The 144179-nt window shown below is 45.3% G+C and overlaps 2 protein-coding genes and 1 pseudogene across 3 annotated transcripts; 2 read left to right on the forward strand and 1 right to left on the reverse strand.

Annotated features, from left to right (window-relative positions):
• Positions 1-3456: 3456 nt before the first annotated feature.
• Positions 3457-77883, forward strand: LOC137095624 (dehydrodolichyl diphosphate synthase complex subunit DHDDS-like; annotated as a pseudogene).
• Positions 77884-95283: 17400 nt separating this feature from the next.
• LOC137095344 (non-histone chromosomal protein HMG-17-like) lies at positions 95284-101238 on the forward strand. 2 transcript variants are annotated; one of them, XM_067461884.1, is made up of 6 exons: positions 95284-95603; positions 99117-99161; positions 99509-99538; positions 99711-99761; positions 99902-100000; positions 100367-101238. In XM_067461884.1, the coding sequence occupies exons 1-6, from the start codon at positions 95589-95591 to the stop codon at positions 100400-100402; spliced, it is 276 nt and encodes a 91-aa protein (XP_067317985.1). In that variant the 5' UTR covers positions 95284-95588; the 3' UTR covers positions 100403-101238. The 2 variants fall into 2 exon arrangements, with proteins under 2 accessions (XP_067317985.1, XP_067317986.1); XM_067461885.1 differs by having other exon boundaries at positions 95285-95603; positions 99905-100000.
• A 24137-nt stretch (positions 101239-125375) lies between these two features.
• Positions 125376-127751, reverse strand: LOC137095625 (zinc finger BED domain-containing protein 4-like). The gene has a single exon (XM_067462388.1). It carries the CDS (start codon positions 127749-127751, stop codon positions 125376-125378), a length of 2376 nt encoding a protein of 791 aa, XP_067318489.1.
• Between the last annotated feature and the right edge of the window lie 16428 nt (positions 127752-144179).

Genomic DNA, 144179 nt, shown 5'->3' on the forward strand with positions numbered 1-144179 from the left:
TCTTCCTTATGCACCAATCCCCGACCTTGAGTATTATTCTTAGATGAAGTGAGTGAGTGTTATCCTGTGTGATTATATAGTTCATATGGTAATGCTGTATATCACTAACTGTACTGCATTACCCGTGAGAAGGAGTTCGAACGCTTTTAGGCCCTCTTCTATGGCTAGAAGATCTAGGGGATTTACGTGCAATGTGGTCTTTGAAATGACCGAGGCCACGCACAGTAATGCACTCTGAATTCACTCACCACCCCTGCAAAGAAGAGCCCGTCATAACATATCCTGGATGGTTTGGGCTGGTGGAAAGGCAAGCCCACACTGACATTGTTCCCATCTGCCCACCATAAAGGGAGTGATGTACATGGGTGGGCTATCCATGAAAAGGTATGCATGAAATGTCATGGCCTTAGTTAAAGTCATATGATGAAACACCTCGTAGATGAGATATGAGAAGGAAGTAGAAGCTTCCAACTAGTTGCCAGTGGTAAGTTATAGATATACAGATGAATGTAATGCCACTGAGGTGAAAATGGGCTACCATAGCAGCCCTACACTTGGGGACAGCACAAGAAGCAGCCATAATACCAAACTCCCATGCATCAACAAGGGACTGATCCCCTATGATGAAGGGAGTTACCTACTGATAATAAACATCCCTCAAATCTGTTTGGCAAATGAAGCCTCATTAATAGTTGGGGAAGAATAGTAGAAAGTGACATCATCCAGTCTTAGGAGAACTGATGTATCAGCTCATGTTTTTTTCTGGTAGATTATTAGCCACCATCTCTCTTTGGCAGTCAGAAGTAACTGAAGAAGATGTAAGAGAAGAGCACTAGTGGATACCAGTGATCGATCAGCCTTTCTGTAAAAAGGTCTGGGCCTCTCCCCAACAGGTAGAGAAAGCAGGTGATATGAGCTGATAGTTCTTAACATTAGACCTATGGGGTTTACGTCCACCAGATTGAGGCAAAGACTGGCAGCCTAAGTCCAGTACAGGAGACACAACAACATGGTCTACACAGGAGGTTATAAAATGAGTGCTGAACAACACAACATGAGAGAGAATAAAATAACCCAAGTGAAGCACAAGTGGCCAAATAATTTTGAAGCATAAACCAGCAATGCTATAAATTTGAAAATGCAACAAGAAAAACGCTGTATGGCATTAGATTGGCAAACAGTGAGGACAATGTGTCATCCATTCACAGAATACATCAGCGTGAGATAGCAAAACTGTAAATAGAAACCAATTATTGCATACGGGAATGTCTAGACATATCAATATGAGACAGGAGGGATGGACACCAGTACAAAGTCCGGTGATCTGGCTAATTACAGAAAGAAGGAATAAAACAAGGGTAATACTGTAGGAGCCAGCAAGTGATACCACTCCAAAGGAAGATGGGATTACCACTGGGGTTGTTGTTGTTGTTCATTCGTTCAGTCATCTCCGACTCTTCGTGACCTCATGGACCAGCCCATGCCAGAGCTCCCTGTCGGCCGTCACCACCCCCAGCTCCTTCAAGGTCAGTCCAGTCACTTCAAGGATGCCATCCATCCATCTTGCCCTTGGTCAGCCCCTCTTCCTTTTTCCTTCTACTTTCCCCAGCATAATTGTCTTCTCTAGGCTTTCCTGTCTCCTCATGATGTGGCCAAAATACTTCAGCTTGTCTGTAGTATCCTTCCCTCCACTTCTCTTCCACTGGGGTAGGTGTTTCCAACATGGGTAAGCTCAATGTCTTTACCATATACATCATATGGGCTGAAAAAGGATTAGCCTCATCAGAAATGGGTAGCTCCGGCTCATGTGGAGTGTCCACGGCTACTGAGGTGTTTTCCAAAGAGTCAGAATTAAGAACTAAGAGGAGAAAAAAGGTACAATGTGGTGTCCACAACATCCAAGTGTGGAGAAGAGCAAAACACGGACCACGTATTACAATGCAGCTTGAGACCTGCTACATGTAAAAAGGAGGACTTTCTTATAACCACACCAGAGGCATTCCATGGGCCAACTAGTGGTCCAAGGACATTTAGTATAATGCCAAGTTTGTTAAAACTTTGTGTTTTTAAATATATTACAACTGCACCCTCAACTAACTTCTGACACGAATTCTAAATAAAAATAAATACATAAATATAATTTTCTTTCTTTCTTTTTTCTGATGCAATAAAAGAGATAGCACCTCAGCAACCAAGAATCCAAAGGTGGCAAAATAAAGCCCAGTCCTTCAATTCATGACTGATAGCAAATATGTAAGGCACACCATAATAACAGTGCCAACAAGAACAACTAGTGATATTAATTTTCCTGCTTCTTAGCAGGGGTTGGATTGGATGACCTATGAGGACCCTTCTAACCCTGCATTATGTAAGGAAAAGGTAAAGATTTCCCTTACATTAAGTCCAGTTGTGTCAGATTTTGGAACTCTGCATTTCTATGCAAAAGAGCTGGCGTTGTCCATAGACACACCCAAGGTCATGTGGCCAGCATGACTGCATGAAGCACTGTTATCTTTCTGCCAGAGTGGTACCTATTGATATGCTCACATTTGCATGTGTGTGAACTGTTAGGTTGGCATAAGCTGGGGCTGACAGCGGGAGCTCGTGATGCTCACCGATTCGAAACTGTGACTCAAAAGAGGAGCCAGAACCGACTCCTCGAGCCCGAAGAAAAGAGAAACTTGAGCCCCCCTGAGACTGGCCCCTCAAATGCGAGGGGGAAAACCTCCAGGATTGGCATGAGCTGGTGCGAGGCAAATGGTTCCAAGATCAACACCAGGAATGCTTGATACTGAAAGGGATTCCGGGCTGGCCTCGCGCCCATAAGGGCGCAAGGGCCGACACTGAGCTGAGTGCCAGAACTGGTGCAGGACTTGTGGCGAGCGCTAGGGAGCACCATGGCCAGTATTGGGTATGTAAGGGACGTCAGGGGCAGCATCGAGCCTGTGGGGGGTCCCGATAGGAGCATCAGAATCGGCATCGGGCCTGCAAAAGGTGACAAGGGCAGCCTCGAACCCATGGGTGGCCCCGATGAGAGCGTCAGGGTCTCTTACAGGCCGGAATCGGGCCTGTGGGAGGTGCCAGGGCCACCTCGAGCACATGGGCGGCCCTGATGAGAGTGCCAAAGCCAGCATCGGGCATGAGAGAGGCACTAGGGCCAGCATCAAGGCCGTAGGGGCGCAAACGTGACGAGCCCGTAAAGAGCGCCATGGAGGATGGCCATGGGACCAAAGTCTTGGGCACGCAGTTCCATCCCTGGATCCCCTCGATGGGATCACTGGGGGTGGCGCCATTGAGGGCAGCCTTGGGACCGAAGTCTCGGTGCACAGCTCTTGCCCTAGACCCGCTGAGCGGGATTGTTGGGGTCAGCACCATGGAGGGTAGCCATGGGACCGCAGTCTTGGGCAAGCAACTCCAGCCCTGGACCCCCTGGGTGGGATCACCAGAGGCGGCGCAATGGAGGGCAACCACGGGACCGCAGTCTCAGGTGCGCAGCTGTAGCCCTAGGCCCACAAAGCGGGACTGTTGGGGCAGCGCCACGGAGCCAAAGACCTGGGCGCGATGATCTGGCCTGAGCCAGCACATAAGGTCACGATGAGAACGGCAGCGGCAAACAAACCATGACAGCCAGGTCCCTGAACCGCAGTCTCTGCGAAGCCCGCCAATGCGCTCCCAACCCTGGAGAGCATCAATGAGAGGAGGCTGCTGTGCGACATAGCAATATCAGCCATCAGGTGGTGAAGTTGGAGAGCTTTTAAAGCAGCATTTCAGGGAGCAACTGATTTCCCCTTTTTGCTCATTTAACCCTTTAGCTCAGGGTTTTTTCTCAGTTTTTTCGCCTACTTTTTCAGGGGAGCACCCTGACGCCGCAACTAGCCAGAAAGGTAAGTGCACGAAATCGGCAGACCGTGGGCGCCGGCATCGAGGACATAACTGCCACTCCCTTGGCTAAACCAGGACTCCGTGCATGCGTGGTCTGCTCATCCTGCAACTCAGCCGAGTTCAAATGACTGGCCAGCAGAGGGAGCCCCCCTTCTCCCTGCGGTCTCGGCGAAGATGGCAAAGAGGCTTGAGGGAAAGCTAGAGAAGCTGTTCCCGCCCTTTTTGAAGGGCTCATCTTGGCAGCTCTTAGACTTGGGCTTCCTAGCCTTCTTTTTCGTCAAGCCTCCAGTTTGCTTAGACCCAGGTAAGGGTACAGCAGATTTCTTTTGCAGCCCCAACAGGGTTGGGAGGTGTTGGGGGGGGGGGGAGGCAGAAGAGCCCTCTCGTAAAGTGCAGCTTTTAATCTAGCCTCTCAATTCTTCTGCGTCTACGGAGTGAAAGACTAGCAAACACTGCATGGCTGTGACAAGTGAATCTCCCCAAGGCAAAGGAGACAAAGCGGGTGCCCATCATTATCAGGATAGCTGTTAGGGCAGTTGGAACACCTTTTAAAGGAGGTTGTGGCCACATGACACACAGATAAAAGGGCTTGCAAGCAGATAAAGCAAAAGAGAAGTCAGCCAGTCCAAGTCAAATTACAGGAGTCAAACAAACCAGGGAGTAGCGAAAAAGTGAACAATCCGAGTCAGCACAAATATCGAAGTCAGGCAGTCCGAGTCAAAAACCAATAGTGAATAATAACGCTAGTGAAAGGAAGGTTCTCAAGCTGCTGCAATAGCGGAGAAAGAGAACTGGAGGCTGTAACCCCTCCCACTGGCTACTTATAGTTGGATAGGAGTGTGGGTGGGGATTACAGCCGAAAATATTTATTAACTAGCTTGGGGAACTGGCGCTGCCCGGGTTATTAGAGAAAGTGGGTAATGGCGGTTCTGTATTCCAAGTTTATTGGTCATTGGATAATGGCTGCATTGTTTTCAGGAAGTGAGTAAAGGTACTTGAAGTCCCATCATCCATGGTCCACCCTCCAAACAGCAGCAGAATATAGAGTGGGTCATGGAGGCTCTGTGTGCCAGATTTGGTCTTTATCAGTCATTGGATGAGGGTGGCAGAGGTTTCAGAAAGTGAGTGAAGGTACTGCAAGTCCAATCATCCAAAGTCCATCCTTCTTCAAACAGCAGCAGGATATAGAGTGGCTCATGGGGGCTCTGTGTGCTAAGTTTGGTCTTGATCAGTCATCGGATGAGGGTGGCAGTGGTTTCAGTAAGTGAGTAAAGGTACTCCAAGTCCCATCTCCAAATTTTTCCAAAACACACCAGGACATTAAGTGGGTCATGAGAGGTCTATGTGCCAAGTTTGGTCTTCATCAGTCATTGGATGAGGTTCACAGAGGTCTCAGAATGTGAGTGAAGGTACTGGAAGTCCTATCATCCATAGTAAACCCTCCTCCAAAACTGCAGCAGGATGTAGAGTGGGTCATGGGGGCTCTCTGTGTGAATTGTGGTCCTGATGCATCATTGTTGGCAGTTATAATGGTCTTAGGAAGGGAGTGCAGGTATTGCAAATCCCATCGTCTATGGTGCATCCTCCTCCAAACTGCATCAGGATGTAGAGTGCGTCATGGAGACTCAGTGTGCCAAGTTTAGTCTTTATTGGTAATTGGATAAGGGTTGCAGTGCTCTCAAAAATTGAGCAAAGGTACTGCAAGTACCATAATCCATGGTCCATCATTGGCCAAACCACACCAGGATGTAAATTTGGTCTTGATTGGTCATTGGATGAGTGTTGCAGAAGTCTTGGGAAGTGAGTTTAGGTACTTCAAGTCCCATCATCCATAGTCTGTTCTCCCCCAAACCTCACCAGAATGTTGAGTTGGCCAAGTGGGCTCTCTGTGCCAAGTTCGGTCTTTCTTGGTATTTGTATAAGTATCGCTATGGTTTCAGGAAGTGAGTGAAGGTACTGCAAGTCCCATCATCCATCGTCTGTCCTCCTCCAAACAGCATCGGGATGTTGAGTGGGTCATGAGGGTTCTGTGTGCCAAGTTTGGTTTTGATCAGACATTAGATGAGGGTTGCAGCAGTCTTGGGAAGGGAGTGGAGGTACTTGAAGTCCCATCATTCATGGTCTGTCCTCCTTGAAAGTGCACCAGGATGTAGAGTGGGTCATGGGGACTCTGTGTGCCAAGTTTGGTCTTGATCAATCATTGGCGAGGGTCTCAGTGGTCTCAGGAAGTGAGTGAAGTGACTGCAAGTCCCATCATCCATTGACAAATTCTTCCAAACCGCACCAGGATGTGGAATGGCTCTCTGTGTAAATTGTGGTCCTGATCCATCATTGTTGGCAGTTGTAATGGTCTTAGGAAGGGAGTTCAGGTATTGCAAGTCCCATCGTCCATGGTGCATCGTCCTCCAAACAGCACCAGGATGTAGAGTGCGTCATGGAGACTCAGTGTGCCAAGTTTGGTCTTTATCGGTAATTGGATGAGGGTTGCAGTGGTCTCAGGAATTGAGCAAAGGTACTGCAAGTCCCATAATCCATGGCCCATCCCCGGTCAAACCACACCAGGACATAAGGTGGTTCATGAGCGGTCTATGTACGAAGTTTGGTACTGATCAGTCATTGGATGAGGTTAACAGCGGTCTCAGAATGTGAGTGATGGTACTGCAAGTCCCAATATCCATGGTTCATCCAAACTGCAGTAGGATGTAGATTGGGTCATGGGGGCTCTGTGTGCCAAGTTTGGTCTGTATTGGTAATTTTCTGACTCAGCCCCTGGCCTTTTCCTTTCCTCTCTCTGTCATCTCGGAATCCTGGAACTGAGGCTGGCCAATCAGAGACCATATGCAAAGAAAAATTGGTATCTATATTGATTTCTGGTAGCGGCAAGATGGCGTACACCACGATTTGCTGAGCTCCTCATCAGCCAACCTGCTGAACACCCTTGGTTTCAGCCTGTGTAGCTCCCCCAACCCAGCAGTTAGAAGCTGGTTGGTGCAATAGACTGGCAAGACCCAACTGGCTGCAGTACATGGAGATTTCCTGCTTCCCAGAGAGCCAGCTGTGCAGGGGTTGGCAAGGAAACCCGGCGTGAGCACAGGGAGGATGCCAGCCGCTATTTTAAACTTAAGAAGATCTATGCTAAAGAAAAGGGAAAAAAAGGAGTCCAGGTTGGGTAAGAGGAGCGACAGATTTTGGTCTACTAAAAAGAAATAAGGTAACTAACCTGAGACTGTTAGGAGGGGAGAAGGAAGAGAGAGAGACTGAGAGGTCGAGAAGCTGTGAAAATCTTAAAGCAGCTTGTAGGTCTTCCGCCCAGGAGAGAGACTGAGAGTTAAGCTGCTTACTTGGCGATGCCACTCAATTCTCCTTTCCTCTGTGGCTACAACATTAGAGAGTGGAGCTCCTTCCAAGGCCTTCAGCACAATCATTATTAGCCACTTACTCCTACACCTAGCTTGGCAGTGGCCTCGATCCAAGTCCCTCCCTCCTACACCCTCCCAAACGGAGGACGCAAGAAGGAGAAATCTCTACTAGAGGAATTTACTATAAAAGATGTAATGAGGGAAATTTGGAAATTACAATCAGAAGTCAAGAAGGTACAAGTTAACCAAGATTCACAAAGTAAAGCACTAAAAGTAAACCAAGTTAACCAAGATTCACAAAGTAAAGCACTGATGGAGTGTGGGGTTGTGTGTGTGTGTGCGGCAGGGGTGTGTGTGTGTGCAGGAAGCGGCGCGGCGGGGCTTGGAGTGGGCATGGTTTCCGCAGAGGGAACGTTGGCCGGAAGGGCATGTGCGCGCGCCAGGGAACTTGCGGCTGGGCGCCAATGCGCATGCTCAGTTGTTTTGCCGTTTTGTGAGTGTGTTGTGTTGTTTTTCATTTTGAGTAGATACGTTTGTACCTTGTGGGTTGTGTTATGGGCATGGGAATTTTGGTTAAGTTTCGTTGTTTTTTTTAGAGTTTTATCCTTTTGCCGTTTTGTGAGTGTGTTGTTGTGTTGTTTTTCATTTTGCGTAGATATGTTTGTACCTTGTGGGTTGTGTTATGGGCATGGGAATTTTGGTTAAGTTTCGTTGGGGGATTTTTGAGTTTTGTTTTTTTGCCGTTTTGAGTGTGTTGTTGTGTCGTTTTTCATTTTGAGTAATATGTTTGTACCTTGTGGGTTGTGTTATGAGCATGGGAATTTTGGTTAAGTTTCGTTGTTTTTTTTTAGAGTTTTATCCTTTTGCCGTTTTGTGAGTGTGTTGTTGTGTTGTTTTTCATTTTGCGTAGATATGTTTGTACCTTGTGGGTTGTGTTATGGGCATGAGAATTTTGGTTAAGTTTCGTTGGGAGATTTTTGAGTTTTGTTGTTTTGCCGTTTTGTGAGTGTGTTGTTGTGTTGTTTTTCATTTTGAGTAGATATGTTTGTACCTTGTGGGTTGTGTTATGGGCATGGGAATTTTGGTTAAGTTTCGTTGGGGGATTTTTGAGTTTTGTTGTTTTGCCGTTTTGTGAGTGTGTTGTTGTGTTGTTTTTCATTTTGAGTAGATATGTTTGTACCTTGTGGGTTGTGTTATGGGCATGGGAATTTTGGTTAAGTTTCGTTGGGGGAATTTTTAAGTTTTGTTGTTTTGTCGTTTTGTGAGTGTGTTGTGTTGTTTTTCATTTTGAGTAGATATGTTTGTACCTTGTGGGTTGTGTTATGGGCATGGGAATTTTGGTTAAGTTTCGTTGGGGGGTTTTTGAGTTTTGTTTCCTCGTTGGATGCCCCTAACAAATTTATATATATAGATTGAGGAAAAGAATAGAGGAGCAAGAATACGATGAGCTAATAATCATGGGGGACTTTAATGGTGTGTTAGATATAACAAAAGATAAAACTAATCAAACAGGAAAGACCAAACAGAATAAGTCGGGTATACTCCCCAATATAGTTACAGATCTAAAAGAGGAATTGGGATTAACTGACCTTTGGAGGCATCAGTACGAAACTGAAAGAGATTTTACATTCTTCTCTAACAGACATAGGACATGATCCCAAATTGACATGGTTTGGGGCACAAAAACAATTTTAACAAAAGTGACAAAAACCAAAATTCTTCCCATGTTAAACTCCAACCACGCCCCAATGGAAATAATAATACAAGAACAAAAGGGGTCAAAAGGAAATTTAACATGGAGACTAAATGATAGGCTACTTGTCAACCCAAAAGAAACCGACAGAAACAAAGTCCTGTTCAGGTAATATTTCAATATAAATACAGAAAAAGATACTTCAACAGGTATTATATGGGATACCAGTAAGGCACTCATGAGGGGCCATTTAATAGAACAGGGGCAAGAGCAAACAGAATTAAAAGAGAACAATATGATAAATTGGAAAAAGAAATTATAAAATGCTAAAGCCAAGCTAAAAGTAATCCTCAGGATAAAACACTATTCTACCAATTAGAAATACTAAAGAAACAGATGAATACACTCCAATTGGAGAAAATGGGAAAAAACTAAAATTTATTAGACAGTATCAATTTGAAAATGCCAACAAGATAGGGAAGGGTTTGGCAAAAAAAAAAATCGCTATAAGAAAGCAAGCAAGACATATTGCTAAGATAATAGAAAAGAGGAAGCCATATTATAACACAAAAGATATAACGGAGCAATTTGTAAGATACTATAAGAAGCTTTATGGGGATGAAAATATATCTAGAGAAAAAATAAGGCAATATTTAGGGGGACAAAACATATAGAGATTATCAGAAGAGCAGAGAGAAAGCTTAAATAAACCAATCTCACAAGAGGAAATAATCAGGACCTCCCAGTGGATAAAGCCCCAGGCCCAGACAGCAAGATATTATAAAACATTCCAGGACATTCTAACTCCGCAACTTCAAAGGGTTATGAACAAAGCAAACACAGAGAAGCCATTGAAATCCACAAGCATGTGGACAATTTCAACAGAAAGGAGGAAACCATGAAAATAAACAAAATCTGGCTACCAGTATTAAAAAACTCTAAAATTACAACAGCACAACAACAGATAGGAAACAAACAATGACATCTAATCACCTCTCAACAAAGGTTTGCTCCAGGCACTGTCAGGCCATTATATGCTAATCAAGGTGGTCAGTTGAAACATTCGCACCTACCTCCAGCAGACAAGAGTCCTTTGTCCCACCCTGGTCATTTCACAGATATATAAACCCTTTTTCCTAGTTCCAACAGATCTCACTACCTCTGAGGATGCTTGCCATAGATGCGGGCGAGGCGTCAGGAGGGAGTGCCTCTAGACCATGGCCGTATAGCCCGAAAAAACCTACAACAACCCAGTGATTCCAGCCATGAAAGCCTTCTGTTGGAAATTGCAACCTTCTACAAGCCTCCTATACCAGTTATTTGTTACCTATTAGGCCTGGGTAACAACGGAAAAATTTGTTTCTAAAATCGATTCGTTTTTGGGGGTTTTTTGCGTTTCGATATTTAAAAGATTTCCGAAATTTTCCTTTTAAAAAGTTTGATCTTTACGAAATTTCGTTATCATTAACGAATCAATTCGTAAAAATGGCGGACGCGATTGTGCATGCGCAAAAACGGACTTCGGAAACTTCGTTATTAAATACGAATCGATTTGTTATTAAAATTATAACGAATCGATTCGTTAAAATGGCGGACGCGATTGCGCAATGCTGAATGCTCTACAAACAAAATCATTTCATAAAATAAATCAAATAAAATAATCAAATAGAATAAGATATTAAGAGCCGCACTGCTTGGAACTACACAAAGAATGAGCACTGTAAGCACTTTGTGTTGGCAAAAGGGCCGCACTGGTTGGAACTACAGAAATGAAGTGCTTGCCCTGTAGTGGGGCAAAAACAGCCACAACAACTGGGTGAAACAGCTTTTGTTTCACCAAAGAGAAATGTGCTTTTTTTTCCTTTTTTTTCAAATATTTTTTAATTTTTTAAAATAATAAAAGAAATATTTAGCAGAAAAAGTTTAAAAATAGAAAATTAACAAAATGCTTGCCCTGTAGTGGGGCAAAAACAGCCACAACAACAAAGACAAACACACACACACAAGAGCAGCAAGCAAGCAATGCCTCCTGCTCCCACCCTCCTCGCTCTCCCTAGTCCCAAGCAGCAGCCACAGCCAGCCAGCAACGCTTTAAAGCCACCCGCACCTCCCGGCTCCTCGCCTCAGCCCAGACTGAGCAATGCGGCCACGCGGAGCCGCTTTTAAAGGGCAGCCCGCCCAATCAGAAGGAGACACGGTGCTTGGGAGCGCCGGATTGGCTTCCGGCGCACCCAGCATCCTTCCATCATTAAACGTCATTTCCGAAACGGGCAGAAGCTCGTAAAAAAGATGGAGGATGCTGTTTCGCTATTAAAAAACACTTCCGGGTTTGAAAATAAGTTTTGAAATCATTTTGTAAATAAAAAAATAACGAATAATTAACGAAATACAAAATTAACGAACGAAACCGCCCAGCCCTATTACCTATATAATTGTGATTGTTTTCTACATTGTATATATATTTTGATACATACAACCTTAACTCTATGTTGTTTGAGGTTGTGCGAGGGACTACAGACCATATGATCTGTAGTCCCTCGCATAACAGATCGGGGACTATTCAGACTGAGACTCCATTTTAGAAGTCAGTTTGCATCGGAAGCAGTACAGTTTTAAAGTTATTGTCAGTATTCTGCAGTGTATAGTCAGTCTGTATTGAGTCAATGTTCAGTAGGTATTAGACTGAAGAGAGTGTTTGTATGCAACAGAGAAGAACTAAAACAATGCTTTAGAGCAGAGGTCCTCAAACTAAGGCCCGAGGGCCGGATACGGCTCTCCAAGGTCAATTACCCGTCCCTCGCTCAGGGTCAACCTAAATCTGAAATGACTTGAAAGCACACAACAACAACAACAATCCTATCTCATCAGCCAAAAGCAGGCCCACACTTTCCATTGAAATACTAATAAGTTTATATTTGTTAAAATTATTCTTCATTTTAATTACTGTTTTGTGTTTAAGTGTTTTTTGCACTACAAATTAGATATGTGCAGTGTGCATAGGAATTCATTCATGCTTTTTTCAAATTATAATCCGGCCCTCCAATAGTTTGTGGGGCTGTGACCTGGCCCTTTGTTTAAAAAATTTGAGGACCCCTGCTTTAGAGAACTTATTGTTTAAACTCTCAACCAATAAGAAATGTACCTGTATGCTGAATACACGAAGTTTGTAAGTAAACCAACTATGTAACTTTTAACAAAGACTACTTATTTTGATCTCTTGAGAACATGATTTAAAAGCAATATTTTAAATTATTTATTTGTTCAACTGAAATAACATTTCTGAAGATCCACTATATATTTTGTGCATTGGCATATATTTGTTCCTGACAGTTCATAGAGATGATCAGGTATATCAATCTAATAACTGAGAAGCCTAAATTACCTTGCATGAATACTAGTGGATGTTTACTTCTAAGGAGAAGATTCCTCAAACGAGTATTTAACTCTTTTCAGGAAGATCATACTTTTAAAAAAGGGTTCAAATAATGTAAATTATTGTGTCCAATTCTGGGCACCACAATTCAAGAGAGATATTGACAAGCTGGAATTTGTCCAGAGGAGGGTGACTAAAATGATCAAGGGTCTGGAGAATAAGCCCTATGAGGAGCGGCTTAAGGAGCTGGGCATGTTTAGCCTGAAGAAGAGAAGGCTGAGAGGAGATATGATAGCCATGTATAAATATGTGATAGGAAGCCACAGGGAGGAGGGGGCAAACTTGTTTTCTGCTTCCCTGGAGACTAGGACTCGAAACAATGGCTTCAAACTACAAGAGAGGAGATTCCATCTGAACATGAGGAAGAACTTCCTGACTGTGAGAGCCGTTCAGCAGTGGAACTCTCTGCCCCGGAGTGTGGTGGAGGTTCCTTCTTGGAAGCATTTAAACAGAGGCTGGATGGCCATACGTCAGGGGTGATTTGAATGCAATATTTCTGCTTCTTGGCAGGGGGTTGGACTGCATGGCCCATGAGGTCTCTTCCAACTCTTTGATTCTATGATTCTATAATGGAGGAAGTAATAATTCCAGATTCATGGAAATCAGCAACAATCTCCATGATACACCAAGATAACACAAGACAGTTCTCTGGTAAAAAATAATAGGCCCATATCTTTAATCAACACAGACTACAAGATATTCTCCAGTATACTAGCCTTCAGAATGAAAGGTCTTCTATCAACATTGGTAGATGAAGACTAAGTGGGATTCCTCCCAAAAAGACAACTAAGAGATAACATTAGAACTGTACTAAACATTATAGACTACTACTACAAAAAAAGAAAGTTGCCGTAATGTTTTTAGATGCCGAGAAGGCATTTATAATGTTAACTGAAACTTTATTATCGACTTGCTAAAGGAAACGGACATAGGATATTTCCACATGAATGCAATAACCTCAATATACACACATCAAATTGCCAAAAATACAATAAACGTTGAACTCTCAGAAAACATTCCAATACAAAAGGGAATGAGGCAAGGATGCCCACTGTCTCCTCTACTCTTTATCTTAACTTTAGAGACCCTCTTAAAGAAGATAAGGAACAAAAATGAATTAAAAGGACTTAAAAACAAAAAACACTCCTTTAAAATTTGGGGGTTTGCAGACAATGTAGTCTGCGTTATCGAAAATCCCCTAGAGCAAACAAACAGATGGATCCAGGTGATTGAGGAATTTGGTGAAGTGGCAGGCTTTAAGTTAAAAAAAAAGACAAAACACAAATTATCACTAAAAATATCAACACGGAAGGAAAAAAAATTACAAGACACTTTAAGAATTAAAATAATCCCTAAGATAAAATATCTAGAAATAATAATAGATGGGAACATCTGAATCTTTCCTTACTTGGCAGAATAGCTGCAGTCAAGATGAACATATTACCAGACATTCTTTTCTTATTTCAGACCTTATCGATATTAAGATCTAAAACATTTATACAACACTGGCAAAGAGACATATCTAAATTCATTTGGAAGAGTAGAAAACAGAATAAGTTTTTAAAATGTAACAGAAGAAAAGGGGAGGCTTGGGTCTACCTGATTTCCAGTTATACTATGAAGCATCAGCCGTTTGCTGGGTAAAGGATTGGACCACACTGAACAGAAGGAAAATATTAGCATTGGAAGGCTTTGATCTAGTACAGGGTTGGCATAGTTGTCTATGAAGGGGGGAAATGAAAAGAGAAAAGAACTTTAAGAATAACCCAACAAAGGCTGCCCTTTAACAAATATGGGTCAGATACAAGGACAGAATGTACCAAAAGACTCCATTATGGTTTTCCCCGAACGAAGCTTATCATACGAGGTAAGTACCTAGAGAGAAATGGTTGACATATACCCAACTTTTGGAAATTAAATCACATAAAATAATACTTAAAATACAAGAAGAACTAAAACAGATCAACCTGTCAATTTTGTGGTTCAACAACCAACAGATAAAAGAAAACTTTAAAATAGACAATACAAGAGGATTTGAGATAAGAAATACAATTTGGGACAGAATAGTAAAAACAGACAAAATTGATAAAGAAAATATACCAGCAACTATTAATTTGGTCCACAGAAACTGAAAAAGTCAAGGAAAACATGATAAAATGGTCGAAAGATATAGGCAGATCAATAACAATGTCAAAGTGGGAAAAGAAAACTTTAAAATAGACAATACAAGACGATTTGAGATAAGAAATATAATTTGAGACAAAATAGTAAAAACAGACAAAAAATTGATAAAGAAAATTATTTATTTATTATTTACTTTATTTCTATACCGCTTTTCTCAGCCCTCAAACGACTCAAAGCAGTGAACAACATCAGTACAAAATATCACAAAACAAGTATAGGGCAATTAAAAACAATTATCACATAAATCATTAACGTATAACAATCATTAGCGCCTCAGCAGTAAATCCAGTCTCGTTATCCATTATTCCGTATTCCTATGTTCAATTACACTGTTTAATCAAATGCTTGTTCGAACAGCCAGGTCTTCACTTTCCTCCGAAACGCCAGCAGGGAGGGGGCCAATCTGATATCTGCAGGCAGGGCGTTCCACAGCCGAGGGGCCACCACTGAGAAGGCCCTGTCTCGGGACTTCCGGGCGGATGGCATGGCAGCAGGTCGAGTGTTCTGAGAGCTCCTGGAACATTCGCCTTTCTGACCGGGTAGAGCCAAGAAGGCTCCCTCTTCCTGGTGGATTTATGACCGGGTAGACTGCCAAGCCCAAGGGGTAAATTTGTCTGTCCAAATTTGTCTGTCCCTCCCCCCCCCCCCCAAATCATAAGGCTCCAAGGCCAAAAATTGGGTTTTGCTGGTAATGGGGACTATAAGGACTTTTCTACGGAACTCTGGATATGAGCCACCAAAATGGCAGGAAAATCTGATAGTGAGATGGTTAACACTTCTTCCGAAAATGGAGGCGACAACGCAGTGAATGGCGTTTCAGCAATGGCGGCCGATGACAAATCCGATGACAATGTGTATTGGGAGAACACTGCCAAAACGAAGGTTGGGTTGGCAGCCCTGAGGCAGCAGCAGCAAAATATCCACAAAACTGGCAGCCAGCTGGCGATGATAACTGATGACTAGATGAAGCTGTTGTAGGAAGCCAGCCGGCGAGTTGGAAACATTGCAGCAAGATGGAACAATGGGCTAATATGATGCCGTCCCAGACGGCCGCAACGATGATGGAGTTCACAAGCTGCAGACACACGATATACCAGTACAGCTGGTCACCAGAAGATGCAAGGCTGCAGCATGGAGCACAGATGACGATGCAAGGCAGCAGCAAGGAGTCCTGGGAGCAGGCTGGAGATCTTTGTTGCCCCTTCACATCAGGCACAGCAGACTCAGTCCCTGGCAGGCCTGTGGGCTCAGCTTTATGGGAGTAGAAGCCTCCCTGCAGTTGCTGAGTCACACCCCACTGGAGGAGGCCTGGGCTGCTGGCTACTCACAAGGAGTCCTGGGAGCAGGCTGGAGATCTTTGTTGCCCCTTCACATCAAGCACAGCAGACTCAATACCTGGCAGGCCTGTGGGCTCAGTTTTATGGAAGTAGAAGCCTCCTTGCAGTTGCTGAGTCACACCCCACTGGAGGAGACTTGGGCTGCTGGCTACTCACAAGGAGTTCTGGGAGCAGGCTGGAGATCTTTGTTGCCCCTTCACAACAAGCACAGTAGACTCAGTCCCTGGCAGGCCTGTGGGCTCAGCTTTATGGAAGTAGAAGCCTCCTTGCAGTTGCTGAGTCACACCCCACTGGAGGCCTGGGCTGCTGGCTACTCACAAGGAGCCCGGGGAGCAGGCTGGAGATCTTTGTTGCCCCTTCACAGCAAGCACAGCAGACTCAGTCCTTGGCAGGCTTGTGGGCGCAGCTTTATGGAAGTAGAAGCCTCCTTGTAGTTGCTGAGTCATACCCCACTGAAGGAGACTTGGGCTGCTGGCTACTCACAAGGAGTCCTGGGAGCAGGCTGGAGATCATTGTTGCCCCTTCACATCAAGCACAGCAGACTCAGTCCCTGGCAGGCCTGTGGGCTCAGCTTTATGGAAGTAGAAGCCTCCTTGCAGTTGCTGAGTCACACCCCACTGGAGGCCTGGGCTGCTGGCTACTCACAAGGAGCCCGGGGAGCAGGCTGGAGATCTTTGTTGCCCCTTCACAGCAAGCACAGCAGACTCAGTCCTTGGCAGGCTTGTGGGCGCAGCTTTATGGAAGTAGAAGCCTCCTTGTAGTTGCTGAGTCATACCCCACTGAAGGAGACTTGGGCTGCTGGCTACTCACAAGGAGTCCTGGGAGCAGGCTGGAGATCATTGTTGCCCCTTCACATCAAGCACAGCAGACTTGGATACCAGCAACTATTAATTTGGTCCACAGAAACTGAACAAGCCAAGGAAAACATGACAAAATGGTCGAAAGATATAGGCAGATCAATAACAATGTCAGAGTGGGAAGAAATTTGGAATAGAAAACTAAAATATTCATATGCATCAGAGCTCAAGGAGAACTGGTATAAAATACAGTATTCTATAGGTGGTGCCTGACTCCTGATATAATAATATCAAAGGGAAAATAAAAGATGACTGCTGGAAATGCGGAAAGCATAAAAACATTTTTTTCCACGTGGTAGAAATGCACAAAAATCGAGAACTTTTGGCACAAAATATATGAAAAGATCAAAATAATCCTAAATATCAAATTCGAACTAAAACCTGAATCAATGCTACTAGGAATAACAGACTCCATTACAGATAAAAATACAGAAAAAAATTCTTTTGTTTTACATCAGCAGCGAGAATCATCCTGGCTAGGATATGGAGGTCTAGCGAAATTCCCACAGTAGAGCAATGGATTTTAAAAACAATGGATATCATGAACATTGATATATTTACCCATAGAAATTCACAAAATTATACAAAATCTCCCAGAACTGATTGGAAAAGTTTCTTAGAATTTATTAAGAAAGAATACAAAGAAATCTATATTAATATGCTTTAAATGAATCTTGAATATCGATCACCAAGAAGCCGCCGACTCGAGAATTTATAGAAAAATGAACAATTACAACAATTTTTTATTAACCTGGAAGATCCTGGAAGTTCTGCACTAATTTATTTCATTTTTTTTTCACTATCTCTTATATGTTAGTTCATTTCATTCATTCACTTTACTATATAGTATTATTCCCACTCTTTCCATGTACAAATTGGGAATTCTAGTTTTCTCTCTTTCTTTCAGCTCCCCCCTAGGGAGCAATATATTCTAAATAAAAACAACTTTGGGGGGGAAAAAAGAAAAATTGGTATCTTATCCTTCAGTTAAAAACCAGGAGTGTATGAAAGGAGTTATGAACTAAGTTCTTATCTTGACCACAAATTCATGCACTCAGAGGCACCTTGTTGCTTAACCTGAAGCATATATCTGCCTCCCTGTTCAATTACTTTGGGCTTGATTCCAGTAGATTCTTGGATAAGTTACTTTTAACTAACAGAAGGCTTCTATAAGTTACAATTATTGGTTGCTTACCTGTAACCGTAGTTCCCTGAGTGGTCACCTGTGAATTTGTACATGTGGTAATTCCAGTGCCTGCGCAGAGCATTTCGGAACCTTCTAGATAGATAAAAAGATAGATCAGTCTAAGCCCCGCCCACTCCCCTGCCCCATAAATAGCCAGTGGGCGAAACCCAGCCTCTCAGTTCTCCCATGCTGCAAAGCAGTGAGAACAAAGGAGGCATGACAAGAGGGGTGGACGGGCGAGGATGTACAAATTCACAGGTGACCACTCAGGGAACTATGGTTACAGGTAAGCAACCTATAATTCCCTGTCGTGGTCCCTGTGAATCGTACATGTGGTAGACTTACAAGCTTCTGACACGGAATCATGGGCATCACCGAAAAGAGGACTGCCCTTCCGAACTCCGCGTCTCTCTTGGGCGCGATGTCCATCTTATAATGCGACACAAAAATAAGCGGAGACAACTAGATCATGGCACGGCAGACTGAATCCAGGGAGACACCCTTCATAAACGCCACTGACGTGGACACCGACCTCGTGGAATGGCCCTTCAGTTGAGGAGGATCCTTGTGGGCCAACTGATAAGCCAAACAAATCATCAACACAATCCATGATTATAGGCGCTGTGGTGAGACCGGAAGGCCACTGGCATTCTTCTGATATTTAACAAACAGCCTCGCAGATTTTCTGAAAGCAGCCGTTCTGTCAACATAAAAAACCAAAGTCCTACAAACGTCAATAGGTGTAAACTTTTCTCTAATGGAGAAACGGAATTTTGAAAAAATGCTGGCAAAATGTATTCTTGCGACATATGAAAACGCGTCTCAACTTTGGGCAGGAAAGCAATGTCTGTGCATAGCACAACTTTGTTTTTATGAAACCTAAGGTATGGAGCATCTGACCTCAAGTCACAAAGCTCACTGGTGTGTCTAGCTGAGGTTATGGCCACCAAAAAGGCAACCTTCCAAGATAAACAAGGAACATCTACCATTGCCAGAGGCTCAAAGGGAGGTCTTATGAGCAAAGAAAGCACTAATTCTAAATCCCAACCTGGAACCACAGGGACTACCAAGGGCCTAATGTTATTAACCCCCCTTAAAAATAACTTAACCAGAGGATCCGAGAAACAAGACCCAAGACCACCCTTCCTTTGGAACCAGGAAATCGCTGTCAGATAGCATTTCAAAGGGGATGATGAAAGACCAGCCTCAGACAGCGAAACCAGAAGATCCAGGACTAGTGGAATCGGGGCATATAATGGATCAGCAACGCAAACTTCGAACGCAAACTTCGGAAAGAGTGACCATTTATATATGTATGACCTCTTGGTGGATTCCCTATGGGGGGCCTGTATATATCCCAGCACTGAGGACGACAATCCAGACAATGAAATCAAAGATTTGGCCGAATTTGCCAAGCTGTCAGCCTCAACTTAGATACCTCTGGATACAATACTTGGCACCCTTGGGATAACAGCAGATCTGGCCTGTTCTCAAGGCGCATAAACGTGTTTCTGCACAGAGATAGGAGAAGGGAGAACCAAGGTTGGCGAGGCCACCACAGGGCGATTAGGACACAGTCTGCCCTGACCTTCTGCAGTTTCGCCACTACCCTCAGCAACAGAGGTAACGGTGGAAATGCATAAAGGAGACGACAGCTCCAGGACATGACTAAGGCATTCCCCAGGCACCTCCGGGCCGGATTGGGCCTCCATCATGCACAAAACAGGGCGCACTTGGCATTTGAGGGAGTAGCGAACAGATCGATTTCCGGGAATTCCCAGACTTCAAAGAGGCGGGAAGCCACATCCTGATTGAGGGACCACTCGTGATGGGAGAGAGAGGTCATGCTCAGCATGTCTGTTATGGTGTTTTCTTCCCCAGGAAGATGAACACCCAGGAAGTGAATTTGCCTGGATATACACCATTCCCACACTCGGAGAGTAAGGTCTAGGAGCCGCCAGGACCGCGTGCCTCCGTTTGTTTACGTAATACATGGCGGTGGTATTGTCTGTAAGCAACTGTACCACCCTTCTTCTTAACCCCTTTAGGTCCCTGTCGGCTGCTAACAACTCTAAGAAGTTTATGTGGTGGACCTCTCTTCCCTGGACCATAAACCCTGGGCAGTAAGGCCTTCCGAATGGGCCCCCCAATCCATCATCGAAGAGTCTGTAGTGACTGTGAGGGGGCTGATTGATGAAAAGGGAGACCAGAGCATACATGATCAGGGTCCAACCACTAGAGGAGGGAAGTATGGACATCCTGAGGCACTGACAGAGAAGTGTGGGGACTGTCCGTGCACGGGTCGAAGACTCAAAAACCAAAACTGGAGAGGTCTTAGCCTCAGCCTTGCATGCAAGACCACTGATGTAATAGAGGCCATATGTCCCAACAAAACCTGGATTAACCTGGCAGGCACTCTGTCAGAAAAAGGACCTGCTCAATCAGTGCTTGGAGGGCCGAGAAACGATCTTCTGGAAGAAACGCTCTCTCCTGCTTGGAGTCCAGCACTGCACCAATAAATTGGATTTGGCATGACGGGGTCAGGTTGGACGTCTCTGAGTTCACTACAAGTCCTAGAGACTGGAGAAGAGAGAACAAGACTGACACATTTTCCAATAATTTCTCCTGTAATCTGGCCATCAAAAGTCAGTTGTCCAAATATGGATAAACCGTAACACCTCTGGTATGGAGGTAGGCGACTACTACAGCCATACACTTCGTAAACACTCGGGGAGCCATCGTAATGACAAACGGTAAGACATTGAAACAATATCCTTGGTTACCAATCAAAATTTTATTAATTATTTATTTATTTCGGACATTTCTACCCCACCCTTCTCACCCTCTAGGGGGGACTCAGGGCGGCTTACATCGTAGAGGAATCTACTATGTTGCGCCGCAATTGACACGTGAAAATATGTATCTGGTAAATCAATGGTTACAAACCAAAGGCCTTTATTCAACAATGGCAGAAAGAGACACCATCCTGAACTTCCTTGAGTAGATAAACTCATTAATATCCCTGAAATCTCGTATAGGGCATACACTGCCCCCATGTTTGGAGACTAAGAAATAACGGGAGAAAAAACACTGGTCGAACAAGGAGGGATCAACAGGAGAAATTGCCCCTTTACTAAGCAGGGTCTGCACCACTTCCCATAAAGCAGGCGAGGGGAGAGTGGGCTTAAGACAACCCTTTTCCACTATCTGCAAAACCCATGAATCCGAGGCATCGAAAAAACCAGTCAACCTGTCCCCCATAATAGGAGGACCTTCAGTAGGGTGGTGTAGAACAAAAGGTACGCTAACAGAAACATCAGGAACAAGCAAAAGAACTGAAAGGTCCCTCACATCGGTCCCCTCCCCACACAGGGGAAGCAGAGGCGCTGCTTGGGCCTGCCTTGCAGCTTTGTTTTACCTTGGTAAGGCTGGAACCTATTCTTGGATGCATAGGGTTGCTTACGAGGGTATTGGAACCTATTGGAGCCTGCATTACACAACCTCGCGTTCCCTGAGTAAGTATTTACAAAATTCTTACAATAGGAGGAGGAAGACTGCCACCGAGGTCTCCGCTGGCAAAAGACTGGGAGGGGTACCCAAGCTTATTAGTGACCTGATGGACTTCCTGCAAATGTTTCAGTTTGTCATCAGTCTCGGTTAAATAAGCCCTATTCATGCATCGGCAGACCCTCCGCTAGTGAGCGGCCTTCTTCCGATAATGAAGAACAACGCAGCCAGGCGTTACATCGTATAGATGTAGCTGTAGCAAAAAGCTTTCCTGTAGCTTCAGCTAAATGCTTCACAAAATCTTTCTGAAACATACTGCTTCAGCATGGAGCGCTTTGGGTAGACGCTGATCCTTGGCTGGTAAGGTCTCGAGGTAAGGTAATATTTTGGACCAGAGAAAAGTTTGGTACTCACTCATATAACCTTTGTCTTGTGGGGTTCCTCAGGGTTCAATACTGTCTCCCATGTTGTTTAACATATACATGAAGCCACTGGGAGAGATCATCCGGAGTTTCGGAGTGCAATGTCATCTGTACGCAGATGATGTCCAACTCTGTCACTCCTTTCCACCTGCTACTAAGGAGGCTGTCGAGGTCCTGAACCGGTGCTTGGCCGCTGTGACGGTCTGGATGAGGGCGAACAAATTGAAACTGAATCCAGACAAGACAGAGGTACTCCTGGTTAGTCGTAAGGCCGAACAGGGTATAGGGTTACAGCCTGTGTTGGATGGGGTCGCACTCCCCCTGAAGACGCAGGTTCACAGTTTGGGTGTGATCCTGGACTCATCGCTGAGCCTGGAACCTCAGGTTTCGGTGGTGACCAGGGGAGCATTCGCACAGTTAAAACTCGTGCGCCAACTGCGCCCGTACCTTGGGAAGTCTGACTTGGCCACGGTAGTCCACGCTCTGGTTACATCCCGTTTAGACTACTGCAACGCTCTCTACGTGGGGTTGCCTTTGAAGACGGCTCGGAAGCTCCAACTAGTCCAACGCTCGGCAGCCATGATACTAACAGGAGCGGAGCGTAGGGAGCATACCACTCCTCTGCTACGCCAGCTCCACTGGCTGCCGATCTGCTACCGGGCTCAATTCAAAGTGCTGGTGTTGGCCTTTAAAGCCCTAAATGGTTCTGGCCCAAGTTACCTATCCGAACGTATCTTTGCCTATCAGCCCGTCAGGACCCTAAGATATTCTAGGGAGGCCCTGCTCTCTATCCCGTCTTCTTCACAGGTGCGGCTGGTGGGGATGAGAGACAAGGCCTTTTCTGTGGTGGCCCTTCGGCTGTGGAACGCCCTTCCCATGGAGGTAAGATCAGCCACCTCGCTAATGGTGTTTTGAAAAAGATTAAAAACTTGGATGTTTGAACAGGCATTTGGTTAATCAGTGCAATGAATGTGACAATTACAGGAATGGAAATATGGACGACGAATTTTGGATCACGACTCTAGCTATGAGATGCATTGTGTTGTTACTGCTGTGTTAATATTGTATATTGTGCTTCTATGGTTTTAAATTGTATATCGTTGATTGATTTTATCTTGTTGTAAACCGCGTTGTCGCCAGTTAGGCTAAGAAACTGCGGTATACAAGTAAAGTAAAGTAAATAAATAAATAAATAATATATGTTGCATAATGCGCCATATGAGTGAATAACCCTGTGTATAAGTGGACTTTCCTTCCCATAGAGTCTATTCTCTTGTCCTCCCTATCCATAGGGGTTAGAGTAGCCCCTTTAGGGCACCTAGCCTTTGTAGCCTCAGCAATGACAGTGTTAGGTCTAGTGGGGCGCATAACCCAATCAACAGAAGCTAAATCAATTTTATACATAGTGTCAATACGCTTGGGGATGGCAGGGACTGAAGCCGGGGAGACATTGTCAACCTTGGCTAGTTTGAGGTAGGGCAGGGGTGGGAGGGCAGACGTGGAGGAAGTTTGCTGTTCATCGGAAGGAAACATTGGGTCCTCCACAGAGCCAGAGGATTTTGGGGCTGGGAGGTCTAGGGCCTTGACCCATCAAAGCCACTAATTTGTTAAAATCAGGAGGCAATGGCAGATCAATGTCAATGTCCTTCACTCTTCTAGGAGAGTCAGGAGCATCCGAAGAGTCAGAGTCAGCCAAGTCAATCACTTTGGGATCAGGTAACTGCACAAGGGGAGTAGGCAACTTCTCCTGGTGCAAAGATATAGCAGTAGACACAGAATGCACCAGTGGAGGCAGGCAGCTGGATAGATTGGGTAGAAACAGGCACAGCAGATGAAGCAGAGGATGAAGAGCCTCATCCCCCCCCCCAGTAGCCAATGCCACTGAAGGGGCAGCTTCCTGAGGTCTACACATGGAGTCATTCACAGTCTGACAGTCAGCACAATAAGGAGGCAATTGTTGAGGCAAAGGAGATGGTGCAGAAGTCCCAAAAAACACATAGGCCTGAGGGGTCAGCTACCAAAACCCCTGCTGCATCGGGAAGAATGGAAGCACAGCTGAAAAACCTCCCCACCTTGAGGAGAAAGGTGAGTAACGAGACGATCCCCTCCGCCTCCGAGACGCAGCCCTCGGCCTCGACGAAGAATCAGAGGAGGAGGAAGAAGAAGTGGAGGAAGATCATGATCTGCCCCAAGACGGGGAATGGTACCTCCGGCCACACCCCTGCTCGCGACTCGAGTGGTGTGAAAGGGACCTCGCTCTCTTCAAGGGTCTTCTGGATCCATACCGGGCCGGTATCGGCGATCCCATGTTGGATGGAAGCGGGACTGAGAGAGGAGGAGGCTCAAGCTCCATGCTCCCAGGCCTCGACTCCTGGAGGGGAGCAGAAGGTGAATTTCCCTCTGCCTGTGCAGCAGCATTCAACATCAGCGCCTGGAGATGCAGCCACAGCCAGCAGAGTTCCCAGTGTCGGCGCCACTGGCGTGAATGGTGTCGCACAGCCCTCATGTGCGGAAGACGGACCTTGCGCCGAGGGCTGCACCTGCGCAGAGGCAGCCAAGGGAGCTTCCGGCTGCTGTTGCAGTTACTGATCGCCAGCCTGTAGAGGGAGCACCATCCCCGAAGCCGGGGAAGAAGCCAGCCGAGAGCCCACCATCGGGGTCGGAAACGGAGCTTTTCGCGCCCTTTATGACGGGCTGGGAGGCTGAGAAAAAGCCTGGACGCCATCTTAGTGGTCCTTCGACTTGGCCTTTTTGGCCTTCTTCTTCAAAGGCTTTGAAGAGAGATCAGCAGCCATGTTGGGTAAGTCAGTCACCACTGGAATGTCCTTTTCGGGGACTAGCCTAAGAGGCGCTGAAGGAAGGAGCGCCCTCATAAAGCGCCACTTTTAGCCAGCTCCCTATTTTTCCTTGTTTGGGGGGGGGGGGTGTAAACACTTGGCAAATCACACAGTCCTGTGATAGATGTCCTTCCTCCAAACAGGCCAGGCAAGTGTCCATCGTTGTCAGGAAAATTATTAGGACACTTGGCACAACGTTTAAAGGACGTTGTCACCGACATAATGACAATCACAAGGGATACTCAGAGAAAGGTCAAGGGCAGTCCGGGGCAATAACCAGTTCACAAACCGTTCGCAAAGAGAAGAAAAGTTTCCCTAAGACTGCTCAGGTGGATGAAGAGAACTGAGAGGCTGGGATCCGCCCACTGGCTATTTATGGGGTAGGGGAGTAGGCGGGGCTTAGACTGATCTGTCTTTTTATCTATCTAGAAGGTTCCAAAATGCTCTGCGCAGGCACAGGAATTACCACATGTACGATTCCTATGACCACGACAGGGAACCCCCAAATATTTTTTCCAAGATCTTGTGTGCCATAGTACTTAGCTAACTTGTGGAACTCATTGCTGCAAGTTGTGGTGATGCTTTTTAACCTTGCATTGACTCATAAGAAGGATCTGGTATGTTGTTACCTGTGATATGAAATGCCTGAGCAAGCAGAATTGCTTTTATGATCTGCCTTTCTTAACAATGGGCATGTGGGCTATAGATGAGAATGCAAATTGTAACTTGAGTTCTTGTATTTCTTTCTCTTAGCGATGTGTCACAATCGCTCATCGACAAATGCCTATATAGCTCCAAATCTCCTCACCCAGACATCCTGATCAGAACCTCTGGAGAGGTCCGGCTTAGTGATTTCATGGTTTAGCAGGTAAACCTTAATTACATTGTCTCCTATGTTGACCAAGGGCCCATTGATGGCGCAGCTGGTTAAATCGTTGATCTGCTGAAGCTAACTGAAAGGTATTATATATTGCTGTATTGTGTTATACCACTATAATGCAATATTATTAGTAATAATACTGTGGCAGCCATTAGGAGAAAAATAATTATAATTATAATGAATTTAAGAAACAGAATGTCCTACCTTAATGCTGACGCTTGAAAAGGAGAGGGAAATTCAACAGATGGTATGAATCAATAAGAATAGGTTGGGGTAGCTTGCTCCATAAACAAATATTTGAAGAAGCCAAGGCTAAACATAGAGACCTGGCGCTTAAGGTAAATCGATATGTATTGATCCAAGACTAGAACATCTAAGGCTATATAGTGAGAGAGCGCCATCTCCTGTCTATTTAATGTAAATAGTAGGCCTGGGTAACAACGGAAAAAATTGTTTCTAAAATCGATTTGTATTTGGGGGGGTTTTTTGTTTCGATATTTAAAATAATTACAAAATTTTCCTTTTAAAAAGTTCGATACTTACGAAATTTCGTAAATGGTAAAAAATTAACGAATCGATTTCCGAAACAATAACGAATTGATTCGTTAATGGCGGACGCGACCGCGAAATACGCTAAAAAACCTCCAAAACCTTCTGAAGCTTCCCTCTCCCTCTGTTCTTGACTGTTGGTGTGATATTATAATTTTTTTTCACTAATTAAACCATAAAACTGGCCCAGACATGCGGAAATAATAACGAAACGACCTCAAAACAATAACGAAACGAATACAATATCGAAATACGAAGCATTTACAAACGTTTTTGAAAATTCGTTTTTTTAATAATTGCTCCAGAATGGTTCGTTATTGTTTTGTAATTGAAAAAATTAACGAATTATTAACGAATTACGAATTACGAAACGAAACCGCCCAGCCCTAGTAAATAGCAGTCAATTTTAGATATTTTTATTTTAAACAAATTCTCTTGATTTTCATATTAGCAACTAAATAATTGAGGCTAAATCTAACTAAAAGGAGATTGCTTTAATAAAATTTTATGTTATAAATATATAAAGCTATAAATCATTTTCTACTGGAAAAAAAAAGAAAGGAAAGAAAGCAATATAGAAGCGAGGGAGAGTGCACAGACTGAAGATAGGATTATACTGAAATAGTATTGGCTTGAATTAACGGGAGCCACTGGATTGATTGATTTTGAACAGGCTTGCCGAACAGTTGGGTTTGAATTAAGTGAATTTGACAAAAGGAAAGTAAAACATTACTAATATATATACATATATATATATACATATACCATCTTAAGACAGTCAAAGATATTAAATATACAGTGAAGACTCCGGCTTTTGGCACTCCAAAAAGCAACGGAGTAATTAACTTGAAGAGGCAAGACGAGACAAATAAATAATTAAAAAAAATTAACGAATCGATTTCCGAAACAATAACGAATCGATTCGTTAATGGCGGACGCGACCGCGAAATACGCTAAAAAACCTCCAAAACCTTCTGAAGCTTCCCTCTCCCTCTGTTCTTGACTGTTGGTGTGATATTATAATTTTTTTCACTAATTAAACCATAAAACTGGCCCAGACATGCGGAAATAATAACGAAACGACCTCAAAACAATAACGAAACGAATACAATATCGAAATACGAAGCATTTACAAGACGAGACAAATAAATAATTAATTAAATAAGAAGGCAGAGACAAAGAGACAAAGAAGAATCTGCTGACCTTGAAGCGGGATTGTTGTGCCTTCGGCCCCAGCCCTTTCCGTAAACAAAGGAGCCCCGACCAAGAGAGCAGAGAGAGGGAGGAGATAAGCACCCACGCGGAGAAAACCGGAAGAAGAAATCGCGAGGCAGAGGAAAGCGCGCGAGAAAAAGCAAGGAGAAACGAGAAGATAAGAAAAGCATGTGAGAGAACACGAGAAGAAATGGGACTCAGTCAAGCAAGGGTGGAAGTGCAGACAAAGAAGGGCGGAAGCAGAAGAGAGACATAGAGAGACATAGAACTAGGAATACAAGAGTGACGAACCCAAGAGGAACCCAAGGGGAAGAGAGTCACGGAAGTGAAGCAAGTAAAAGACTTATAGAGAGACGAAATACAAGAGGATAAGAAAGGACAGAGGTTAACTAAGGAAAGGAAAGAAACCAAAAGCACCACAAAGAGAAGGAAAAGCGAAAACCTGGAAAAGGAGGTAAACCAATATATAGATTATAAATAGAAAAAAACGAAGACAAAAATAATAATACAAATAATAATAATAATAATAAAATAAAAAATAGAAACAAAATAAATAAGCCCCCCCCCCAAAAATTTTTTCTCTTTCTTCTCTCAGAAGACACTAGAAGAAAGAAAGAGTATAATAATAATCAAAATAAAAATACAAAGAAGGATCAAGGACAAGAAGATTAGAGAGCTAGACTTTGCAAAACAAAATAAAAACCAAATTATATTTTTAGCATAAGAAGAGAACCAAGAAGAAAGATGACGACACCGAAAGCAAAAACAGAAAAAGAGCTGAAAGAAGCGAAAGAAGTAAGGGAGCTGAAGGGACAACAACAACAAAGGAAAACCTCGGGCGCAGAAGAGAGCATATTAAATCAGTTACTAAAGGAAATCCAAAAAATATCAGAGAAACAAGACAGCTTACAGAAGGACTTTGAAAAGAACACGACAAAACAGGAAGAACAACAGAAAATATTCAGAGAGGACATGTTAAGAATGAATAAAGAACTAAATGTAGAAATAAGATCAGTTAAAGAAGAGATGAAACAAATACATAAAGAGATCAAGGAGATAAAGACTGACAAAGCAAGAATAGAAGAATCTCAAAAGACACTTGAGAAGAAAGTACAAAAGATAGAAACAAAGAGCCAAAAGATGGAAGAAGAACAAGAAAAACAAGAAATAAAGGAAATGGAATTCCAATTACGATTTAGGAACATTGTGGAAGAAACCCAAGAAGACATCAGACAAATAGTAATAAATCTGGTCGCTCCATTGCTTGAACTAGAACAAGGAGAGGCGGACAAAGAGATTGACAGAGTGTTCAAGGTAACTACGAACTTTTCAAAAAGAAACAACACCCCAAGAGATACCATAGTACATTTTGTGAGAAGAAAAACCCGTGATGATATTTTGAAAGAGAAAAGCAAGACACCAGTACTTTACAAAGACAAGAGAGTGATAATAATGAAAGAATTCCCCCAATCGATACTAAACAGAAGAAGGAAATATTTCTTCCTAACTGAGGAACTGACAAGAAGACAAATAAGATTCCGCTGGGAGAAAGTTGAAGGACTGATGGTGACATATAATGGAAAAAAATCATGGCTAACCTCTGAAGACAAAGCACAACAGTTTTATAAGGACTTGAGAAAGGAAAATGACGATTCACCTACAAAACGTAATTCAACAGGAAGGAAAAATAAGAAGAGACACTTCTCATCCCCAGAAGTGATGATGAAGACTCTCAGACAACAGGTACTCGACCGTGACAGAACTGAAACAACTGAAGATGAGTCAGAAGAACCACGGGAATCTGAAAGTGAAGGAATTAACTAAACAAATAAAATGTGTCTCTTTAAATGTGAATGGTCTGAACTCTTCTTCTAAAAGGAAAAAAATATTTAATCAAATCAGGAAAGGAAATTATGATTTAGTAGCATTACAGGAAACACACATCTCCCACAGACATGTTGCCCATCTTACTAATGAGAAATTAGGTAAAGCCTTTTACTCTTCAACATTGGAAAAGAAAAAAGGGGTGGTAATATATGCTAAAGATTATTTAGGAGCGGAGCTAGCCTTCAAAGATTCAGAAGGCAGGATTGTAGGAGTATTAATAAAACAAGAAGAACAAAATTTATTAGTTTGTAATGCATATGCCCCAAATGGCCCAAAAGGCAAATTCGTTTCGGAACTTAAAAATAAAATTGAACAGAATTCGACCATTTGATTATCATGGGAGATTTTAATGGTGTATTAAACAAATATTTAGATAAGACAAAAATTGTAAAAAAAACATGGAAAAGATTGTACAAGCACACTACCCCAAAAATTTTTGAAATTAAAAGCAGAATTCGATTTAGAAGATGCATGGCGAATCCATAATGGAAACAAAAAAGATTTTAGCTTCTATTCTCATAGACACCAAAGTTGGTCTAGAATAGACATGATTTGGACGTCAAAAACACTAACACCCAAAATTGCAGATATAAAGATACTACCAAGAGAACTATCAGACCACGGGGCTCTAGTGATGATTATAAAAAAAAAAGCAGATCCAGAAAAGATGGAGATTGGACGACAACCTTTTAAAAACAGAAGACGACATTGTGAAAAATAAAAAATTAATTAAAGAATTTTTCGAAATTAATGATACACAAGAGATAAAAATAGAAATACTCTGGGATACATGCAAAGCGGTAATGAGGGGGAATCTCATTCAACAACAAGCAACTAAAAATAAAATAAGAAGACAGGAAATGAATAAAATTGATAAGAAATTAGAAGAAACAGAGAGTAGATTAAAAAGAAACCCAAAAGATGAGTATATAAAGAGACAGATTATAGAAATAAAAAAACAAAAACATCATTTAGAATTAGACCGATGGGCAAAGAACCTAAAATTCTTAAAACAGAAAGAATTCCAAAATGCAAATAAACCTGGGAAATGGTTATCAAGAAGGTTGAGAAAGAAGAAACAAGCAAACCAAATCACAAAAATCCTCACAAATAATAAATTAAGTACAACGGACCAAGAAATAGGGAACGATTTCCACAAGTTTTATAAAGACCTATATGCAGAAGACTTGACTGGAATAGATGAGATAACAGAATATATTGATAAGCAAAAACTAGAAAAAATAACTGACCACCAGAGAGAAATCTTAAATAAAGAAATAACAATGGAAGAAATACAGAATGCAATAAGAAAGCTGAAACCGTCAAAAGCCCCGGGCCCTGACGGCTTCACAGCTATTTTCTACAAGACAATGATAGAGGAGATTAGTCCCTATTTGAAAATCTTGATGAATAAGATTATGACAGATCAGAGTATCCCTGAGACCTGGAAAAAGGCAAATATAACACTTATACACAAAGAGAATACAGATGAAACAAACATTAAAAATTATAGACCCATATCGCTACTCAATTTGGATTACAAATTTTTTTCATATATATTAGGCAAAAGACTCAAAACCTTTTTGGTGAATTGGATAGATGAAGATCAAGTCGGTTTCCTACAGGAACGACATATCAAAGAAAATATAAGAAATATACTAAACGTAATTGAATACTACGAGACGCATCACGAAAAAGAATTGGCTCTAATGACAATTGACGCTGAGAAGGCTTTTGACAATATAAATTGGAATTTTTTTCAAAATTATATTTAAAGAATTACATATTGGCTATAATTTTCAAAATGCAATTAATGCAATATATAATGAGTAGGCCTGTTTGATCAAGAAAAAATTTGTTTCTAAAATCGATTTGTAATTGGGGTGTTTTTTTGTTTCGATATTTAAAATATTTACAAAACTTTCCAAAAACAAGTTTCGATATTTACGAAATTTCGTTAATATAAACGAATTTCGTTATTTAGGCCCAATAACGAATCGATTCGTTAAGATGGCGCCCGCGGGTTTTTAGCGCATGCGCGAACATTAACGAGATTCGTTAATACGTCAATCCGCTATTACGAATTGATTAACGAATTTTACATTAACGAAATTTCGTTATTCGTTAATAACGAATCGATTCGTTAAGATGGCGCTTTCGCGCTTTAGCGCATGCGCGAAGGCATTAACGAAAATTCGTTATTCGCATATTCGTTAATAACGAATCGATTCGTTAACAAAAACATTTACTTACAACACATTTTACAGCTTCATTATACATTTAGATGGAACTCATTTTGGTTTTTTTTCATATACATTAGAAAATGAAAAGATATTGCATGAGCAGATAGAAGGGAGTCAATTTTTTTTTTTGCATTTATGATTTTTTTCCTCCCTTATCTTCACCCCTTCCCCCATATATTTTTAATTAGAACGGTTGGTAATTAAAAGAAATGTAATAATTAAAAAAACATATATTAATAAAGTAATGTAACATAATAAATAAAATAATAAAATAATATAACTGCTACAATAAAATAACTAAACATAAACAATAATAACAATAATAAAATTATCAAATAGAATATAAATCAAATAGAATAAAAAGTTAAACCAAAAATTAAAATACAGTCAGTTGCTAAACAAGAAGCAAGTTAAGAAATTGAAATTAAATTACTTAAGACTGTAATAAAATATAATACATAAAGAAATGTAATTATCATATTTTTTTAACATAACAATACGAAATATAAATTATTTATTTATAATATATAGTTATAATGTCAAAAATTGCAAATTAATTTTTAAAAATGCAGAAAGTAAATTAAATCAAAAGAAGAAAATATCATAAATTGCACTTTGAAACAACTATGAATATTAAATTAAGGGAAATTATCTGGCTGGGCGGTTTTGTTCGACAATTTTGTAAATTGTTTTTTTTATAACAGTACAATATCGACATTTCTTTCAAACCCGGAAATGTTTCTTCTAAATCGAAGTTCTAAATCGAAGTTCTTTCCACTCAAAAGAATTTATAGTTCTAGTTTTTGCTAATAGGCAAAGAAGAATTGGAAAGAGAGTTTTAGGGCCGTAGTTGTTATTTCTTAAAGGAAAGGAAGTAAAATAATTTGGAAAAAGGCAGTGCAATAATTAGGAGTTTTGCCTTTGCAATCACCCATTTTTATCTAGTTGCAAAGGAAATGCGTATGGGGCAATTTCTCTTAAAATAACTTTTTTTTTTGTTCAGCATTTTTGGTCAAACATTCCAAATAACCCCTTCAAAACAAGTCTGCCTAGGTGTTGCCTAGTTAATGCATTTACTTACTCCAGTTTTTTCTCTCTCCTGGAACCACAAAGATATTTTTTTTCCATGGAGAGGGAACAGAAAGAATTCTTAATCTTTTACCAGCAGGAAATTCATTGCCTTTGAACCCAGTTTTTTTAATTTCTATGCATTTTATTTGCAAAATAAGGGTTCCTTGACCATGCATCTTTTTAACTCCCGTTCTTGGGCAATTTTTCTTAAAATAACAGTTTTTTTGTTAAGCTTTTTTGGCCAAAAACTCCCAATAACTCCTTCAAAACAAGTATATATCTTTCACAGTATATTGGCCGTCCCCTTCCCGGCCTTCTCCCTCCCATGCCCTCCCAGGGGGACATTGCTCACCCCCCCCCCGGGAGTGTCATGGTGTGCACATTTCTTACACAGCATATTGGCCGTCCCCCAGTGAGACAGACTGTAAGTCCTCCCGGGGTGGGCTCTTGACCCTGCCCCCCCCCGGGATTGACTGCCTTTTTGTCTGCTGAGAGAAGGCCGATACCCTTCCCGGCCTTCTCCCTCCCATGCCACTGAGACAGACTAACTCCTCCCGGGGTGGGCTCTTGACACTAACCCCCCCCCCCCGGGATTGACTGCCTTTTTGTCTGCTGAGAGAAGGCCGATACCCTTCCCGGCCTTCTCCCTCCCATGCCACTGAGACAGACTAACTCCTCCCGGGGTGGGCTCTTGACCCTGCCCCCCCCCCCCCGGGATTGACTGCCTTCTTGTCTGCTGAGAGAAGGCCGATACCCTTCCCGGCCTTCTCCCTCCCATGCCACTGAGACACACTGTAAGTCCTCCCGGGGTGGGCTCTTGACCCTGGCCCCCCCGGGATTGACCGCCTTTTTGTCTGCTGAGAGAAGACCGATACCCTTCCCGGCCTTCTCCCTCCCATGCCACTGAGACAGGCTGTAAGTCCTCCCGGGGTGGGATCTTGACCCTGCCCCCCCCCCCGGGATTGACTGCCTTTTTGTCTGCTGAGAGAAGGCCAATACCCTTCCCGGCCTTCTCCCTCCCATGCCACTGAGACAGACTAACTCCTCCCGGGGTGGGCTCTTGACACTACCCCCCCCCCCCGGGATTGACTGCCTTTTTGTCTGCTGAGAGAAGGCCGATACCCTTCCCGGCCTTCTCCCTCCCATGCCACTGAGACAGACTAACTCCTCCCGGGGTGGGCTCTTGACCCTGCCCCCCCCCGGGATTGACTGCCTTTTTGTCTGCTGAGAGAAGGCCGATACCCTTCCCGGCCTTCTCCCTCCCATGCCACTGAGACAGACTAACTCCTCCCGGGGTGGGCTCTTGACCCTGCCCCCCCCCGGGATTGACTGCCTTTTTGTCTGCTGAGAGAAGGCCGATACCCTTCCCGGCCTTCTCGCTCCCATGCCACTGAGACAGACTAACTCCTCCCGGGGTGGGCTCTTGACCCTGCCCCCCCCGGGATTGACTGCCTTTTTGTCTGCTGAGAGAAGGCCGATACCCTTCCCAGCCTTCTCCCTCCCATGCCACTGAGACAGACTAACTCCTCCCGGGGTGGGCTCTTGACCCTGCCCCCCCCCCCCCCGGGATTGACTGCCTTTTTGCCTTCCAGGCTGTTGCAATCATGCAGTATGGTGGAACGGGAAGGTTTTCGCTGATTTGTTCAGTTCACCTCCTGGCACCATGGTACAATACGAATTGCAAAACCTTCTCTCGAACAGTCATTGCAGCTTTGTTCGAGTGATGAGTACTTGCGAGAGATGATGAGAGACTGGATACGGCATACTCATTCCGGTGGTACTAACTCGGGATTCATGGTCACAGACGCAGGAAGGAACATGATCCGGGCGGTCGAAAGTGCCGGCTTCTCAAACGTAACATGCATGGCGCATTTGCTGCATAACTTTGTAAAAGATGGCTTCAAGGGGACCAATGAGAACAGCGCCACCGCCGTCACTCAACTCATTGACCGCTGCCAAAGAATCGCGGCCTTCTTACACCGTAGCTCTAAGTCCGCAAAAGTGGAGTGCCTCCCACAACACCGGTTACTGCAGGATGTCCCCACCCGCTGGAACTCCACCTGCATCATGTTGGAGCGCATGGAACATCTTTGTCAGCCCAAGCTGTTCCCCAACAACCAGGAGTGGATGATCATCACTCAGCTGGTCGAGATACTAGAACCATTCAAATTAGCCACCGAACATCTTTCAGCACAGAAAGCACTACTCAGCCATGTGGTCCCTGTCATCCTGCGTTTGAAGAGGCATTTGGAGTCACTGCGTGGACAAAGTACATTGCAATCGTCACACCCTCCAACGTAACTTGCTCGACCCCCTTGCTGTGGAAAAGCTGGTCTTCTTGAAGGCCAACTTGCCAGTTTTGGGCTATCCCCAGATTGATCTGGATAGCATGGACCCGTAGATCACTACAGCCTTTTTTGTGGTAAGTCGCTGGGTGGACAAAGTACATTGCTATCATGGCTGGGCCCCTGTTCACTCCACAGGCTTAGGAGGTGGTCAGAAAGTTGACTTTCGCCATCCGTAGACGTCTTCACATTTGTCTTTGGTGAAACAAAAGCTGTTTCACCCAGTTGTGGCTCTCCTGCAGCTGTTTTTGCCGCACTACAGGGCAAGCATTTTGAAATTTTTCTTTTTTAAAAGTTTCACTGCTACATATTTCTTTTATTCTTAAAAAAAATTATAAAATATTTGAAAAAAAATGAAAACACTGCAGCACATTTGTCTGCAGTTTTTGTGTGCCCTGTGGCAGTTTCGCTGCACATCAGGGCAAGCATTTCATTTGTGTAGTTCCAACTAGTGCGGCCCATAAGCCAACACAAAATGCTTACAGTGCTCATTATTTGTTTAGTTCCAACCAGTGCGGCCCTTCTGCTGCGACCCCCTGTTGAAGACTGAAGGCCAAGTTGACACACATAACCACAATGAACCGGTTTATTGTCTTGTAAGATTTGGGGGAGGACAGACAACAGGCTGAAAGGCGTCCGGCAGGGGACGTCTGGGGAAAGGGTGTATGAAAGGGAGTTGGGGGGGGGGGAGCGTATACAGGAGTAGAAGAGTGCCTCTATTCAAAAATGGAAAATTAACCAAATGCTCACCCTGTTGTGAAGCGTACACACTACACAGGAGTAGAGGAGTGCCTCTTTTCCGGGCACTCCAGAGGCGATGCCCAACAGGCTGAAAGGCGACCGGCAGGAAACGACTGAGGAAAGGGTGTATGAAAGGGAGTTGAGGGGGGGGGGAGCCAGTAACTCTTAACTGAGTGTCCCGGGGGTCCGAAGGGTTTCCTTAGAAAAAACTTGATTTGAAAAAACCCTAAAAGTCGCCATAGAAATCATCAATAAAAACAAGTGGGGAAATGGTGTATGAAAGGGAGTGGGGGGGGGAGGGGGCAAGTAACGACTGGGGAAAGGGTGTATGAAATAATATGAATGTAAAATAATTTTCCTGACTATGAATTTATACCGCAAAATAATTTTCCAGGCTATGCATTCATTTTTTTATGGAGTTGGGGGGTTGGGAAGCCATGCAAAGTCAAATTTCAACTTCTCTCGGTGCTCCCCCCGTACTCTTAACTGAGTGTCCCGGGGGTCCGAAGGGTTTCCTTTGAAAAAAATTGATTTGAAAAAAACTTGACTAAAATCATCAATAAAAATTAAAATCATCAATAAAAAAAGAAGTGCTTCCTTGAAAATGTCTGGGATTAAGTACTGGCCTACTCTCAGCAGCCAGGAAGACAGTTAGCACTCTCCCAAAACGTAATTCCAGCATTATATGAGGGATGCGAGCAACGTCTCTGAACCCTGGTGTATGAAGGGGAGTTGGGGGGGAGGGTTCCCGAGTATAGGTCAGGGATGGGGACCAACCAAAAGTCGCGATTAAAATCATAAATAAAAAGAAGTGCTTCCATGAAAATGTCTGGGATTAAGTACTGGCCTACTTTCAGCAGCCAGGAAGACAGTTAGCACCCTCCCAAAATGTAATTTCAGCCATGTATGAGGGATGCGAGCAACTTCTCTGAACCCTGGTGTATGAAGGGGAGTTGGGGGGGAGGGTTCCCGAGTATAGGTCAGGGATGGGGACCAACCAAAAGTCGCGATTAAAATCATAAATAAAAAGAAGTGCTTCCATGAAAATGTCTGGGATTAAGTACTGGCCTACTCTCAGCAGCTAGGAAGACAGTTAGCACCCTCCCAAAATGTAATTCCAGCCATGTATGAGGGATGCGAGCAACGTCTCTGAACCCTGGTGTATGAAGGGGAGTTGGGGGGGAGGGTTCCCGAGTATAGGTCAGGGATGGGGATCAACTTACCGCTGGAATGAGGAAAAAAAGGGAGGGGTAGTGTGTCCCTGCAGTTTGGAATCTGTTATGGTTTAAAAACTTGACGAAAACTCGCGATTAAAATCATCAATACAAAGAAGTGCTTCCTCCAAAATGTAGAGAGGGCGGCAGAGACCTCTTCCGCCAGTCTGTCCCAGCCCCTGCCTCTCGGCGCTCCCCCCATGCTCTTAAACGAGTGTCCCTGTGGTCCAAAGTGTTTCCTTTTTAGTGTGTTCAAAGCAGGCCGGTCCCATCAATCAGGAACAAGTGCACGAGTACAGGAGTGCCATTGATCGCCAGGGTTGATTCGGATGATCTGGCTGGCTATGCAGGTGTCCCCTTCCTCCCTCACCGCTCCATGTGCTTCCCTCCCGAAGCTGTTGTGATGAGTTGGGGGGGGGAGGGCACAGGAGTGCCAACGGCTGCATGACAGGGAGTTGGGGGGGGGTGGAGGGCACAGGAGTGCCAAAGGCTGAGAGGGAAGGATGGGAGAGGAAGCTTGGGATGTAAAGTACACAAGGGCGTTACAGTGAAACTGATAATGGCTCATTAAAATAATCAAGGCTGTATGACAGGGAGTGCCAAAGGCTGTATGACAGGGAGTTGGGGGGGGAGGGCACAGGAGTGCCAAAGGCTGCATGACAGGGAGTTGGGGGGGGGAGGGCACAGGAGTGCCAAAGGCTGAGAGGGAAGGATGGGAGAGGAAGCTTGGGATGTAAAGTACACAAGGGCGTTACAGTGAAACTGATAATGGCTCATTAAAATAATCAAGGCTGTATGACAGGGAGTGCCAAAGGCTGTATGACAGGGAGTTGGGGGGGGAGGGCACAGGAGTGCCAAAGGCTGCATGACAGGGAGTTGGGGGGGGAGGGCACAGGAGTGCCAAAGGCTGAGAGGGAAGGATGGGAGAGGAAGCTTGGGATGTAAAGTACACAAGGGCGTTACAGTGAAACTGATAATGGCTCATTAAAATAATCAAGGCTGTATGACAGGGAGTTGGGGGGGGAGGGCACAGGAGTGCCAAAGGCTGCATGACAGGGAGTTGGGGGGGGGGAGGGCACAGGACTGCCAAAGGCTGAGAGGGAAGGATGGGAGAGGAAGCTTGGGATGTAAAGTACACAAGGGCGTTACAGTGAAACTGATAATGGCTCATTAAAATAATCAAGGCTGTATGACAGGGAGTTGGGGGGGGAGGGCACAGGAGTGCCAAAGGCTGCATGACAGGGAGTTGGGGGGGGGGGGGGGAAACGCGCGCACACAGGCACACAAGGGTCCTTTCTTATTTTTGAATTTATTTGTTTTTTTTAAAGAATAAAAGACAGGTATTTTTTAAAAATATTCAAAAATGGAAAATTAACTGGCCCTGATGAACAGTTAACACAGCGAGGAGACAGGGCAAACGAGAGCGTATACAGGAGTAGAAGAGTAGATAACCTGGGTCCGATCGCATCAGGGCAATGTTCCCGCGTTCAGCAGGCAGTGACAATGTAAGACACCACAACGCAGAAAGCAAAGTAGTATGCATCAGGGCACCCTCCCAAAATGTAATTCCATCCTTGTATGAGGGATGCGAGCAACGTCTCTGAACCCTGGTGTATGAAGGGGAGTTGGGGGGGGGAGGGTTTCCATTCAAAAATGGGAAATTAACCAAATGCTCACCCTCTAGAGCTAATCCATGCCGACGAGCGCAGACCTCCATGATGAAGAAGTGCTGACGAAGGTGGTTTTCCCATGGTGAAACAAAAGCTATTTCACCGAGTTGTTTGCCTCTATTTAAAACTGGAAAATTTTCCAAATGCTCAACCTCTAGAGCTAATCCATGCCGACGAGCACAGACCTCCATGATGAAGAAGTGCTTACGAAGGTGGTTTCCCTATGGTGAAACAAAAGCTATTTCACCGAGTTGATTGCCTCTATTTAAAAATGGAAAATTTTCCAAATGCTCACCCTCTAGAGCTAATCCATGCCGACGAGCGCAGACCTCCGGGATGCGTGTATGAAAGGGAGTTGGGGGGGGGAGCCAGTAACGACTGGGGAAAGGGTGTATGTATGTATTTCACAGAGTTGATTTGAATCTGTTATGGTTCCTTTGGTCGCTCCCCCTGTTCCTTAGATATAACTGTGGTAATTCTAGAGTTTAATTTGCAGACGAACAGATACCGGAGGAAAGGTGTATGGGGAAAGGGTGTATGACAGGGAGTTAAGGGAGGTAAAGAGGAGGGGAAAGTGTGTATGAAAGAGAGTTAAGGGAGGTAAAGACGAACTTTGGTCTCACAGCCATTCAAAGTCAAATTTTCATTTGAGTCCCGCGGTCTTCCCAGGTTAGGCTCATCCATTGCACTCCGTGTGTGCTGACCCCTGGGATGAAATACTGGCCTCTCAGCAGCCAGGAAGACAGTTAGCACCCTCCTAAAACGTAATTCCAGCATTATATGAGGGATGTGAGCAACGTCTCTGAACCCTGGTGTATGAAGGGGAGTTGGGGGGGAGGGTTTCCATTCAAACATGGGAAATCAACCAAAAAGCTCACAGCAGCCAAGAAGACATTTCAAACCAGAGAATTTCTACGTTTTCCGAAACGGCACGGCAAGAGAAGACTCACAGAAGTGCCTTGCAAGAAATTGTGCTTGACAAGAAGAAACGACGACTACTTGCATAAGGCTTCCCAAATCCACCAAGAAAATTTAGAAAGCTAAATGGATCTTGGGATCGAGCTGGCGGTCCGCCGAGAGGCGAGCTACCGCCTCTCCCAGCCCTGAAAATTAAAATCATCAATAAAAAGAAGTGCTTCTACGAAAATGGGGACTGGCAGGGAATGAAGTTATGGGAGAATTTCTCTTTGGTGAAACAAAAGCTATTTTAAACTTGACGAAAAACTGTATGAAAAACTTGACGAAAAGTTGCGATTAAAATCATGCTCACCCTCTAGAGCTAATACATGCCGACGAGCGCAGACCTCAGGGATGCGTGAATGAAAGGGAGTTGGGGGGGGGGGGGAAGCCATCTACGTGGCCTTTTGGGTCTCTTCCAAATGTAGGATTTTGTGATTCAGGATTCTATGATTCAGTAGAGACAGGCTAGCCATCTGTCAGGAAGGGTTGGAGATGCATATGAAGAGGCATCACCCAATGATCAAGGTGAGAGTAAGAGAAACTGGCAGCACCTGCAGCCGCAGGAAGAATACTCCCACTTTGCCAACTGCCAAAGCGGGGAGACAGACTCAGTCCACGCTGAAAGTTTGGGGTCTGCCCATTGGCAGGATGAGATCGGGGGAAAAGTCACCCACAGCCAAGCAGATCACCCAGTGCGTGGGAGAGATGATGGCTCTCGACCACCAACCCTTCCATATGGTAGAGCGGGAAGGCTTCCGCCGCTTGATGGCGCTCGGTGGCATAGGACGACGTCCAAGGTAAAGAAGGAGTGTACCGAGGTCTCCAGTACTAAAGTCGCCTTTAAAATAATCAATAAAAAGTGTCCTGGGGTTCCTGTGATGCCCTTAGATGTCCGGGGCTGCACGCGCACTACAGTGTGTGTCTACCCTACGCCGACAGGTGCCGGTAACCCGTTGAACCCCATTCGTGATGGAGTGACGGGGAAAAAAAGAGGGTGACCGTATATAAACTTGACTAAAAGTCGCCATTAAAATCAATCATTAATCATTAATCATTAATCAAGAATAAAAGAAATACTTAGCTAATGATAGCTAGCTTGTTTTTCCAAAGGCTGCATGACAGGGAGTTGGGGGGGGGAGGGCACAGGAGTGCCAAAGGCTGCATGACGGGGAGTTGGGGGGGAAGGCACAGGAGTGCCAAGAGGAAGGGCACAGAAACTTGCCATAAAGTCGCAATTAAAATCATCAATAAAACAAAGTGCTTCTATGAAAATGTGGAGGACCGAAGCATTTACTTTGAAAAAATTAGTGCGGTCAAAGCTGGCCGCTTGCATTAATCAAGAACGAAAGTCGGAGGTTTGAAGACGGTCAGATACCGGAACGGCTGTATGACAGGGAGTTGGGGGGGGGAAGGGCACAGGAGTGCCAAAGGCTGCATGACAGGGAGTTCCTCACTACAAGATCCCCACTACAAGATCCCCACAGGTGCCATCTTCTCCCAAAACATCATTCCATCCTTTTATGAGGGCTGCAAGGAACGCCTTGTGAAGTTTTTGCACAGCGCCCAAGGAAGCTGCATCCACTTCACGTCGGAGGTTTGGTCCAGCTTGGGAGGAGGCCATTCCTACCTCTCTCTCACTGCACATTGGTGGGAGAAGGAGGGCAGCCTGGAGTTGGGGCATCGCTGGGCCTTGCTAGCAATGGAAGTGGTAGGCAAGGACCACAACGCTGATACCATCTGTCAATACTTGGAAGCCATGATGAGGGAGTGGATGCAGCACAGGAAGGAGAACATGAAGATGGGGTTCATGGTCACCGATGCTGGCAAGAATATGATAAGGGCAGTGGAAAGCGCAGGCTTTACCAACATTAGTTGTATGGTGCAATTACTCCACAACACCATAAAAGATGGCTTTTAAGGCCCTAAGGGACAGAAAATATGATAGAAAATCTTTAGAGTAATTCCAAGACTGGTAATCAATCACAAACCAGAAATATACAGTATTTTGGTGACCATCCTGAAGCTGTTGTGATGAGTGGGGGGGGGGGGGAGAGGAAGGGCACAGGAGTGCCAAAGGCTGCATGACAGGGAGTTGGGGGGAGAGGAAGTGCCAAAGGCTGCATGACAGGGAGTTGGGGGGGGGGAGGGCACAGGAGTGCCAAAGGCTGCATGACAGGGAGTTGGGGGGGGAATATTTTAGAATAAAATAAAATAAAGAATTATATAAATTAAAGTAAAATTAAACGAAGTTTGTAACACTTGCACAGATATACAAAAAAGTAACAAATCAGGAGGAGGCTCATCTTGAGGCAGGGGAGCTGCTCCCGAGGAAAGGTGGTGCTTGCTCCTTTTGATAGGAACCATTCATTTCAATGGGTGTGAAGTGCGATTGCCTGGCACCTGCAGCCTTGGCCTATGGATGTGCTGAATTGATGAAATAGGAAAGAGGATTTCCCTCCTGTTCCATCAATGAAATAGTGGCATTTCTGGCCTGGTGATTCAGAGCCTGGGAATGCTACATTTTGGACTACAATTCCCAGAAGCCAGTGGCCATGCCGGCTGAGAATTCTGGGGGTTGTAGTAAGAAAAACCACAACCTCTAAAGCGGTGTTTCCCACACTCTGGTCTTCTAGGTGTTTTGGATTTCAGCACCCAGAATCCCTGATCTTTGGCCAATGCAGTCGAATTAATGCAATGTAAAATTAATGGAGTTAGTAGTCTAAAGCAGGCACTGGCAAACTTTGGAATTTTGGGAGTTGGAGTCCAAAACACTTGAAGAGTCAAAGTTTGCCCATGCCTGGTCTAAAGTGAGCCTCACAGCTTTCACTTTGTCCTCCCTAACACCATTTTGGAGGCTTCCCAACCAATTCTATTACAGAGATTTGTGTCTTTATATCCACATAATTTCTCTCATAACAATACATTGTCTTCAGCTAGAATCCATGTTCAAGGTCCTTGAACTGTCATGACTCCATCATACAGAGTGTTGTGATCTGTAGATATTTGAGGCAGGAAGTTAGAACTGAGAGTTTATCTGCCAAAACTCTCTAAATATTTTATGAAACTACAAATCCCATGGCAGTTAACATGGTTTCAAATTGCTGTGATTGTGTAGTGTGAAAGGAACCCAGGTGTCCTACAAGAGGCAGGTCTCAAGAATCCATCTGCCTCACGTCCACTTTCCTGACAGGACACGTCCACATCCAAGACTCACCCAAAAAATCTTTCATAACTCCTGTGTTGTGTCTCCAGGTTTGTCTGGAGCCGGGCAGCCATGTCTTCTGTATTCACTGCTCAGGAACAGTCAGAGATCACTCATAAAAACATGGAAAAACACAGCTGAAGAGACTTAAAAAGCCAAAAAATAAAAATACATTACAGTGTATGCACAAAACCACATATATACAAATATACACACACAAAACACATCAATCAGGAACAAGTGCACGAGTACAGGAGTGCCATTGATCGCCAGGGTTGATTCGGATGATCTGGATGGCTATGCGGGTGTTTCAATGTGTCCATCTGCAGTCCCCTGCCTTTCTTTAGTATTCGCGATAGCACTTGCATGACAGGGAGTTGGGGGGGGGGATGGCACAGGAGTGCCAAAGGCTGCATGACGGGGAGTTGGGGTAAACTTGCCATAAAGTCGCCATAAAAATCATAAATAAAAAGTGTCCTGGGGTTCCTGTGATGCCCTTAGATGTCCGGGGCTGCACGCGCACTACTTTCCCATTTGGTAGTAATCCCTATTTTTTATACCAAAATAAAGTCACATTCGTTTTTCCAAAGGCTGCATGACAGGGAGTTGGGGGGGGGAGGGCACAGGAGTGCCAAAGGCTGCATGACAGGGAGTTGGGGGAAACTTGCCATAAAGTCGCCATTAAAATAAGTTGCCATTGATCGCCAGGGTTGATTCGGATGATCTGGATGGCTATGCGGGTGTTTCAATGTGTCCATCTGCAGTCCCCTGCCTTTCTTTAGTATTCGCGATAGCACTTGCATGACAGGGAGTTGGGGGGGGGAGGGCACAGGAGTGCCAGAGGCTGCATGACGGGGAGTTGGGGTAAACTTGCCATAAAGTCGCCATAAAAATCATAAATAAAAAGTGTCCTGGGGTTCCTGTGATGCTCTTAGATGTCCGGGGCTGCACGCGCACTACTTTCCCATTTTGTACGCACTGTATTGTATGACTTTGAGTTGGCAACTAGAGCACACAGCCACAGAAGAGTCTTAAATTTTTTTAGAATATGATCTGGCTGGCTATGCGGGTGTCCCCTTCCTCCCTCACCGCTCCATGTGCTTCCCTCCCGAAGCTGTTGTGATGAGTTGGGGGGGGGAGGGCACAGGAGTGCCAAAGGCTGCATGACAGGGAGTTGGGGGGGGAGCGTGTAGTGCCTAGCTGTTGCCTAGTTAATGCATTTAAAGGGATGCGTGTATGAAAGGCAGTTGGGGGGGGGAGCGTACACACAGGAGTGCCTCTTTTCTGGGCACCCCAGAGACGATGCCCAATAGGCTGATAGGGGACCGGCAGGAAACGGCTGGGGAAAGGGTGTATGAAAGGGAGTTGGGGGGGGGGGAAGCGTACACTGGAGTACACGAGTGCCTCTTCTCCGGGCACCCCAGAGGCAATGCACAACAGGCTGAAAGGGGACTGGCAGGGAATGACCGGGGAAAGGATGTACAGTATAACAGGAAGTTATTGGAGCATTTCTCTTTGGTGAAACAAAACCTATTAACCCAGTTGATTTGCATCTGTTATGGTTCCTTTGGTCGTTATCAGACCGAAAACAACCCGGGCTCCCCGGCCGCTTCGGTTACTCTAGATAACCTGTATGACAGGGTCTGTATGACAGGGAGTTTGGGGGGGAGGCGTACACAGAAACTTGCCCTAAAGTCACCATTAAAATCATAAATAAAAAGAAGTGCTTCCTCCAAATTCTAGAGAGGGCGGCAGAGACCTCTTCCGCCTTTATTTCCCAGTCCCGGGGTTGCGAAGCGTTAACTTTTAAAAAAATTGTGTGCTCAAAGCACTTCGTGTAGGCTTATGGGCTGCACTGGTTGGAAGTTACTACACAAATGTGTACCAATGAAACAAAAGTCGGAGGTTTTTGATTCCATCCTTGTATGAGGGATGCGAGCAACGTCTCTGAACCCTGGTGTATGAAGGGGAGTTGGGGGGGAGGGTTTCCATTCAAAAATGGGAAATTAACCAAAAAGCTCGCCCGGCCGCTTTGGTTACTCTAGATAACCTGGGTCCGATTTGATTTGATTTGATTGATTTGATTTGATTGATTTGATTTGATTGATTTGATTTGATTGATCTTGGGATCGAGCTGGCCTAAAAAAAAAAGAGGTTAGATGGCCATCTGTCAGGGGTGGTTTGAACGCGGTTTTCCTGCTTCTTGGCAGGGGGTTGGACTGGATGGCCCATGAGGTCTCTTCCAACTGTTTGATTCTATGATCTGTTTTGTATTCAATATCAGGACAATGTTCCTGCGTTCAGCAGGCAGTGGCAATGTAAAAGTAAAGCAAAGCAAAGCAAAATTGATTTGAATTTATATATATTGCAAAAGAATTTTCCTGGCTATGCATTCATAAAGGGAAATCTGTAACTAACTCTAAGGCTGGATCTATACTGCCATATAATCCAGAATGTCAAAGCTGATGATCCCCATCATCATCTTTAAACTGGATTATAAGTGTCTACGCTGACATATAATCCAGTTCAAAGCAGATACTTTAAAAAAAACCTTCTATAATCAGGTCTGTAAATAAAGAACAATACTCAGAAAACAGATAGTAAACAATCAGGGCCAGCTAACACCTACTAACAAAGGATTCCCCCAGGCAGGAAACAGCCAGGCTTTGAAGCTGCAAGGCTATTCATTGCTAATCAAAGTGACCAATAGCAACATTCACACTTGCCTCAAGCAAACAAGACTTCTTTCTCCCACCCTGGACATTATTCTACAGATATATAAACCCCACTTGACTAGTTTCCAACAGACCTCGCAACCTCTGAGGATGCCTGCCATAGATGTGGGCGAAATGTCAGGAGACATCGTAATGATCCCATAGGAGCGATCTCGGCCTACCCCTACGCACTTCAGGTGTACTCATTCTCCTGTTTGGACTGTCGGAGTGTCGGTGTTTGTGGGAGGGATTGTTGGTTGAAACGCATGCATGTAAAGTAGGCACGGGCGTTATTTTTATTCAGAAATGCAAAATGAACCAAAAACTGGCCCTGATGTGGACCAAACACAGCCACAAACAGGGACCAACTAGAGCACACAGCCACAGAAGAGCCTTAAATTTTTTTAGAATTTTTTTTGTATTTTTTTAAAGAATAAAAGACACTATTTTTTAAAAATACTCAGAAATGGAAAATGAACCAAAAACTGGCCCTGATGTGGACCAAACACAGCCACGAGACAGGACAAACGAGAGCACACACCAACAGAAGAGTCTTTTCTTTTTTAGAATATTTTTTGTATTTTTTAAAGAATAAAAGAAAGGTATTTTTAGAAAACATTCAAAAATGGAAACTTTACCAAAAACTGGCCCTGATGTGGACCAAACACTGCCACGAGACAGGGCAAGTGAGAGCACACAGCAAGTCGCCATTACAATCAATCATTAATCATTAATCATTAATCAAGAATAAAAGAAATATTTAGCTAATGATAGCTTGTAGTTTGCTTCCCCTTTGCTTTTCTGAACTTTCCCATTTTGTAGTAATCCCTGTTTTTACGGGGTCACAGGGGGGAAGCGTACACTGGAGCACAGGCAGTTGGGCTTCTTGCCTGAGAGGGAAGGATGGGAGAGGAAGCTTGGGAAGGGATTGTTCTTTGATTTGCCATGATTGCTTCGGGAGGACCAGTACACCAATGGATCGCTGGATAAATTCTCCTGAGGCTCTTAAAATACACTCCCGAAGCTTCGTTATTGGCGCGGGGTCGATTCGTTAAGGATATAACGAATCGATTCGTTAGTATGGTGGACGCGATCGCGCATGCACAAAAGCGACTTCCGAAACGTCGTTATTAAATATGATTCGAATCGATATTGAGATTAATAACGAATCGATTCGTGAAAGCGAATATTTAGTATTTTTTAAAGAATAAAAGACAGGTATTTTTAGGAAATATTCAGAAATTTAAAATTAACAAAAAACTGGCCCTGTTGTGGACCAAACACAGCCACGAGACAGGACAAACTAGAGGACAAACGCCCTGTTGTGAAGCGTACACAGGACTACAGGAGTGCCTCTTAAAGAAATATATAAATAAATACATAATAGCAGCATTTTTTGGTGAGTATCTTTGTTTTCCTTTTTTTAATAATTAAATCAACAAATAATAGCAGCTGTTCTACTTATAAATATTAAAATATAAGTACCTTCATTTTTAATGGGTTTTTCTTTTTTTTTGGTGGTTTCTTTTGTGTGTTTTTATGAGGTAGGTAGTTTGTTTATGGGTAAGGGAGTTGGGGGAGGGGGGAAGCGTACACAGGAGTACAGGAGTGCCTCTTCTCCTGGCACCCCAGAGGCGATGCCCAACAGGCTGAAAGGGGACCGGTAGGGGACGACTGGGGAAAGGGTGTATGAAAGGGAGTTTGGGGGGACAACACAAAGCACAAAAGTACGCATCAGGGCAGGCAATGTTCCCGCGTTGAGCAGGCAGTGGTAACGTAAGGCAACACAAAGCACAAAAGTACGCATCAGGGCAGGCAATGTTCCCGCGTTGAGCAGGCAGTGGTAACGTAAGGCAACACGAAGCACAAAAGTACGCATCAGGGCAGGCAATGTTCCCGCGTTGAGCAGGCAGTGGTAACGTAAGGCAACACGAAGCACAAAAGTACGCATCAGGGCAGGCAATGTTCCCGCGTTGAGCAGGCAGTGGTAACGTAAGGCAACACGAAGCACAAAAGTACGCATCAGGGCAGGCAATGTTCCCGCGTTGAGCAGGCAGTGGTAACGTAAGGCAACACGAAGCACAAAAGTACGCATCAGGGCAGGCAATGTTCCCGCGTTGAGCAGGCAGTGGTAACATAAGGCAACACAAAGCACAAAAGTACGCATCAGGGCAGGCAATGTTCCCGCGTTGAGCAGGCAGTGGTAACGTAAGGCAACACAAAGCACAAAAGTACGCATCTGGGCAATGTTCCCGCGTTGAGCAGGCAGTGGTAACGTAAGGCAACACAAAGCACAAAAGTACGCATCAGGGCAGGCAATGTTCCCGCGTTGAGCAGGCAGTGGTAACGTAAGGCAACACGAAGCACAAAAGTACGCATCAGGGCAGGCAATGTTCCTGCGTTGAGCAGGCAGTGGTAACGTAAGGCAACACAAAGCACAAAAGTACGCATCAGGGCAGGCAATGTTCCCGCGTTGAGCAGGCAGTGGTAACGTAAGGCAACATGAAGCACAAAAGTACGCATCTGGGCAATGTTCCCGCGTTGAGCAGGCAGTGGTAACGTAAGGCAACACAAAGCACAAAAGTACGCATCAGGGCAATGTTCCCGCGTTGAGCAGGCAGTGGTAACGTAAGGCAACACAAAGCACAAAAGTACGCATCAGGGCAGGCAATGTTCCCGCGTTGAGCAGGCAGTGGTAACGTAAGGCAACACGAAGCACAAAAGTACGCATCAGGGCAGGCAATGTTCCCGCGTTGAGCAGGCAGTGGTAACGTAAGGCAACACGAAGCACAAAAGTACGCATCAGGGCAGGCAATGTTCCCGCGTTGAGCAGGCAGTGGTAACGTAAGGCAACACAAAGCACAAAAGTACGCATCTGGGCAATGTTCCCGTGTTGAGCAGGCAGTGGAAATGTAAGGCAACACAAAGCACAAAAGTACGCATCAGGGCAATGTTCCCGCGTTGAGCAGGCAGTGGAAATATAAGGCAACACAAAGCACGAAGCAACTAAGGTGATCTACCGCATGGAGCAAGGGTTGGTGTCGAAATCTATCTCCGGGTAGCCCAAAAGTGGCAAGTTGGCCTTTAAGAACACCAGCTTTTCCACCGAAAGGGGGTTGAGTGAGGTACGTTGGAGGGTGACGACATCTCCTGCCAGGCTGAAGACCCTCTCACTCTGCACACTAGTTGGTGGGCAGCTGAGAAACTTGCGGGCTACAGTTGAGAGGTCAGGCCATGTACTCCTTTTTGAGGACCAGTACGCCAATGGATCGGTGTCTACATCCTCCTGCGGCTCGTCAAAGTACCGATTGACAGAGAACTCTGCTGAGTCCATCTTTGCTGCCCGGGCCGACGAAGATGTTCCTTGCCCTGCCATCAAAGCGATACTGTCGGGTATGAAACGCTTCGCTCTCCTCTTTTTCAGCTGCACTGCTCTTGCTTCATCCCTGATAGGTGGCAAGGTGGGACTGACGTTATCGGTGCTGCCGTAACCGCTGGTGTTTTGGGGAGTAACGGCAGAAGGAATTTGCTCTGAGCGTTCCCCCACCCTCCGAGAGTATTCTTCTCTCACGAGTGAGAGAAGTTCGGCCTTCCACTTTGGCAGTTCTTTGGAGCAGACAGTGTCCTTGATGGAAGGGTCGCAGAGTGCTGCCAAAACATGAGTCTTACTCTCTGTCAACGGTAGAAGACGTTTACGGAGGGACAAATTCAACTTTCTGACCACCTCCTGGGCCTGTGGAGTAAAGGGCCCAGCCGTACATTGCAATGTACTTTGTCCACCCAGCGACTCCAAATGGCTCTTCAAACGCGAGATGACTGGGAGCACATGGCTGAGTAGTGCTTTGTCTCCTGAAAGTTTTTCGGTGGCCAGTTTGAACGGTTCTAGGATCTCAACCAGCTGAGTGATGGTCATCCTCTCCTGGTTGTTGGGGACCAGCTTGTTTATCGGAGCCGCAATTGACAGCGAGACAGCGTGGACTGCCCTCTGTTGCTCCACCATGCGCTCCAACATGATGTAGGTGGAGTTCCAGCGGGTGGGGACATCCTGCAGTAACCGGTGTTGTGGGAGGCACTCCAGGATTTGCCTGTCACGCAGCAGTTTTGCAGACTTAGAGCTACGGTGGAAGAAGCCCGCGATTCTGCGGCAACGCTCAATGAGTTGAGTGACGGCGGTGGCGCTGTTCTCATCGGTCCCCTTGAACCCATCTTTTACGCAGTTATGCAGCAAGTGCGCCATGCATGTTACGTTTGTGAAGCCGGCAGTTTCGACCGCCCGGATCATGTTCCTTCCTGCATCTGTGACCATGAATCCTGATTTAGTACCACCGGAATGAGTATGCCGCATCCAGTCTCTCATCATCTCTCGCAAGTACTCAGAAATGGTGTCGGCCCTGTGATCCGTATCGATCACCTCAAGGGACAGGAGTGCCCAACGATGACCCGAGTCTTGGCTACCCTCTATCTCCCACCAGTGAGCGGTCAGGGACAAATAGGAATGCCCTCCTCCCGTGCTCGTCCAGATGTCTGAGGTGAAATGTACATGGACGGGTTCCTGAGATGTTGCTTGCATCCCTCGAACAAAGCGGGAATGACTGTTTGAGAGAAAGTTATGCGACTTGGGATCTTGTACCATGGTGCCAGGAGGTGAACAAATCGGCGGAAACCTTCCCGTTCCACCATACGGAAGGGCTGGTGGTCCAGAGCCATCATCTCTCCCAGGCGACGTGTTATTTCCTTCACTGATGGCGGCTTAACTCCAGATCTCACCCTTGTAACTTGCAGGCCCCAAGCATCGAAGGTTTTCTGCACGGGGCCTGTTGGTGTGTTTGGAGTGCTGCTGCATGTGCTGGCGACTTCAACTACGTCCAACTTCACAGTTGGGTGGTGTCTCCTCATGTGCATCCTTAGCCCTGTTGTGGCAAGATGCCTCGTATCTTTTCCTCTGCTGACGCTCGCACCGCAATGCCTGCAAACTGCCAAAGTGGCCTTGTCCTTATGGACGTCGTAATGATCCCATAGGAGCGATCTCGGCCTACCCCTACCACGCACTTGAGATGTACTACTCATGCTCGTGTTTGGACTGTCGGTGTTTGTAAAAGGGATTGTTGTTGGTTGTTTCTGTGGCTCGCCCTCCAGCACCAAGCAGTCCTCTTGATCACTAAGTCCTGTGGTGGAAGCAGATTCCATATTGTCTCCTTCCTCCCATTCCTCAGACACGTCCGCCTCCTCGCCCTCCTCTTCATAACAAGTACTAGTATGAGAGGTACTTGGAAGGACATCAGGATCTGAATGTAGAGTCTTTCGAACTGAGGAATAAGGAGGAGGTCCTCCCATCTCACTGCTGGTTGAAGCATCTGTGGGTGTTTCAATAACCATCTCGTCGGTTGAATGTTCCCTTCTTGTCAATGTGTCCATCTGCAGTCCCCTGCCTTTCTTTGGTATTCGGGATAGCACTTGGCCCTTGCGACTAGAAAAGCCGGGAAGGAAGCGTTTCATCACACAGGTTGGAAGTACACAAATGAGCGAGCGATCAGGCACTGTATTGTATGACTTTGTGTTGGCAAAAGGAGCGCAGTGGTTGGAAGTACACAAATGAGCGAGCGATCAGGCACTGTATTGTATGACTTTGTGTTGGCAAAAGGAGCGCAGTGGTTGGAAGTACACAAATGAGCGAGCGATCAGGCACTGCATTGTATGACTTTGTGTTGGCAAAAGGAGCGCAGTGGTTGGAAGTACACAAATGAGCGAGCGATCAGGCACTGTATTGTATGACTTTGTGTTGGCAAAAGGAGCGCAGTGGTTGGAAGTACACAAATGAGCGAGCGATCAGGCACTGTATTGTATGACTTTGTGTTGGCAAAAGGAGTGCAGTGGTTGGAAGTACACAAATGAGCGAGCGATCAGGCACTGAATTGTATGACTTTGTGTTGGCAAAAGGAGCGCAGTGGTTGGAAGTACACAAATGAGCGAGCGATCAGGCACTGTATTGTATGACTTTGTGTTGGCAAAAGGAGCGCAGTGGTTGGAAGTACACAAATGAGCGAGCGATCAGGCACTGTATTGTATGACTTTGTGTTGGCAAAAGGAGCACAGTGGTTGGAAGTACACAAATGAGCGAGCGATCAGCCACAGTATTGTATGACTTTGTGTTGGCAAAAGGAGCGCAGTGGTTGGAAGTACACAAATGAGCGAGCGATCAGGCACTGTATTGTATGACTTTGTGTTGGCAAAAGGAGCGCAGTGGTTGGAAGTACACAAATGAGCGAGCAATCAGGCACTGTATTGTATGACTTTGTGTTGGCAAAAGGAGCGCAGTGGTTGGAAGTACACAAATGAGCGAGCGATCAGCCACAGTATTGTATGACTTTGTGTTGGCAAAAGGAGCGCAGTGGTTGGAAGTACACAAATGAGCGAGCGATCAGGCACTGAATTGTATGACTTTGTGTTGTCAAAAGGAGCGCAGTGGTTGGAAGTACACAAATGAGCGAGCGATCAGGCACTGAATTGTATGACTTTGTGTTGTCAAAAGGAGCGCAGTGGTTGGAAGTACACAAATGAGCGAGCGATCAGGCACTGAATTGTATGACTTTGTGTTGTCAAAAGGAGCGCAGTGGTTGGAAGTACACAAATGAGCGAGCGATCAGGCACTGTATTGTATGACTTTGTGTTGGCAAAAGGAGCGCAGTGGTTGGAAGTACACAAATGAGTGAGCGATCAGGCACTGTATTGTATGAGTTTGTGTTGGCAAAAGGAGCACAGTGGTTGGAAGTACACAAATGAGCGAGCGATCAGGCACTGTATTGTATGACTTTGTGTTGGCAAAAGGAGCGCAGTGGTTGGAAGTACACAAATGAGCGAGCGATCAGGCACTGTATTGTATGACTTTGTGTTGGCAAAAGGAGCGCAGTGGTTGGAAGTACACAAATGAGCGAGCGATCAGGCACTGTATTGTATGACTTTGTGTTGGCAAAAGGAGCGCAGTGGTTGGAAGTACACAAATGAGCGAGCGATCAGGCACTGTATTGTATCACTTTGTGTTAGCAAAAGGAGCGCAGAATAAAAGAATAAAAGACACTACAGGTATTTTTAAAAAATAGTCAGAAATGGGAAATGAACCCAAAAATGGCCCTGGTGTGGCCCAAACACAGCCAGAAACAGGGACCAACTAGAGCACACAGGCAGAGAAGAGCCTTAAATTTTTTAGAATTTTTTAGAGTTTTTTTTAAAGAATAAGTATTTTTTAAAAATAGTCAGAAATGGGAAATGAACCAAAAAATGGCCCTGGTGTGGCCCAAACACAGCCAGAAACAGGGACCAACTAGAGCACACAGGCACAGAAGAGCCTTAAATTTTTTAGAATTTTTTAGAGTTTTTTTTAAAGAATAAGTATTTTTTAAAAATAGTCAGAAATGGGAAATGAACCCAAAAATGGCCCTGGTGTGGCCCAAACACAGCCAGAAACAGGGACCAACTAGAGCACACAGGCACAGAAGAGCCTTAAATTTTTTTAGAATTTTTTAGTTTTTTTTAAAGAATAAGTATTTTTTAAAAATAGTCAGAAATGGGAAATGAACCCAAAAATGGCCCTGGTGTGGCCCAAACACAGCCAGAAACAGGGACCAACTAGAGCACACAGGCAGAGAAGAGCCTTAAATTTTTTAGAATTTTTTAGAGTTTTTTTTAAAGAATAAGTATTTTTTAAAAATAGTCAGAAATGTGAAATGAACCCAAAAATGGCCCTGGTGTGGCCCAAACACAGCCAGAAACAGGGACCAACTAGAGCACACAGGCACAGAAGAGCCTTAAAAAATTTTAGAATTTTTTAGAGTTTTTTTAAAGAATAAGTATTTTTTTAAAATAGTCAGAAATGGGAAATGAACCCAAAAATGGCCCTGGTGTGGCCCAAACACAGCCAGAAACAGGGACCAACTAGAGCACACAGGCAGAGAAGAGCCTTAAATTTTTTAGAATTTTTTAGAGTATTTTTTAAAGAATAAGTATTTTTTAAAAATAGTCAGAAATGGGAAATGAACCCAAAAATGGCCCTGGTGTGGCCCAAACACAGCCAGAAACAGGGACCAACTAGAGCACACAGGCAGAGAAGAGTCTTAATTTTTTTAGAATTTTTTAGAGTTTTTTTAAAGAATAAGTATTTTTTAAAAATAGTCAGAAATGTGAAATGAACCAAAAATGGCCCTGGTGTGGCCCAAACACAGCCAGAAACAGGGACCAACTAGAGCACACAGGCACAGAAGAGCCTTAAAATTTTTTAGAATTTTTTAGAGTTTTTTTTAAAGAATAAGTATTTTTTAAAAATAGTCAGAAATGGGAAATGAACCCAAAAATGGCCCTGGTGTGGCCCAAACACAGCCAGAAACAGGGACCAACTAGACCACACAGGCACAGAAGAGCCTTAAAAATTTTTAGAATTTTTTAGAGTTTTTTTTAAAGAATAAGTATTTTTTAAAAATAGTCAGAAATGGGAAATGAACCCAAAAATGGCCCTGGTGTGGCCCAAACACAGCCAGAAACAGGGACCAACTAGACCACACAGGCACAGAAGAGCCTTAAAAATTTTTAGAATTTTTTTGAGTTTTTTTTTAGAATAAAAGAAGAAAGGTATTTTAGAAAATATTCAAAAATGGAAAAAAACTCAGCTGGCCCTGATGTACAGCTCACAGGCAGGCAGGAGTCAGGGCAAACGATCTAACACAACCAAGAAGACCCAGCACACACCAACAGAAGAGTCAGTCTACCCAAGTCTTTGCTCCAAGCCACTCAAGCACCAAGCACTGCAGCACAACCCTCCCACACACCTCTCCTCCCTCGCCTCCGCGCAAGCAATGAGCTCCGCGGCCGCGCGGAGCTCCTTTTAAAGGCCTTCCCGGCCAATCAAAAGCAGCCACGGTGCACTGCTGGGGTGCTTGGGAGCGCCGGATTGGCTCCCAGGCACCAGCACTGCAGCACCACTCAGTCAGCAGCCTCCATGCCATTAACGACACGAGCTGAAGCTCGTAAAATACATGGGGCTGCTGCTTCGATATTTTTAAACCCTTCCGGGTTTAAAAATATGTTTTGATATCGCGTCGGATATGGCAAAAAAAAGATTTATTAACGAAATAACGAATTAACGAACTAAAACCGACAGGCCTAATAATGAGCAAAAGGCGACAATTTGGGTGAATGGTATACCATCTAAAGAAATTACAATCAAAAGAGGCACAAGACAGGGGTGTCCCTTATCACCCCTCATTTTCATTATGTCATTGGAAATATTACTGAGAAACATCAAAGAAAATGAGCAACTCCAGGGACTGAATATTGGAAGACAAAGATACAAATACAGGGCATACGCAGATGACCTGATATGCATAATGGAAGATCCAAGAGAAAACCTTTTAAATTGGCTGAAAGTTATTGAAGAATTCGGGAGGGTAGCAGGTTTCAAAATGAATAAGGGAAAGACAAAGATACTAACAAAAAATATGTCTAAGGAAAAACAAAAGATATTGGAGGACCTGTCAGGAGTTCAAACCTGCACAAAAATGAAATACTTAGGAATTTGGATAACGGCTAAAAATTCTCAATTATTAAAGAACAATTATGAAGCTAAATGGACTGAAATAAAGAAAGATTTGAATAATTGGAAACACTTAAATTTATCAGTCTTGGGAAAAATTGCAACAATAAAAATGAATATCCTACCAAAAATGCTGTATCTCTTCCAGAACATACCCATAATTAGAAATAACAAATTATTTGATAATTGGAACAAAGAGATCTCGAAATTTATATGGAACGGCAAGAAACCAAGGATCAAGTACACAAACATGATAGATCAAAGGAATAGAGGAGGAATGGGTTTACCTGATCTAAAATTATATTATGAAGCAAGTGGACTCTCTTGGGTGAAAGATTGGATTTCATTGAAAAAAGAAAGAATATTAACAATTGAAGGTTTTGACCTCAGATTTGGGTGGCACTCGTACCTGTGGTACAATCAAACACTAAAAGAAAAGAACTTCAACAATCACTTTATTAGGGCAGCGTTAATAAAGATTTGGAATAAATATAAAACAAGAATGTATCTAAAAACACCACTATGGGCATCACCATTAGAAGCGAAACAAAGAAGACTGTTAGGATGGACCAACTGGCCAATATATAAAGATGTATTAAAGAAAAAAGATAATGAACTACAACTGAAGACAAGAGAAGAGATAAACATCCAATTTACAAACGTATCCTGGTTCCAATACTTACAACTTAAAGAATACTACAATTCAGACAAAAAATTAGGCTTTATGATAAAGGAAGCCATATTGGACCAAATTTTAGGGAAAAAGAAAAAAAATATAACAATAATATATAATAAATTATTAGAGTGGGCTACCGAAAAAGAAATAATAAAAGAATGTATGATTAAATGGGCTAAAAATATAGGAAGACAAATACAATACAAAGAATGGGAACAAATTTGGACAAAAAAGATCCGATATACTTATTCGACTGATATGCAAGAGAATTGGTTAAAGATTTTTTATAGGTGGTACATGACGCCACAAAAATTAGGCATGATGTATGATACTGTAAGAAATAAATGCTGGAAATGTGAATTACATACTGGAATGTTCTACCACGTATGGTGGACATGCTCCATAATTAGCACATACTGGAAAATGATAAAACAAGAATGCGAAAAGATCTTAAAAACAAAGATTCACATGAAACCAGAATACTTTTTATTGGGAATAATAGATGAGGAATTGGAATTAGATCAGAATAAGGATATTTTGTTCAATTATTGTATCACAGCAGCAAGAATAGTTTTGGCAAAAAAATGGAAACAGAAAGAAATAGCCACAAAAGAGGAATGGACAAGTAAGATGAAAGAAATTAAAGATATGGAAAAATTGACGTTTGCATTAAAAGATTCATATGGAAAACCAATGAGAAGAACGGATTGGAAGCCATATGAGGAATATCTAACAGAAGACCAAGATAGGAAAGACACAAAAGAGGAGGAAGAATGAGTTTTTCAGAAAAAGGAAGAAAATAAAAAGACGGAACCAAAGAGAAGGAGCTTATGGAAGTCAGAAGACCCCCCGCACTTTCCCCCCCATAACCCCGCCCTCCCTTCCCTTCCCCCTGGATCCTATACACTCTCCGCACCCTCTTCCCCTAACCCAATTCTCACTCCTCTACCCAACCCAATTTATCCCTTCAACTGCCCCCTTACCTTTAATCCTGACTTTACCAATCCCCCTTGTCCCTCCTTTTTTTTTTACCTATATACCTGTATGAATATACCTCAATAAAAATTATTTAAAAAAAAAGAGATCAAGGAAGTTAAGTACCAATTGAACATGTCATCTGGAAATAAGGGGTAGAAAGTTAACTATTATATAAAGTGGGTGAATGTTTGTCATCATGACCTTGCCAAATGTTTGTTCTTGGCAATTATACATGAAGGACACCTGTTAATGATTGTACTGTGTAAATGTCAAGACATTTCTGCGCATGTATGAACCAGTGGTTTTCTGCTATAAATATTGAAGCAAGTCTGACTTCCAGGGTGTGTCAGATATTGCTTTCTGAACGCCCTATCAAGCTTGCTAGTAAATGCCTGAAATCAACTGCTGTCTCCATTTCCTTCCTCTCTGATTGTGCTCTAAATGATCTCGGGTAACGTATGTTCCGCAACAGTACATGTAGTATATAATAGGTAATTATTATATTAATTGTATTATTATTAGTATTATATTGCATTACATAATAATATAATGATCAATATTATATGTACATACAATATATTGTATTATTAGCATAGCACAATATTAGTAATATTGTGCTATGCAATATTGTACTATATAACTGGAGCCCCCAGTGGCACAGTAGGTTAAAATGCTGAGCTTGTTGACCGAAAGGTCACAGCTTCAAATCCGGGGAGCAGCATGAGCTTCTGCTGTCAGCCCCAGCTTCTGCCAACCTAGCAGTACAAAAACATGCAAATGTGAGTGGATCGCTACACCACGGTCTCCCTACCTGAACTAGCAGGGGTGGTCTCGAGCTTGGCATTGGAGTCCCAGCGGCTTTTTGTGCTGGGGAACTTCAATGTACACGTCGAGACTACCCTAACAGGAGCGGCTCAGGACTTCATGTTGTCCTTGGCAACCATGGGGCTGTCCCAACGGGTATCTGGCCCCACTCACAGTGCTGGGCACACGTTGGACTTGGTTTTCTGTCAGGGATGGGAGCACGGTGGCGGTGTTGAGCTGACCATCTCTCCGTTGCCATGGACAGACCACTACCTGGTCAGATTTAGACTCACTACACTTCCTAACCTCCGCAGGGTTGGGGGACCCATTAAGCTGGTTCGCCCCAAGAGGCTTATGAATCCGGATGGATTCCTGACGGCTCTTGGGGAGTTTCCCGCCACCTCAGTAGGTGATCCTGTTGATGCCCTGGTCATTCTCTGGAATGGGTAGATGACTAGGGCAATAGACACGATTGCTCCAGAACATCCCCTCTCAAGTAGCCGAGCTAAACCAGCTCCTTGGTTCAACGAGGAGTTGGCAGCGATGAAGTGGGAACTAGAGAGCGTGTGGCGTTCGGATCCGAGCGAGCCAAATCGAGCACGGTTTGTGTCGTTTCTAAGGACATTAAGATCGTCTGGGGAGGCCCTGCTCTCGGTCCCGCCTGCGTCACAGGCGCGCTTGGCGGGGACGAGAGACAGGGCTTTCTCAGTGGTGGCCTCTCGGCTATGGGATGCCTTGCCGGCAGACATCAGACAGGCACCTTCGTTGCTGGCGTTTCGGAAAAAGGTTAAGACCTGGCTTTATGAACAGGCATTTGGTTGAACAGTGCAATCAATCACGGAAGACGGTAAATGGAACATAGGAATGGCACAAGGATTATGAGAACGGATCTGATTTCACTGAGGCGTTATGTTGTGTGTGTTGACTGTCCTGTTCTGTTTTGTTAACTGTTGTGGGTTGATGTTGTTAATCCTGTTTGTCGCACTTGTTGCATGTTAATTGCACTAACACTGTTAATAATTTGTACCTTGTAAACCGCATAGAGTCGCCTGTCTGGCTGAAATATGCGGTATAAAAATAAAGCAAATAAATAAATAAATAAATAAGGGCATATGCCGCGGCAATAAAGGCCGCAAAGAAATCTTTCTTTGCGGCCACTATTGCGTCTGCGAAGAACCGTCCAGCTGAACTGTTTCGAGTTGTCAGAGGCCTTTTAAATCCCACCATTCAGGATTGGAGCCCTGGCAACTCAGCAGCTCGCTATGAAGCCTTTGCTCGGTTCTTCGCAGACAAAATCACTTTGATCCACTCTGGCCTGGATACCATATTAACGGCAGTCTCTGAGGATGTAGCTGGAGCATCTGCTTGCCCAGTTTTGATGGATTCGTTTCAATTGGTGAAACCCGAGGATGTGGACAAGATACTTGGAGGAATGAGGCCTACCACATGCATCCTAGACCCCTGTCCATCCTGGCTTTTGAAGGAAGCCAGAGGGGGATTGGCCGAGTGGGTAACGGTGGTAGTTAATGCCTCCCTTCGGGAAGGCAATATTCCAGCAAGCTTAAAACAAGCTATAATAAAACCACTGTTGAAAAAACCATCACTGGACCCCACTCAATTCGACAACTATCAGCCTGTTTCCAATCTTCCCTTTTTGGGCAAAATCCTGGAACGTGTGTTGGCTTCACAACTCCAGGTATTCTTGGACGACATGGATTATCTGGATTCGGCACAGTCTGGCTTTAGGCCGGGACATGGAACTGAAACAGTCTTGGTCGCCTTAGAAGATTATCTTCACCAGGAACTAGACAGGGAGAGTGTGTCCCTGTTGGTTCTGCTGGACCTCTCAGCGCCTTCGATACTGTCGACCATGGTATCCTTCTGGGACGCCTCGCGGGAATGGGCCTTGGAGGCACTGTTTTGCAGTGGCTCCAGTCCTTCCTAGAGGGCCGCTCTCAGAAGGTGTTATTGGGAGACACCTGTTCTACCCCACAACCATTGTCTTGTGGGGTTCCTCAGGGCTCAATACTGTCTCCCATGTTGTTCAACATCTACATGAAGCCGTTGGGAGAGATCATCCGGAGTTTCGGGGTACAATGTCATTTGTACGCGGATATGTCCAACTCTGTCACTCCTTCCCACCTTCTTCTAAGGAGGCTGTTCAGCTCCTGAACCGGTGCTTGGCCGCTGTAACGGTCTGGATGAGGGCTAACAAATTGAAATTGAATCCAGGCAAGACAGAAGTACTCCTGGTCAGTCGTAAGGCCGAACAGGATATAGGGTTACAACCTGTGTTGGATGGGGTCGCACTCCCCCTGAAGACGGACGTTCGCAGCTTGGGTGTGACCCTGGACTCATCGCTGAGCCTGGAACCCCAGGTTTTGGCAGTGACCAGGGGAGCATTTGCACAGCTAAAGCTTGTATGCCAGCTGCGCCCGTACCTTGGGAAGTCTGACTTGGCCACGGTAGTCCACTCTCTGGTTACATCCCGTATAGACTACTGCAACGCTCTCTACGTGGGGTTGCCTCTGAAGACTGCTCGGAAGCTTCAATTGGTCCAACGATCGGCAGCCAGGTTGTTAACAGGAGCGGCACTCAGGGAGCATACAACTTCTCTGTTGCGCCAGCTCCACTGGCTGCCAATTTGCTACCGGGCACAATTCAAAGTGCTGGCTTTAGCCTTTAAAGCCCTAAACGGTTCTGGCCCGACCTATTTGATTATAAAAATCAAATATATCAGATCTCACTCGCTGCCACCAAATTATAAAGATCTATTCAGATCACTAATCAATGCTGCCATCAATACTAAGAGCGACCATCAATGGTCAAGGGTTACCCAAATTTTAAAAGAGTTATTTACTTTGAAGGTATGCTTTTGGGATCTTCAAACTTTGAGGCACACGAGTCAGGTTTTGATGAACAATAACCAACAAAGTTTATTATTTAGAATGGGTACAAATGCTTCAATATCTTGGCTGTTACAGAAAATTGTGTCTTAAAAGCATGATGGTTACAAGAATGGTTCTATCTTTGTTACAAAAGAGTTTCTTCTCTCCCTCCAAAACAATACAAGAATCCCAACAGGACTGTGTCTCTGTCAGAGATTATTCAGTAGCCCAGATAAATCTAGCCTGATTCTATCCTGCTACTACCCAGCTATTCTCCTAATAGCTGTCAGTTTGCTTTAGCTACCCTGCTAGCAAACTCCTGGCCAGACTTAGGCCTTTTTTCCTAACTCTAACACCACTACACTTCTAAACTCCCTTTCTCTTCAAACCCCCAAACTCCAACAACTCTCTATAACTTACAATGCTCCTTTTTTCCCTCTCAGAGTCTCCTAAACTCCGCCCCCTTTTTCTCCACCAATCCCGGCCATTCCCTGCTGGCTTCTTGACTAGGCCATGCCCCCTGCTCTGAAACTCTCTAAGATGGCGTCTTCCCTACTCTAAAATGGCCGCTGATGCTTTGCCTTGCCCATTACCTATCCTTCTAGACCTACATGCTTTTCCAGGCCCTGCACCCTGGCTTCTAAACGGTAAGGGTTCTTTACATCCGAATGCATCTCCTCCTATGAACCAGTTAGGACGTTAAGATCATCTGGGGAGGCCCTGCTCTCGGTCCCACTGGCTTCACAAGCACGTCTGGCGGGGACGAGAGACAGGGCCTTCTCAGTAGTGGCCCCCCGGCTGTGGAACGCCATTTCTACAGACATTAGATCATCCCCCTCCTTATTGGCATTCAGGAAGAGAGTGAAGACCTGGCTCTTCGAACAGGCTATCAACTAAACAGTGCAATTGATTGATTACTGGAATATGGATTAATGGACAACGAGATCCGATGCTGATTCTATTGATGAGACGTGATGGATTGTTGTTTTCCTGTATTGTTGTATTGATGTCCTGATGTTAATTAATTGATATTACTGTTTTAAATGACTAATGATTTTGTACTGTATTGTTGATACTGGTTGTTAACCGCTCTGAGTCGCTGTTGGCTGAGAAGAGCGGTATACAAGTGAAGTAAATAAAATCAATCAATCAATAGGTACCGCTCTGGTAGGAGGGTAACAGCGCTCCATGCAGTCATGCCGGCCACATGACCTTGGAGATGTCTACGGACAACGCTGGCTCTTCAGCTTAGAAATTGAGATGAGCACCACACCCCAGAGTTGGACACGACTGGACTTAATGTCAGGGGACAACCTTTATCTTTAACTATTATACCACTAAGGAGCCCCCGGTGACACAATGGGTTACACCGCTGAGCTGCTGAACTTGCTGACCGAAAGGTTGGTGGTTCAAATCCGGGGAGTTGGGTGCCTTCCCGCTGTTGGCCCCAGTTTTTGCCAACCTAGCAGTTTGAAAACATGCAAACATGAGTAGATCAATAGGTACCACTTCTGCAATCATGCTGGCCACATGGCCTTGGAGGCATCTACGGAAAACACTGACTCTTCAGCTTAGAAATGGAGATGAGCACCACCCACCAGTGTCCGACACAACTAGACTTAATATCAGGGGAAACCTTTACTTGTACTTTACCTATGTTGACCAGCAGGATCTACTTTGAAAGGCTCAATTTTAAGAAATACATGAATAATTTGGATCCTCTAGCAGAAAATGTTATAATGCACAACCCAGGATATTGATGGACTGAGCGCAGCTCTAGTTTTGAACCAAGCTCTAGTTTGAACCAAGGCAAAACAGATTTGGCAGTAGTTGGAAAGTTGTTCCAGGTATTCCAGCCGCCTTGAGTCCTCTTGGGGAGAAAAGTGGGATATTAATAATAATAATAGTAATAGTAATAATTCAACCCCTTTTCCTCTTTCATGGACCATCTATTAACATCCTTGTCTTTCTTTCCTCAGACATCCTATTCTTGCCTAGTGTTCCAGCTGTGTTGTGGCCAGAATACCCTTTCTGGAATTTATGGGAAGCTATCCTTCAGTTCCAGATGAATTACAGTGCTTTGCAGGTAGGATAGCAAGTTAGAGGGTGGGCAGGTGAGAAAAAGTTACATTATCTACAGAAATCTGCCTGGTTGAAAATTTAGGAAACCCTTATTGCCCATTTCCAATTTTGGCAGCTGTACAATTTCACTGGAAAGGTTTATGTGTCAAGACTTGACTGGGTTTTTCCACTACTTAACTAAAAATTTACCAAAATCTACTTTAAAAATTCAAATGAGTTTTTTCCCCAAAAGCTTCCTGCTCTATCCCATGGACATCCTAGCTTTACTGCAAATCTGTGCAAAAAAATTATTGCATGCAAGAATATTCATGTACTTTTATAGCTAAGTTATTTTAAATTCTGCACTTCAATTAATAAAATCCAGGAGGGAATAAATAAAGAGAAAATAATTAATAAGAGGAATAATTAATATGTATATATAAAATCAAGAGTATTTTAGGCACACATCTTCCACTTCCTCCTTTTCGGGATACTCCAGGTGGAGCAGAAGGTCTAGGTCCTCGAGGTCTTCCTGATGGCATCGCCCCCCCCCCCCCCATGGGGCCTCCACCCTGCCCTGGCTTTTGGCAAATGGGCCCCTCGGGCCAAATGGTGTTTGTACAGGCCCCTTTGCCTGCGATGCCGATGCCTACCTTACCAGCTCCATCCACGACAGTGACTGCAGCTGCCTCTGTAGCTGCTTCATCAGCCTCCAGCGAGAGGCCATCTACATCCACCCAGATTGCTCCAGGAAGGGCTGCTTTGTGCGGACCCTCTGTTGTGTTGAATGATACTGATTTAAATTTGTGTAGTACTATTGCTGTGTCGACCTCATCCCAGCATCATGCTGCAGTGCCTGCCTGCAACCAGGATAGCCGGCCTGCTGACACCTCTGATGTTCTGACTGCCTCTCAAACTCACTTACAAGGTGACTCTACTCCCATGGGGCCTGAGAACTCTGGGCATAGGGTGGGGGAGCTAGATAGCTCTGACTCTGAGCAAGAACCTCTGGATGCTGCTCAACAGGGGGAAGACAATGGCACTTCTTTTATCCATCCAGCTGATGTCAACAAATTTGCTGCGCTAATTGACAGGATGATAAAAGCTTTAGACATCCCTGCCCCTAAACCTCCTGAACACGTGGAGGACCCCATGTTCCCTTCCGATGAACAGGTGGTGACTCCCGCCTCCCCTCTACTGGTATTACCATACCTCCATAAATTGGCTAAGATATCAGATTCATCCCCTGCTTTTGTCCCTGCAATTCCCCGTAGGTTGGATTCGCTCTATAAAATTGATGTGTCATCTGCTAAATGGGTCACGGTCCCACCTAAACCTAACACGGTGCTGGCCGAAGTAACAAAGACAAAGTGTCCAAAGAATTTCCTCACCATGCCCCCTGATAGGGACGGTAAGAAAATCGACATTCTGGGAAAAAGGCCCACTTTTCCGCAGGGTTATTCACCCAGATGGCACACTATGCCACCTTTGCTAGTGGTTATCAGACCTTGCCTTATATTGATTTACTGCCAGCAGACCAACAGCGATTCCCTAGGGCGCTGCAAGCTGAGGCCTTGCATTGTCGAAGATGCAGAAAGATTTTGCCAAGCACCTTGCCGAGGCTGCGGGCAATCTATTCTCTACCGCTACCTCATTGAGGAGACATGCATGGCTTCGTGCTTCAAATTTGTTGGAGGAAGGGAAGGCCCTCGCAGAGGACCTTCCCTTCCACAAGGACAGCCTTTTTAATCCGCAAACTGATGACAGGCTGAAACAGAAACAAGACGTAAGACAGGCAGTGGGTAAATTTGGATACTTGTGGCAACCCTATACCCAACAGCGTCAAAAATGGAATTTACCAGCCACCACCTTCCGTAGGAATTATGGAAATTCCAGTGGAGGTCCCTTTAGGAACAGGAATGATAACTCTTCCAGGTTCCAAGGTGGGAGGAGGACCCCCTATTTCTCAAGGTCCTGTAGCCAACCCTTTGGAAACAGATCCAAGAATCAGACGGGCCCCAAGAAGCATCTTTGACGCGCATGCCTCAGAGGATCCACGTGGGCCGCATGATATTCCTTTGCCTGTTGCAAAAGATTCAGCTCCTGTTATTCAGGCTTCTTCGCCTGCAGTTTTTCCCCAGTTTGAAGATAGACTTTCCTCTTTCTACCAGGGTTGGGCCACCATTACTACAGATAAATGAGTGTTGTCTATCCTTGCCGATGGTTATAACATTGAGTTCTTTGATAAACCAAGAGTGGGACATATCAAATGTACCCTGCCGTCGGGCCCCTTCTTAGAAGAAATTAAGATGTTACTAAATAAAGAAGCAATAGCTCCATTGGACCCTTCCATGTTTCCTTACTGTTTTTTCTCCCGTTATTTTCTGGTCTCCAAACGAGGAGGTGGGCTGCGTCCCATCCTCGATCTTAGACATCTAAATGAACATATCCGACCAAAAAAGTTCAGAATGGTTACTCTTGCTTCCATTTTGCCCTTGTTGTTTAAGGACACGTGGTTCACCACCATTGATCTAAAGGACGCGTACTTTCATTTATCTATTGCACACCACCACCGCAGATTTCTCGCCTTCATGGTGGGATGTCAGGCTTATTGTTTTAACGTCCTTCCTTTTGGGCTATCCACAGCTCCCCGGGTGTTCACGAAATGCATGTCAGTGGTGGCCGCCTATCTGCGCACAAGGGGGTGTGTGTGATGGTTTACCCGTACATTGACGACTGGCTGATCGTTTTGAGGCCGCGGGACCAGCTTCAAACTCAAATTTCTTGTGTTCTGTCCCTTCTCCAGTTTCTCGGCCTTGTTGTCAACATCGACAAGTCATCCCTGTCCCCCTCTCAACGGATCGATTTCATCGGTGCCACGCTGCACTCAGTTGCTCAAAGAGCCTTCCTCTTGGCAGACTGCTTTGCCAACCTGAGGGAGCTTGTACTACAGGTCATGTGTTCCCCTTTTGCAATGGCCAGACAGGTGCAGGTCCTGTTGGGACACATGGCCTCTACCACGGCTGTTACCCCATATGCCAGGCTGTGCATGCGGGCCCTCCAGTCTTGGTTCGTGTCAATGTTTAACCCCATCACGGACAACCTCTGTGCAGCTCACGTTGCCTGTCGCTGTCTGTCCCTCTGCTGTTGGAGGGATGAACTATGGGTGTGTGCGGGACTTCCCTTTCACCCTCCTTCCCCTACCCGTGTTATCACTATGGATTCTTCCCTCAAGGGCTGGGGGGCACATTCCCAGGGTCTCATTGGGCCCTGCTTAGCTTGCGGCGTGGAGGATAGGAGTGACTCTCTAGTTCCCTTCGAGACACTATCAACTCCAGTGCTAGCGATTATTGAGGCTGTGCACAGGGCCTCTACAAAACGCTCTTATTTGTATAAGTGGTCTAAGTTTAGTTCCTTTGCCCATTCTAACAGTCTTGACCCAGTTACTGTTTCCACGTCTGTTGTGTTAGACTTTTTGGTGTCCTTAGCAGACTTGGGCTTGTCCCACTCTTCCCTGAAATGTTACTTAGCTGCCATTTCATGGTTCAGACATAAATCAGGTTTACCCTCATGTTTTGCTGATCCCTTGGTCAAGACCTTTTTGAGAGGTTTTGCCAAAATCAGACCGCCAGTGGCTCCGATTGCTCCATCGTGGAGTCTAGAGGTTGTGCTATCTTGTCTTGTGAAACCGCTGTTTGAGCCCCTAGCAAGGATTGATTTTTCCTTCTTGTCATGGAAGACCGCTTTCCTTGTGGCAATAACATCTGTCAGACGATCAAGTGAATTATGTGCCCTACAGGTGGACCCTCCCTATCTCAAATTTCATAGGGATAGAGCAGTTCTGCGGACTGATGTGGACTTCTTACCTAAGGTCGCAACACGGTTTCACATGTCCCAGGAACTAGTACTGCCAGGTTTCTTCCAAAATCCGAATACACCCAGGGAGCGATCTCTGCATTTACTTGATGTACACAGAGCACTTGCTTTCTATGTTGATAGGATGGCACATGTTAGAAAGACACCGAGGTTTTTTATAAAATATCGCAAGGATGAGTTGGGTCTTCTGGTGTCATCACAAAAGTTTTCTTCCTGGATAGTTTCAGTTATCTGTTTATGTTATCGCATGATAGGCAAGGAGTTGCCATTGCAGGTCAGGGGACATTCTACTAGGTCAATGGCAACATCTACAGCCTTTTTAAAGGGAGTGCCGCTGGAGGCCATTTGCCGGGCGGCTGTTTGGGCATCCCCTTTGATGTTTGTATCCCATTATAAGGTGGATGCGGTTGCTAATAAGGAGCTGGAATTTGGTAGAGTGGTACTTTCTTCGGTGGTGGCATGATCCCGCCAGCCAGAGTTAGTAACTTGCTAATCTACCAAATGTACGATTCACAGTGACTACGACAGGAAATTATAAGTTGCTTCCCTGTAAATAGTTTTCTGAGTAGTCACCTGTGAATTCGTACATACCCCCCGTCCTCCCCTTGAGTATCATGCCACGACTTCTAGCTGCTTTTGCGGCTGAAAAGAACTGTCGGCTAGTCCCGCCCATGGGCTATATATACTCGGGGGGGGGAATGGGCGGGTCTAGCTGAGGGCTAAAATGTCCCATTTTACTTTCTAGAAGGTTCCGTAAGTTGCACTGTGCAGATGCAGAGATACCAAATGTACGAATTCACAGGTGACTACTCAGGAAACTACAGTTACAGGTAAGCAACTTATAATTATCAGAAAAGCATCCCCCAGACAACCCGCTATTCGAGAGGTTTGATGACGAGCACAGAATCGGTTGCACTTTGTGTTGAAGCTGGTTGCAAACACGTCTATCTCTGGAAAGCCCCAAGCCAGGAATAGCTTGTGGACCTCCTCCCAATTGAGGGACCATTCGTGATTTGCTAGTGGATTCCTGCTGAGAGTGTCCGCTAGCACATTCTCCTCCCTGGGCACATGTGTTACTAAAAGATGAATACCTCTCAGTATGCACCAATCCCAAATTTGCAGAGTCAGGGATGGGAATGCGTACCGCCCTGCTTGTTGAGGTAGTACATGACCGTGGTGTTGTCAGTCAGAACCTGTAATATCTTTCCCTGAACCAGCTTTTTGAAAGATTTTAAGACTGTCTGTGGCAAGAAGTTCTAATATGTTTATGTGCATAGAAGCCTCTCCTGCTCACCAAACACTGTGAGCGGTGAATCCTTGGGCATGTGCACCCCAGCCTATAAGGGAAGAGTCTGTAGTCATAGTAATGGCAGATTGAAGGAGATGAAAAGGAAGGCCCGCACAGACCCAACGGCCATCCGTCCAACATAACAGAATGGCAGACACATGGAGGAAGGGAAAGCTTGGTGTGAGGACTATTCTTGAGTGGGTTGAAAACCGAAAGGAACCATGACTGGAGAGGTCATAATCGCAGCCTGGCATACAGAGTAGTGGAAGCCATGTGACTCAGTAAAACCTGAAAGTGTCGGGCCAACAGCTGGGTGGAGTGTAATGTCATTTTGATAAGTTCCTGCAGATTGCAAAAAACGGTCGAAAGGAGGTAGGCCCTCTTGGTGACCGCATCTAAAAGAGCCCCAATAAATTGAATCTGGTGAGTAGGTGTGAGGGAGGACTTTTCCAAATTCACCACAAGTCCTAGAGACTGAAGAAAAGACAAAACAAAGGAGACATGATGTTGTAGATGGTCAGAGGAATTGGAAACTATAAGCCAATCATCAATATAAGGGTACACTATTATCCCCCTACTGCGGAGATGAGTTGCGACTATGGCCTTACATTTGGTGAACACTCATGGAGCTGAGGATAAGCCAAATGGCAGTACATTGTAGCAATAAGCCCTGTTTCCAACCATAAATGAGAGGAACCTATGGTGGTGTTGCGCTATAGAAAGATGGAAGTACGCATCTTTCAAGTCAATGGTGACAAACCAGACATCTCCCGACAATAATGGTATAATGGAGGACAAAGTGACCATACGAAACTTCTTGGGCAAAACGTATTTATTTAAGGCCCTGAGATCCAGAATAGCGCGGAGCCCAACACCACGTTTAGTAACTAGAAAATAACGGGAGAAAAAACACAAGGGAAAATCTGAAGGAGGAACAGGGAAAATTGCACCTTTTTGAAGCAATGCTTCAACCTCCTGAAGCAAAGGCACAGATCTTTTCTTATTAGCTGTTTGTGGTAGTTATAGCTGGCTGTATGTTGTATGTTGTTGTATGTGCTGGTTGTTGATTGTGACAGGAGGTGGAGAGAATAAATAGGATTACACATAAGAGATTGATAGCATAGGACAGGGTTAGATAGGCGTTCTGTGTGAAGTGATCCCAAGAGTACATGAGACTAACTGTTGAAGGCATAGGAAGGCATAGGAAGATTTGTGGATGGTATAGGGTTGTGTATGTTGGTGAGAGAGTGCAAAGGTTCGTGTTTGTTGGTGAGAGAATCTGTGGAAGAACGTGGAGAGTGTGTGAAGCTGTGGAGTGACTGGAGAAGTGGTTGTTTGTGATGCGAGTCATTTGTGAGTGAGGTGTGGCAAGTGTAGAGTGGTGTTGTAGTGCTGAGTGGTATCAGTGATAGGAATTGACATAGGAATGGTTAAAACACAGCCTCATGTGAAGAACAATCTATCGCACTTGTGCAATCTCTTGGGAGAATCGTTCAACCTTTTGTCGCTTCAACGTAAGACTCTGAATGATAAAATGGATCTCCTTTTTAGAGGACTTGCCCTTATTATCAGAACTCCAGTGCAATTCGATCTCACAAGGGCAGACAATCTTCCATGTGCAGATCTGACTGAGGACTTGTGTTTAAATGGAGAGAAAGGCTCATTGGACCTTGGGTTAGATGAAGGGATTGACTATGAGATGTCTGAGGGAAAGGGAGGGTTGTCTGGTATGCATGGAAATGAGAACATCTTGGATTGGTGGATGACATCTATGGACATTCAGAGGACAACTGCTAATTTAACATCAGACTCTATTGCTCAGCCAACCGCAGCTTGTGGCCAGGAACAACATCTCCAAATGACAGACAATTTTGCGGTTGAGGTTGCTCACTTAATGATCAATAGAGGCAGATGGACCTCTAGGAGGGCTGTTTGTGACTCCCTGGCCCAAATCCTATCAAAAAGACCATGGGAAATAAGACTGAAAGCCATAACCTGGTTGCGGAGGGACTATCAGTCACTTGACCGCTCCACGTGTCTTTTAATTACACTGGAGGACAATTTATGGCTCGACGAGCTGTTGGCAATGCGATCCTGCCTAAAGAAATGGGGCATTTCTATCAGAAGGGTAGTTGTAGACCCTCATATTCGCCCCCTTGTTGACACAGTGGCACCTTCTCGCCTTGTTCCATCAGGTCCCTGTGAGAATTCCACAAATAACTCCCCGGTTAGGGCCTCCCCTCCTGGCCTGTTTCAATTCAAAACCCCATCTGCTCCAGTTGTCCCTACACAATCGGCCACACTTTCCCGCCCAAGAGCACTTCCCCTGTTCAGCCCACTCAGTTCCCTTGATGTCTCTTTCCAGTTTAACATCGGAAGCATCCCTACCTGAAATCCAAGGGAGACTATACTCCAGCCTTACTTCTTCTGAAAGCTGATTAGCCACAGATTCCAACCATGTGGGGGGGGGGGGGGGCTGGAGGAGGGGGACGCCATTCAGGTCGTGTGGGGGAGGAGTTTTGCTGGTCACCAATGTCCCAGGGAGAAGTGCAACAGAGTTCTTGCGACCCTGGAGAAGGTAGGAAGTGGTAGGCCCCATGGAAGCCCCCTTGGTCTTAAGGTCTTGCTGATTAACGCCAGATCCGTCAATGGTAAGACCGCTGCCATTCAGGACTTGATCCTGGATGGGGAGGCGGATCTGGCTTGCGTTACCGAGACCTGGTTGGATGAGATGGGGGGAGTAAATCTCACTCAGCTGTGCCCACCGGGCTTCAGAGTGCATCAGCAGGCCAGGCTGGGGGGGGGGAGGGGTCGCAGTTGTCTATCGGCAATCTATCACCGTGGTCAGATGGTCTCCCAGCGCCTGGTTGTGCTGGGAAACTTTAACATTCATGCTGAGACCTCCTTGACTGGTGCAGCTCAGGATTTCATGGCTGCCATGATGACCATGGGACTATCACAAATTATATCTGGCCCTACCCATCAGGCTGGACACACACTCGACCTAGTTTTTGTGGCGGACAGTGGAATGATCAGAGTGGAAGAACAAAACATCCAAAACAGTATCTGGTCAGTTTTAGACTCTCTGCGACCCTCAACCTCTGCAGGGGTGGAGGAAAAATTATGATGGTCCACCCCAGGACACTGATGGATCCGGAGGGATTCCCGAGGAATCCTGGGGTTCTTCCTGCCATGGAGCCTGGAGATTCTGTCGACATCTTGGTCGATCTCTATAACAGGGAAATGACCAGAGCGATAGATACGATTGCTCCCGAACGCCCCATCATGTTGCGTCATGACATGCTGTCTCCCTGGTTCACCGAGGAGCTGGCTGTGATGAAGCATATGAGAAGGGAGCTAGAGCACATTTGGAGGAGCTCTCGGGACGTGTCTGACCGAGCACAGGCTACAGCCTCTCTTAGGGCGTATACCGTGGCTATACCGGTAGCCAAGGAGTCTTTCACGTCTATCCGCATAGCGTCTGCAGCAAATAGATCATCGGAGTTGTTTCGGGTTGTCGGGGAACTCCTTCAGCCACCTGTGGTGGAGGAGACCTTCGACGACCCAGCAACTCGGTGTCACAAGTTCTCACACCATTTTGCAGGGAAGGTCGCTCAGATACACTTGAGCTCGACTCCAATTTCATCACAGTGCCAGGGGAGGTGATTGAGGCATCTGCTTGTCCGATTTTGTGGGATTCTTTTAGGCTTGTTTTTCTGTGGAAGAGGTCCTTGGGGCTGTGAGGGCAACCACATCGGCCGTAGACCCTTGCCCATCTTGGCTAATTAAATCGGCCAGGGAGGGGTTGGTTGATTGGTTTGTGGTTATCATCAATGCATCGTTGGAGCAAGGGCTTTTTCCATCTCAATTGAAACAAGCTGTGGTGCGTCTACTCCTTAAAAAGGCTTCCCTTGACTCCACGGTGCTGAACAAATTCAGACCAATCTCCAACCTCCCTTTTTTGGGTAAGGTGCTGGAGCGGGTGGTTGCCTCCCAGCTCCAGGGCTTTCTAGATGACACCAACTACCTAGATCACTCACAGTCTGGTTTCAGGCCTGGTCACGGTACTGAGACAGCCTTGGTCGCTTTGGTGGATGACCTCCGTAGAGAGCTAGACAGGGGGAGTGTGACCTTGTTGGTTCTGTTGGACATCTCAGCGGCTTTCAATACCATCGACCATGGTATCCTTCTGGGCCGACTCTCTGGGATGAGTCTTGGGGGCACGGTATTTGTCATGGCTCGATCCTTCCTGGAGGGTCGATCCCAGATGGTGAAGCTGGGAGATGCCTGCTCGGACCCCTGGCCTTTGGCCTGTGGGGTCCTGCAAGGCTCTATTTTGTCTCCCATGCTCTTTAACATCTACATGAAACTGCTGGGAGAGGTCATCCGGAGTATTGGAGTTAGGTGCCACCTATATGCAGATGACACACAACTCTATTACTCATTTCCACCCAGTTCCAAGGAGGCCTCCCGGGTTCTGGATGAGTGCCTGGCCGCTGTGTCTATCTGGATGAGGAGGAACAAGATGAAGATCAATCCCGACAAGACAGAGGGCCTCCTGGTCGATTGTAAACCTGATCGGGGTATAGGGTGGCAACCTGTGTTGGATGGGGTTACACTCCCCCTGAAGCCACAGGTCCGCAGTTTGGGAGTCCTCTTGGATTCATCTCTTACGCTTGAGGCTCAGGCGTCGGCGGTGTCCGGGAGGGCTTTTGCACAATTGAGACTTGTGCACTAACTGCGACCATACCTCGTGAAGGCTGTTCTGGCCAGGGTGGTCCATACCTTGGTCACCTCTAGATTGGACTACTGTAATGCGCTCTACGTGGGGCTGCCCTTGAAAATGGCTCAGAAATTTCAACTGGTCCAACGGGCAGCGGCCAGGATGTTAACTGGTGCTCCTTACAGGGAGAGGTCAACCTTTCTATTCAAGGACCTCCACTGGCTGATGTTTATTTTCCGAGCCCAATTTAAGGTGCAGGTGCTTACCTACAAAGCCCTAAACAGTTTGGGACCATCCTACCTGCGTGACCGCATCTCCGTTTATGAACCCACGCATGCACTTCGTTCATCCGGAGAGGCCCTGCTCGTGATTCCGCCCGTGTCACAAGCGCATTTGGTGGGAACACCAGACAGGGCCTTTTCTGTGGTGGCCCCCCGACTCTGGAACACCCTCCCCAAAGATCTTAGACAGGCCCCTACATTGGCAGTCTTTAGAAAGAACTTGAAGACTTGGCTGTTCTGATGTGCCTTTCCAGAATAGAAATCTCCAATACCAAGTCCCAGAAGCACTTTGTTAGAATTAAGATTGCCGCACACTGCACACTGCACTTACCCTATAATCCTTACATACCACCTGTCACATCAGCACTTTTAATTCTGTACCCATTATTCTGGCCCGGCCCAGTTTTATTGTGTCTTAGTGTATTGTTTATTGATTGTTGTTTATATTGCTTTAATTGTTTTTAATTTGCTTTAGGTTTTGTACTGTTATGTTGTGTATTGAGGCCTTGGCCTTTGTAAGCCGCATCGAGTCCTTCGGGAGATGCTAGCGGGGTACAAATAAAGCTAATAATAATAATAATAATAATAGGAGTAACTCAAACTTGGCCCACACGAGGCAATTTTTCAAATTCAATAACATAACCGTCTTTAACAATAGAAAGAACCCATTTGTCAGTTGTGATGCTGGACCAAACCCCATAAAATAGAGATAATCTGTCACCAAACACCGGAGAAACTTCCGGTGGATAAACGGTAGAGGGTCTTAAGGAACTTGAGGCAACCGGGTAAAGGTTGGTGTCAGAAAACTGGGACTCCTGAACTTCAATGACCGAGACTACATCAAAGACACTTCTTTGAGGCTGGTTGTGCCTTATTCTTATTTTGGAATAGTTGAAATTTTGATTTTGAGGGGAAGGAACCCCTGCGACCACTCTGATATTTGTTGGAATTGGAATATCGATTCCTAAAGGAGCCCATATAAGTATTGGTGAATGCCTTACGATAGTAACCTGAAGTAGGTTGCCATCTCTGCCTCTGTTGAGAGTAGGGCTGCCATGGGTATCCAAACTTGTTGGCAACTTGACGGACCTCTTGTTTCAGTTTGAGGGTATCGTCAGTTTCAGGATTGAATAGCCCCCCCCCCCCCTTCATGTAAAGGTAGATCTTCGGTAAGGGCCTTGCCCTCTTCAGATAGATTAGAAGCCCTTAACCACGCATGACATCTAATAGACGTTGCAGTGGCAAACAAGTTCCCTGCAATCTCAGCCAAATGTTTAGCGAAATCCTTTTGTAACCTAGAAAGGGCCACAGCTTCTGCCTGCAGTGCTAAAGGGAGACGCTGTTCCTCAGTGGGAAGCATGTCAATAAAAAAGTCTGATAACCTCTCATATATGTGGCATAATGAGCCATCCTAGTAAACAAGCCAGCGGACAAATGAGCCTTATTGCCCAAAGAGTCAATTTTTTTACCTTCCCTATCGGGAGGTGTAATTAAGGCGCCCTTAGGACGTTTGGTTTTGGCCACTTCGGCCACCACAGTGTTAGGTTTCGGGGGAGAAACCACCCATTTAGCCGAAGATAGGTCTATTTTGTAAATAGAGTCCACTCTCCTAGGGACTGCAGGAGCAGCAGAAGGAGGTATATCAGTAATCAGTAATCTTAGCTAATTTAAGCAGATAAGGCAACATAGGCAGCAATGTGGAGGAAATTGTGTTTTGTTCCTCTGAAGGGAACATAGGGACATCAACATGTTGAGGAGTTTTAGGGGCAGGAATATCCAGCTCCTTACCCATTATCTCCATCAGTGCCGTAAACTTATTAAAATTTTCAGGCAAGACAGTACCCTTGTCATCAGCCCCTGCAGCTTTAACAGAGTCAGAGTCAGAATGAGAGTCAGTTATCCAGTTCAATAGTTCCTTGCTCAGGCAAATCTGTAACATTGGTCAACACAGGGGGCAACACAGTCTCATTATGGGGCTGAGTGGAAGCAAGCACAGTTTGAGCCACTTGTGGCTGTTGGCCAACAGAAGGCATGGTTGTAGGAGCAACACAAGTTGGTGCAACACAAGGAAGAGCTGCAGAAGCAGCAGTTGAAGGGGCAGCACAAGTCACAATTTTAGAAGTAGAAGGCACAGTCATAGAGGAAGCACACTGAGGTCCAAGCATCATAGTAGGCAAGGAAGGCACAGGAGAAGGACCTGCAGCCCCAGGACCCATTGCCCTCGGTGGTACGGGGGGAGGAGGGACGGCAGAGGCATAGTCAAAATTAGGCATTGAGAAAAAAAATTGAATTGTACATACATCATTTGCCCCAAGGGGCCCATTTGCCAGTAGCCCGCAAATGGCATGGGAGCAGGCCCATAAGGACCCCAACGCGAGGAGGAGGCGCGTGAATATCGGGAGCCCCTCCTCTGTCTGGAGTCCCTGGAGGAACAGGAGGAAGACGAGGAGGAGGAAGAGGAACAGGAGCGGTCCCTGCTCCTCGATACCGACTGGTATCTACGCCTGCGGGGGCTTCCATGAGGCCGCAATGGTGACCTGCCATGCCTGGATCTCCTGCTGGGTTGGCACTCCATACTTTGCCGGCCTCGGAAAATGACCCTCCCCAAGGAGGGTCCGAGGACATCTGCGTCATCCCGTTGGCAGGGAGCTGCAAACCCCTGCCGTGAGGTCCTTTCAAGCGGCGAGGAGACATCGACAGCGGAAGTGGGAGGAACCAGGGGTGCGGCCTCTACGTCAGTGGGAGGGGCCTCAGCAGATGGAGGCAGCACCCCTCCCAAGTCAAGTCAGTCAAGTCCCCAGAGTGCGGGGCAGCTGGCGGCGCAGTATGGAGAGCCTCCCATATTGGGCGGCATGGGAGGCTCCGAGGTCGATCATCGACGCTGGGCAGAATCAGGGTGGGCATCACTGGTGTCGACTGTCCCTCAAGAGCGTTGTATGCAGCATCTGCATGCGCAGAGCGAGGGACAGGAGTATCACCACCCTGTGCAATTATTCTTTGAGGCAGCAGGGGGAGCACAGTCTCTCCTTGGAACCGGAGAGAAAGCTGTCCTGAGGCAGAAGCAAGGGACGAGGATGATTTTCCCGCCCTTTTTGCCGGACTTTGAGCTGACGAAAAAGACGGGCGGCCATCTTGGGGGCCCTTGTCTTTTACCTTCTTGACTTTCTTATGAGCTGGGGCCCCCTGCTGGGAAGGCTTTGAGGCAGGTAAGTTCAAAAAATCAATGGGAGCCGGCTGTTTGCTCGGGACAGAAGAAAGGAGAGCCTTCTCATATAAGGCAGCCTTCAACCTAGACTCCCTGTTCTTATGGATCTGAGGCGTAAAGGCCTGGCAAATAACGCTCGCCTGAGTAAGATGGGCTTCCCCCCAGGCAAGCAAGGCAAAGGGAATGCCCATCGGTGTCCGGTAGAGTGTTAGGGCACTCAATACATTTTTTGAAGGCGGTAGTAGCCATCAAAGCAGCGAAAGTAGTCAGACACAAGCGAAAAAAGAGAAATCAAGTCAGTCCAATAGTTGGGGATAGAAGAATACCTCAGAGTAGAAAGCCAGTCCAGATCGAAAACCAATTTGACAGATCAGAAAAAAGCAGTCCAAACAAAGTTCTAGAGCTGAAGGTTCCCAAGCCACTTCAAAGAGGCGGATTAAGAGAACTGCTGCCTAGCCCCACCCACGGGCTATATATACTCGAGGGTGGGAGGGAGGGGGTGGACGGGGCTAGGCTGAACTCAAAATGTTTATTTTTTTTTCTTCCAGGCGCAGAGATTACCAGGGACTTCACAGGGACTACGACAGGAAAAGTTAGTGATCAAAAAAAGGCTCGTTGTCATATATGATAGAGCGGCAGCACCCCCCGTGACCATATTCAAACATAGCCTCCAGTATGCCAAAGTTGGAAAAATGCCGAGACGCATAACTCTATCAGCCTGTCCTGTATGCCTACAGCATTGAAAGTTTGCCATGTATGTGTTCTGTGAAAAGCCCAGAATATAAATGCTGTAAATAAATAAATAAAGGGCTTCCTATGTTTGGTGGATGATTACATCATTTAGTACAGGCATGGCCTAAATTTTGGCACAGGCATGGCCTAAATTTTGGCACAGGCATGGCCTAAATTTTGGCCGTCCAGGTGTTTTGGACTTCAACTCCCACAATTCCTAACAGTTGAAGTCCAAAGCACCTGGACGGCCAAAGTTTGCTCATGCCTGATTTAGTACATCTATATTACCTTCCAATGTGGAAAAATGGCATAATTTTACAGATTTGAAAAACATAATGACATACTGACTTTTTACCTTTTTGATTGTGATATTATGATAATTTACCTTTGAGGTATACTTGGAAGGAATTATAACTGGAAATCAACTGGACATGGCTTCAAATTCATCTGTACAGAATCAGGGTATTCGCCACCCTTTTTCATAGGCACCTCATAAGATTTAGAAACATAATTCATGTGGAATCTAGATAAAAATTAGAGTTTGGCCCCTTAAAATCTGCAGATGAGAACAGATTTTGTACTTTAAGGTAATTCTAAAAACCAATGTATCATTATTATTTTTTCCCCTTTTCAGAAAGCCAGGGATTTATATCTGGAGGAGAGGAAGTGGCAACAGATGGAGACTGACAAGGCCTGCGTCTTGGAGAAGCTGAAGGAAGAAGGGTCTGCATCCTGTGCAGATGCTCAGAGACGGAGGACACTCTTGCAGGAATTAAGGGCCAACGGGGAAAAGAGAGTCCAGGGTTTTTTGGAAGTGCTGGAAAACAAAATGGACTGCCTAGAAAAATTGACAGTGGCATCTGCATGACGAGAAGAACTCGTAGTGCCTAAAATGGGGGCAGAAAGGTGACGGAGAGGGAAAACATGAGCCGAGACACAGAAATAGTCCAGCTGCTACACAGAAGGGTTCATTTAAATAATGAAAGCATAAGTTTGGGTGTATATATTTTTTGAAGACACATGCAAGACTTTATCTCTGATTTAGCAAAAGTGCAGTCCTCCAATTGTTGCACGACTACAACTCCCATCATCCTTGAGTATTGACCATGCTGGCTGGGGTTGGTATGAGTTACTGTACAATAACATGTACTTTACTTCTGTAATGTTTCCAGTTCTGATTCACTGTGCAGCTTGGGAACTTATTTGGCCAAAGGAGATTTATCTTACCGCACTTGGCTATGGTTTAAAAATAGCTGAAGAAGGGAGAATTTGTTATAGGTTCTGTTAATAAATAAATGGAGTTGGTACGCATGTAGGAAATATTATGCATGCAGTAAGGATTTTCTTCCATTTCCCAAATACTAACATTTTTATATTGCAAATGAAGAGGCAATAAAATCCAAATGATCAGTTGTGACGATTAAATCTTTCTCTGCCCCATCAAAAGATATTAGCTCACTGAATTCTTAGTAAAAAAAAAAAAAGCCAGTAGACCGTGAAAGCTAGCATGAATTTTGCAACTTTTGGGGCTAATGAAGCTGTTACCATGGTGTGTACTTAGGGTTTTCTTGCACAACTAACACATTTACTGTCATCTTTTTTCTATAAATCGGAGTGTAATGAAGTCTAAAAATGTTGCTATTTGTAAAGTTACAAGGGGTGTTCATTAAAGATTTCCCCTGACCCACTTTTTGTGGACTGGGAGCAATGAAACTTGGTACAGTTATGACTCCTTCTCTCCATAGGTGCCACCTAGGGACACACAGTGCTCCCATCTTTTAAAGCAACTGTCAACACCTAGCTTGTAGAAGTCGACTTCTTCTACAGATGATGAGACTTCTTCAGAAACTAGAGTCTCATCATCTGAAAAATGCTTGCCCTTCATTATTGGAAAGAGGTGGAAGTCCGATGGTTCTAGGTCGGTTGAATAAGAGGGATGCAATCAAATTTCAAAGCCACAGGCGCATGCTTCCCTTTGGGCAGCAGGTGAGTTGTTAATTGGTGGACTGTCTTGCAGAAGGCAGACACCTTTGGTGAGCATGCCACATTGTCTCTTGGTCTTGATGGCCTCCCGCAATTTCCACTGTGGTGAAGCCTAGTCTGCCCCATGATCATGGTCCCCTTTGCTAAGAAATCCATCCATACTACTCCGTGCTGGTCCAAAAATACTGTGAAGCGTGACCTTGCCCGCACGTTCTTTCTTTGGAGGTAGTCATGATGCTTTCATTGCATCAACTGGACTTTACACTCAGGATCACAGTGATGGACCCAGCTTTCACCCTGTGTGATCAGTCTGTTGAAAAAGTCCTCCTGCTTTCCATGGCACAACATTGAGCCTGAGAGCATTCAACTCGTTCCTGTTTCTGGAAAGGTGTGAACAGTCGGAGTACCCAGTGAGTGGATACCTTATGCATATGAAGATGGTCTGGTATTATTTTTTTCCAAAGACCCCACACTTCTCTTGACATAGATGGCTAATGGTTACGCAGCAATTTTCCAAAGCGGTGACCTCCACTTGCTGGATTTTCATCAATAGTAGAGTGGGGTCACCCTGAAACTGGAGCTGTTTCCGAAGTCCAATCACATTTGAATTGATGATGCCAATTCTTGACATCATATAATGGGGAATCCTCACCAGAAACATCTTATCTTTTGTGTGCAGCCTTTCAAGTAACGGAACTTGATGACTGCTGTTTTTCACTGGGTCTATTATCAAATCTCATACCACTTCAACAGCTGTAAAATTAAGATAGTTATCAGTTCTAAGTTGTAAATTGGCACATAACCTGATATAGACTTATAATACACATGTGCAGTGACAGCATCCTGTGATAAATAGAAGTGGGTCAGAAGAAATCTTAAATGAATTACCTCCATGACCCCCTTTACGTCCTGGTGAGGTTTGAGGGAGGACGGACAATGGATGATGGGATTTGTAGTACTTTCCAACCCTTTGGTTCCCACAGACCACTATAGCCCCCAACAAAGACCAATAAAGACCAAACTTGTCACCCAGAATCCCCATGACCCACTCTATATCTTACTTTTTAATAGTGTCTTGATGTATTGTCATTGTGGTTTATTTTGCTTAATTTGTTTTGATTTGCTTTGTTTACTGTTATGTTATGTTTTCTTTTGTATTGTGTTTGAGGCTTCGGCCTGTGTAAGCCGCATCGAGTCCTTCGGGAGATGCTAGCGGGGTACAAATAAAGTTAATAATAATAATAATAATAATACTGCTGTTTGGAGGAGGACAGACCATGGATGATGGGACTTAAAGTACCTCCACTCACTTCCCGAGACTGCTGCAACACTCATCCAATGACTGATCGAAACCAAACTTGGCACACAGAGCCCCCATGACGCACTCTACATCCCGGTGCAGTTTGGAGGAGGACAGAGCATGGATGATGGGACTTGCAGTATCTTCACTCACTTCCTGAGACTGCTGCGATCCTCATCCAATGACTGATCAACACCAAACTTGGCATATAGAGCCCGCATGACCCAATCTACATCCTACTGCAGTTTGGAGGAGGGTGGATCATGGATTATGGGACTTAAAGTACCTCCACTCACTTCCCAAGATCGCTGAGACCCTCATCCAGTGAATGATCAAGCCCAAACTTGGCACACAGAGCCCCCATGACCTAGTCTACATCCTACTGCAGTTTGTAGGAAGATGGATCACGGATTATGGTACTTGAAGTACCTTCACTCACTTCCCGAGACTGCTCCAACTCTCATCCAATGACTAATCAAAACCCAACCTTGGCACACAATGCCTTTCTCAAATAACCTGGGCACCGCCATTTCACCAAGCTAGGATATACAGTGTGTGTGTGTGTGTTTGTGTGTATAACATAAAATACATCTGTGACAATTAAATTATCAGGCTTTTTTATAAAGGACTTGGAACAGTCATCTTTTACACAAAATATGAACCAATGATTATTAAAAATAACTATTTTAAGGCTAAATGAATCCAAAGAAATGTGTCATAATCGTCTTCTCTTGGTCTTTTATTTTGAATGGGAGATGTGTGGACTGCTGATAATGGCATTCGACAAGCTTTTTAAGAGTTGTATTTGATGTATATAGCTGAAGCTATACGCTCAAACATGTGATGACCAATAAATTATGATAACTTCCTTTGAATGCAGTCATTTCGATTACTGTGACCAGCAGCTTTATACTTCATTAATCTTTGAAAATAGCTCTTCAGTGTGATCTCTCATTCTAAGAGGTGGCCTTATCTTTTCTTGTACAATGTGTATATATTCCAGACATGCAGTTACATGTTAGAGTTGGGAGAAATATATTAGTAAATGTTTCTGATGCATTAAAAACAACCTTGCTAAAAATGTTACTATTATCTTCTGTCTGAAGTAAATATCTAGCATCCTCAAGGGAAAACTTCAGCATGATTTTGAAATCAATACTAGTCTGTTCACTCCTTTCAGGTAAGTCAGTGGTTCCCAACCTTCCTAATGCCGCAACCCCTTAATACAGTTCTTCACGTTGTGGTGACCCCAACCATAAAATTATTTTTGTTGCTACTTCATAACTGCAATGTTGCTACTGTTATGAATTGCAATGTAAATATCTGATATGAAGGATGTATTTTCATTCACTGGATCAAATTTGGCACAAATACCTGATATGCCCAAATACTGGTGGGGTTGGGAGGCGGGAGGATTGATTTTGTCATTTGGGAGTTGTAGTTGCTGGGATTTATAGTTCACCTACAAACAAAGAGCATTCTGAAGCCCACCAACAATAGAATCGGGACAAATTTCCCACATAGAACCCCCATGCCTTGAAGGGACTTGCTGGCATGAGCCTCCCTTCAGCCCCTGCCATGCATTGAGCACGCCTGCTCTCCCCTCCCCTCTTGAAATCTTAAAAACAGCCCTCTCCTTGGCTGAGAAACCGGCCAGTCACATCAGGAGGAGGGCTTTTGGTGGGAGGATTCACTGTCTTGTTTCCAAAAAAGAAGGACAGGCAGAGAGATCTTCCAGGGACCACTGTGGACTCAAACAATGATGGATCTGGAACAAACTTGGCACAAATACTCAATATGCCCAAATGTGAACACTGGTGGAGTTTGGGAAAAATGGATTTTGACTTTTAGGAGTTGTAGTTGTTGGGATTTATAGCTCAAAGAGGATTCTGAACCCCACCAATAGAATTGGGCCAAACTTTTCACACAGACCCCCCCCCCCCCCCCAGGTCTTGAAGGGATTCACTGGCATGAGCCTCTCCCCAGCTTCGTAGGTTTCCTCTCACCCACACATGCCCTTCACACTGCCATACACCAAACATGCCTGCTCTCCCCTCCCTCTTAGAGTCTCAGAAACAGCCAATCACATCGGAGCAGGGCTTTAGGTAGGAGGATTCACCTGCTGTTTCTAAAATGGAAGAAAAAGACAGATCTTCAGCCTTCTCTGCCAAAGGGGTTCCTAAGACCATCCTAATATGTGTTTTCTGATGGTCTTTGGTGATCCCTCTGAAACCCCCCTTATGTCTCACCCAGGGGTCCCGACCTCCAGGTTGAGAAACGTTGTTCTACATGGAGGGACAAGACATATGCTGGCTCTGTTGGCTGCAATATTGATAGCAGAACAACAACAACAAAACTGGGAGAGCAAGGATGGAACCACGTTATGCCAGATGTTATCTTCCCTTAGTCCACGGAAACAGCCAGGACAATGCAGTCCTAAGTAACTTCCACCCCCTTGTGACCCTCCCTCCGCCCCCAGGTTGAGAAACACAGATGTAAATAATCTTGATAATGCTGGCATGAAACACCCTGTAATCAATATTCCAGATGCATCTCTTTGATATAAAATCTCAATTACAGCTTGAGTACACCTTACCTGAAATGCTTGGGAGCAGAAGTATTCCATACTTTGGGTTGTTTTTTCCAAAGTTTGGGATACTTGCAAATACAAGACGTCTTGGAGATAAGTCCCAAGTCTAAACATGAAATGAGCCTGAAGACAATTTTATAAACAATATAATTTAATAATTTTGCTCGTGAAACAAAGCTTGTGTACACTGAACCACCAGAGAGAAAAGGTTTCACAATCCAAGCCACCAATGTGGACACATTTTGGATTTCTGGACAAGGGATACTCAACTGTACAACCAAATTCTAAGGTAAATTAACAATTCTTCAGGATGGCAAGGATGGCACTTAAATGTAGAGTTACTTGACACAAGACATGAACCAGAATCCTGCCAGACTGGATAATATTCAGAGATGTGATGTTGAATTTCCTTAGTAATTTCTGGGATATATTACTATCACCAAGGTTCTCCAGAAATGAAAAGTCCCTGGATGTACGAGTATTAAGACCTTCCAGTTCTTTTTGTTTTAACCACAGATTTGTTTTAACCACAGAAACTTTACACTGAGTGGCTCCCACTCCCTCATGTCCTTTGCTCTCTCACTTGATCAGGTGTCACATCTAGATGTAGGCAGTCTTTTGGAAATTGACATTCACCAATTTCCACTGTCCTTTTATACCAGGGGTCCCCAAATTATGGCCCTTGGGCCAGATGCAATCCTCCATGTTCATTTACCCAGTCCCCGTCCTAAACTTTAGACTTAGAGTCATCCTAAATCTGAAATGACTTGGAGATACACAACAACAACAATCCTAATTAACTTGACTCTCTCATCAGCCAGATGCAGGCCCACATGTCCCATTGAAATACTGGTAAGTTTATGGTGGTAAAAATTGTTCTTCATTTTAAATCTTGTATTGTTCTTTTGCGTGTGTGTGTTTTGCATTGCAAATAAGGTATGTGCAGGAATTTGCTCATGTTTTTTCAAACTATAGTCAAACTATAGACTGCCCCCCTCCCCCCAACAGTATGAGCTGGCCCCTGGCATATACAGAAGTTATAGTCAATGAGTAAAGTATTGTCGAAGGTTTTCTTGGCCAGAATCACTGGGTTGCTGTGAGTTTTCCAGGCTGTACGGCCAACTTCCAGAAGCATTCTCTCCTGACATTTTGTCTGCATCTATGGCAGGCATCCTCAGGGGTTGGGAGGTATGTTAGAAACTAGGCAAGTTGTATTTCTTTATACGTGGAATGTCCAGGGTTGGAGAAATAACTCTTGTCTATTTGAGGTAGACGTGAATGTTGCAATTGGCCACCCTGATTAGCATTTAATGCCTTGCAGCTTAAAGGTCTGGCTTCTTACTGCCTGGGGTAATCCTCTGTTGTGAGATGATTAACTGGCCCTGATTGCTTCTTGTCTGGAATTTCCCTGCTTTTGAGTGTTGTTCTTTATTTATTGTCCTGATTTTAGAGTTTTTAATACTGGTAGCCAGAATTTTGTTCTTTTTCTTCCTTTCTGTTGAACTTGTCCACATGTTTGTGGATTTCAATGGCTTCTCTGTGTAGTCTGACATGATGGTTGTTAGAGCGGTCCAGCATTTCTGGTTCTCAAATAATATGCTGTGTTCAGGTTGGTTCATCAAGTGCTCTGCTATAGCTGAAGTAGTCTGCAGTGTCTTTCATGTTCCTTGATTCATGTTTGGGTGCTGTGTTTGGTTGTCCCTATGTAGACTTGTCCACAGCTGCATGGTGTGTATATACACACACATATATAAATCAATTTTGTATACCACCACTCCCCCAAAGGCTTGGAGCTGTTTACAATATACATATGCGATAAAAGGTAATGTCCCCTGACATTAATTCCAGCCATGTCTGACTCTGGGATGTGGTGCTCATCTCAATTTCTAAGCTGAAGAGCCAGCGTTGTCCATAGACACCTCCAAGGTCATGTGGCCAGCATGACCACATGGAGCGCCGTTACTTTCCCACTGCAGCGGTACCTATTGATCTACTCACATTTGCATGTTTTTGAACTGCTAGGTTGGCAGAAGCTAGGGCTGACAGCGGAAGCTCACACCGCTCCCTGGAATCAAACCTGTGACCTTTTGGCCAACAAGCTCAGCAGCTCAGTGCTTTAAGCCACTGGGGGCCCCTATACATATGCGATACATTACATTTAAAATCAAAGAAAATTTTCAATCAGCAAGATTCAAATGCCAGCCTAAATAAATAAGTTTTACAAGCTCTATGAAATGATAGTAAGTCTCGGAGAGCTTGTGTTTCTGCTGGCAAGGCATTCCACAGGTAAGGAGCCACCACCGTGAATGCTGTACGCCTAATAGACATCAGGTGAAAGGTCCTCCCATAGACTCCCTAGACTCCCACAAAGGTGAGAAGATCCCTCTTGTCCTTTGTTAAACGTAGCATTTGTTGGATTTTCTTAGTGGGTCTTCAGATAGAACAAGCCATAAGAATAAAGACAAAGATCCACCCAGAGCAAAAAATGTTCTTACCATACATCAAGGGAACACTGCCCGCAGAGAAAAGCTGAAAAAACACAATCTACAATCTACAGACCCTCTAAGAAAATCCAACAAATGCTACGTTCAGCAAAGGATAAGAGGGATCCTTTCACCTCTGCAGGAGTCTACTATAAACAGTAAAGTGTTTTAGCAGTATTGTGCTCATTAAGGATTTAGATCACTTCTTCTATAGTTAGGATCTTTCTCTACCTCATGTGATCCCTGTTCAGTCTTCTGACCTGGGAGTGGTCTGGTATAACAGCCATGGATAGTAACATTTTATTTTGGAAAATACAATGGGTATTTGGTTTGCTTTCGTATTCCCTTGTGGATATCAAAATCAATGGAAGCTCAAGTTTCATTATACACAATGGCGTAGTAAAATGATGTCCTTTGTTTATAATGGCAAAATGAAGGTTTGCTTTTTGGATTATAATGAAAATTTCAACCCATGGAAAATTGAATCTATAGATACAAAGGGGCAGTTGTAGTGCGTTACTTTCAACCAGGGGTCCCCAAAGTATGGCCTGCGAGTCACATGTGGCCCCCCAAGGGCATTTATCCGGCCCGCGCAGCCTGGCCGGGCCTGGCGCAAAGCCCCTCGCCGCTTGTGTCCGCGGTGTTTCTCTCTCTCCTTCCGGGGCGGCTTCGGGCGGGGTCATGCTGGGCCAGGCTTCTCCCTCCTGCTTGGCCGCATGTAGTAAAAAGGGGCGGGACCTCTGGGCCAGGGAAGCCGGCGTTGCCTGGCCACGCTCACCCGGCGCCGCCTCCGCCAATCGTGGATGCCCTCTTCACCATCAGAATGGGGAGCTGCTGAAATGAGGGCTCGATGTGGCGGGAAGGAAAAGGCACCAAAGCAGAGCGCGCTGACACACACACAGAGAGAGAGAAAGGGTTAAAAGAAAGCCGTCCTGCAAAAGTCCTGCCAAGAAGCAGGAATATTGCATTCAAATCACCCCTGACAAATGGCCATCTGCTTAAAAGCTTCCAAAGAAGGAGCCTCCACCACACTCCGGGGCAGAGAGTTCCACTGCTGAACTGCTCTCACAGTCAGGAAGTTCTTCCTAATGTTCAGATGGAATCTCCTCTCTTGTAGTTTGAGGCCATTGTTCCGAGTCCTAGTCTCCAAGGAAGCAGAAAACAAGCTCCCTCCTCCCTGTGGCTTCCTCTCACATATTTATACATGGCTATCATATTTCCTCTCAGCCTTCTCTTCTTCAGGCTAAACATGCCCAGTTCCCTAAGCCGCTCCTCATAGGGCTTGTTCTCCAGACCCTTGATCATTTTAGTCGCCCTCCTCTGGACACATTCCAGCTTGTCAATATCTCTCTTGAATTGTGGTGCCCAGAATTGGACACAATATTCCAGATGTGGTCTGACCAAAGCAGAATAGAGGGGTAACATTACTTCCTTAGATCTAGACACTATGCTCCTATTGATGCAGGCCAAAATCCCATTGGCTTTTTTTTTCCGCCCATGACTACTACATCTCTTCTCTGTGCCTTCCCCTCGCCATGTTCCTCCCATCCCTGTTTTTCCATCCCTTCCCTCCTCTCCCCCTTCCCAAGCCTTATCATGTTATCTCAGGGTTTGCAACCTTTTTCTTTTTCCACTAAAGATCAAAGTTCTTGCAGGGACCAAGCCAACAATGTCTGCTATTTATTTAGACAATGCTGTGCCTTTAAGAAGCCTGCTTTCAAAGCCAACAGGGAAGGAGAGCTGCACTGGCCTGATGGGCGGCGGGGAGGCAGATATATTCCTGGCCTAGCTATATTTTCCCGCCATGGAGATGGGCTTCTATTTAAAAAAAAATCAATTAAAAATGACGGGGTGCAGCTCTACTTCCCTGAGTGTTTGTTTTGAATGCATGCTTCTTAAAGGTGAAAAAAGAAAAAGGTTTCAAACCCTGAGATAACATGGTAAGGACTTTTGCAGGACAGCTTTCTTTTAACCCTTTTCTCTCTCTCTCTCTCTCTCTGTGTGTGTGTGTATTCATGGATTCCCTGCTGTTATGTTAAGACTGTTACCCATGCTGTGACATGCTTGAAATCAAAATTTCATTTATTTGTAATTAGAAATAAATATTTCAAAATGTATAATTACATATTATTTTTGTGATTCATCACTATGCTTTAGGTTCATATTGTAACAATAAAAATGCATCCTGTATATCAGATATTTACATTACGATTCATAACAGTGGCAAAATAAGACATGTGCAGTGTGCATAGGAATTTGATCATCTTTTTTTAATAAAAACAAAACAAAACACGATAGTCTGGCCCTCCAACGGTCTGAGGGACAGTAATCTGGCCCCCTGTTTAAAAAGTTTGAGGACCCCTGCTTTAAACCAACCTGCAGAAGAGGAACAAAAAGTTGTCAACAATGTTAAGAATTCCCAGGATGCTTTGGAATGCAAAAAAAAAAATGTGTAGAAATCCAAAATCAAATTGATTTGTACAGGAGAAAAACCTTAGAGTCCCAAGATATTTTCTTATCTGGAAAAACTCGTGGAGATGATTTCTGGAGAAATCTAGGATCTTCCCTTCCAATTTGTCTACAAATAGCACTTTTCCTTGCAACGTTAAAAAAAACCCTGAATATAACCAATAGATTTTACTTCTGTATGTCCATTTTGAGGCTAAAGGCATGCTATTCATTATAAGGCATATCCCAGGAGGCCTTTATCCACAAACTAGCAGGTTAAAGTGAAATACAGTGAATACTCTTCTACATATTATGCAGTTTTTGCTCAGCCTGATGCAACAGTACAGAGTTTACTCAATTTGGAATGAATTACAGCCTCACTAAAGAGCATGTACAATTTGTGAATCTTCCTTGCCTTTCTCGCAGATTTCTCTTGGAATTTCCACCTCTGCTCCAGCATTCCCAAGAAAGGTTGCCAGTTGGTGTAGACAGTGTTATGCTAGAAGAGCAAATGATTAAGAAGGGAGGTTCCTATGCCATGATAAGGAAGGCTGGTATTCCAAAGCACATGTCTGTATCTTAAAATTTTATAGGACAAGCAATTACAATAATATTATGTCATAAGCAATAAAATGGATAAAGAAACATGCTGGAAGAATGTAAGTCAGCACTGCTGAATCAGGAGCATTTTGAACTTTCTCAAGGAAAATGTGTCGCACAGCAGCCAACCTCCTGCTTTCAAGAAACTCATAAACAGATGTGTGATGATCATATTCCCCATCACTGCCAATGTGTTCCTTAAAATTGTATTCAAGGCATCCTGCCTCTTCACACAGATGAGCAGAATGTTAGCTAGTATACTTCCTCTACAGTGCCAATGAACGATTACAGCACACCTGCAGACCAATACTTTTTTCAATTTGCATTGTTGACTGTAACCACATTTATACTGACAATTTAATGCAGTTCAAAGCTAGCTTCGAACTGCACCGGCCCAACAATTAAGTCCCATTGAAGTGCATGAATGAAAGCCCTTATTGCAGATCAGTGTTCTATGGTTTGTGTGATCATCATCCAGTCTTCAAAGAGGTTCCAGAATTTCCTGTGTCACCATCAGCACAGCGAAAACACTTTCTTCAATACAGGTTTGAAACTGCATTAAATGATTGGTGTAGATGGTGTCCAAGATGGGGGCGACCAGGGAATGAATCCACAGTTCAAAATCCACTCAGCCACAGGAACCCATTGGGTGATTTTGGCCAACTGGGTCATATCTTCAACCTCAGAGGAAAGCAAGAAAAATCCCCTGAATAAATCATGCAAGAAAACTATAACAGAATCACAATAAACAGTTAATTTTTATTTATAGCAGCAATTATTTTTCATTGCTTATCAAAGGTTTGGGGTTTTTTTTGGTGTCAGGAGTGACTTGAGAAACTGCAAGTCACTTCTGGGTGAGAGAGAATTGGCCGTCTGGATTAGCAAAAATTGAGTTTAAAATTCACCATTAAAACTCTCTAACATGAACTTTGTGTCACATGCAAAATAATTCAAAATATTGTATAGAACAACCTTCACGCTTATGTGTATAAGGAGGCATGTTCTATCGCCGCTGGACCTGAAAGGAGGTGCATTTAAGAGAGGATGTATGGCTTGGATCCAGCAGGAAGACAGGGGGCCCGAAAAGAAGCCTTTAGAGAAATTTCCCTTATTAAACAGTCTTTATGAGGATTGAGCTTAAATATAACAGTCTTTTATTGATGAACAAACAGGAATTGTAAAGTTTTCTTAACAGTCTCTTGGCTCTTGCAATCTTGTTCACAGGGAACAGGCACTATCTTCAAAAACCTTTTTCAAAGGAAAATTCCCCTTTCTAGCTCCTCCCAGGCTGTTGTGAACCTAAACCTGATTGATTTGAATCCACTGCTGGCTGAACTGCGTCTCAGAACCGAGTAGATGTATCAGCAGGCCTGTAGTCACTTAGCTGCTTTGATGGTTAGAGCTGTTATTCCCTCCGGAATTCCTCAGGGCTGTAAGGTTGTTTCCCCGGAACCTTTGGGAATCTTTAGAGCAGGGCTCCTCAAACTTTTTAAACCGGGGGCCAGTTTACTGTCCCTCAGACCGATGAAGGGCCGGACTATAGTTTTTTTTAAAAAAAAATCAATTAAAAAATTCCAATGCACATTGCACATATCTTATTTTGCTGTGTGGAAGGGCCCGTAGAGGGGGTTCTTTCTAGCCCTATTTAGGCAGTAATTCCAGGAGCAGAGAATGGGAAATCTTCCTATTTCTAGTCTGAACAAAATCTGACTACCAGTATTTAAAAAACTCTAAACTTATAACTGTAAAAAAAGAACAACACTCAAACACAGGGGAACTCCAGACAAGAAAAATCAGGGGCAGCTAATCACCTCTCAACAAAGGATTCTCCCTAAAAACTGTCAGGCTATGAAATAGCAATCAAGGTGGCCAATTGAAATATTCATACCTACGTCCAACAGACAAGAGTTCTTTCTCCCACCCTGGATCTTCCACAATTTTCCTGGTTAAAGGTTTTCCTCTGACATGAAGTCCAGTCGTGTCTGACTCTGGGGTGTGTTGCTCATCTGCATTCCTAAGTCGAAGAGCTGGTGTTGTCCGTAGACACCTCCAAGGTCATGTAGCCAGCATGACTGCATGGAGCGCTACTTGCGAGTAAAGCACCTCGCGAGGTGCTTTTCGCGCAAGTAGATCATGCGGAGCAGCCTCCCTTGGTTGGCTCACGCTGTCCATCGGGCCCCATGGACAGCATGAGCCTGCCAAGGGAGGAGCAGGCCTGCGCGGCCTACTTGCGAGTAAAGCACCTCACGAGGTGCTTTACGCACGAGTAGACCACGCGGAGCAGCCTCCCTTGGCTGGCTCACGCTGTCCATCGGGCCCCATGGACAGCGTGAGCCTGCCAAGGGAGGAGCAGGCTCGTGTGCCCTACTTGCAAGTTAAGCAACCTCACGAGATGCTTTATGCACGAGTAGACCACGCGGAGCAGCCTCCCTTGGCTGGCTCACGCTGTCCATCGGGCCTGATGGATAGCATGAGCCAGCCAATGGAGGGGCACTGTGTGTGGGGGGGGGGGCGCTCCTCCTCTGCAGGCTGGATCGGGGCCCTTGGCGGGCCGGAAGTGGCCTGTGGGCCACAGTTTGGAGGACCTGCTTTAGAGGATCTCAAGACTGTTCTCCCCCGAAAGTCTTAAGGGACAAAGACTTTGCTCAGGAGAATGATATCGAGCTCTTTTAGGGGGCTCCCCCAAGAAGGAGAGCCCAAGGACCGCACCAAAAAGGGTCCTGGAAACCTTGGTAAGATTTTTCCTGAAGCCAATCCAAGAGCGCAAAAGTTATCTAAAAGCAATCAGCTCACCAGGGCAAAAGGAGTCCAGGATCGAGGCGTTTATTTGCGATTCAGCTGAATGGATGCGTTACAGGAATCGTTCCACTGCAAAGCATACAGGTACAAAGATTCCAGGCATTTTTATACAGTACAGGACAAAAGAAAACAGTTTGAAACTCCCGCCACCCCTTGCTGGCCGGCTTGACGCTGATTGGCTGGGGCTGGAACAGCTGGGAGGAGGCTTGGTGGCCCGCCTCGGTTTTCAGCCAATCGGAACGTCCCCGCGCCTCGGGAGGGCCAATGGGCGCCCTCCACTCGCTTCTGAGCCTGGGCCAATCAGGAGCGAGGAGGGCGGGACGGCCGCAGACAAAGGGGAAAGATGATGGGATTTTGGATTTCCTGCCCGCTGGAATGCGGGCTATTGTCCAAGGCAGGAAGAAGGTGATGTTTGGCAAACAAAGGCTTTCCTGTCCTTGATGAGTCTGGCAGGGAATTTGAATAGCTGGGTCGATGCCAGACCGCCCGAGGGATCAACAGCATCTGGTTGAATTAATCAGCTCTTCTTTCCGGGGCTCTGTTGACCCTTCCTTTTTCGTTGGCCTTGCTCCGATGACGAAATTGGGGGGGCCAGCACCATTGTCCATGCAAAATGAGTTAATCAATGGGTGATTTGGGGGAAAGAGGCTTGGGCTCTGTCCCCAGGCAGTTCCTGGTCACGCCGGTCTTGGGGAAGGGGTCAAGAGGAGAGGATACAGGGGAGTTCATAGGGGTTACATATTTCATATTCATAAACCACAGGCATCACCAATATACAGGCATTTCATATATCACCATCCGCCACCCATCCCAACCCACAGTAATAAGAAAATATTTTTATTCATTTCATAAAAAGAAAAAAGGAAAGAACTAGAAGTCCCAAAGTCTGGACGGAGGGGCTTTGGGGCAGGGGCCAGCCCATGCACCAGGCTGGCCAGAGAAAGACCAATCCATTTCATAAAACAGGAGCGGGAGTTGAAGGGGGGCCAGGTTCCACCGTTCTGTCCTTGACGGAACTTGCGCTCCCAACCGGGGATCGGGCCTCCCTGCCCAATCCCCACTTCCGAGGCTTCTTCTTGGGCAATCGGCGGTGGATTCCAGGCGGCCGGAGCCGTGCTGGAGCGAGCGGCGGCGAGCGGAATGAAGCAGGCGGCAGAAGAGCCGGCGAAATTTTGACAATCAGCTGGTGGCTTGGCCGAATTTAATGATTAAATAAAAACAATTATTTCACGAGTGCAGGGGTCCAAAATGAGGAAACCAAGATAGCAGTTAGTCTTAGGAGTTAATGTAGAGGATTATAAAATTTGAACGGGCCCGATCCGCCATGTTGTTGTTTTGGCGGATAAGGGGAGCCAATAGGAAAACCTCTGTATCCGCGATTTGAACTAATGCAATTCCAGAGGCCTGGGGAGGCCAGGGAGGCGTCCCCAGTGAGCTCGTGGTTCCCCGGAGTCCAGGAGAAGGCTTATTGCAGGTTAGAAAAGTTGCAGTCAGTAAAAGGACACAAAGTATCGAGCGAAAAGGATTTAAAGTTTCAAAAGTTAAGTGTTTTATTTAGGGATTTGTTACAAGGAGAGGGAGAGGGGAAAGTGAAGGAAGGAAAGACTTCGTGCAGTCCTTTGGTTTGAGCTGCTGGCTGAGGCACATTCCATCAGTTGGACCCAACTTCGCTCCACGGAACTGCGGAACTCCCTGCTGCGCTTCAAACCAACTTGAAGGCGGGAGATTCCGCGACCTGGGGGGCCATCAAGGACGACTGTATACATCTCTGCATTGACTTCCTTTGCTGAGACTAACTGAAAAATGGCCCCTTTCCTCCAAAAAACCCAGAGAGGGGCGGGACCAGGGATCCTAACTATAATAGACTTGCCCTATGATTGCAAACTATAACAGTAAGCCACCCTGCTGCAAAATCCCAAGCCTGGGATTGCAAACCAACATTTAATTCAAAGCAAATAAAATTGGAGCTCCTGGAACAGCTGTTCCAGAACAAAGCACATAGCAAACATACCTTTATTTTACTTTAGCGTATGTCATATTCCCTACATTTAGCATAATGCCAAGTTTTAAACTTTGTGGTTTTTTATACATTAAAACTGTCTTCTCAGTTAGCTTCTGACATGATAAATAAATAAATATCCCCTACATTTAGTTATTACAGTTTATGAGCCTGTATCTCTTATAGGGGGTCGATTCAACCTCTGTTTTACTTGTAAAACTGAATTACTATGTTGCCAAATGACACATGTTGAAAAAGCATGTCACCAGCCTGAAAAGTTTGGAAAGCTCTGCTCTGGTGCCTCCCCGCATTATCTTTTTGTTTGTTTATTCATTCAGTCTCTTCGTGACCTCATGGACCACCCCAGGCCAGAACTTCCCATGGGCTGAGTCAATCACTTCAAGGATTAGATCCATCACACCTTGCCCTTGGTCGGCCCCTCTTCCCTTTTCCCTCCATTTTCCCCAGCAACATTATCTTCTCCAAGCTTTCCTGTCTTCTTATTATGTGGCCAAAGTATTGCATCTTTGCCTCTAATATCCTTCTCTTAAGTGAGCAGTCGGGTTTTATTTCCTGGAGTATGGACTAGTTTGATCTTCTTGTGGTCCAAGGCGCTCTCAGAATTTTCCTTCCAACATCGAAGTTCAAAAGCTTCTATCTTTCCTCGCTCAGTCTTCCTTACAGTCCAGCTCTCACATACCACTGCTTTAACTATGTAGACTTTCATTGTCAGTGTGATGTCTCTACTCTTAACTGGTACACAGTGCTAAATGTGGAGTAGGTGGACACAGTGTCTCACTGAAAATCTTTTGCTAAAAATATAGGATTGCTTGCTTGCTTCGCATAAGACTGAAATTTCTTTGTTGCACACATTGTCTTCTACTCTTTATCCCACAGTCTAAAAGTGTTGTTCGGACCAATTTATACACTGTTCTGTTCTCTTAGATCAGGGTTCCTCAATTTTTTTAAACATAGGGGCCAGGTCCCTCAAACTGTTGGAGGGCCAGATTATTATTTGAAAAAAACATGAATTAATTCCTTTTGCACACTGCACATATCTTATTTGTAGTGCAAAAAACACTTAAAAACAATACAATAATTAAAATGAAGAACAATTTAAACAAATATAAACTTATTAGTATTTCAACTACCAAACTCACAAATTTTGTATTTTGTCTGTTTGTTTGCTTTGTTCTGTTAGAAATGTAATATAATTGACTGGTTGCTCTGACACGACAAATAAAAAAAAAGTATTTCAATGGGAAGTGTGGGCCTGCTTTTGGCTAGGATTGCTGTTATTGTTGTGTGCTTTCAAGTCATTTCAGACTTAGGTTGACCCTGAGCGAGGGCCAGGTAAATGATCTTGGAGGGCCGTATCCAGCCCTCGGGCCTTAGTTTGAGGACCCCTGTTTTAGAAGGTTGCATGCTATGTGGATCATTATTACCACTTTGATGTCTTTGCTCTTAATTATTTTGTACAGATCGATTTAGTTTTCCTAGCAAGAATACTGTGGTGGGTTGCCATTACCTTCTCCAGGGATCGTATTTAGTCTGACCTCTCTGCCATTACCTTCTTGTCTTGGATTCCCCTTCATGGCTTCCCTTGTGGCATCAAGATGCTTAAGCTCCAGCATCACGACAAGACAGCAATCCTTTGCTGGAGCCAACTTGCTTTTGACACGATAAATAAATTATATGTGATTATACTCCGCATCTCTCACCACTGTATTGTCCTCATTTCGACTCCACATCTCTATTCAAAAGCCTAACTCGTTTTCCTTGGCTTTGGGATGGGGGGGGGGGGGGGGGGGGGGTTAAGAAAAAAAAGCCCAAAGTGGTACTGAAACATACAACAAAAACACAATTCAATTTACCCTCATTTCTGTGACTTTCCCCCTCCCTTCCCTGCTCTTTTCTATTATTATTGATTTATAATGTTTTAAGAGAAGACTCTTCTCGTTGGGAAGGAAGCTCTGGGTTGCTTTTCCAGTCGTTGTGGATGAAGCAATGACGGAGGGAGAGGCCATTGTTTTTCCCCCTGCCAGGCATGTAGCCACGGGGGGGGGGGGGGGTTGAGGGGCTTCAGCCCCCCCCCCCGAAATTCTCCTGGGGGGATGCGAAAAGGCCTTACTGGTGCATTATTTAAACTGTTTTGTTTATTCATATCATGATCTGATCACCATACTCAATATATCCCATATGCATGGGGGTATTGGGGTAATGATACAAAAGTTTGCTAGGGTAGACGCTCTTTCACTCAGACTCTGAAAAAAACTAACCCCCCCCCCCCCCCCGAATCGAAATCCTGGCTACGGGCCTGCCCCCCCCCTCCCCCCACAACACAACTGTGAAAATAGGACAGAATAACACTTTCGGTACTCTGGAATAAAGAGTGTAAGATTCTGTATATATGTATAGAATCTTCCACTCTTTATTCCAGAGTACCGAAAGTGTTATTCTGTCCTATTTTCGCAGTTGTGTTGTTTAGTCGCCTCATTTCATTGGGAGCAACATGCGAGGCCTCCTCTTCTCTGCGAAGCCCACTGGTTGCTCCAACCCTCTCCCACCCCGCCCTTTCGGCGAGGCCCCGCCCACGTGACGCGCCTCGCCCAATCCGCGTCTGGGGCGGTGGGGGATCCGGCTGGAACCGGTTGGGGCCGCGTCCGGCTCTCGTTATATATAAAACTTTATAAACACCCCGATTCAAATTAGTGGGGTCGCGAGCGGCACGAAGGAAGGAGGCGAAGGGAGACCCCCTTTCTTCATCTTTCTTTGTCCCTTTGTCCTTGCCGTCGTCGTTTCCCGCCCCTCCCTCCTCGTTGAGAGGCCTTCCTTTTTTTCGGTTTGTTTCTTAATTTCACGGCCTTTTTTTCTCTCTTTCCCTTTTTCTGTCACGCGCCGTCGACATGCCCAAGAGAAAGGTAGGTGTCAAAAGGGGATTTGGATTAATAAATAAAATGGGGGGAAATTGGATGGTGTTGTTTGCGGGGGTGCCAATCAGGTCAGCGGCCATTTTCTCTTTTTATTTCCCCCGTTTCGTTCTTCATGGCGATTAACGGTTGTCTTATCAGAAATGGGAAGGAGGGGGAAGGGAAAAGAAGCGCGTTGTCGAGGGGGGGGGGAAGAGGGGAGGAGTGGGCGGGGCCAAAGCCAGGAGCGAGCGACCGTTAACTGCCGCGCATTCTGCCGCGGCCAATCAGAAAGTGCGGAGGGGCGAAGGCGTCCCGTAAGCCCCGCCCCCTTCCGGCCCTCGGAGGGAAAAGCGCGCGCGCCCGAGGTTGATCATAATGGGGGGGGGGGGGCATCAGTGAGTCTAGGCTGCTCCACATGGGCTTTTTCGGGGGGAGGCTGGTTGACACGTGTTTGGGGAATGGTTTTACTAGAGTCCGATTTTCTTCTAACAGTAGAGTATGTAAGGCATTGAATCTTGCCCTTCTATTTGTAAATCGATTTGGGCCCTTCCACACAGCCCTATATCCCAAAATATCAAAGCACGAAATCCCACAATATCTGCTTTGAATTGGGTTATCTGAGTCCCCACTCAGATAATGTGGGATTTCATGCCGTGATATTCTGGGATATAGCTCTGTGTGGAAGGGCCCAAAGTCCAGACTGCCACATAATCTAGTGAGTAGTCAGGCTTTCATCGCTGGAATAGTTATTGATTTGACCTTCATGCAGTCCAAGGCACTCTCAGGATTTTATTCCCAACACCACACTTCCAAAGTGTCTCTCTTCCTTCGCTCAGGCTTCAATGTGGGTTTGATGCAGCTGTGTGAAAGGGCCCTTCTTGACTGACACATATACAAAATATCAGGGCAGATAATCCACAATATCTGCTTCAAATCATGCTAGCATAGAATCCAGTTCAAAGCAGATATTGTAGGTTTCCTTCCTTGACGTTCTGGTCATATGGCTATTTGGAAGGGCCCCTAATTACACTTTCCCAGCAAGTATAATTATCTTCTTGTCCCAGATTACATGGCAGTGTGGACTCGGGGCCCTTCCACACAGCCCTATATCCCTTCAAAGCAGATATTGTGGGATTTCCTACCTAGATATTCTGGGATATAGGGCTGTGTGGAAGGGCCCCCTGTTATCTGAGGCCACTCAAATAATGTGGGATTTCCTAATAACCCAGGGCCCCTCCAAACAACCCTATATCCCAGAATATCTGCTTTGAACTGAGTTATCTGAGTCCACACTGCCATATATATTCCTGTTCGAAACAGATATTGTGGGATTTTCTGCCTTGGTATTCTGAGATATAGGGCTGTGTGGAAGGGTCCCTAGGGCCCTTGCACACAACGATATTATCCAGAATATCAGGGCAGATAATCCACAATATCTGTTTTGAACTGGGTTATCTGAGACCCCTTCCACACAGCTGAATAAAAAACCAGATTTTCTGCATTGAACTGGAATATATGGCAGTGTGGGTTCAGATAATCCAGTTTATCAGATAAGCAGATATTGTGGGATCTTCTGCCTTGATATTCTAGGGGCCCTTCCACACAGGGCCCTGGGTTATATGCCATATAATCTAGTTCAATGTGAGGTTTTGTACAGCTGTGTGGAAGGGGTCTATTGTATGACTGTAGAGGATATATATATGGATCCACATCTGTTTCCAAATCGAAAGGCATCCAGAAGAAGTGGTTGTTTTGTTCTTTCCCCCTGACATGGTGCTTCCTTTTGCCCTGTATTTTTGCCCGTGGCGTGAACACGCACAGCTTCTTCCCTTTCTCTCTCCCCCCCCCCCCCCCGGTCCGGGCACACGCTTCAAAAAGGCCGGGAAGGCCTTTTGCCACCAAAATGATTGGTTTTTAAATATCCTGAGGGGGAGGGTTTTCCCCTATCTGGAATAAGTCGTTTTAATTTAAACATTTAATTCAACCATTTTTCTCCCAAAATACTCTTTTTGTTGATTGTCCGTCCCTCCACCCCGACTCCCTTTATTGGCTGTAGGCAAGAGCTCCCTTATGTCTAGGACAGTGATGGGCAACCTTTTGAGCTTGATGTGTCAAAATTTTCCAAAACCCTGAGCATAACTTGGGTGGGGTGTCAACTTCAAGGAAAAATAACCCATAATTTTGCAATATTTATAGTTTAAATAAGAAAAATGTATATTCCATGCTAAGTTATGGACAATGCTCAAACATGCAGATGTTAAATTTGTAGAGCCTTTTACAAATTTAAGGATGGAATTAGATTGGCTCTTATAAGGTGTACTTCTTTGTATGCGGCCACATGTGGCTGCGTGTCATCAAATATAGTCATGCGTGCCAGTGCTGATACGCATGTCATAAGTTCACCATCACTGGTCTAGGATATGGTTTTTGAATGTAAAGCTCCCTTAATAGATCATACCATTTGCCCACACAAACATACCTGGATAACTTCCATATAATCCAGCTCAAAACAATAAAGTGGATTATATGGCAGTGTAGATGGGGGGCCCTGTTGCCTTCCTTTCTTGTTTATATGGAGTGATTTTGAATTGCTAGATGCTGGTTTCGTCTTCAAGGGACATTAGGAATTAGTTGTGTCCATGTGTAATTTGTGGAGATGACTGGACTTAAGAAAGTGCCTCTGCTCCAAATCCTGCTGTGTTTTCTTCTGTGAAAGTGTTTCAACACTCTAGGAAAGGGGTAAAAGGAGGAATGGCTTCATGCATTTGTAGAACCTCGGGGAGTAGGCAGCAAGGGGGGGGGGCTCAATTTGCAGGATCAAAATTCCAGAAATAAGTGAGATCTTGGGTTGGCTGCATGGACTCAATAGAGGTCACAGTGTTCTGTAATAAAAGGAGCCATTATGTAGCCTAAAGCTCAAATGTTAGGGAAGAAAGGATAACGCATCAAAATAAGGAGCATCTGGCAATGCAATTACCAGCACAGCCTTCCAACAAACATCTCTTTTTTCAGAGAGATACAGATTCCATAAGTAAAAAAGATACACATGTTCATTAAAGAAGAAGGATGTATTTATTCATTGCATATGCATTATTGAAATAATTGTCATAATCATGTGGACTTAATTTATTCAGTGCCGCCCACCAAAATTAGTACATTACAAGCTTGAGTCTTCTAATAGCTCTGTAGAGTCTCACAGAACATCTATTGTGCCCACAGGCCACCTGGATTATCCAGTGACTATTGTTATTTTTAATTGATGCTCCTATTTATGCAGCCAAAACATAGGAATGTAAGGTACTGATATCTTGTGTCTTGCTGCACATTGGGGAAGATAAACTGTTCCAAGTCGATTTGAGACTGGAGATATTAAAACTGAATAGGAAGGAATAAGGCAAGAAATTGGGGTGCTGACTTTCCAATGTATCAAATGTATTACATATTTAAAATAACCTTAGTGGTTTTAAAAAAACTCAAATGAAAATGGGTTGTGGAGTTTTCACCCTTTGTCTTTTCTTACAGGTTGAAGGAGATATCAAGGGCGACAAGGCCAAAACAAAGGATGAGGTAAGAGGATTGTTTTCATTTGAGAAAACAATGGGTTGATCCTACACTTACTAATACGTGGCTCCATTTGAGTCACATCTGTCACAAAGGCCAGCGTGCAGGAAAGGGGTGGGTAAGGAGCACCTCTGGGGGCTGCATATTGTTTCCAGTTGTTTCTGGTCCCCACCACCCAGCTTCTATTGGGCCACCCATTGGGGGGAGTGAGATAAAGTGCTTTTTTGGAAGTAGTAATTCACTTTTTGATTAGTTCACAGAGCCTTCTACAGTTTAATATTTTTTCTACAGTTTTTTTTCTAACTTGTCATTTATTTTCCTCCCCTCCCCTTTTCTTCTTCTTCTTGAACCAGCCACAACGGAGATCAGCAAGGTTATCTGCTGTAAGTATGTTTTATGACAGTTTTCTTGGAGATAGTAGTTGTAATTTCTAAATAACTTCTAGTACAATGCATTAATTTGGGGACACTGAAGAAAACTATACAATACAGCACACAGAAGCAATAACCAGTGTATTAATTTAAATGTTTTTACTCAATGTGTTTTTGTTTCTAGAAACCTGCTCTTCCAAAGCTGGAACCCAAACCTAAAAAGGCAGTTTCAAAGGTGAAGTTAAAATTGCAGTTTCAATTTGAAGTTCTGCAATGTGGGATAGTCATAAACAGTTGTTTTAATATACACTTTAAAATGCATGTATGTTTTTTGGTTTATGCACTAACAGCTGCTTATGTATTTAACTTAATTAGCAGAAGGGTGAGAAGATAGCCAAGGGAAAGAAGGGGAAAGCTGATGCAAGCAAGGATGGAAATAACCCTGCAGAAAATGGAGATGCCAAAACAGACCAGGTATACTAGAGATATAATACCTTATTAATTTTGCTAAGCAAGCTTTGCTTATAGAATTGAGTACAGACTAGGTTGAATTTGAAGAAATGTTAATATTGCAAACTAATGTGTTTCCAGTTAAGCTTTTGGTTGATTTATCATGAACAGAACCATTCACTTTATTTAGTAATAAGAATACTTTAGTTCTGATGACGAAATGACACTTAAACTGTATGGCATGCGTTTTCTAGCAGGAATGTCTGATAATAGCTTATAGTTTCGTGTAGCAGGTGTATGCCTGTTTCATGTAAACATTGCCATTTGAGTAACACATTCCTGTGACATATCAACATAAAGCACTCTGACAGATTGTCTTTTCTCTTTCAGGCACAGAAAGCTGAAGGTGCTGGGGATGCCAAGTGAATTGTGTGGATTTTTGATAACTGTGTACTTTTGGTGACTGTACAGTTTGAAATACTATTTTTTATCAAGTTTTATAACAATGCAGTTTTTTAAAAAAAACTATGTTGTTAGCACACAGAACGCTTCGTTGTTGTGTTTTAGGGGGCAAATGTCATTGACTCTGTTACTTAGAACCTGAACTTTTAAAGTCCCTTCATTTTTGCAAGAGGGGATATTAATGGAAACAAAGACAAAAGATTCACAGATATGGTTATTTGTATTGTTTTCCAAATGGTTAAACATTTAAATTTCCCAACTGCCTATGTCTTGAGGAGGAGTAAATTTTTAAAAAATCTGCTTACCATGTTCATTCTTTTCACATTGTCATTTGCTTTGTATGTATCACTCCTCAGAATGGCACAGGGATCTTTACTTGCTTTCTTAAATCAAGCCAGTCTTATAGTGTCAGACAGTCCAGATCTCTGGTGTCAAATACTAAGGAAGGGAAGATGGCTCATAAATGAGCAGCATTTCTTTTTTATAGTGTGAATCTTCAGATTAAGAATTCTGTCGTTTTGTTTTCCTCTAAAAGTCAGAGTAGGATTGTGAAACAACATACTAAAATGTGAAAAGTGTCCACCCTCACTCTAAACTTTCCCTGTTCCAAGTACAAATTGGAGATTCTTCATTGGGTTTTATATAGGAAGTTTACATTTTGGTAGTCCAAGAAGAAAAGGATTTGCGACTTGTTGTAAAACATTGCAGATTGTAGCCCATGTCCTGCCTGAATACCATTGATGGATCGTTTTGTGAAAATTACCTTTAATAAAGCTGGATATCGTTTGGCTTGGACTGTTTTTAAATAGTATGTTTGCTTCATGGTGTGCTTTTCTTTCAGTTTTTCACTTCTATTTAAGCTTCCAAGTTTATCCCAAACACAATATTAGTACCCTCATGAGCACAGTATACTCACCGAGGTGGAGAAATTGCACATTTGAATACTTTGCCATGAGAAGATTAGCATGTTACCGGGGGGGGGGGGGGGGGGTTGATATGCTCTTGAGTACTCAGTTATGTTCCCCCCCCCCTCTGTCCAGAGAATTGTACTGTACTGTATTTTTTAAAGATTCAGACCTATTATTTAGGTAAGCTAGAGTTTTCAGTCACCTTCCTTGTGTTTTGCAAGAAATAAAAAATGGTTCTTTGGGGGCTGCTGCAGTCGGAGAATGGAGTACAATTACTTAGAAAAGCCATGGGTGAACACCCACATCAGAATACTTTATGTGTGGTTGGATTAAAAGCCAAGGGTTGTATTACAGAATTAGTAATAAAATCATTGTTTGGTTTTGATCTGAACATAATATAGTACTAAACTTGTCAGTTGAAATAATAGAAGTATTTTATGAACAAATAACATAAAATTATATCTTTTTATATATTGAATATTCAAAGACCATACAACTTAAATTTTGTGTTTTATAACAAATCAGCTCCAGTCAATGATATGTGTAAATTTGCGTAGTTGGACTTTCTGATGACAGAATTATGTTGCATGTTTTGAAAATAAAATGTTTCATAGCCCTACTTGCTCTGCTCCATTGATCAGAGTCTGTTTATGCTATCATTTACACTACATGTACCTCGTAGCCTGTGCATTCTTCCTGCTTTGTACAGAAAACTGTGTATCCATAACCCCACTGTACTGCCATGTAACCAACATGAACATCAAACTACTGAACCATATTTTTTTTCAGTCACTTTCTTCTAACTATAAAGCTCCTTGGCTCTCATTACATATATCTTCCATGTACAGGCAGTCCCCAAGTTACGAACAAGATAGGTTTTGTGGGTTTGTTAAGGTGAATGTTAAGGTGGATTTGTTTCAATTTACATAAGTCTAGTCCAACTCTTTTCTAAGCCAAAGAGCCAGAGTTGTCCATAGACACCTCCTAGGTCATGTGGCCAGCATGACTGCACAGAGCACCATTACTTTCCCACCAGAGCAGTACCCGTTGATCTACTCACATTTTCATGTTTTCAAATTGCTAGGTTGGCAGAAGCTGGGGCTGACAGCAAGAGCTCACCCCAGTCCCTGGATTTGAACCAACCTTGTAAATGCGCATACTTTGAATAGCACACAGAGAAGGGTTAACACCCTTGTGGTGTTTGTTTTGCTGTCTGTGCCCCTGTTGAGAAGACTTTCTGTCCCTGTGATCACTGGATTTTGAAATATTGGCTTGTTGAAACAAGGATTGGAGATAAAGCTTCAGCGAATACACCTTTCCTTCTTTTCCGCCGCTTGCAAGCAACTTGAGAACCTTTCAATTGACTTTGCGAGCTTATGGACTGCTTTTACTTAGACTGACTTTGGACTTGAGGTATTCTGTAACCCTACTGGACTGTTTGACTATTCTACCGTTTTTCCCTTTTAAATCATGGCGACTACGGCTTTCAAGAAGTGTTCTAACTGACCTAACATTTTGCCCAATACTGATGGGCACTCCCTTTGCTTGACTTGCTTGGGCGAGGGGCACCTCACCCATTCTTGCCCGGTTTACATGTTCTTCACATCGCGAACCAGGAAAAATAGGGAGGTGCGGCTCAAAGTAGCCCTGTATGAGCGGGCCCTTCTGCCCCCTCCCTCCTCCGGTCGGTCGGGCTTACCTCTCTGCTGGTCTCCTGAGGGCTTGGTGAAAAAGAAGGCTAAGAAGCCGAAGGACAAGGGCTCCCTAAATGGCTGTCAGACCGCTCCTTCTAAAAAGGATCCATCAAAAAAGGCGGAAAGCCTTGCTGCTGCCCCTCTTGTGCCGAGCCCTGAGATGGTGGCGAGGAGTCAGGAAGACCCAGGGCTCCCACTGCTGGTGCCTGATGTTGGAGGGGACATGATTTTAAAAAGAGAATTTTCAGATATTTCCCCAATGCCCATATGTCATGGTTTACTGCCATATTGGCCTATTTCTGCAGTAGGCCTTTGTTCACAGAAAATGCTGATTGTTTGAGAAGTCAGTGCTCCAAAGAAGAAGTTACTATCCAAGGGTAACAACATATCCGGACAAAACCAGCTAGCTGTTTGCTAGATAGAACCCCCAAGTTTCCCAGTCGCTCTGAAGCCATGTTTGCAACAGACTACCAGATAAGATACAGTCATGGTCAGGGAACAATGAACCATAGTTATGTTATAGTTGTGCCATTGTTAGGATCCCACGTGTGCTATAATGTCAATCAAAATCATAAACAACTAATGAACAACTGCATAACTAACTTAGACCAATGAAATGATTTGTCTTTGGGAACCAATGAGATGATTGATTTCTATGTACCAATCAAACTGTTTTAATGAAAGTAATAAATAATCAATGCAACCAACTTTAGGTTGGACAAACCCCTTTATTGCATTTCCATATGCATGTTTGTCACTATTGCTTATTTTGCAGTTTTAAAGATTCAACTTTCGTGGTGTCCTTCCTCGCCCTCCTTGGGAAGGGGCAATCTGCTCTTGGATTTTGGATTTGTGGATTATCTTTTTGGTTTTTGCCCCTACATTTTCTGGAGGTTCCACCGAGATGTTGCATATTTGAGGGCGTTCTTTTTGGAAGGCACTAGCCGAGAGAGGCATTTGGGGCCTCCGGCTCAGGTGCTTATCTCTTGGCGGCAAGAGAAGGGAAGGAGTCATCTGTGTGTGAGCTTGGGCCCAGCCGCCGGATTCTCTGTCTTTTGGCTTGCCGCCCAAGAGTGGGCCGAGCCCGGTTGAATTACTGCAAAAGCTTCGGGGAAGGGTAAGTATGAGATGAATTGAATTGTTGATTTTGTTGAAGCTATGAGATGAATTGGATTGTTGATTTTGGTTGAGACCACACTCGTATAGTTAGCGGGAAGTTTCTATTAGGTGCAGTAACAAAACATACTTTGGACTGGAGTGTGGGGGAGAGTGAAATCGGATGCTCTGACTTCACTTCCCAGAGAAACTAACTTTTAGTACTGGCTGGAGAAAAACAAAAAAAAACCCCAAAAAATCCATCAAACAAAACCCAGCCGAAATCCTATAGGAATGTGGGGTGAATGGCCACTTGTGTGTGCGTTTCCATGTGCACAAGGCTGTCTTGTCTTCACACCACCTGTCTAAATATCTTGTTTCCACACTTATGTGGGGGGGGGGGGGAGGATTTAAGATTGATGTGATGCTGAGTTAAAAATGACAAACTGCCTATGCTGATGTTTTTTACTAATGTTGATGTCTTAAACTTTTGTGTTGAAATGTATTGCAAATGCTGAGATTTCAAATTCATCCATACTGATTTCAATGTTATTGCAAACTGTTAAATTGTGTTGAGGTGCTGATTTAGTTGCAAAGGTCCTGTGTTGAATCTTGAGTGTGCATTCTGAGGCTGGAGAGGGTTTCGCCTCAGTGATTCTGAAAAGGAAAGAATGAGAGAAGCTGTTTTGATGTTGTGTTGTGTGATTTGAAATTTTCTGCAAAACCTTTGGATTCTAGTCACCTGTTTGAAAGGGAGAAATAGTATTTGTGTTTGCTTGAGTCAAAGGGTAACAGAAGCAGTGAGATTTTATAAAAGACATGAGTCTTGCATTTTTAGGGGCCCTTCCTTGAATGGAACAGCTGTTTGCCTTTTTCTGTACTCCAAGAGATCCCTTGCATAGAGACACAAGCCTCCTTGCTGCTTTCTTATAACAGCTCAGCAGCCAGCCTTCAGTGGCTCCCAGCTCCCACAAGCTCCAAAAAGCGGCCTCTGTCACAGTAGCACCGGCTTCCTTTTACCATCAAAACCCCAAGGAAGTCACCCACAGACGCAGCCAGTCAGGATGGGATCACAACAAAGCAAAACTCCTAGCCCCTTACATTGTATGCTAGAACATTTCAAAGAATTTAAAGAGTTGGTTTCAGCCCCAAACAGCTTGACAGCTTCTAAATTAAAACATCTATGTTCTGTGGAGTGGCCCGGATTTCAGACAGTGCCGTCTTGGTCTCCTGCAGGGTCATTTCACATCACCCCTATCAGAGAAATTTTGAAATATTGTACACTTAAACAGCCATCACAATTTTACTATGTGTCTGCGTGGCAAATAGCAGTCTCTACTGCTCCCCAATGGTTGAAAGACTACCAAGTACGCCACTCAGAATTTCTAACATTGACTGTCAGAGAAAACAAACAGGTTCATCAGTGTTATGAAGATAAGGAACCCCCACCACCTTACCAAGACCTCTGTGCCAGGGGTTCTCATAGATCACGTGATCCTTCAGCAGCAGGTCATTATCAAAGCCCTCAGAAAAGATCCCCCAAAACTTTAAATCTTCTTAGGAGAAGAAAAAGGCTAAGCAAGAAGAATATAAAATGTTTTTGACAATGTTGGATGAGAAAGATAAAAGGCAAGTTGGAGCAGGAAGAGGAAGAAATAGAGGATGGTTCCGAGGAGGATGGGGTCAAGGGAGTCAGTTGGATCGTGACTGGTGTGCACATTGTGGGAAGAGAGGGCACTGGCGACGAGACTGTCCATTGTTGAGGGCCGGAGAAGGGCAGATGAATCGGGGAACAGGCCGTGGAAGTGGATTTAACAGAGGGAGAGGTCCATATAGACAGAATCAGGAGCCACCACTACAGCAGACCATGCAGCAGCCTGCACTCCCCCTTGGGGACTTTGTCGGCATGGCCGAGTGGGATGAGAGTGAACTTTTCTAATTGACACTGGAGCTGACAGATCGGTGGTAACCCAACCTATTGCCCCAAAGATTCAAGACAAATTGAACATAGTGGGAGCCACCGGACAGCAAAAACAATATCCTTTGCTAAAAAGTAGACAATGCAATTTCCCTGAAAGCCCAATGCCACTGTTAGGAAGAGACTTGTTATGCAAGATGAGAGCAATTCTGGCATTTGAAAGTGATGGGACCATGGAGATGGGAGTTAGAGGAGACAACTATACCCTTACCTGCCAAATACAAGAAGAATGGAGACTGTTTGCTCTATACCTTACTGAGTCAGAAGACTGGAAGTCGTTTGGAGTACCAGGTGTATGGGCGGAAGACAATCCCCTTGGGTTGGCCATCTGTGTCCCACCAGTAGTTGTTGAAGTAAAACCAAGTGCAATGCCAGTTTCCATCAAGCAATATCCAATAAGAATCAATTCCCGATTTGAGAAAATTATGTGATACTCCCTGGGTATTGTCAATTGTGTGAAATTCCCTGGAAACTAGGTTCTGTGAGGCCTTGTGTTGTTGGAGGTATTTGTGATGTGCACATGTGATCTTGAGTGAGTGACAGCAAAGATTATCTATGTGTTGTAACACTGGGTTGAGATTTGTGCAAGCACCGCTGTGTGAAAGAATGAGTACCTGATTTAGTTTTCCAAGAGTGCTGAATGAAAAGATTTTAAAGAGAAATTGAGAACTGTTTTGTGTGGATGGATTATTGTTGTTTCAAATGAGGAGTCATTGTTCAAGTGCTTGGAAGAAGATAGGAATGTGGAATACAATGATGTGTCAAAAGAGAGCTTTGTGTCCTGAACTTTGGCACGGAAATATATATATATAAAGTAAGACTGCCTGAAAAGTTGGCAGGTGATTTGGCTATTTTGACCTTGTATGTGTGCCAAAATGACACGGGACTGAGTTTGAAATTCTGTATATTCCATTGATGAAATGAAGGCTGGGAACGAGAGACACTCAGACATGTTGAGTTGAAAAGTAAATATAGAATGTTAATTGTGGAAAATGAATTTATGTTCGAAATGTGTCTTTTTGATATTTAGCAACACACCCCTAATGCTGCAATTTGAAAAGCTGTGTTCTTAAAATGTAAGAAGAATGTATATTATGACAAAATGGGTGATCTTTAAATGTTTGATTTTTTTCAATAATTGTTTTGAATTTTTATGCTTATGCGGAAGCTGACCTTGGGAAGCTTGTTTGTGTGCGTGTGTGTGTGTGTGTGTGTGTGTGTGAACGAGGTTTCTCTCTTTGTGTGTGAATGTGTAAAAGGCCTAACCACTAATCACTAACCAGCTGTATGTGTGTAAATTTGGAGAATGAATATTATGCTATGTGACATTTTCTGAAATGGTTAAAATCCTGATTTGTTCTGTGTCTATTGGAAAAAAATGTCTTGCATTATGAATTTGTATCTTTTCAAAACATGAAAATTGCCCGCATGGGCTGTATAAATAACTGTGAGAGAAAAAAGAGAGAGCAAAAACCTGATGTCAAGGGTTTTTGTGTCAAGGGTTGTGACTGGCCAAAAGAGTTTTTTCAAGCACTGAAAGAGGCCAGGGCACATCAAAATGAAAATTTGAAGACTGATAGAAACTCATTGTCTGTGTTAAAAAGGTTTAAAAGCAGGCTGTTTAAGAACTGTTAGAAACTGATGTTTTACAATGCCCTGAATGTACAATATGTTATAGAAATAAGAACTTAGATTGGTACCAGCCAGGATGAGATCAAATGAAGTGGATTGACTGTGTTTTAAGAGTGCATTTTTAAAAACTGAAGTTCTAACTTTATTTTTGCTCAAGAACATGGAAATAATTCTTATGTTTAAGGCAACTGCCTGTCATGAGAGAGTGAAATCATGTGCCGGAGTATTAAAATGTTTTTTTAAGAGCTGTTTTAAAATGGATGCTATGTGGAGGGCTCCTGCTTTACAGAGCCAGAAGAGAGATAACTGGAAAAGAACATGGTGTTCTCTTGCCATTCTCTGGCAGAAGAGAGAACAATGGTTATGAATGGTACATTTTAAAAGTATCTAATACCGTTTTGGATTTTTTGTGTTCAAATTTATGAATACTTACCAGAGCTCCTTGTAGCTTTTTGGTTCAAAGGGGAAAATGCTTCATTTTGCCCTCCCTTCTCTATGAACTGCTAATGGACATTAACTCCTTGCAGGTTGGGACATTTTGAGGCTTGTGCCGAAAGGGGAAAGTTACATCTGTGTGTGGACAAAGTTTAAAGTTTGGGTTGTTATAAGTTTTTCAAGCTGAATGGCCATGTTCCAGAAGCATTCTGATTTTGCCCCAGAAAAACAGCTTAATAGAGGTTGTGGAATTTATAAATGCATTTTCTTTTGAAGGAGAATCCAACCTCTCCTTCCCTATCCTCTGTTGTCATTGGAGGACGGCCTTTTCTTCAGATGGCTATGAAATGACTATAATACTTTTATGTTAGAAATAACAGAACTCTTTACATTGTTTTTGTTTGATATTTACTTCAAAAGAAAACTTATAATTGATTTTGACAGCAGAATTGATTTTTTTTATGTGGATACAATAACGTTGGACATGAGTTATAGTTCTTAGCCCAAAGTGACTAACTTCACAGCTTTTCTTCAAGCATAGGGCAAAGTACCTCTACAATTTTTGCTACTTTGGCCCAAATTCTTCTACAAAGTTACTGAAAGACGTAATTCTGGAACGGGACATCAGAACAGGTAGATAGGGCAGCTTGCCCAGGATTTTGCCAGATTTAAGAGACAATGCCCAGCAAAGGGCCCCAGAGATTTTTGCCAGATTTGAGAGACATTGCCACATTGCCAGTAAACAGCCCAAGAGACATTGCCACATTGCCAGTAAACAGCCCAGTTTACTGTTTTGATTAAGTTGGAAAAGCAGGTCGCAGATGGAATGGGCAACCGAGAGTGCCAGTATACATTGCTAAAGGATTGCTTACAGCAGATGGATGGAGGAACTATGAGATAAATCGTGGAGAGGAACCGTGAGATGAATCGTTGGGAAAACCGTGGAGAATTGTTTAAAATGGATGAAGATTGGTCGAGAGGACTTCGGAGTGGGAGATCGTAGAGGCCCGCCAATGGATGTAGAAGCAAAGGATGTTGATGGAGCTGACGACAGAACTGGCCAAAAAGACTTCAACAGATGGGTAATCAGTATCCCCCTCCCCCTTTCCTCTCACTATCTTTCTGCTTATCTCTTTCAGCTCCTGAGCTCCTGTATGGGACCCCATTCCTAAAATTGGATGAGACCCTGTTCCTAAATTGGATATCCGAAAGGCACCACTGCCAGCTGGAAAGCCTAATGGGAGTCCAAAACACAGGAGTCAAACCACCACCAACTGGGTAGAATGAGCTAAAAACTTGTGAGATATGATTTTATGTTACAGACTTTTCTGGATACAGACTTTCTTTACACAAAAACTGACTTTAGAGACTAGAGACTTTACTGGATACAGAGACTTTTTGGACTTAGAGACTTTCTTCATTTTACCTGGAATTTAATAGACTCATTTCTTCAATCAAGAAGGGGAACACACTCCCAGTTTGACTCAGATTGCTTTTGTATGCCAGAGACTGAAAGGACATGAAAGTTGGATACAGATGTGTGCGGCCACGTTTGGGCCTGATGAGGACTGGATTTGATACATATGTGCATGGCCACATTTGGGCCTCTGGCAGAAAGAACTGGACTCGATCAAAATTTTACTAAAGACTATATCCTTTCTCAAATTGAATGATTTCTGTTACTGAATTGTTAAAGTGGTTATTGTTACCATTTAGTTTTGATTGCTAGCTTGATAAGCTTTTATTTGTTTGTGCTATTTCAGCCAAGTGTTTAGAATTATGTTTTGGAAAGAGACAGAGATGATGTCATTGACAGCCTGATGCCACACCCCATTACAGCAGGATGGGAGAAGGACACACTCCACCAGTTGGTAAATGCCATTGCAGAAAAATTGCAAGCATGGGACTGTTGAGTATGTTACTTACAATCAGCCCACTTTCCAAACACCACACAACAGACAACTGACAACACTGACAATACAACATACTTGACAGAATCATTGGTGCAATCTTGTTTCCATAGATTGGGATAACACTAACTGGCGCATTTCAGCGCAACTAGATAAACTGGCAAACTACACAATAAAAGGATTGGAATCCCTCCAAATAAGACACCCAAATGCAACACAGATTGGCAATAGACCACCTGTTCAGAGAAGGAGGTCTTTGCATTTTGTTGCAAAATGAGAATGTTTCCAAGACACACCAAATAGTCAAAACAATCAGTTTCACATACACTGAAGACTCAGATTGGCAGGGGTGGCTCACATCATGGTTGCTTGACTTGCAATGGTTGAAAGATTTAGTCATGTCTGAAATTGCAATTATCATGATGCTGTTGATATTATTGTGTTGCTTCACTTTGATAACATGTGCTTGTAGAGTTATGCTGCCCTCAGCCTTGGCCCCTAAAAAGACTGAATAGATAGAACACTTGAATGTCAACCCAGTTAGGATGACAACAGAATATACATCCTTAGGGTGAAAGAAACATCCCAAGTGGACACAAATGATTGGTCAAAAATAGGGGGTCATTGTGCAGCAATAAGATTAACTGCTTCTTTGCTCTGCTTTTGTAAAACCTGCTTGATTTGCTTCGCTGAAAAGATTTCATCTCAGCAAAAAAGAAAAGGCGGGAATGGAGGGGACATGATTTTAAAAAGAGAATTTTCAGATATTTCCCCAATGCCCATATGTCATGGTTTACTGCCATATTGGCCTATTTCTGCAGTAGGCCTTTGTTCACAGAAAATGCTGATTGTTTGAGAAGTCAGTGCTCCAAAGAAGAAGTTACTATCCAAGGGTAACAACATATCCGGACAAAACCAGCTAGCTGTTTGCTAGATAGAACCCCCAAGTTTCCCAGTCGCTCTGAAGCCATGTTTGCAACAGACTACCAGATAAGATACAGTCATGGTCAGGGAACAATGAACCATAGTTATGTTATAGTTGTGCCATTGTTAGGAGCCCACGTGTGCTATAATGTCAATCAAAATCATAAACTAATGAACAACTGCATAACTAACTTAGACCTCTACTGACCAGAATTTGTGTGGCCCTGTTGTTGTGTCTACTAGGCCTGGGTAACAATGGAAAAATTTGTTTCTAAACTTGTTTCATTTTTAGGGAGCGCCAGCATTTCTAAATTCGTAATACTTCCGAAATTTCCGTTTAAAAAACTTCGAAATTTATGAAATTTCGTAATTATTTACGAATTGATTCGTTAAAATGGCGGCCGCGTTTGCGCATGTGCAAAGCACTTCCGAATTTTTCATAATTAATTATTGTGAAGGAGTGGTTAAACTGCTGCCACCAATTGTAACGATAACCGTTTTAATGCCACCGAATGCCACCAATTGTGAAGGTGCGCGTGGTAAAGCACCCACTGCCACCTAATCTATGAGGGAAGCCGGGCAACGATCAATATCAACCTAGGAGCTGTTTTATAAAGGGACTGTTAATTACAGAAGGCTGTATTCACTTGATAGTGTAGCGTTTACTTTCTTAGCTTGACTTTATTATTGCAGGCTGTTCAACTTAGGAGAAACTGTATCAGGCCAGGCTTGAGGAGAACAGTAACAATTTTATTAGAACAAGCAAGGTATATCAGATTTGATTGTTTCTTCACAAGAGGCACGAATCTTGACTGGTTACATTAGTAAGGTTTCATGAGTAACCTCAGGCACAGACTTCAAGAGGTTTCTATACGCAGAAGTATTTTTCCTGGACAACTGTCCCAACAAAACAAATAAGCCAAAAGGCCTTTTCAACAGAATTGGCTCCCAGCCAAACCTTGATTCTTAACCCAGAATCAATAACCTCCTGTAGTTTTATCACTACCGGGTCCTTTCCTGTAACCCCTTTGGTCACAAATAAACTCCCTGTTTCTCCCACTAGAGAAACCAGTCCTTCCCTGTAGCTCACCGGCTTACAACTGCCACTTTCAAAAAGCTGTGCTGTGAAGTGATAGTTGGCTCTGTCCCCATTGCTATGGCAACTCAGCTCAAGCCACTAGCCACCATCTCTAACAAAATATAGTCTCCCATACTTACCATCCCTAAACTACTGTTTAAACAACACACAACCATATGAATAAAAGTTGCACATCGTCACAATTATGAATCGATTCGTTAAAATGGCGGCCGCGTTTGCGCTATGCAAACAATGCAAACAAAATTATTTCATACTAAAATAATCAAATAGAATAAATCAAATAGAATAAGAAATTAAATAAAAAAGTAATAAAGTAGCAAAACAAGTAGTAAGGTAAGAAATTAATATTAAATGACTTAAGTTTGTAATAAAATATAAATTATTAATAACAAGTTATAATGTAATTTTTAAAAATTTAGAAAGTAAATATAAGAAAAAATAAACAAAAAGTAACAAAAATAGCACTTTGAAACAAACTATGAATATTAAATTATGGCCAAATTATCTGGCAAGTGTATTAATTATAGTACTACTGCAAGTGGATTAAGGGCGAATTCCCACTGGGAGGGAGGGAGGGAGGGTGGGTGGGTTCGAAATCAAATTCATTAAGTAAGTATATAATTTAAAATCCACAGAAATTAATTTATAAATAAAAAAACCTTTCATTAAAAAATAAACAAATCAATCAGCCGTCCCCCAGTGAGACAGCCTCTAAGATCTCCCGGAGGGGGGGGGGCTTGACCCTGTTCCCCCCCCCCCCCAGGAATGGCTGCCTGCTGGATTGCTGGGTGAAGGCATTGGTGAGTGACCCCCCGGGAGTGTCACGCTGCGCAGTTACCTTTCACTGCATATCAGCTGTCCGCCTGTGAGACAGCCTGTAAGTCCTCCCGGGGGGCATTGGTCAGTGACCCCCGGGAGTGTCAAGCTGCGCAGTTACCTTTCACTGCATATCAGCCGTCCCCCAGTGAGACAGCCTGTAAGTCCTCCCGGGGGGGGGGGCTTGACCATCCCCCGCCGGGAATGGCTGCCTGCTTGCCTGCTTTGTGAAGGCCAATTCCCTTCCTGGCCTTCTCCATGCCCTCCTGGGGGGGCATTGGTCAGTAACCCCCCAGGAGTGTCACGCTGCGCAGTTACCTTTCACTGCATATCAGCCGTCCCCCTGTGAGACAGCCTGTAAGTCCTCCCGGGGGTCATTGGTCAGTGACCCCCCCCCCCGGGAGTGTCACGCTGTGCAGTTACCTTTCACTGCATATCGGCCGTCCCCAGTGAGACAGCCTGTAAGTCCTCCCGGGGGGGGGGAAGCTTGACCATGCCCCCCCGGGAATGGCTGGCTGCTGCTTGATTGCTGGGTGAAGGCCAATACCCATCCCCAAGTCCTCCCGGGGGGGCATTGGTCAGTGACCCCTGGGAGTGTCACGCTGCGCAGTTATCTTTCACTGCATATCAGCCATCCCCCAAGTGAGACAGCTTGTAAGTCCTCCCAGGGTGGAAGCTTGACCCTGGCCTCCCCGGGAATGGCTGCCTGCTTGCCTGCTTGCCTGCTGGGTGAAGGCCAATTCCCTTCCCCAAGTCCTCCCAGGGGGGGCATTGGTCAGTGACCCCCCAGGAGTGTCACGCTGTGCAGTTACTTTTCACTGCATATCAGCCGTCCCCCAGTGAGACAGCCTGTAAGTCCTCCCAGGGGGGGCATTGGTCAGTGACCCCCCGGGAATGGCTGGCTGCTGCTTGATTGCTGAGTGAAGGCCAATACCCTTCCCCAATCCTCCCGGGGGGGGGGGGCATTGGTTAGTGACCCCCAGGAGTATCACACTGCACAGTTATCTTTCACTGCATATCAGCCGTCCCCCAAGTGAGACAGCCTGTAAGTCCTCCTGGGTGGGAAGCTTGACCCTGGCCTCCCCGGGAATGGCTGGCTGCTGCCTGCTTGCCTGCTGGGTGAAGGCCAATTCCCTTCCCCAAGTCCTCCTGGGGGGGCATTGGTCAGTGACCCCCCCCCGGGAGTGTCACGCTGCGCAGTTACCTTTCACTGCATATCAGCCGTCCCCCTGTGAGACAGCCTGTAAATTAACAAACGGTTCAAACTTTTATGTCATACGATGAAATTAATGACACTAAAAGACTACATTGGGAGATTGATTACAATAATTATCTATGTAATGAAAGAGAATGGTAGTATGTATGTGGAGAGAGGAAGTGTATGTGGCTGCTTTCTAATTGGCTATCACTTTCACAGGCGACAGAGACTTGCACAAGTGACGGACCTGGACCAAACCTGGCACACATAACCCCCATGACCCTCTTTAGTTCCTGGTGAGACAATGGATTATGGGAAGTGTACAACTTTCTTACGTGTCGGTTACCACAGAACACTGTGATTGATAACACAAAAATTGATTGATTGAACACAAAGATTGATAAAAACCAAACTTGGAACATAGTACCACCATGACACACTTTACATCCCGGGGCTGTTTGGAGGAACATGAACCGTGCACAATGGCCTCTCTTCCAGGCACCTCAGAGACGTTGCCTGCCAGGCTGAAAAGTGGACTTCCCACTACCCAAACATGGGTAAGAGGATTAAAAATTAAATATAATAAAATTTTTCAATTATCAAAATACTTCCAAATTTGTAGGAAGTGAAGACTCATGTAATCCAGTTCAAAGCAGATAATATGACTGTGACGGAAACAGAAAGCAAACTAAAATTGATTTTCAATAAGTGCTGGACCCCAAAGGGCCAATGTTCCCGCAGTCAGCGGGCGTGTAACTCATTTGAGGAAACAGAAAGCAAACTAAAATTGATTTTCAGTAAGTGCTGGACCCCAAAGGGCCAATGTTCCCACAGTCAGCGGGCGTGTAACTCATTTGAGGAAACAGAAAGCAAACTAAAATTGGTTTTCAATAAGTGCTGGACCCCAAAGGGCCAATTTTCCCTCAGTCAGCGGGCATGTAACTCATTTGAGGAAACAGAAAGCAAACTAAAATTGATTTTCAATAAGTGCTGGACCCCAAAGGGCCAATGTTCCCGCAGTCAGCAGGTGTGTAACTCATTTGAGAAACAGAAAGCAAACTAAAATTGATTTTCAATAAGTGCTGGACCCCAAAGGGCCAATGTTCCCTCAGTCAGCAGGTGTGTAACTCACTTGAGGAAACAAAAAGCAAACTAAAATTGGTTTTCAATAAGTGCTGGACCCCAAAGGGCCAATTTTCCCTCAGTCAGCGGGCATGTAACTCATTTGAGGAAACAGAAAGCAAACTAAAATTGATTTTCAATAAGTGCTGGACCCCAAAGGGCCAATGTTCCCGCAGTCAGCAGGCGTGTAACTCATTTGAGAAACAGAAAGCAAACTAAAATTGATTTTCAATAAGTGCTGGACCCCAAAGGGCCAATGTTCCCGCAGTCAGCAGGCGTGTAACTCATTTGAGAAACAGAAAGCAAACTAAAATTGATTTTCAATAAGTGCTGGACCCCAAAGGGCCAATTTTCCCTCAGTCAGCAGGCGTGCAACTCATTTGAAGAAACAGAAAGCAAACTAAAATTGATTTTCAATAAGTGCTGGACCCCAAAGGGCCAATGTTCCCGCAGTCAGCAGGCGTGTAACTCATTTGAGAAACAGAAAGCAAACTAAAATTGATTTTCAATAAGTGCTGGACCCCAAAGGGCCAATGTTCCCGCAGTCAGCAGGCGTGTAACTCATTTGAGAAACAGAAAGCAAACTAAAATTGATTTTCAATAAGTGCTGGACCCCAAAGGGCCAATTTTCCCTCAGTCAGCAGGCGTGCAACTCATTTGAAGAAACAGAAAGCAAACTAAAATTGATTTTCAATAAGTGCTGGACCCCAAAGGGCCAATGTTCCCGCAGTCAGCGAGCGTGTAACTCATTTGAGGAAACAGAAAGCAAACTAAAATTGATTTTCAATAAGTGCTGGACCCCAAAGGGCCAATTTTCCCTCAGTCAGCGGGCGTGCAACTCATTTTAGGAAACAGAAAGCAAACTAAAATTGATTTTCAATAAGTGCTGGACCCCAAAGGGCCAATGTTCCCGGAGTCAGCGGGCGTGTAACTCATTTGAGAAACAGAAAGCAAACTAAAATTGATTTTCAATAAGTGCTGGACCCCAAAGGGCCAATGTTCCCGCAGTCAGCGAGCGTGTAACTCATTTGAGGAAACAGAAAGCAAACTAAAATTGATTTTCAATAAGTGCTGGACCCCAAAGGGCCAATTTTCCCTCAGTCAGCGGGCGTGCAACTCATTTTAGGAAACAGAAAGCAAACTAAAATTGATTTTCAATAAGTGCTGGACCCCAAAGGGCCAATGTTCCCGGAGTCAGCGGGCGTGTAACTCATTTGAGAAACAGAAAGCAAACTAAAATTGATTTTCAATAAGTGCTGGAGCCCAAAGGGCCAATGTTCCCGCAGTCAGCGAGCGTGTAACTCATTTGAGGAAACAGAAAGCAAACTAAAATTGATTTTCAATAAGTGCTGGACCCCAAAGGGCCAATTTTCCCTCAGTCAGCGGGCGTGCAACTCATTTGAAGAAACAGAAAGCAAACTAAAATTGATTTTCAATAAGTGCTGGACCCCAAAGGGCCAATGTTCCCGCAGTCAGCGGGCGTGCAACTCATTTTAGGAAACAGAAAGCAAACTAAAATTGATTTTCAATAAGTGCTGGACCCCAAAGGGCCAATGTTCCCGGAGTCAGCGGGCGTGTAACTCATTTGAGAAACAGAAAGCAAACTAAAATTGATTTTCAATAAGTGCTGGACCCCAAAGGGCCAATGTTCCCGCAGTCAGCAGGTGTGTAACTCATTTGAGAAACAGAAAGCAAACTAAAATTGATTTTCAATAAGTGCTGGACCCCAAAGGGCCAATGTTCCCGCAGTCAGCAGGTGTGTAACTCACTTGAGGAAACAAAAAGCAAACTAAAATTGATTTTCAATAAGTGCTGGACCCCAAAGGGCCAATGTTCCCGCAGTCAGCGGGTGTGTAACTCATTTGAGGAAACAGAAAGCAAACTAAAATTGATTTTCAATAAGTGCTGGACCCCAAAGGGCCAATGTTCCCGGAGTCAGCGGGCGTGTAACTCATTTGAGAAACAGAAAGCAAACTAAAATTGATTTTCAATAAGTGCTGGACCCCAAAGGGCCAATGTTCCCGCAGTCAGCAGGTGTGCAACTCATTTGAAGAAACAGAAAGCAAACTAAAATTGATTTTCAATAAGTGCTGGACCCCAAAGGGCCAATGTTCCCGCAGTCAGCGGGTGTGTAACTCATTTGAGGAAACAGAAAGCAAACTAAAATTGATTTTCAATAAGTGCTGGACCCCAAAGGGCCAATGTTCCTGCAGTCAGCGGGCGTGTAACTCATTTGAGGAAATAGAAAGCAAACTAAAATTGATTTTCAATATGTGCTGGACCCCAAAGGGCCAATGTTCCCGCAGTCAGCGGGCGTGTAACTCATTTGAGGAAACAGAAAGCAAACTAAAATTGATTTTCAATAAGTGCTGGACCCCAAAGGGCCAATGTAAATTGATTCAACCGCAATGTCTAAATGCATGCACCCTCTTTTCCGGGCACCCCAGAGAGACGTTGCCCGCCAGGCTGAACCCTCAGGAGATAACATATTACTAACGCCTGCCAGAGTAATTACAGTGTGTGCTCTTGGGATGGAGATTTGCATTGCAGCCCGGTGGAAATGGTTGGGGTGAGTAAGTTGGCAGGTAAAGTGTTTTGATTAAAGATGAGAGCCGGAGGGGAAAAAAGGAAAAAGTGTGGAAACACTGTAGCAGCTGTTCTCATATAAATGCAATTCTGCCCAAGTTTTTAATTTTTTTTTTTAGGGATTTCTTTAATTTGTTTTTTAACGAGGTAGTTTTGGCAAAGCTTACTGCATACCGGAAGGGCAGCCGGGAATGACTAAGGAAAGTGTGCATAAAAGGGCATAGATTGAAGCAGATAGAAGTACTTTGGCCACATTATGAGGAAAGGGGAAGTCAAGCTGGCATTCGAAAAAATTGCCCGCCCTCAATGGAGGGGGACGGCACACATGCAGTGAAAGCTAAATGCATACATGACAACCGGAAGGGAAAAAAAGGAAAAGAAAAAAACGGGCACAGGGAGATTGAAGCCAAGAATACAGTGGCCATGCTCTAGGTATGCCGCAGCGTTCGATCGGAGGAGAAAACCAACACTGTTTTGGATGTCAAAGGGAAGAGGAAGAAACCAGGTGCCAGCTATGCATACAAAATGTCATCCAAAGACAAAGGAAACGTCAGAGCACATCACTGTGATCAATGATCATAATTGCTAGGGACCCTGGGAAAGATGGCTCCCCTGTTATGAAACCCCGACGTAAATGGCCCCTCTTCCGGGCACCTCAGAGACGTTGCCTGCCAGGCTGAAAAGTGGACTTGCGACTCTACCCAAACATATAGGGAGCAAGGCTTAAAAACCTCCAAACCAACGAACACCTACTGGTTCACAGGGGTTGGAGGTGGATGGCACACATGCAGTGAAAGAGAAATGCACACATGACAACTCGAAGGGCGGCTGGTAATGAGTAAGGAAAGGGTTAGGGTAAGGGTTAGGGGCAGGTGTAACTAACTACTTAGAGGTAAAATAAAGCAAAGTCTTTGAACGTTTCTGATTGTAAGTAAAAGCAGTCAAAGGGGAAACCATAAACATATGGTGTACTTTAACCGCAGTAGGAGTGAGGGGAACAGGCCACAGTACCAACTGAAAGGGAATGAAAGGCAAGGCAAAGCTAATTTGAGGAGAAAAAAGGAGGAAAATTGCGTCTTACATTTGTGTGGTGTCTCTTCATGTGCATCCTTAGCCCTGTGGTGGCAAGATGCCTCATATCTTTTCCTCTGCTGACACACACCGCAATGCCAACAAACTGCCATATATGACAACCAGAAAGGCGGCCAGGCCAGGAATGACTGCTTGCTGGCTGTGAAAGCTAAATGCATACATGACAACTGGAAGGGCGGCCGGGAATGACTAAGGAAAGGGTGCAGAAAAGGGCATTGAGGGAAGCAGATAGAAAGGAGAAGTCAAGCTTGCCTTAGAGCGACAATGCCCACCCTTGATGGAGGGGGATGGCAGAGATGAACGCCCAACGCAAATGGCCTCTCTTCCAGGCACCTCAGAACCGTTGCCCGCCAGGCTGAAAAGTGAACTTCTGACTCTACCCAAGCATACAGGTAAAAAGGATTACAATACCTTTCCCGGCATTCTCCCGGGGGGGGGGGGTATTGGGCATATATGACAAATGCTGGGGCAGCCGGGAATGATAGAGAAAAGGGTGCCTAAAAGGGGTGTTGGGGGAAGCAGATGTAGTTCTTTGCCCACATCATGAGGAAAGGGGAAGTCAAGCTGGGATTCGACAAAGAATGCCCGCCCTCGATGGAGGGGGACGGCAGAGATGCTGTGAAACCTAAATGCACACATCACAACCGCAAGGGGACTCAGGAATGACAGAGAAAAGGGTGCATAAAAGGGGCATTGGGGGAAGCAGACAGTAGTTCTTTGCCCACATCATGAAGAAAAGGGAAGTCAAGCTGGCTTTCAAAAGAGATTGCCCGCCCTCGATGGAGGGGGACGGCAGAGATGCCGTGAAAGGTAAATGCACACATGACAACCGGAAAGGGGCCCCAGGAATGACAGAGGAAAGGGTGCATAAAAGGGGCGTTGGGGGAAGCAGACAGTAGTTCTTTGCCCACATAATGAGGAAAGGGGAAGTCAAGCTGAGCTTCGACAGAGAATGCCCGCCCTCGATGGAGGGGGAGGGCAGAGATGCTGTGAAAGGTAAATGCACACATCACAACCGCAAGGGGACTCAGGAATGACAGAGGAAAGGGTGCATAAAAGGGGCATTGGGGGAAGCAGACAGTAGTTCTTTGCCCACATCATGAAGAAAGGGGAAGTCAAGCTGGCATTCGAAAGAGATTGCCAACCCTCAATGTAGGGGGACAGCAGAGATGCTGTGAAAGATAAATGCACACATGACAACCGGAAAGGGGCCCCGGGAATGACAGAGGAAAGGGTGCATAAAAGGGGTGTTGGGGGAAGCGGACAGTAGTTCTTTGCCCACATCATGAGGAAAGGGGAAGTCAAGCTGGGCTTCGACAGAGAATGCCCGCCCTCAATGGAGGGGGACGGCAGAGATGCTGTGAAAGGTAAATGCACACATCACAACCGCAAGGGGACTCAGGAATGACAGAGAAAAGGGTGCATAAAAGGGGCATTGGGGGAAGCAGACAGTAGTTCTTTGCCCACATCATGAAGAAAAGGGAAGTCAAGCTGGCATTCAAAAGAGATTGCCCGCCCTCGATGGAGGGGGACGGCAGAGATGCCGTGAAAGGTAAATGCACACATCACAACCGGAAAGGGGCCCCAGGAATGACAGAGGAAAGGGTGCATAAAAGGGGCATTGGGGGAAGCAGACAGTAGTTCTTTGCCCACATAATGAGGAAAGGGTAAGTCAAGCTGAGCTTCAACAGAGAATGCCCGCCCTCGATGGAGGGGGAGGGCAGAGATGCTGTGAAAGGTAAATGCACACATCACAACCGCAAGGGGACTCAGGAATGACAGAGGAAAGGGTGCATAAAAGGGGCATTGGGGGAAGCAGACAGTAGTTCTTTGCCCACATCATGAAGAAAGGGGAAGTCAAGCTGGCATTTGAAAGAGATTGCCAACCCTCGATGTAGGGGGACAGCAGAGATGCTGTGAAAGATAAATGCACACATGACAACCGGAAAGGGGCCCCGGGAATGACAGAGGAAAGGGTGCATAAAAGGGGCGTTGGGGGAAGCAGACAGTAGTTCTTTGCCCACATAATGAGGAAAGGGGAAGTCAAGCTGGGCTTCGATAGAGAATGCCCGCCCTCGATGGAGGGGGACGGCAGAGATGCAGTGAAAGGTAAATGCACACATGACAACCGGAAAGGGGCCCCGGGAATGACAGAGGAAAGGTGCATAAAAGGGGCGTTGGGGGAAGCAGATTGTAATTCTTTGCCCACATCATGAGGAAAGGGGAAGTCAAGCTGGGCTTCGACAGAGAATGCCCGCCCTTGATGGAGGTGGAGGGTAGAGATGCTGTGAAAGGTAAATGCACACATCACAACCGCAAGGGGACTCAGGAATGACAGAGGAAAGGGTGCATAAAAGTGGCGTTGGGGAAAGAAGACCGTAGTTCTTTGCCCACATCATGAGGAAAGGGGAAGTCAAGCTGGTATTCGAAAGAGATTGCCCACCCTCGATGGAGGGGGACGGCAGAGATGCTGTGAAAGGTAAATGCACACATGACAACCGGAAAGGGGCCCCGGGAATGACAGAGGAAAGGGTGCATAAAAGCGGCGTTGGGGGAAGCAGACAGTAGTTCTTTGCCCTCATCATGAGGAAAGGGGAAGTCAAGCTGGGCTTCGATAGAGAGTGCCTGCCCTCGATGGAAGGGACAGCAGAGATGCAGTGAAAGGTAAATGCACACATGACAACCGGAAAGGGTCCCCGGGAATGACAGAAGAACGGGTGCATAAAAGGGCCGTTGGGGGAAGCACACAGTAGTTCTTTGTCCACATCATGAGGAAAAGGGAAGTAAAGGTGGGCTTCGACAGAGAATGCCCGCCCTCGATGGAGGGGGACGGCAGAGATGCAGTGAAAGGTAAATGCACACATCACAACCTCAAGGGGACTCAGGAATGACAGAGAAAAGGGTGCATAAAAGGGGCGTTGGGGAAAGCAGACAGTAGTTCTTTGCCCACATCATGAGGAAAGTGGAAGTCAAGCTGGGCTTCGACAGAGAATGCCCGCCCTCAATGGAGGGGGACGGCAGAGATGCTGTGAAAGGTAAATGCACACATCACAACCGCAAGGGGACTCAGGAATGACAGAGGAAAGGGTGCATAAAAGGGGCGTTGGGGGAAGCAGACAGTAATTCTTTGCCCACATCATGAGGAAAGGGGAAGTCAAGCTGGCATTCGAAAGAGATTGCCCGCCTTCGATGGAGGGGGACGGCAGAGATGCAGTGAAAGGTAAATGCACACATGACAACCGGAAAGGGGCCCCGGGAATGACAGAGGAAAGGGTGCATAAAAGCGGCGTTGGGGGAAGCAGACAGTAGTTCTTTGCCCACATCATGAGGAAAGGGGAAGTCAAGCTGGGCTTCGATAGAGAATGCCTGCCTTCGATGGAAGGGACGGCAGAGATGCTGTGAAAGGTAAATGCACACATGACAACCGGAAAGGGTCCCCGGGAATGACAGAAGAACGGGTGCATAAAAGGGCCTTTGGGGGAAGCAGACAGTAGTTCTTTGCCCACATCATGAGGAAAGAGGAAGTCAAGTTGGGCTTCGACAGAGAATGCCCGCCCTCGATGGAGGGGATGGCAGAGATGCAGTGAAAGGTAAATGCACACATGACAACCGGAAAGGGGCCCCGGGAATGACAGAGGAAAGGGTGCATAAAAGGGGTGTTGGGGGAAGCAGACAGTAGTACTTTGGCCACATCATGAGGAAAGGGGAAGTCAAGCTGGGCTTCGACAGAGAATGCCCGTCCTCAATGGAGGGGGACGGCGGAGATGCAGTGAAAAGCTAAATGCACATATGACAACTGCAAGGGCCCCCGGAAATGAATAAGGAAAGCCGTTGTAACTACTTTGAGTTAACAGAAAAGCAAACCACACTGGTTTCTGCAGAAGGGCTCGACCCCAAAGGGCCAATTAGCTAAATACACGCATGACAATGGCAAGGGGCCTCGGGCATGACGGCTCTCCTGTCATGAAAGCCCAACTGATGCGCCCTCTCTTCTGGGCACCTCAGAGACGTTGCCCGCCAGGCTGAAAAATTACATACATGACAACCGTAAGGGTCCTCAGGAATGATAAAGGAAAGGGTGCATAAAAGGGGCGTTGGGGGAAGCAGACAGCAATTCTTTGCCCACATCATGAGGAAAGGGGAAGTCAAGCTGGCTTTTGAGAAAGGAGGCCTGCCCTCGATGGAGGGGGATGGCACAGATGCAGTGAAAGAGAAATGCACACATGACAACCGCAAGGGCGGCTGGGAATGACGGCTCCCCAGTTATGAAAGCTGGCAGTCAGCAGGTGTAACATAGTTTTAAGATGCTGGACAGGAAGACAGCATGAGGAAAGAGGAGGGAAGCAGCAGAGCAAAGGTGGCTGGCAGGAGGGGAGAGACTGCAAGTGGGGCAAATGCGCCGCTTGCTACCTTAATACCGGGGAGGGAAGAGAAACGGAGAGATTGTAAAACGTGCAGCAGACATACGAAAAAGTTACAAAGTAATTACAAAAATTGGAGAAATTGTTTTGATTCTTAATTATTCCTCACACTGTTCCAAAAAGGCTCAAATACGAATCATTAACGAAATACAAAATTAACGAACGAAACCGCCCAAACCTAGTAACTCATTTGAGGTAACAGAAAGCAAACTAAAATTGATTTTCAATAAGTTAAGTGCTGGACCCCAAAGGGCCAATGTTCCCGCAGTCAGGAGGCATGTAACTCATTTTAGGAAACAGAAAGCAAACTAAAATTGATTTTCAATAAGTTAAGTGCTGGACCCCAAAGGGCCAATGTTCCTGCAGTCAGGAGGCATGTAACTCATTTTAGGAAACAGAAAGCAAACTAAAATTGATTTTCAATAAGTTAAGTGCTGGACCCCAAAGGGCCAATGTTCCCACAGTTAGCAGGTGTGTAACTCATTTGAGGAAACAGAAAGAAAAGTAAAATTGTTTTGAAATAAGTGCTGGACCCCAAAGGGCCAATGTTCCTGCAGTCAGCAGGCGTGTAACTCATTTTAGGAAACAGAAAGCAAACTAAAATTGATTTTCAATAAGTTAAGTGCTGGACCCCAAAAGGCCAATGTTCCCGCACACTGCAGGTAATAGTAATTTTAGGCAACACAAAGCAAAGTAAAAATGATTTTCAGTAAGGGCTGGACCTCAAAAGGCCAATGTTCCCTCACACTGCAGGTAATAGTAATTTTAGGCAACACAATGCAAAGTATAAATGATTTTCAGTAAGGTCTGAGTAATGAGCACTGTATTTTCAAAAGGAGTGGTGCCAAAAGGGCCACAGGGCCCACAAACACTGGCTGAAACTACTTTGAGTTAACAGAACAGAAATGAGCACTGTATTTTCAAAAGGAGTGGTGCTCAAAGGGCCACGGGGCCCACAAACACTGGTTGTAACTACTTTGAGTTAACAGAAAAGCAAAGAACACTGTATTTTCAGAAAGGGCTGTACAAAAAGGGGCCACAGAGGCCGCAGACACTGATTGTAACTACTTTGAGTTAACAGAAAAGAAAAGTAATCTTGATTTTCAATAAGGGCTGGACCCCAAAGGGCCAATGTTCCCACACACTGCAGGTAATAGTAATTTTAGGTCACACAAAGCGAAGTAAAAATGATCTCCAGTAAGGGCTGGACCCCAAAGGGCCAATGTTCCCGCAGACAGCAGGTAATAGTAATTTTAGGCAACACAAAGCAAAGTACACTTGATTTTCAATAAGGGCTGGACCCCAAAGGGCCAATGTTCCCGCAGACAGCAGACTTTGTTTTTGGGATGTGGATTTTGATTTTACCTTAGAATACAGTGTCATATGGGGTGAGGTAGTTTTAGTGTGTAGGGTGGTGTAAATCATTGGAGTGGTTTTTGTGTAGGAGACTTGGATTGCACGCTGGTGTAAAATGTTGGGGGAGGGGGAGGTAGTTGAAGTGGCTTGATTAAAGATGAGATCAATAGTTGTTAATGTGAGAACTCTCAATAGATCCAAATTGAGTAGCAGCAGTTCTCAGGTAAATTCAATTTAGGAGACTAGGATTGCATGCCGGTGCAAAATGTTGCGGGGGGGGGGGAGGGGGAGAGGTAGTGAAGTGGCTTGATTAAAGATGAGATCAATAGTTGTTAAAGTAGTAAATTCAATGACCTCCCTTTTTAAAGAGTTTTAGTATTTTTATTTTTTATTTTTTTTAAAAAAATTGATTTTTTTTTAAAAAAAGTTTTTTGATTTAAAATTGTTCTCAAGATAAATTAGGTTCATTGACTGACCGTTCCTTTGAATGCAAGCGAAGTCCACCTTCCCTCAGGAAGGATCCCAATACCACCCCTTTTCTAAATGAACCAATTTGGTGTACAGGAAGACTACTGATGAAGAAATATTCAGAGGGACACAGCTGATAACAAGGCAATGTAGTATTTAAAAGGAAATCATTTCGGGGTTTCAAAACAGAAGGCTATAATGATCTACGGGACGGTGCTCACGAAATCAATCTCTGGATAGCCCAAAATTGGCAGGTTGGCCTTCAGGAAAACCAGCGTCTCCACCGCAAGGGGGTCGAGCGCGGTACGTTGGACGGTTACGACATCTCCTGGCAGGCTGAAGACCCTCTCACTCTGCACGCTAGTAGGTGGACAGCTCAGAAACTTGCGTGCCATGGTTGAGAAGCCAGGCCATGCCTTGCTTCGGAAGGACCAGTAAGTCAATTGATCGGTGGATAAAGTCTCCTGAGGCTCCTCAAAGTAACGGTTAACAGAGTGCTCGGCCAAGTCTATCTTTGCCGCCTGGGCCGACAAAGATGTTCCTCCCTCTGAAAGAAAAGCTATACTGTCCTGTATGAAATTTTCCTCGCACCTCCATTTCTGCCGCTCTGCCCTACCGTCATTCCTTGTAGGTGGCAAGGTGGGGCTATTGGTAACGGTGCTGGCGCAACCACTGGGATTTTGGGGAGAAATGGCATTGACAGTTTGCTCTGACTGCTCCCCTACCCTCCGATGGTATTCTCCTCTCACGAGCAAGACAAGTTCTGCCTTCCACCTCGGCAAATCTTTGGGGCAGACGGTGTCCTCGATGCAAGGGTTGCAGAGTGCTGCCAAAACATGAGTCTTACTCTCCATCAGCGGGAGGAGACGTTTACGGACGGCGATAGACAACTTTCTGACCACCTCCTGGGCCTGTGGAGTCAGGGGCCCAGCCATAGAATGCAATGTACTGTGTCCACCCAGCGTCTCCAAATGCCTCTTCAACCGTAAGATGACAGGGAGCCCCTGGCTGAGTAGAGCTTTCTGGCCTGAAAGTTTTTTGGTGGCTATTTTAAATGGTTCTAGGATCTCGACCAGCTGAGCGATGGTCATCCACTCCTGGTTGTTGGGGACCAGCTTGTTTATCGGAGCCGCCATTGACAGTGATACGGCGTGAACTGCCCTTTGTTGCTCCACCATGCGCTCCAACACCATGTAGGTGGAGTTCCAGCGGGTAGGGACATCCTGCAGTAACTGGTGTTGTGGGTGGCACTCCACGGTCTGCCTGTCACGCAGCAGTTTTGCGGACTTGGAGCTACGGTGGAAGAAGCCCACGATTCTGCAGCAGCGGTCAATGAGCTGAATGACGGCAGTGGAGCTGCTGTCATCGGGCCCCTTGAAGCCATCTTTTACACAGTTATGCAACAAGTGCGCCATGCATGTGACATTAGTGAAGCCCGCACTTTCAACCGCCCGGATCATGTTCCTTCCTGCGTCTGTGACCATGAATCCCGAGTTACCACTGGAATGAGTATGCCGCATCCAATCTCTCATCATATCTCGCAAGTACTCAGCGATGGTGTCGGCCCTGTGATCCGTATCTATCACCTCAAGGGACAGGAGGGCCCAACGTTGACCCGAGTCGAGGCAACCCTCCGTCTCCCACCAGTGAGCGGTGAGGGACAGATAGGAATGCCCTCCTCCCATGCTGGACCAAATGTCCGAGGTGAAATGTACATACACGGATCGTGAATTGTTAAGCAGGGTTCTGAGGCGTTGCTTGCATCCCTCGTATAAAGCTGGGATGACAGTTCGAGAGAAAGTTTGGCGAGTCGGGATGTTGTACCATGGTGCCAGGAGATGAACAAATCGGTGAAAACCTTCCCGTTCCACCATATGGAAGGGCTGGTGGTCTAGAGCCAGCATCTCTCCCAGGTGACGTGTTACTTCCTTCACTGATGGCGGCTTAAATCCAGATCTCAGCCTTGAAACTGGCAGGCTCCAAGCATCGATGGTTTTCTGCATGGGGTCTGTTGGTGAGGTTGGAGTGCTCAGTGTACTGCTGCATGTGCTGCCGCCTTCCACTGCGTCTAACTTAACATTTGGGTGGTGTCTCTTCATGTGCATCCTTAGCCCTATAGTGGCAAGATGCCTCATATCTTTTCCTCTGCTGACGCTCACACCGTAATATCTACAAACTGCCAAAATGGCCTTCTGAGCATGGACGTCATAATGATCCCAGAGAAGCGATCTCGGCCTACCCACACGTGCTACAGGTATAATAATGCTTGTATTTGGAGTAGAGGTGTTAGGGGAAGGCATTGGGATTGTTGGTGGTTCCTCTTCCTCGCCCTCCAGCAGCATGCAGTCCTCCTCTGGATCACTAAGTGCTGAGGTGGAAGCAGAATCCATGTTGTCAAGGTCTACCACCCATCCCTCAGACTCGTCCTCCTCCTCACCCTCCACTTCATAACCAGTGGTAGTTTTATCAGAAGTACTCGGTAGTACATCATGAGCGCAACGTTGAGACTTTTGCACCGATGTAGATGATTCTCCCATCTCACAGCTTGATAAAGCATTTGTGTCTGTTTCAGTTGCCATTTCGTTGGTTGAATGTTCCCTTCTTCTAGATGTGGTCTTCATCATTCCCCTGCCTTTCTTATATGTTCGTGATACCCTCACTGGGCCCTTGCGTCCCGAAGAGCTTGGAAGGAAACGTTTCATCACACAATTCAAAGGCAAAGGCTGGTAGGAGTGGGTGAGGTTTCCTCAGAGTATTAGAACGTTTCTGATTGTAACTAACAGACAGCACTAAAAGGGCAAACCTAGGTTGTACTAGGTTCTTGTGTGTTTTTTCGGGCTATAGAGCCATGTTCTAGAGCAGGGGTTGGGAACCTATGGCTCGCGAGCCAGGTGTGGCTCTTTTGATGAGTGCATCTGGCTCGCCCGTGTATTCCCTTGGAAAGGAACTGAGCCCGCCTTTGGCTGATTAGGCCCCGAAGGAAGGGAGGAGGGAAGGGAGGGAGAAGGGAAGCAACGGGGAATCTTTTCCCCACCGAAAGCCCACCTTGACCCGTTGCGGCCTAGTCGCCTCCGCCGATCCCCGGCCTCGCGTAGCGGCCTCGCCGGGCCCGGAGCAGGGAAAGCGGGGAAGAGGGGAGAGCGAGAGGGGCCTTTCTTCAGCTACGGCGCCCGAGAAGCAAAGCTCTGGCCGAGGGAGGGAAAGGGGCGGAGCGCGCCACGCCCCCTCTCGGGCCGCCGGGGGAACTGCACCGCACCGAGGCCATTTCCGCCTCCCTTCTCGCCCTGACTACAGCTCCCGGCATGCCCCGCGATAGCCCTCCAGGCTAAGGGATGCCGGGAAATGTAGTCTGAAAGGGAAAAAAGGGAATTAGACACCATTCCCATGTTTATAGGATTGAATTTCCTGAGGCCTTGCAAAACTACAGTTCCCATCTTTGTTGTATTGTGTTTCCTGAGGCCTTGCAAAACTATAACTCCCATGTTTCATAGCATTGAGTTTCCTGAGGCCTTGCAAAACTATAATACCCATATTTTATAGCATTGAGTTTCCTGAGGCCTTGCAAAACTACACCTCCCATGTTTCTATAGCCATGAGTTTGGAGTGGCCTTGCAAAACTAGGACTTCCATTATTCCATAGCATTGAGTTTCCTGAGGCCTTGCAAAACTACAATTCCCATGTTTCTCTGGGTAAACAGGTAAACGCCCTACTGGTAGCCAGATTTTGTTCATTTTCATGGTTTCTTCCTTTCTGTTGAAATTGTCCACATGTTTGTGGATTTCAATGGCTTCTCTGTGTAGTCTGACATGGTGGTTGTGAGAGTGGCCCAGCATTTTTGTGTTCTCAAATAAAATGCTGTGTCCGGGTTGGTTCATCAGGTGCTCTGCTATGGCTGATTTCTCTGGTTGGAGTAGTCTGCAGTGCCTTTCATGTTCCTTGATGCATGTCTGGGCGCTGCGTTTGGTAGTCCCTATGTAGACTTGTCCACAGCTGCATGGTATACGGTAGACTCCTGCAGAGGTGAGAGGATCCCTCTTGTCCTTTGCTGAACGTAGCATTTGTTGGATTTTCTTGGTGGGTTTGTAGATTGTTTGTATGTTGTGTTTACTCATCAGCTTCCCTATGCGGTCAGTGGTTCCCTTGATGTATGGCAGGAACACTTTTCCTCTGGGTGGATCTTTGCCTTTACTCTTGTGGCTTGTTCTTGGTCTTGCAGCTCTTCTGATGTCTGAGGTGGAGTATCCATTGGCCTGGAGAGCCCAGTTGAGGTGGTTCAGTTCATCTTGGAGGAGGTGGGGTTCACAGATTCTTTTTGCACGCTCTGCCAAGGCTTTAATGGTGCTTCTTTTTTGACTTGGGTGATGGTTGGAGTTTTTATGTAGATATCTATCTGTGTGTGTGGGTTTTCTGTAATCCGTGTGACCCAATTGTTGATCTGGTTTGCGGATGGCTAGGACATCTAGAAAAGGCAGTCTTCCTTCCTTTTCTTTTTCCATAGTGAACTGGATGTTTGGGTGGATGCTGTTAAGATGGTCCAGGAACCTGTTGAGTTCTTCTTCTCCATGGCTCCAAATGGTGAAGGTGTCATCCACATATCTGAACCATATCATGGGCTTTTTGGTTGCTGTCTCTAGGGCTAGTTGTTCAAAGTGTTCCATGTAGAAGTTAGCTACATGGGGCTGAGAGGGCTCTCCATAGCTACTCCATCTTTCTGTTCGTAGAATTCATTGTCCCACTGAAAGTAACTGGTGGTGAGGCAATGGTGAAACAGCACCGTGATGTCTTCTGTGAATCTCTGGTTGATGAGTGCCATGGTGTCTGCAACTGGGCGAAGGCTCCCCGAACGTTTCCGTGGGCCCCGACATGGGCAGCTTGCGCCTCACCGTCACGTCCTTCTGGGCTGACATCTGCATGGAGGTATCGGCGGCCAAGTAGCAGGGGGCCTTTCTTCCAGTTCCTCCTCTTGAGGGTATGGCTCCTCTTCGAGCCCAGTCATCGGGGTGGTGTCCGCACTAGCCTCGGCTCCCATAAATTGCTCGTCGTCAGACATAGTTTGCTCCCCGGATAGATGCTTCCTCACGGAGCGAGCAAGAAGTATGTGAGATCTCTCTTTATGTCAGCTCCTGCCAGATCTTAGAACAAAACCACGCTCACAAGGCCAATTTCTTGAACACGGGTTTATTCAGTCTATACAGGATACGTAGAACGAGAGATCTGAGAGTTTCCCGCCAATGCTCAGCAATACATTCCCCTTGGTTCCTCCCCCCTTCTTCCCCCCTTATCACAAGTTGTGGCTACATTCCATTCCCACATCAACAAAGCATTCTCTTCTTCCAGATGGCTCCCCTATCAAACCATAAAACACAACGATGTCAGGAGGGAGTCTTCCAGGCCCGGAGGAGGCTCTGGCTGTATTTTCTTAACTCGAAGGCCACATCCTGACACTCACTTGCACGTCTAGCCGATGTTATGGCCACTACGAATGCTGTTTTCCACGACAAATATGAAACATCTGTTGTGGCTAAGGGTTCAAAGGGAGGTTTAGTTAAGAACAAAAGTACTAGTTCTAAGCTCCATGCTGGAGCAACCGGAGCCACTGTGGGCTTGATATTAGCCATTCCCTTTAAAAAGAAATTTACTAGGGGATCTGAAAAACAAGAAGGGAGTCCCTCCTTCCTTCAAAACCAAGATATTGCCGCCAGATAGCATTTTAATGAGAATTGAGAGAGACCAGCATATAATAACGACACCATGAAGTCCAAAACCATGGATATTGGGGCTGTACCTGGATCTAAGTTTTTATGTCTTGCAAAGGTACAGAAATGAGTCCACTTATAAACGTACAAACACTTTGTTGAAGCTTTATGGGCAGCTTCTATGATTGCCAAGACTGGTTTGGACAATGCCGTGAAGGGAGTTAGTATGTTGGCCGGATTCTCCAGGCCGTGAGCCTTAAATTGCGAACTTCTGGGTACAGTACTTGACCATCCTCAGATGTCAGGAGATTTACTTTGGAAACTGGAAGAACATCCCTTTCGACATCAGAAGTAGAAGGGAGAACTAGGGCTGTCTGGGCCACCAAGGTGTCACCACGATGCACTGGGTGTTTTCTTCTTGAATCTTTGCCACAACCTTTAGCAATAGGGGAAAGGGTGGGAAGGTGTACATTGTCTGGCTTGACCAGTCTTGTAGGAACGCATCCCCTAGGCACCTGTCCCTCAGGGAGGCATGTCAGCGTGCACAAAAAAGGGCACACTTGGTGTTGTTCTGGGTTGCAAACAGGTCCACTTCCAGAACGCCCCACAAGTCTGTTCACTTCCCAGTGATTGAGAGACCACTCGTATTTTGGGAGTGGATTTCTGCTGAGTGTATCCGCTAAGGAATTCTGCTCCTCTGGTAGATGTGTTACCAATAAGTGTACCTCCCTCTCCAGGCACCAATTCCATATTTGGATGGTGAGAGTCAAGAGAGGAAGAGAGCGAGTACCACCTTGTCTGTTCAGGTAATACAGGACCGTGGTGCTGTCAGTAAGTATCTCAACCACCTGCCCTCTTATGACCCTTTCGAATGACTTTAGGGCTCTGTCCATGGCTAGAAGTTCCAGCACGTTTATATGCAATGCGCTTTCTTCTTCTGTCCACTCGCTGTGAGTGATAAGGCCCTGTGAGTGTGCATCCCAACACATAAAGGAGGAGTCTGTAGTTACATTTCGGGTTGGCTTGGGCGCATGAAATGGGAACCCCTTGCACACCCAGGCCTCATTCATCCAACACAGGAGAGATCTGCGGACAGACTCGGGAAGGTATAGATGGGTTGTTTGTAAGAGGATAGATGGGTTGTCTGTAAGAGGATTGAAGGTTGATATGAACCATGATTGTAGAGGGCACATGCAAAGTCTGGCATATGGAATTACAGCAGTAGTGGAGGCCATGTGACTCAGCAAAATCTGGACCTGTTTGGCTGAAAGCCATGGGGAGTGGATGGCCTGCTTGATAAGGTCTTACAGATTGGTAAAACGATCCTCTGGCAGATATGCCCTCTTGGTGGTGGAGTCTAAGAGGGTGCCTCTTGGTGGTGGAGTCTAAGAGGATCCAACGGGTTTGGGTCAGTGACAACTTCTCCAAGTTGATCACGAGTCCTAGAGAATGGATAAGAGACAAAATAAAAGAAATGTGTAACTGGAGTTGGTCTTGTGACTTGGCAATGATCAACCAGTTATCTATGTACAGGAATACCATTATCCCCTTTGTGCGTAGGAAAGCTGCCACCACCGACATGCATTTTGTAAAGACCCGTGGGGCTGAGGACAACCCAAACGGTAAGGCATTAAAACAATAAGCCTGATCACCTACCATGAAGGATAGGTACCTATGGTGGTGATGTGCAATTGACACGTGAAAGTAAGCGTCTTTCAAGTCAATGGTTGCAAACCATACCCCTTATGTTAGCAGAGGGGTGATGGAAGCGAGAGTGACCATATGAAACCTTTTCGGTAGAACATGTTTATTCAAGATTCTGAGAGCAAGAATTGGTCGCAAGCCACCACCTCACTTTTTGATCAAGAAATAACAAGAAAAGAAACAAAGGGAAACAACATTAGGGGCAAGTGGGGAGATAGCTCCCTTGCTTAGTAACATCTGAACTTCTTCTAACAGTGGTTAGGAAGGTGGAGTACTGCATACATGACCCACCCTAGGAAGATCAGTGAATTCAATCGCATAACTGTGAGCAATTATAGATAAAATCTGTTCTGTCTGTTGTGATGCATGCCAATGCTTCATAAAAAGGAGTCAATCTGTCTCCAAACATTGAACAATTGGAGGATGACTCAACAGTAACAGGCATGGAGTCTTCACAACTGTTAACACATAAATCAAGAATGGGAGTGTCAAAGACTCTTCTTCGTATTAGCTTGTGGTTTACCCTTATTGGTGAAATTTTGAGATCTGGACCTGGGGAAGTAAGGATTTTTTCTTCCAGATTGAAATTTATTCTGCGGATAATTCCTATTTCTAAATGGCCCCACGAAAGAGTTTCCTGAATTTCTTTGATAATTGGGGACAAATATAGCCGAATTTGTTCACGGCTTGTCTGACATCCTGCTTCTCTTTTATTCTAACATCTGTCTCAGGGTTAAAGAGGCCCTCCTCATTAAAAGGGAGGTCTTCTGCTAGCGCCTTCCCCTCCTCTGACAAATTAGGGGCTCGCAACCATGCATGTCTTCTAATTGAGGTTGCTGTTGAAAATAAATTACCAGCCATTTCTGCTAAATGTTTAGCAAATTCCTTTTGCATTTTTGATAGGCCAAGTGCTTCGGCCTGCAAAGCCTTGGGGAGGCGCTGCTGTTCTAACGGTAATGATTCAATGTTGACATAATCCTAGCCCACAATAAACTTTGATACCCACTCATGTAGGTTGCGTAATGTGCCATACGTGTGAGGAGGCCTGCCGAAAGATGTGCCTTCTTACCCAAGATATCAATCTTTTTTCCTTCTCTATCAGGAGAGATAGTAAGAGTTTTTAGGGCATTTAGTCTTAGCGACCTCTGCTACTATGGTATTGGGTTGGGGGAGGGAAATTACCAACTTAACAGAAGAAACATCAATTTTATACAGGGAATCCAGCCTTCTTGGAATTGCTGGAACCAGTGTGGGGGACATGTCTGCCACACGTGCTAACTTAAGAAGATAAGGCAGAATAGGTAAAGGGGTGGTGGGTGAGATGACCTGTTCTTCTGACGGAAACATGGGATCTTCCAGGGGTTTTGGGGCGGGTAGGTCCAGTGCTTTAATTATTCTCTCTATCAATGAATTAAACTTATTAACCTCTGCTGGATGGACAAAAGGATTATTTTCCCCATCCCTCTGTTGGACACATTCAGGCACATCAGAATCATCCTCAGAGCTGTCCAGCTCTATTGGTTTCTGTGGAGGCACATCAGGAGCATTGGTCATTTCTTGAGGGTTTTAGTCACCTTGTAAAGATGGCAACAAAGGATTGGAAGGCATTTCAGTATCTTTAACTTGTGAAGTGGTCAACACAGTATTATTGTTGTTGTTATTGTTCATAAAGGACGACACAGCAGATCTACACAAAGTTTGATCTGCACAAGTGGTCTTTCCTGTGGTGGCCAAAGGAGCAGTTGCAGCAGAGGTTGAAGGACCATCCATGTCTTCTGAGGGGCAAGTAGCTGTAGTCCCCAAACCCCCCTCTTTGGAGGAGGTGGCCATGTGGGCATTGGCATCACTGGCATTTGTGATTGTATGAACATCATTTGGCCCGATGGGCCCATTTGCCAATAGCCTGGGAATGGTAAAGGTCCCATTGCAGGGTGTGCCCACTGAGGTAGATAGGGGTAGCGGGGGCGTCTATGGCACCCTGAGGGGCTTGAGCGACTTGAGGACGAGGAAGCGGAGGATGAGGAGGATGAAGAGGAAGAAGAAGAAGGAGCGTGGGTGTTTCTCGATCCTGAGCAGTATCGACGCCGCCGGGATCTTGCACTCCTCCTCGAAGGCGACCTGGAGTACCTAGGACGCTTGCTTCCCCAGCAGGATGGTCTAAGCGGGCAGGGTTGACGGAAGACACCAGGCACAGGCATAGGTGTCTGTGCCAGGGAAGTAGCTGCTCCCTTGTTGCTAGTCAAGGCCCGATCCATCTCTCCTTGCTGTGCGGTACCAGTGGCTTCAGGAGGGGGAGAAGCGATGGTTCTTGTAGTGGGAGGGGCTTCCAAGGAACCTCCTACAGCCATGCCTCCCGCTAGCTGAGGGACAGTTGCAAGAGAAGCCATAGCGGCAGCATCGGAGGCAACAATCTCTATCGTTATTGAGTCTTGAGTTTGAGGAAACCCTTCATTTGCTGGGGACTGAGGCGATAACACAGGCATTGACGGTGTTGAATTTGCCCCTGAGTTGGCTCCCCTTCGTGCGCATGTGCAGCGCGCACCAGTGTCACTCTCATAGGTTGAATAGGCATTGATGCCGTTGGAGGGGGCCCTTCAACATTCTGCGCTCTCGATCTCGGCAGAATGATTGCCTTGTGAGGGGCAGCTAATTTGCCTGCCTCCAGGCCTTCAGAGGCCGTTTTTTGAGCTGAAGCTCGGCGGTCATTTTGGGGCGCTTTTTCCTTTGGCCTTTTGGGCTTCTTCTTCGATGATAGCACAGAAGGGTAAGTTTGATCGCTCTAGAGAGGATGATGGAAGGTGTGCTCTCTCATAGAGGGCAGTCTTCAGCCTGGACACTCTATTTTTTCTCATCTGTGGTGTAAACGATAAACAGATGGAACAGGCTTGTGTCAGGTGGCGTTCGCCTAGACAGCTGAGGCAAAGTGCATGCCCGTCAGTGTCAGGCAATACATTTGGGCAGTTGGTGCACTTTTTAAATGAAGTAGTTGCCATAATTATAGTTTAGGCAGAAGAATGGTCATAAGTCAGTCCAAATATCAAATACCTAAAAAACCAGTCTGTTAACAGAAACTATAGCTCGCAAGAGATAGAAGGTTCTCCAGCTACTTTTGACAGCACGGATTAAGAGAACTGCCGGCAAGCCCCACCCATGGGCTAGAAGTGCTGCACTGCGCAGGCGCAGAGATACCAAACGTACGATTCACAGTGACTACGACAAGAAAATATAGGTTGCTTACCTGTAACCATAGTTTCCCAAGTGATCACATGTGAATTCGCACATATGGTAGTTTCTGTGCCTGAGCAGACAGCTTCGGAACCTTCTAGATAGATTTGAAAAACTTTGGCGGTTGGCCCGCCCACTCTTCCCTTGCGAGTATAAGTAGAAGGTGGGTGGCGCCACCACCTCAGTTCTTCTGCTGCGGACGCAGCCAGAAAAACCAAGGCATGACAACAGCAGGGAGGATGGGCGGGGATGTGCAAATTCACAGGTGATCACTCGGGAAACTACAGTTACAGGTAAGCAACCTATATTTTCCCATTGTGATCCCTGTGAATCGCACATATGGTAGACTAGTGAGCTACTAAGCATGGCTGGTGGGCGTCATGCCACCGCAGAGGACTGCCCTTCCAAATGAGGAGACATCCAATTTTTTTTAGTGACTCATGAAGGTAAGCGCTGTGGACCATGTGGCAGCATGGCAAGCTGCATGCAGTTGTTTGATCCTCATGAAGGCCATAGAAGTAGACATCGAATTCGAGGAAGATCTCAACCTGCTCATCGATATGCCAATCAAATCACTGACACAGTCCAAGAGGATAGGCGTTGCGAAGACACTGGAAGGTCACTGTCATCCTTCCTGTACTTCACGAACAATCTTGGGGATTTCTGTATCCCCGCAGTCTTGTCAACATAAAAGGCTAAGGCCCTACAAACCCTACAAGGATCAGTGTAGCAAGAAGGTTACTGTGGTTGTGGAGGCCCTGTGGCCCAGAAATGAGTGGGCAACTCTAGCCATTACCCAGTGCTTCCGCAGCATCTGAATAGTTGATGAGCAAAGAACCCATCTAAGGTAATAGGCCCAATGCCCAGAGAAAAGACATAGAGGGAGAAGTGTCAGGATGAATCTAAGATATAGACTTTGGTACGAAAGCCCATCATATTCATATTTCCTGCAAAATCCAGTTGCTGATGCAAGGATAGACAGTTATGACATTGGGCTCAAGATGTGAAGTGGTCTGCAATAGCAGCCATGTAATTTATAGAAACCAGTGGGACAGTTGCCAAGCCAAAACTAAACATCAAAACAGAAGGTGTGGTGTCCTACTATGGAGAAAGAAACCTATGGTGCAGGGTACTACCCAAACAGAGGGGCAGACGATGGAGGGAGTTGCCATTCAAAACCTGCAGGGCTGGATGTGTCAATTTTATCTTCCTGAGCTATGGTGGGTGAAGCCCTTCATCTTTCTTGGGAACATTAAAACGGGAGGAATCACTTGTATTGCCCCTGTATTCAGCTGAAACTACACCTCCTCCCATAGCGAGGGGGGGAGGGGTGTAAAACATACCATGTCCCGCTGCCAGTTGAATTCAATATCATATCCATTCTTAATGATGCTCCAGCATTCATAGTGATGCTGCACCAAGCAGTGACAAAGACTGCAAAAATCTTTCAGAATGAAAATTAACTGAAGAGCCATTGAACTCTAAGAGGAGAAATGCAAGAATTCAAGGTTCTGCCTCCCTGAAGAGAGCGCCTTTGCCTGTGTGGTGGAGTGAGACCTACAGGTTGCTACATTGGAGGGCCTCCAATAGATGGGGTAGGTTGAGGACCATATGCTTCAGGCTGTTGGTTGCTGCTTCGGCAGGCCTGAGAGAGAAACAACTGAATCACATCATCTTTCTAGTCCTTAACAGCAGCTGTGTGCTTCCCAAAGTGGTTTCAAGCTTTGCAGTTTCATGTGGCACCCTGGGCACTAGCTGTCTTGGGGCTATATAGAACTATATCTGCTTTGTGTCAAAGTATTGCATAAATAAAACAAGTATAAAACTGATAAAATAGAGGTAGCATAAATAACTTTAGAGCAAAAAATTGGCAACAGTGACCACACTGTTTGTAGCTTTCAACAATTTGTCCTCTGTGCATGAGGCCAGGCATGGTGTGCAACGCTATAAAACTGGAAATACAGAAAACGCATGGCCCCACTTTGACAAACAGCTAGACTAATTGTTTACAGAAATAAATCAGTGTAGGACAGAAAAACATAAGTAGAAGAAGCTAACAATAGAGAGCTAAAGATATGACATATCTGTCTTGAGAAATAACAATAATAAACGATTATTAAACATTATCATTCTCATACATCTGTTCACTTTCTGGGGTATTGGAAACAGAGCAGCTGACTTAGCAGTTGGATGTAATTTATGTGACAGCATTGTCTGGTCAAGAGTGAGATTTGCCTGGTTGAGACTGAGTTTTCATGGGCAAAATCAACAGCCTGGGGACAAAGTCATGTGATATCACCGGAAGGGTAGGTGCTGTTGATAGCATTAAGTATAATATATTCAGCAGTAATAGCATTTGAACATGCCCTTTTTAAGGACAGGTTGAAAAAGAGAATATATATGTTTGTTTCACTGATGGCCAGATTTGAGTCTTGGACCTTCCTACCTGCAGACCACCGATTCCTGTGGAAGATGCCCCTTTTTGCCTTCTGAGGTGTCTGAAGAGAGACAATCCTTAGCTGAGGACTTGCCAATGCACGAGGACTTTTTAGTCCTCTGACAGGTGACAAACTTGAACAGGCTCAGGAAGTACATCAAGCAGCTCCCTCTAGTTAAGGCTAGCAGTTGGGTTTAACCCAATGATCTGTCCCTTCTACTTAAAGAAGGTTTAGAGAAAACAGTATGGCCCTTTAAGCATGACCACCAATCCTAATCTTAGGATCAGAAGAATACATTCAAATGTATGCTTGTGACTCTCTCTCTCTCTATCTATATATATATAATCAGAATGTAAATCTCCAGTTTGCAGGATGTATTTTCATTCAGTGGACCAAATTTGGCACAAATACCTGACATGCCCAAATTTGAATACTGATGGGGTTGATTTTATCATTTGGGAGTTATAGTTGCTGGGATTTATAGCTCACCTACAATCAAAAGCATTCTGAACTCCACCAACAATGGAATTGAACCAAACCTTGCACACATGACCAACAGAAAATACTGTAACAGTTTGGTGAGTCTGCAATGAAGGGTCGGGCTGCTGAGTCAACCGAGGCTGTGCCTCATGGGATGGTTGTAACACAGCCTGTGTAGCATAGCTACATGCAGTAGAGGGCGCCAACAGTACCCTCTACTCTATGTAGAGCACCGTACCAGTCCCTGTGCCAAGATGGGAGGGAGGGGAAAAAACCCAGGCAGATAGCCCATGCTCTAAGTAGGCACTGCTGGGGGAAGGGGAGAGGCTTACGGCCCAAATTAAAAAAATAATGCCCTGAGGAGTTAAGCACCATGATCCAGGGGGCCACTTGGATACCTGAAAGGCAGGCTACATATCCTCTCCAACAAGAGGAGGAGCATAATCAGCGTGCACACACATGACCTCTCCTCCAAGACCTCTCTGCCAAGGAGGCGGAGGACTGTGAAGATGAGCAAGATTGTGATCCCCTCCCAGAGGAGGATCGGGAGCAGTGCCGATGGCTCGCATGAAAAACATCCCCCTGATGCCGAGTGCACGAGGGTGGGCAACACGATGATGGCTCCTGGAATGCCTCCAGGCTGGAGCCGGTGGGAGAGACAGCCCAGATGATGGGAGCGGGGCCAGCACCGAGACATTCGTTTGTTTGTCCTGCACCTCCGATGGGCCTAGTAAGGACAGTGTGGAGAGAGTCGGCATTGGTGGAATTGCCAAGAAGTCTCAGGCCTCTGATAACTCCTGAGTCTGCTGACGCTCCCCAGCCATAAGAGGCTGCGTTTCCACTCTGACTGAGGGCAGGCCATCAACTAACTGCCTCAGGAAAGGGGCCATAGCAAGCTGTAGTGGAGGAAGGTGCTCCCGCCTCTGCGCCACATGAGCGCTCCTGGGCTTTGCCTCCTATAAATTTTTTTTGCGCCAAGGCGCCTGCATCTAACCCACCCGGAAACCAGGCGGGCGCTTGGCTTGGGGGGAAAGAGGGCAACAGGGCCTGCTTATAAAGTGCAGCCCTAAACAACTAGATTGGGAGGAAGGAGAAGGGCCCGCTCATAAAGCGCGGTTCTCAAACGCAAAATCAGATTTATTACTCGATGGGGACCAGGTTTGGTGCCAGTTGGTAAATGATCCATATCCTGTGGTGACTAAAGTCCAACCACAAAAGTAGGTTGCATGCCGAGCAACATTGGGCTCAGAAAGCCATGGCCTTGCCCCGAAGCAGGGGCTGCCACCGGCTGCATCGAGGCAGCAAAAGTTCCCACCTTCTCAGGGAACTGGCTAGAGTGCCCTCACCATTGCACTGGCAATCCTGGGCTTAGCCTCCTTTGATATTCTTTTTCGTGCATTTGGGGACCCGAAGGTAAAAAACAGGCACTGCCATTGCAGAGCCACCTGACCGCAAGCAGGATTAGGAGGAAAGACACGGTATCAGCTAGGCAATGGAGGGTGCAAAGAGCTCTTAAAACTCCACAGCTACGTTGGCGGGCGAGGTCAATGCCACGCCATCCTCACGCTTGTCCTGTCAGAGATGGCATCGATAACATCCTCAGCACTGGAGAAACAGGCAGCAGCTCACAGTCCCTTGCCAAGATGCCACATGGTGGTTGGGCTCAATTAAGAGGGCGGCATGCATCTCTGATAAACTTGGGCTCGGGGAACCAACTCCCTGCCCAAAAGGAGGAGATACTGCCAGCAGCACAAGGCAGTCGACTCTCCAGCTCTCAGTTGACTCCAGTGCAGCTCCAGTGCACCATTGCTTCCACAATGGGAAAATGCGTAGAGGAACTGACTGTTCCAAGACACGAGGAAGGCATCCCCTAGGCATCCCCGTGCTAGGTTGGTTTTCTGGTGCACACAAAACAGAGCGCATATGGAATTCAGGTGAGTGGCAAACAGATCGACTTACGGGGACCCCCATGCTCTGAAGAGATAAGAGACTACATCCTGACGTGATGGGATAAGGGAGCCCTGCTGAGCATGTCTGCTGTGGTGTTCTCCTCTCCTGGAAGGTGAACAGCCAGGAGATGGATTTGCCTAACTATGCACCAGTCCCATATTTGGAGAGTAAGGATTAGCAGATTCTGGGACTGAGTGTCTCCCTGCTTGTTTGCGTAGTATATCATGGTAGTATTGGTGGTAAGCAACTGTACTACCTTTCCCCTTAAAACCGGCTCAAATGCTTTCAGTGCCCTGTTGACCGCTAGCCGTTCTAGGAAATTTATGTGGCGGGATGACTAATCCCGGAACCAGAGGCCTTGGGCCATGAGGACCTCCGAATGAGCCCCCCGATCCATCATCGAAGAATCTGTAGTGACTGTTCGAGAAGGGGCTGGCTGGTGAAAGGGGAGGCCAGAGCACTACCAGAGGAGGGAAGTGCAGACATCCTGAGACACCCACAGAGAAGTATGGGGGCTGTCTGTACAAAGATCGAAGACTGTCAAAAACCATGATTGGAGAGGCCTGAGCCTGAGCCTTGCATGCAAAACTACTGACGTAGTAGAGTCCATATGGCCCAATAAAACCTGGATTTGTCTGGCAGGCACTTTGTTGGAGTGGAGGACCTTCTCAATCAGGGTTTGGAGGGCCAAAAAATGATCTTCTGGAAGGTAAGCTCTCTCCCGCTTAGAGTCGTGAGACCAAATGGTAACACATTGAAACAGAAACCCTGGCTTCCAATGAAAAAGGAGAGATACCTCTGGTGTTGTGTCACTATCAATATATGGAAATATGCATCTCATAAATCAATGGTCACAAACCAAAGGCCTTTATTGAGCAATGGCAAAATAGATGAAAGAGACACCATTCTGAACTTTCCCGAGTGGATAAACTCATTAATACCTTTCAGGTCCAATATGGGGCGTACACAACCCCTACGTTTGGAAACCAAAAATAGTGAGAGAGAAAACATTGGAAGAACAAGGAGGGTTCTACAGGGGAAATTGCCCCTTTACTAAGCAGAGTCTGAACTTCCTCCCACAGAGCAGGTGAGGGGGAAATAGGCCTAACACAACCCAACAGTGGCTGACCCAGAAACTCCAGGGAATAGCCCTGTTCCACAATTTGAAACATCCATGAATCTGAGGTAATACCTAACCAAGCATTAAAGAAACAGGCCAACCTATCGCCAAAAAAAATGGAGAACACCCCAGTTGGGACTGTGAAAGAACTGGAGGGTTAGTGAACACATTAGAAACCAATAAAGGCCCTGAGAGGTCCCCAACACCGGGCCCAATATTGGGTGGAGAGACCAACTGAGTGCAGACATCAAAGGCACCGTTTGGGGGCCCCCTGCGACTTTGGTTTTCCTTGGTAAGGCTGAAATCTAGTCTTGGACGCAAAGGACTGTTTGCGAGAAAATTGGAACCTATTTTTTTCCAAGATGGCACTGTGAAGACACACAGCACTGCCAGCTCCAGGGGTGAGATTGAATTGCCCCCGACTCCCCCCCCTCGCGGCTGCCCTTTCCAGCTAAATTGGGGGAAGGCTCCCCCCGGGTGACACCCGGGGGACGACGAGAGGGAAGAGGGCCCCTGAAGGCCGGAGCAGCTGCGTGCCACCACCACTCCATCGCGGCTGGTCGCACAACACCACCATTCCCTCGCGGCCGCCTCCTTCTTCTGCCGCCAGCCTGCTTTGAAATCGCGGGGCCTCCCGCGTCCCGGGGGAGGTGGGAGTGAGGGACCAACTCGCCCGCTGCGGCCCTCTATTCCATCCAGGCCTTGAGGCCTGCTAGGCCTCACTGTGGTGCGCCCCTCCCCCTGCCATACCGGAGGAGGTGAGAGTGAAGGCCCGCTCAGCTGCCGCGGATCTTTTCTTGCTGCTTGGAAGCCTCCCCACCCGTCTGGTGGGGGCTACTAGGCCTCTGCTGCTGCTGGCTCCTGCCTCCCGCTGTCCCGGGGGAGGGAGGAGTGAAGGCCCAGCTGGCCACCGTCGGGTGAATCCATCTTCGCGGCCACAAGGCCTCCCCACTCGCCATTCGGGGGTGGGGAGTGGAAAGGTCCCCCTGATTCATCGGGGTGGGGGCCGAAGAAGCTGGCAGCCCCCGCAAGCAGGCCCAGCCACTTGGGCGCCGCACCATCTGGCCCCCCTGCGCCATTGGGGAGGGGGCCGAAAAGCCCAGCAGGCCTTGCAAGCAGGCCCAGCCGCTGGGCGCTGCACCATCTGCCCCCCCCCTGCTCCATTGGGGTGGGGGCCGAAGAGCCCAGCAGGCCAGCAGCCCTCGCAAGCAGGCCCAGCCGCTTGGGTGCCACACCATCTGGCCCCCTGCTCATCGCCAACCAGGCCCTGCCAGCAGATCTTTGGCAACGGAGGAGAATTGGAGCATCGACAGAACTTCCATCGCTGTTGTTGCGATCCTCGCCATCTGACTCTTTTTAATTTTTTAATTTTGTTGTGTTATTTTTGTTTTGTTTTATTTTATTTTTTGTATTTTCCTACTTTTCTTTTTGGCTAGTTCTATATAGTTATAATTTAGCTGTATGTTGTATGTTGTATGTTGTATGTGTGCTGCTGTTTGTATTAGGAGGGTCGAAGATTAAATAGGATTATATATATAGGAACTGGTAATAGAGGATTGGGATTGCATGAAAGGGACTTGAATGAAGTGGCCCAGGAGAGCACTTGAGACTGACTGTGGTAAGAAAGTGGAGACATAGGAAGTGTGAATGGTAGTTGGTTATATATGCTTGTGGAAATCGTGAGGGTGAGTATGAGCTGGTGAGAGAAATGTGGTGTGTTAGAGGAGTGACTGATTGTGACGGATGTTGGATATGTAAGAGAGTTGGTAAGAGTGGATGGTTTTAGTGGTATGAATGGTTTTTAATATAGACATAGGAATGGCTGAAACAGAGTCTCATGTGAAGGACGCCCTTTTGCACTTTTATGACCTCCTGAAGGAATCGTTTAACCATTTGCTGCTTCAACTTAAGATCCTGAATGAGAAAATGGACCATCTTTTCAGAGGCCTTGCCTCCTTATCAGGAACTTCAGTGCAATCCGATCCTCCAAGGACAGATAATCCTTTGTGTGCAGATCTGGCTAAGGATTTGGGCCCTAGTGGGGAGAACGGCACCTTGGCCCCTGGAGTGGAAGGAGGAATGGATGATAATTTGACTGAGGGTGGGGGAGGGTTGTCGGGCATACATAGGAATGAGAACATCAGGGAGTGGCAGCAGACTCTGAAGGGCCTCTGAGGACAACCAATAATGTAACATCAGATCATATGGCTCAGCCAACCGCAGCTTGTGCTCAGGACCAACATCTCCTAACAGACAATTTTGCGGTGGACATTGCTGACCTAATGATAAACAGAGGCAGATGGACCTCTAGGAGGGCGGTCTGTGATTCATTAGCCCAAATTTTAGGAAAGAGACCACGGGAAATAAGATTGGAGGCCATTACATGGCTGTGG

The sequence above is a fragment of the Anolis sagrei genome, chromosome Y (genome assembly GCF_037176765.1).
Source record: "Anolis sagrei isolate rAnoSag1 chromosome Y, rAnoSag1.mat, whole genome shotgun sequence".
NCBI classification, from domain to species: Eukaryota; Metazoa; Chordata; class Lepidosauria; order Squamata; family Dactyloidae; genus Anolis; species Anolis sagrei.

Coding starts and splice junctions, on each gene's coding strand:
- LOC137095625 (XM_067462388.1), bottom strand. CDS start 127,751: ATGGCAACTGAAACAGACACAAATGCTTTATCAAGCTGTGAGATGGGA.
- LOC137095344 (XM_067461884.1), top strand. Junction 99,539..99,710: donor GATCAGCAAGGTTATCTGCT/GTAAGTATGTTT, acceptor TTTTGTTTCTAG/AAACCTGCTCTTCCAAAGCT. Junction 99,762..99,901: donor CTAAAAAGGCAGTTTCAAAG/GTGAAGTTAAAA, acceptor TAACTTAATTAG/CAGAAGGGTGAGAAGATAGC.